Raw genomic sequence first — 144,179 nt, forward strand, 5'->3', positions numbered from 1 at the left:
GTTGTTGTTGTTGCATTCGTCTCTCACCTTTTTGAGGTATTAAGTGGTAGCTTTAATTTGCGAATTAGGAAATGTTTACAAAGAAATAATAAAGCAGAGGAAGCAGATGGTGCTTAATGCATTGCATTAGTCATTTGCTGTTTAAAATGCATTGCAAAGCTTAAAAAGCATGTATAACACATAAACACTTAACACTGCATACAGATAAGATACTGAGATAATAAGAGAGCAATTAAACATTGTTTTAAGTCATACGCCTGCTTGCTGTAGCTAATATTGAACCCAGCAAACCTATTGCAGAGTCGAGCGGCACTTTGTGCATTAGTGTGATTTTGAGTATTGCTGATGGAAACCTCACGCTCAGGTGTGAAAACTGTGTTGCTTAAGACGCTAATGATACAAGCCAAGACAAAGCAGCGATCGGGTGTGGTGACATGGGCGTCGGTACTGTCTGATACATGTGTCAGCAGAAGGGGATTTTCATGCGGTCATTGCTAGATATTCATATGCCTGTTGGTCAACTACATGTATTTTTGGAGTTAGTTGTGGCGCTTGGCTTGCTGCTTAGCTGAGCATGGTACTGTAGTCATGCATTTCTGGTTGGAAGATCAGATAATGCACAAAGTGGATCATTATGGATCTTAAATTCTCAGTTTAGATACAGTTTAAAAAACCATGGGGTAAAAAGAATGATAATTGAAAGAAATGTCCTTGATGCCTTCTTATTTTATAGTGCACTTCATAATTTAGTTCTTATGGTGTTGCTGCATTGTAAGAAAGTTACTGTAAAGATACTGTATGGTGCATTTATGAAACAAATCATTAAGAAACTTAAAAAAGTCTGGACACAGACTAAATGTTAGTCATTATGACTCATGCATAATTCATATTTCATAACGATTTCTGTCCCTTTTCAAATTATGGCTATGTTAAAAATCAGTGTTATTTATCTGTTTTATGCACATGACTGTGACACTAATAGTGACTGTGAACTATTTTCAGACATTATGGTGAAAGCAACTGGGATGGAATTTAATATTGCTAATAAAATCTAAATATAGTCATTTGAGTGCATCAGCGTTTCTGTGCAGGGGTCAGCAGCAAACAGCATGGGACTGTATAACAGCGAATTGCTTTTTATTTTATCTTTTGAAGGCTTCTAAGTGCTACATTTGTTTGTTCATTTAACATTTCCCCACATTTGCACTTACATGGTAGATTTCTCAGTATGCAAAAGGCCAAGTTCATTGCTCTGGAATAACCCTGCACAAAACCACCAGTAATTGTGTGAATTAAAGACAATGATAAAAAATAATATAGGCTCCCACAAGTGACCAGCAACAATTTTGAGTGACATACAGTATAGGGGTCTATACATTTGCAAAAGCAGACAGATATAATAGCATGCACTGTAAAAAGTAAAAATTAAGAACTTAAAAAAATTATTCAATTGGGAACACCTAAAAAAATTGATTTTTTTTACCTTAAGTGAAACTAAAGTGAAATTTTAAGTAAATAAACTTTTTAAAACTTTTTTAAACATTTTTAGTTACCAGTTTAAGTAATTTTTTAAAGCAACCCTATGTAGTTTCCATGTAAAAATGACTTACAGCTCCCCCATGTGGTTGAAAAGCGCAACAGTGCCTGGTATCAGACACTCTTCTGCAGGCAGGGGGAGGGGCGGGGCTGTGTGCTCTACCCTCCACCGCCACTTTCAGGGTGTGCTTGTAGCAGCTAGGAGGCTGCTCAGGTTGCATCAACAGTACAATTTGTCCAGTTAAAAGTTGTTCTATACTGAAATAATTTTAGAGACATTATTTAAAGGTAAAAAAAACTACATAGTGTTGCTTTAAGTTGACTTTTGACTTTTTACAGTGTGCTTTTAGATCTTCATGCAATACAAGATTTTATTCTTAAAGCTTCATAAAATCCTCTCAGAGGGCTCCTAATTTAGCTTAAAACTTCTATGTAGGAGTCTTAGCTTAAAAACGATTCAGGACCAATCTGAGAGCAAGTCTTGAGCAAGGAAAATACAAATATATATATATATATATATATATATATATATATATATATATATATATATATATATATATATTTATATATATATATTTATATATTTATTTATTTATTTATTTATACTGTATGCACAGTACTGTGCATAAGTCAGGTGATAAACAATTATATATGACTCCTATAACATTGCAAAAAAAAATCGCAAAATATAATATATACTGTAATACTGTGCATAAGTCTAAGGCCACCATGACACAATAAGATTGTTTTTTTTTGCAATGTTATATTGGTCATATATATTTATTTCTCAGTCTCATTAATAGAATACATCCAGAAAATACAGGAAATGTGTATGTAGTAAAGAGGTCACACTAAACACTGACAATGCCAAAATAGACATTTAGTCCTTTTTTGTACATATTTCCACATATTTCCACATTTTCTGTTTGTATCTTAATAAAATAGATTGAAAAATAAATATGGATGGACATTAAAACTTAACCGGTGGAACATTTGTCATTACATATTTAAAACAATAATTTTATAGTCTAAACCTACACCAATCTGGACAAACTATATACGGTTGGAAAGCTCTAGGAATGTAGTTTTTATATTTCAACATAATTTTGCTAAAAAAAAGTCATTTTCTAAAATGTTTCAGGCCAACAGGTGGGCCCAAGGTGTTAAAAATATTTATTTGTAAATATCCTATAAACCTGAAATAAACTTGACCAACTATATATTGTTGGAAAGGTCTGGGAATGTAAATTTCATATGTCAAGGCCATTTTATGATAGAAATTAGTGACAATAAATGTGTTAAATGTTACTCACCCCATAGGAATACATATGAATGATCATATATTTATAACACTAATACCCTAACTTGAAATAATCTTGACAAACTATATATTGTTGAAAAGCTGTGGGAATGTAGTTTTGTCACTGACCCTGTATTAGTAAATATGAATTCGTATATGTTCATAATTCTAATATTCTTCAAATAAATCGATGAATCTTGAAAAATCATTACAAATTTGGAAAGCTCTAGGAATGTAGTTGTCATATTTCAAAACCTTTTTATCATTTAAAACAATGCAGAGACAGTAATATATTAATTTGTAACAAGATAATGCAGCTAATCGTTGACACCTAGTGGCCTTCGTTGGTAAAACCATTAAAAGACAGAAACCTCTGTTTTTGTGTTTTTAACTTGAAATTTGGTTCAGAACTAGTTGAGACTTGTGGCTTTATTGTTGTGGTGTTTTGGAAGTAAAACATTTTAATTTTTAAATGCATTTGATTAGAGAGTATATACTTTATTGCATTATTTTTATTATTTCAAATGAATTTAAACTGGTATAACTATTTTTTTATTTAATATTTACACTTCAAACACTTCAGTGAAGAACATTTAAAGCGTCTTCTTTAAAACAAGACCAAGATTTTGCTTTGAAGGTGCATATCACATTTTCACCCCCCCACACTCAAAAGGGGGGTGACAGTTAAAGGGTTAACTCACTGTCATGCCTTTGCAACACTTTTTATCTCCCTCCTGGCATTTTGTCCACTTTCTTAAGCCTCTTAACAGTCCTGGTCCATACTACTTCCAATTTTTGAGCTTAAGAGCTTAATTTTTAAGGGTTAAAATGCTTTCTGAATTACTTGCTTTTCTGTTTTTTTAATAAAAAGAATTTTCTTAGAATTTTATCACTAGGGGCAACTCAACTAGGAGCGCTAAAACGTTTCATGAATATGGGCCTGATTTCTGCACTGTAGCCTAAAACTTTTGATTTTATCTACAAAGTGAAAAGCTGAATCAACATAAAAAATGTAAGGTGTTTTTTTCCAACTTAAAATTTTATTTTTAGTTTCACTTTAAAATCCTTTTTGGGGGGGGTTACCAATTGAATTATTTTTTTTAGGTTGATCTAACAATTTACTTTTTACATTATAAAAATGAAGAGTATTGTTATGTAAAACAATTTACGCTTATATAAATATATCTTAACATTAACAACAGTAACTTTTATTACCCTTGAATAAGAAACGGGAACAATGTGGGATCCAGCCGGCTGTCTTTTGAACTGCATGACCATCTGTGAATTTAAACACTTTCCACAAATAATCAATCATCCATCAGTCAAAATCAAAGAGAGAGCAGACTGCATCATTCCCCACACCTAATCTCTCTCTCTCTCTCTCTCTCTCTCTCTCTCTCTCTCTCTCTCTCTCTCTCTCTCTCTCTCTCTCTCTCTCTCTCTCTTTCTCTCTCTCAGATTCTCTTCTGCTGAGCACATGACCTTCGATCCATGTGAAATTGTTCTGTTTGCAGAAACACAGAACCTTGATTTTATTTTGTGAGGCTTGTTCATTTGTCAGCGTCTCTTTGATTGACGGGCCGCTCTGTTCATCACTCCACTTGATTCTGCAAATAAAGCAAAATATCAGAGAGAACTCACACTTAAAACACAACTCAGCATTCAGTTTAAAGCCCAACGCAATGCAGATCCTCGTCCTAGTACAATGTACAAATTTAAAAATTACAAGGTTTTAGACAAATTTGCATGCATTAAAATTATTTTGTACTGAATGAAACCAAACCAGTTTATTAAAAACTACACAAACTTTAAACTGTATTAGCGTTTAGATTAATCCAGGATTAGGCGTTAGTTAGGACATTTAAGTAGTTTTTACAAAACCTCACAAAAACAATATTGGTGTGCATCTTGAGACAAAACAATGGCACTGATACTGTATATGTTAAGGTATGTCAATGCAAGATGTTTTAAAATAAAGGCAGCTCAAATTCTTTTTAGTCTGGGAATAGGATAAGCCCTGTCCGGGAAACCCTTTGAGTTCCCGGATAAAATTCAGGCTCCATAAAGCATTTGGACATTAAAGCCACACTTAAAAATGTATAAATGTCAGTGTGCGCACTACACAGTACTGTTTGTGGCACTGACCCTGCAACCCAATTCGCCAGTACAATCTAAATAGTATTTGAGATTAATTTAAGTGCGTCTCAAATTGTAGTATGTTTAAATGAGTATTAATAAAGTGCCCAGAGGGTCTCCTGTTTCCATAATGGCTTTTTTATCCATAACTCTTAACTGATTTTATTATTGAATTAAGATTCACACAAGTCTCAGGTGTGCCTAAAATGTGTCTGTGAAGTTTCAGCTCAAAATACCCCACAGATAATTTATTAAAGCATGTCCAAAATGACCCTATTTGGGTGCAAGCAAAAAAGCGCTGTTACATCTGCTCACTCCCTTACCATGAGGCAGTTAACGCTTTTGGTTAAAAAAAGATCTTATTCCTGGGAATACAGTATGAGACGATAGTATATTTTGCCACATTATAACAAACACATTTAGAAAATAATTTGGGTAAAATTAACCAGTCAGTCAGTGGCCGTGGGCGGGGCATTATCAGTGTGACATCATATTGACAAGACAAATAAAACAGCATGTCTAATGAGACTGCTTTGGTTTAATGGGGATTAAAAAAGAAGTACAGGGTGGATTTTTTTCATCGTAGGATGGTTGTGTTCACACACTGCCAACACACATGTTCAAACACGAAAAGTGGATTTTGCATAATATGGGCCCTTTAAATCAATAAGTAGTTGCTCTTTCAATGCATACATTAAATTCTACATCAAATATTACATGAGAAGGAAAGAATGAAGAGAAGCTGAAATGCAAGGAGTTTTTTTAACGATCACATTGTGTGTCTAGAAATTACTGTCTAGAATTAGTCACTTCTGTTGCACATTTGTATTGCCCAGTGCGTGCAATGCTGTGCACGTAAATTAATGTGCTTTTACATAAAGAAAACATTATTTACTTTAAGATCATAGTATATAGTATAAGTAGGCAAGTATTTTTTGGAAACATTGATAAAATCCGCCTGTGGTTGCTGTGCCAGGACACCTGTGTGAACTTGAGGGGATGTGACCTCATCCATTTTATTTATTTAGCTTTAGAGCTCTTCATTTTAAGCACAGTAGTTGCAGAAATAACCCGGTTAAATGAAAGTTGAAGTTGTCTGGCATAATTTGTTTGCAGATGCCAGATGGTTTGTAATTTTTTTCTGGCAAACACACGCGTGCCACTGCACACACTCGTACATCAGTAATTTCGGATGAATGGCATCATTTAAGGAAGGCATTTATTTAGAGAAAAACTGTAATTTTGCACCCACAGTTTACACATTCACTTGACAAAAACAACTCTGTTTTTCAAGTCGGAGTATTTATATTCTGACAGTCGTCTGTTTATTCCATCTACAGTATTCATTACAATGACATTTTTAAATCACCCCATCAGGACCCAAGGGTGAGCTTACACTTATAAATAAAGCTTCTTAAAGGCGGGGTGCATGATCTCTAAAAGCCAATGTTGATATTTGAAATCACCTAAACAAACACGCCCCTACCCTAATAGAATCTGAACCTTTTTTTGCCCCATACATACGCATCCCAGGCAAAGATGTCGGTTTGTAGACATGCCCCTTATTGCTGGTTGCAAAATAAAAGTTTTTGGGTTTACATAATATACGTCTGTGTACTGTGTATAATAATTATGTATATATAAATACAGACACAAGTATATATTTAAAAAATATTTATATATTTATGCATTTGACAGACACTTTTATCCAAAGTGTCTTACAGTGCATTACAAAGTATACTTTTTTTTTAATAAACGTGTGTTCCCTGGGTTCAAACCCATGACCTTTGTGCTGTTAACGCAATGCTCTACTACTGAGCTATACAGGAGCTATATATGTGTATATAGACAGATTCAACAACATAAACAGGTGGCTTTCGTGGTCAACACGTAACTTCCGGTAAACTCTGCTAAGAATAAATAACATAAAAGTCCTTTTAAGTAATTTATGTATATAACAAGCAAAATGAACAACACGTAGATTACCTAGGAAACCAAAACATTCAGAAGAGTTCAGTTTTAGCAACTAGTCAGACCATTAAACCAACAGGAACCGGAAGTAAAGTTCGGACCAGACTTTTAATTGCGTCACCACACGTGCGTCCGATGAAAGGTCTATACACTGGCAAGGAAAGGTATGTGAACCCCTAGAAATGAACTGGTTTTCCATCCTGATCTCACAAGAAATCGTACATATTTTACAGGTTGGCTAATTTGTATTAATTCATACGAAGTTAATTGTGCATGAAAATAAAAACAATGAAACCGAACCCCTTACCCCGCACCTAACCCCAAAGTCACAGGGGTCAAGGCAAGTCATATCAAAACTACGAATGTGGTCGTATGAATTGATACGAATTAGCCAACTAGTAAATATAAAATAGATAGCGTTGGGTAAAACACCCATTAAACGTTCACAGTGCTGGAGGAAAATGTAAGTGAACCCTTGGATTTGATAGCCTGTTGAATCTCTATTGGCAGCAATTTCTTCAAGCAAGCACTTTTAGTAGTTCTGAATCAGACCTGCATATCATTCAGAAAGAATTTTTACCCATTCCGCTTTACAAAACCAGACACATTTGTTAGGATGTCTGGTGTGAACCACTCTCTTGAGGTCATCGACAGGTTAAGGTCTGGGCTTTGACTAGGCCACTCCAAATGGCACATTTAGTTTTTGTTAAGCCAATAATGTGGTGGATTTACTTTGATGCTTAAGGTCATTGTCCTGCTGCCTCAACCAACTTCTACTGAGCTTCAACCGGCAGATAGCCACCCTGAGATTATCCAGTAGGATATTTTGTTAAACTTGGGTATTCATTTTCCCTTGATGATGGCAAGTGGTCCCGGCCCTAAAGCAGCAAAGCATGCCCAAATCATGATGTTCCCTCCAGTATACTTCACTGTTGGAATGATGTTTTTATGTTGGTAAGCTGTGCCATTTTTGCGCCAAAGTATTTTTCCAGAACAATTCAATGTTTGTTTCATCAGTTCATAAAACATTTTCTCAGTAGCACTAGGGTTTGCCAAGGTGCTCTTTTGCAAACTTCAGGCTGACAGCAATGTTTTTTCAGGGGAGCAGCTGCTTCCTCCGTAGTGTTTTGCCATAGACGCCGTGCCTGTTCAAAGACTTACATATATAGAAGACTTATGAACAGAGATGTGTGCCCGTTCCAATGATGTCTTCAAGCCTTTAGCTGTTACTCGTTTGCTCTTCTTTACTTCATTGAGTTCTGCGTTGTGCCTTAGGAGTCATCTTGGCTGTATGCCCAATTTTAGGAAAGGTATCTACAGTATTAAACTTTCTCCATTTATAGACAATTTGTCTTACCTGATGGGTGTCTAAACATTTTGGGATTGTTTTGTATCCCTTTTCAGCCTTATGGAGTGCAACAATTCTTGATCAGATATCTTTAGAGAGCTCCTCCTTGCGAGGTATGGTTCAAAAGAGCTGATGCTTAGTTAAGGACAGCAATCTTAAAATTTTTATTATTAAATCTTATATTATGGGTGATTCTTGCCAAATTAGACTTATGAGGTGTCATGAAACATTTTGATAAAAAGTAAACGCTATCAAAATAAAAAGCTTACTATTTTGCACATGATTTTCAAATGACATCATACAAACCAATTTTGTTGTTTTTTCCACATTTAAAAGGAAAATATTCATTACCGCAAAGTGTCCATGACTGGATTTGGGTTCTTTGACATGGAAATATTTATAATAAAAAAATCAAAAAAACAAAAAGCTTCAGTGCATGTTATACTATAAACATTTACAGTAAAGAAACATGTGGTATTTGGTGATCATTGGTAAATGTAGAGACAACAATAAGGAATATAAATGGGTCCAAGACCAATTTTCTCATCCTCCGCAACAATTTTCAATCATTGTTTAAGCCCTCAATGAACTAACATTTTAAAAAAAATTGTTGGAGGGGACATAATTGACTGTGACACTCAAGATGGCTACCAGCTAAGCAGTTCTTATTTTTTCTTTCCAGATAAAAGTTAAAATTTTGTTTGTCATAGAACCTAGACAACTTTTTAGTTCTCATTACCGAAACATGAGTTTGTAAATGCATATATTTAATGTTATATCATGTTGCGGTAATGATAATTTTTGACAATTTTTTTATCTAAAAAATTTAATAAAAAATTTAATCCTCTAAAAATAATGGTTATAGTAAGTTCTGACCTTAATCTTATATGTGCAATAAAAAAATTGGCTTCAAGGGCTTTTTAAAAATTCTGATGCTGGACACCTTCTAAATTTAGATTTCGTGAGAATCACCCATTATATATAATTATAAATACTTAAATACTTAAACCTAAAAACCACACATAAGAAAGATGGGAAAGATGATTTTTAAATATCTTAGTTGTTTCTCTAGGCAGCAGTGATATTAACCGAATTCTCTCGGCACGTATTATACCTTCATCAAATACTTTTGCTTCAATTTTGCTCAATCCTGGCCTCACACCATTCAGAAATACCACTTTGTTGGCATAAACCATTCAGAAATGCCACTTGGTTGGCATAAACCATAAAGGTGATAAAAAAAATGCCACAATGAGGTCTTTAAATGATCTTTGTAGCTCCAAAATTTCTTTTTTAACCTCAGGAGAAAATAACATACAGCTACATTAAGTCATTTTAGCTAGGCATTAGCGTTTTCTTGGGATTTTTTACAATGGTTCTTGATTTAGTTTTGGGCACCAAAAGCAACAAAAGTTGGCCTTAAAACTTGACATACCCATACATGGGCCTTTTTGTGTGTAGACCTCACGGCCCTGGGGCGTGGACGAGAAGGGCAGAAATTTCACACATTGCATCATCTGATCACACAGGTGATGTCAGTCTCTTATTAAAACCACAGCGTCTCAGTGTGGGGGTTGAGTAAATGACTGTCTTTAGCTCAGCTAGTTTGTGGGCTGTTGTTTTCCTCTTGTTTTTCCATCTCTCGCCCCTTCTTCATTGAGGCCGAGAGGCGTGACAACTGGATGACTGCCAGTCTGTAAATCGTCTACCAAATATTTAGACATTAGTGATACCAAATATTTAAGGAAAAGTTTATCCAAATATGAAAGTTTTTTTTACAGTTTACTCATCCTCATGTCATCCAAGATGTAAATGGCTTTGTTTCTTCTATCTTCTTATATGCCAAAATGTTGAGGCACCAAAAAGCACATCCATTCATCATTAAAAGATGAATCCAGTGTGTTAATATGTATGTCTTCTTAAGAGAAATTATGGCCCGGTTTCACAGACAAATTTTGTCTAGTCCCAGACTAGAAAAATGCATGTTTGAGCTGTCTTAACTAAAAACAATTTGCTTAAATTATATCAGGGCCACTGTTTTGTCTCAAGATACACACCAGTAATGTTTTTTTTTTGTAACACTTTACAATAAGGATGTATTTGTTAACAATTAGGTAATGCATTAGTTAACATGAACTAACAATGAACAAAACCTTTATAGCATTTATACATTTTTATTTGTGCTAATTTCGGCATTTACTAGTACATTTATAAAATCAAGTTTTGTTACTGTTAACATAAGTTAATGCAACATGAACTAACATGAATGACTGTATTGACATTAATTAATACATGCTGAAAAACTGTATTGTTTATTGTTTGTTAATGCATTTACTAATGTTAACAAATGAAGAGTTTGGTTCCAAAACGCAATAAACGCCATTTTTGAAAAAAATTAGTTACTGCCAGAATCAGTATTATATCAGGTCAGTATTAAAAAGTAAATTCTTAATTTTACGCAAAATCCAATATCCGCCGTGTTATTCTGTCATCAATTCTCCCTTTTTTTCCAAAACGCAATAAACGCCACTCCTCCTTTTTTACAGAACGCAATAAATCCGTTCCAGAAATTACAGCGCACCATTCACGCAATGTAAACAAACAATGGCAGCGCGCTGAGTACACGGAGTCCTAGTTTTCTTCATCTACTTTGTACTTCGTGATCAACAAACAAACAAAAACAAAATAATACTTTAATAGCATTGATAAACCTGTGATGGTTTTCTGTGACGGGAAATAAACGTAAGTCATCAACATCTAATAATTTACGCAAGAGGCACTCACTCGGGAGACGGGTGCTTGTTTGCCCGGGCCGACAGCATCAAGTTTCTGTCATGCTAACACATTGACCCCAGGGGATCTCATGAAAAACTTTCCATAATTTTACTCAAAGTCAACAAAAACGAGCAGGACCAAAACATTTTACAGCTGATCGCGTCAAGTATCACCGCATAACCGCAGCAATGACAGTGTTCTTAATATGACAAAGTAAGTGTTTTGATTAATGACATTAATGTTTACATTTTTAATTAGTGTGTACAACTAGTCAACTAAATGAATATAACATGGCAAAGATGAATGCACATTTATATAGGCGATTGATACAATAGATTTATAGCATTTTGAATAAAAACTTGTCATGGATTTATTGCATTTTGTGGAAAAAATAATAAGTTTTTATAATAAATCTTTGAAAATCAAGTTATGGATTTGAATTTTTTATGTTTTTATAACCTAAAGATGCTATGTGAAAGTTTGTAACAGAAAATAGTGGTTTTCATCTTGACACTTTCTTGGTATAAAAAACACGTTTTTACCGAAATTTGTCAAAATGGATTTATTGCGATTTGGAACCAAACTCTTCAAATATAACCTTATTGTAAAGCGTTACTGTTTTTTTCTTAGACACATTTGTAAATATTTAAATATCCTAAGATTTACTTCTGGTGAGATAATGTTTAATATTTAGCTTATGTAGTGATCGATATGTTGTGTAAGATATTAAACAGCGCAGTATATTTTTTTTAACGGACGCACGCACGTTACCGCGATTAAGCACCTTAACTGAAGTGAACTGTCTGTATTTATTTATTGGTCTGGCTAGTGGCTACAAGAGACGACGAGCATGGATAACAACTGTGCGGAGAGGTTTGGCTGCAAGGCAAGAATTCAAGAACCTGTAGCTAAAATTGCATACTTTAATTTTACACAGTAAAGCTCACTGTAATAGTTGATATGCATTAGATATGATATATGAACAGAGTTTGAATATAACCTTTTCACTCACTAGCCAATTTGGCTACTAGATTTTGAATTCAGAAGTTACAGTCCATTCAGAACTTCTACTGGCCTAGTCTAAAGAAAATAACAAGATTAACTATATCAGTATGTCATATTTATAAACATTTATTAAACATTTAATTATTATTTATTATAAAATCTAAATGGCATATGATTCAAACAAAATTCTTTCATCCTTGTCCTTTTCACCAAAACTTTTTTAAGTAAGCAAATTAGCACTGATTTTGAATAAACATCAAATAAAGAATCAGATAAATTCCATAATTTATATATTTATATTTTAAAAGTCTGGGTAATTTGGGTAAAAAAAAAAATTCTATATCAAAAGTGACAAGATGAAAACCACTTTTCTCTGTTACGAATTTTCACAAAAAATTAAAACAAACAAAAAAATAAGATCCATAATTAATTTTTTTAAAGATTTTTTATAAAAACTCATTATTTTTTCTGCAAAATTCAATAAATCTATTGAATCAATATATAAATGTGCATTCATCTTTGCCATGTTATAGTCATTAAGTTGAGTAGTAGTATAGACAGTTTCAGCAGTAACAACATAAACAAGCAGCTTTCGTGATCATCAAATAACAAAAAGTCCTTATAAAGTTAGCAACTAGACAGACCAATAAACAAACAGAAACCGGAAGGAAAGTTCTGACCAGATCGTGTGACCGCACGTGCGTCAGATGAAACCATCTATATACTGGTTCAAAAATCAACATTAATGGCATTAATCAAATCACTTACTTACTGTCATATTAAGAACACTGTCATTGCTGCTGTCATCCTTGGGACGTCGTCAGTGAACTTTTTTGACAGCGATCAGCTGTAAATTGTTTTGGTCCTGCTCGATTAGAATTTGATGGCTTACATTTCTTCTCCGCCACAGAAAACCACCACAGGTTTATCAATGCCATCAAAAATATTATTTTATTTTTGTTTGTTTGTTGATTACACAGTACAAAGTAGATGAGGAAAACTAGGATTCCGTGTGAATTTAAAGCGCCGCCATTGTTGTTTACAATGTGTGGAATGGTGCGCTGTGATTGGTTAAGCGGATTTATTGCATTCTGCAGAGAAGGAGGACTGGCGTTTGTTGTGGTTTGGAAAAAAATGGACAGAAGATGACAGAATAACACGGCGGATATCAGATTTTGCGTAAAATTAAGAATTTACTTTTTAATACTGACCTGATACAATACTGATTTTGGCAGTAACTGATTTAAAAAAAGGCGTTTATCACATTTTGGAGAGTTGTTTCTGCAAGTTGCTTATAAATATCAGTGGTGACGTCTTGTTTTTATAAGCACGTCACTGGAAAATATGTCATCAGTGTCCCAATGTACACAGTAATGAGCCAGTGCCCGGGCCCCTGTACATGACCTAGTATTAAAGCCTCTGCTCTTCTTCTTGCTTGATTAGGGCGACTCAGCTAAGGATCACCACAATATTATGTTCGAGTCTTGAGTCTAGTGTGCTGTTTTTTGTTGCATAGTAACGGGTGTGTTCAAGTAACCTGCTAGTGATTTATCAATGTTACCCACCACAGCTGATATTTACCCGCACAAATTGGGGGGTCGGCGGGTGTTAATTTCAAACCCTGTGAATGAAGGTAATTTCTTGACATTTATTTCCCTTGTTATCGGAAATAAACTATTTTAAAATGTTGTTATTGTTTCTACTGTATGTGGAAGTCTACTGGAAGTTGCGTTTAGTCCACAAAAGTTGTTTGAAACCGTATTTGTTTATTTTTATTAATTTGTGATTAAGAAATGAAGTCACATACATCTGCATTATGGTCTCTATATGGTCCCTCAGTTACTTCCCCCCTTACCTCCGTCACTGGTAATGAGTCAGGGCTGTGGAGTTTTTTTTTTCTCTTTTTGTTTTTCCTCACCCTCTCTTTTGGTGCATGAATCCTATAAGCAGATATTGGCATTCCAAAAGCAGGCGCTTGTTGACTTAACCTGGGCGTGGCCCGTTGCTATTTTCAGATGCTGCCACGTGATTGGCTCAATGAGGGTATAATTATGCTCAGTGCCCGGGAAATCTCTCTCTCTCTCTCTCTCTCTCTCTCTCTCTCTCTCTCTCTCTCTCTCTCTCTCTCAATGACTAAATAATTGAATGGTCTTGTAACAGTTTGTTTGGTTTGATTAAAAAGGTGATTGCAGTTCGCAACACATGAGTAAAAATCTAAACACACGCAGTGCCGAGTGACTGCTGTAAAGCAAACACTTCACTCATGTAAACACAGTCATTTGGCATGTAGCTCCTGGTGTTTGCAAGTGACACATTTTGAGCAAAAAGAGTACAAAGCACATACAGGGATGCAGACAGATGCTATTTTATTTCAGCTGGACTGTAAGTGACCCATTTAAGTTGCTGCTTATGCTGATGTGTATGTGTTTTATACTGTATATATCTTAACTTGTATCACAAAGGTAGACACACATTCACACGCACAAATACAGAGAGCCAGACTATCTGCAGGGGCGTCATGCACCAATTTTTTTAAGGGGGCACAGTGTGCAAAGCTCACAGAAATTTGTGCATGCACAGACATCAAACAAAGTATTATAGAGCTTTCAGTCTTTTTCATGGCCCTTACATTTCAAACAATTCGAGCGCCCGTGTCTTCATGCAAGAACCTCCAAAATTAAAGTGTCGACTAACTTTCAAATCAAATACTATTTATTCGGAATAATTGGCATCAAAATTATATCTGAAATGGCATGTTTAGTTTATTTACATTTAGTTTAATGACTTGTTTAATTGTGTCATTAATGCATTTTGCGCAACCGCATTATCCTATAAAATGTATGTTATTTTAAAGCCATAAATTATATAAACAACGAAAATTGCATAAGCTATAGCCACGTGATTGAGTTTAATGTTCAATAATGTTTAAAAATATATATGTTTCGATTAAATTATTAGAGGAACGGATTTTTGCATTCAATTTGACCTCATATGTGAGCATGTGTGATTTCGCGCCCCCGTGAACTCTGGCGAACTTTGGCGTTGTACAAAGATGAATACAAATCTCTACTAATATAACGTCGAGACGGTCACATTTTAAACCATAGATTTTCTACACAGAGGAGGTTAACTGCACATTACCGTACTGAGGTTTGGAAATGTTGTGAGCGTTTTTTTTACATGTTTTAATTCTTCAGATAGCAAAATGCAGCAGCAATAGCAAAGAGCTTGCGAGCACGCTCATACGCTGATGACATCTGCATCTGCGCTGTCTCCAGCGCCTGCCGCCAGAATAAAGTAATGTAACACGATCAAAACACTATTAAAATGGCAAAAATCTCTGAAAAGTTACAAGGATGCAGCACAGAATTGATAATATTTTGCATATTAAACAGATTAAAAGACAAGTAACAGATTAATGGATGCTTCTTTGATTTTGAGGTTGCATGCAAAATTCATTTGGTTCAAAAACCGAGGGGCCAAGTGAATGGGCATGACACCTCTGACTATCTGCATTGTCTACTGCAGGGGTTCCCAAACTTTTCATATGATGACCCACTTAAATAGGTATAATGTATGCCGGGACCCACCAACATATTATAGAAATATAATTAGGGCCGGGACTTTAACGCGTTAATTAAGATTAATTAATTACACAAAAAATAACGCGTTAAACATTTTTAACGCATTTTAATCGTACTTATTTTTGCACCGCGGAACATTTCTCATTGGATGAGTTTCGGCAGACCGATTATACTGGAGCACCAACTAGCGTTCATGACTTCAGACAACAACAAACCACAGTGAACATGAACGAAGAAGCTGATGAGATCGCTTTGGTTGGCCCCGTGGATGGGAATTTTTTTTGTAAAAAACGAACGGATGGAAGCGTCGATAAGAGCATGGTTGTGTGTAAGCTATGCAACAAGGAATTCACATATCACCCGCAGCACATCGAGCCTCAAGTATCATCTCAATGCAAAACATATAGCAGCTAGCGTGGACGTTGGCCCGACTCCGGGTTCAACGACTTGGTTGAACAAAAATAAACAATATTTTGTTGCTTAAGCTTATGTATTCAGTCGTTATTCATGGTATACTAAAAATCCATGTAAAAAAATAACTTCTCAATGTTCTCAGGTCAAATATTTATATGTGATTAATTTCGATTAATTAATTACAAAGCCTCTAATTAATTTGATTATTTTTTTAATCGAGTCCCCGCCCTAAATATAATAAAACATAAATTTTCCCTATCTTTACTTTACATGTTAACATAGTAAGAAGCGTCACATTTCCGGCTGATGTCAGAGGTATTCAGGCCAATCACAGTTTACTGGTAAGCTGGCCAATCGGATGATACTGTGCTTTTCAGGTCTGTGAGCTTTGTACAAAATTAATGGGAGGCAGGTCATTGGGGAGCAACAATATTGTACAGTATGTGAATATAATGTGTTTTTTGAACCATAAACCATGCAAACATATTTTATTACATCAAATACACAAAATAGCGTTGTTTTAGGAACATAATAGGTGCTCTTTAACCACACTCTTAATGAACCCAGATATTGTCTTTACTTAAACAATGACGTAAACATTACTAAATATTTTGAGTTTTGGACCAAATACTTAAAAAGTAGGGCTGGGTATCGATGTTCCAGATCGATTCAATTTCGATTCACAAGCTATCAAATAGATTCGAGTTCGATTCTCAATTCAATTTTCGATTCCGGTTCTCGGGTCGGTTTTTATACTCGATTCTCGATTCAACTCAATGAATATAGATTTAATACAAATATTATATTAATAAAAATAACAGTGAACATAAGTTTACAAGTGGGTAATTAATAAAAAGAAATTAAAAGCCACAACACTTTCGTTGTCGTCTTGCTTGCGAAATCTAAAATGCTTCAATACATCTTACTTTTTATGTGAAGGTGGCATCAATGTCGATGAAGCACCTAAAACCGCCATTTTAAGCACTGAATGAAAGAATGATAGGCTCCTTGGTAACATTGCGCAAGGCAAAAAAGAGGGTGACATGTAGACAAGAAGACTAGTAATTTGATTAACGTTAATCTTACGTTCAATGTTTGCAGGAAAAAAAAATCGATTCTGCTCTTTGAGAATCGATTCTGAATTGACCACATAAAAAAAAAAACGATTAATGGAATAATCTATTTTTTTGCCCAGCCCTATTAAAAAGTATAGTTCATTTTACTTTTAAGGTTACAAAATCCATTAAACTAAAACATTCAAGTAAATTGAATTTAAAATTATTAGTTCATGTTGTCAGGAATACCCATAATCCTTTGCGCCTGAATATTTTGATTATTTTCAGCTTTTTCACAGAATAAAAACTGATAAACACTTTCACTACTTAAATATTTGTTAATACAATGTCATATAGGTTTAAGCTCTTATATTTTTGATGTTGTTTTGTAATAATTTTGTGAAGTCACCGATCAGGTGATCAGTGTTTCTGTACATGAACCCTGTTCAGCACATTATTGTATTTCTTTCCACAGTGCTGACAATGGATGTGAAAAACACAGTTTTGTGTTATGTGTCTGTGGAGAATCACATTTATTTAATGATTGACTTAAAGTCAGTCATGAATTTTGTGTTATAATACCATTTATAACACCAAAAGTAATATAAAGGATAAAAAAAATGGCAACTTGATTTGTCTGCTACACCAACTAAATGTATACCCTGTATAAAAACGTTATTATTTTGTGCAACGGGTTTCCTCTAAAAATTTCTAGTAATGTCAACTAATCCATGTTAAGTTTTTAGTCTTTTCAACCTAAAATTGTTGTTAGAACAGCTTATGAGCCCTATTTTAACGATCTAAGCGCATTGTCTAAAGTGCACAGCGCAACGTCTAAATGGGCGTGTCCGAATCCACTTTTGCTAATTTAACGACGGGAAAAATGTTTTTTGCGCCGAGCGCATGGTCGAAAAGGGTAGGTCCTATTGTAATGGGAGTATTTTGGGCGTAACGTGCAGTAAACCAATGAGAGTCTCAGCTCTCATCCCCTTTAAAAGCCAGTTGCTCTGGCGCTATGTCTAATCCCTATTTAGATGACAGACTTTGTAAACTGAAAAACTAAGCGGAGGAAGAAGATCCCCAGTTTAAGATTAATGTTAAATAATTATGTTGTTTTTCCACTTGTATTGAAATTGTTATTTTTTTATTAAAACCTTTAAAACCAGTTTTCTTTTAGTCATGGAAGTAAAAAAGCAGGCTTTTAATTGCTTTAAATGTATGCTATCCAATATCACCAAAAAATAATTTACAAGTATGTAAGAAAAGGTTTGTACTCTAAAAATACTTTATTTGTAACAAACAGGAGATAAAGAATTTACAAACGGCTCTCCTCACGTTTCAGCACTTTGGACAGCGTTTTTTTAGCAAAGAGTTTTTTTTAAGCATTACTTAAAAATGTTTCTCATCTCACCATATCCACAGGTAGAGTAATCATATACAATAAATCCGTAAGGTAGCATAAAAAAAACCATTTAAAAACAGACGCATTTGTTCAAAGCAAAGCATTTATTTACTTACCAGGCTGCAGGTGAAGCAGCTCTTTGCGCCTTCTAACGTCTCATAATTACTCCTCATTTATGTCCAAGAGACTCAATAATAATCTTTTCCATTCAATCCTTTAATCTTTCATATTTAAAAGCATTTTTGTGCTGCTGCACATTCATGTACCTTGTGATAAGCAAACCCGCGTTGTCCTCCCGTGTATAGGCGCATTTTACTAATGCGCTCTTTAAATAACATAAAACACATTGCGCCATTGACTTTAGACTTTAGACCAGGTTTTTGTTGGTCAATGGCGTAGTCTATTTTAGTTGCCTCAAAATAGCAACGCGCCAACAATGCGCCTGAACACACCTCGTTTTCAGACCAGAACGCCCATGGGCGCAAAAGGGGGCGCAAATGCATTTGCTATTTAAATAACGCGGCGCTAAACGTGAAAATTAGGGTGGAAACTAGCCAAAGACACTTGCGTCGCGCATTGCGCTGCATTGCGTCGGGTGTAAGATAGAGCCCTATATGTTTAAGTAAACTTCTTTTAAATTGTTAAGTAGTCATTATAAAAAAATTTAGCGCAACATGTTTGCTTAATTTTTTTAAGTAAACTCAACTTATCCAGGCTTACAGTGCAAATGTTTTTAAACACACTGATATCTCAGATGTCAATATTAGGTGGCTTAAATACCCATACTTAGTCTCGGGTTCAGTTTAGTTAAACAATTTTTTTATAATTTTCCAGCTCAGGAGGCACAGATTTCAGGATTGTCACGTCCATGTCAGGTTTTTCATTCACAAAAATTAATTTAAAATATTATCTTCTTTTGAAGAGCCGTCCCTTTTGTTGGCCCATTTGTTAGTTATTATTGCTTTTGTTTCTTGCATTTTTGTTCACAAATTTCCTACAAAGCATGCTGTCTCATCCATAGCACATGTTTATTTTCCTCATTTAAAACAGAAAACACATGTATAGACTGATATTATTCTGATGTCTGGACTTTGTCATTAGGGGTTCATGAAAGCATAAACAGATGGTTCAATATATTGGTAATAAAAACATTCTCTGATAAATATTTTTTTATTTTTTTACTGAAACAAATTCATAACGCTGAAATTGCTCTGTTTATAATTCAGTGTGCTTCTTATTGGCTGAGCACAAGTGACATCATTCGCATTTAGCAGAGCTGAGACCATTATTTCAAGAATCCGCTGGTTAAGTCATGACATAAGGAATACTGTTTCCGGGTCCGAGCCTCCACTATATAATAGATAATATAGGATATTATTCAAACAGCGGTTTATGAAGACTATTCATTCATATTTAAGAAAAAAAAAATAGCTCCGTGTACACTGCAGTCTCCAGTCTCACGGTATCACAGACAGCAATATAATAATAATTCTTAAAAAATCCATGTCCATGTCTGGTCATCTCTGATTTTGTTATGGAGATAAATGCATTATGATACGAATGTATTTTTTTATATTTCCCTATGGCATTTCAGACCGGCTAGACCCGGAAGCAGTGCACGACGTCAGACTTTAACAGAGCTGTTCTACATATATAATTATTCATATATGCCACTCATAATCATCTCATGACAATATGATTATGTTAGAATGAACCGAGAAGAAAAGAGCTTTATTCAATAAAGACAGCTTAGTGTGTTCTGGGATAATTTCTAACTGTCTCTCTCAAAGTCTAATCCATCTTATATTTACACATGATTATATTCATAATCAAATGCATCCTACAGCTGAGACAGTCAGCCATCTGGAGCTCTGAGGTTTTTGTATGCTATGAAATAATTAGATCACTTCGGGAAACTATTTAGATGGGAACAAATTGCAGTTGTGTGTGGTTTGATATACATTCAGTGTTTATTATTGTAACAGCAAAGAACATCACATTATGTTCATTACAGATCCAATTAAAATGTTTTGTAGACACTCACTGTTGCAAGCTTGGTATTTATATATGTTAGAAAGAAGACATTTTCTATTAGATTAAAAACTATACACTCTAAAAAATGCTGGGTTATTTTCAACCCAGCGTTGGGTCAAAAATCGATGAGCCCAGACCCTTGGGTCGTAATTTAACATATGCTGGGTTGTTTAAACCCATTGTTGGGTCAAATATAATCATTCTCTGGGTAAATTTAACCCAATGGCTGGGCTCATGCTTTTTGACCCAATGCTGGGTTGAAAATATTTTTTAATAAATTTTTAAACTATATGTGTCACGACTGGGAAACAGGAATCAGGACGCAAGTGCAGGGTTCACCATGAAATAAATAACATTTAATATAAAATGAACAGAAACAAAACACGAGGAGTAAAACAGAAACATCCAATACAGAGAAACAGGAACAGACGTGGAACGGCGACAATGACAATGATCCGGCGACAGGTGAGAAACAGACAGCAGTATAAATACACAACACTTAACAGGGAACAGGTGTGATGAATCAGTCCGTGAATGTCCAGGTGACGTAATCGGAGAGACAAACAAAACATGACACGGATCACCGTGACATGATCCCTCCCTCTAAGAGTGGCTACCAGACACTCACCTAAACAAAACAAACACAAAAGTCTGGTAGCGAGAGTCCAAGGAAGGGGTGGAGGGCTTGGGGACCCTGGCGAAGCCGGCAGCCGCCGGGATGAGACCAACAGGAACGGTAGGCCGGACTGCGCCAGGAGAACCGGAGCGATCGCTCCGAGAACCGAGGCAGACGAATTACCCCCCTCCTGGGAATCGCCGACGATCAGCTGCCCCCGGAAGTCATCTCCCATCCCCTCGCGGAAACGGAGACCCTCTCACGGTAGCCACCCCGGGGAAATGATCGGGCGTGGTCCGTTCCGGATCCCCCTGCGAGCAGGATGGTGGTCCTCCGAGGGACCGTCGACGACGACTCAACCGTTGGGGGACCGCCTGGGCCGATCCTCCTCCCGCATGCTCGCAGGAGCGAGCGATCGCTCACGGTGGTCCCCAAGGAGTTTCGTCGAGGGGGAGTAGTGACATCGGGGTTCATTTCCCATCAGCCCCGATGTCTCTTGGGGACCACCGTGAGCGATCGCTCGCTCCTGCGGGCCTGCGGGAGGAGGATCGGCCCAGGCGGTCCCCCAACGGTTGAGTCGTCGTCGACGGTCCCTCGGAGGGCAACCATCCTGCTCGCAGGGGGATCCGGAACGGACCACGCCCGATCATTTCCCCGGGGTGGCTACCGAGGGTCTCCGTTTCCGCGAGGGGAAGGGAGATGATTTCCGGGGGCATCTGATCGTCGACGATTCCCAGGAGGGGGGTAATTCGTCTGCCTCGGTTCTCGGAGCGATCGCTCCGGTTCTCCTGGCGCAGTCCGGCCAACCGTCCTGTTGGTCTCATCCCGGCGGCTGCCGGCTTCGCCAGGGTCCCCAAGCCCTCCACCCCTCCCTTGGACTCTCGCTACCAGACTTTGTTTTTGTTGTGTTTTATGTGAGTGTCTGGTAGCCACTCGTAGAGGGGAGGGTAATGTCACGGTTAATCCGTGTCATGTCTTGTCTCTGTTCCGATTGTTATCACCTGGACATTCATTGATTAATTACCTGCCTCATCACACCTGTTTGTCATTTAGTCTGTGTGTATATATACCTCTGTCTTCTGTTTGCTCACTGCTGGATCATTGTCATTGCTACCCCGCCTGTTCCCTGTCTTGGATGTTCCTATGTTCACTGTATTCACCATCTTATCCCTCGTGTTTTATTATTAAATGTTATTTATTTTTGAACTTTGCATTTGCGTCCTGTCTCTCCTTCCGTGTCGTGACAATATGCGACCCTGCCAGAAAGATCAATATTAGATATCGATATTAATCAGATATATCAATATGAATCTATTTTTCTTGAAGAAAAAAAACTATGATATTGTGTCAACTTTTAGGATTAAATTTAATGAAACCAATCACCCAGCCACAAAACTCCAACTATAAGTCTATAACATAAAGTTTAAATGTATATGGGTAATAGTTTAAAGGTCACCTAACATTGCAATTATTCAATATAATATTAAAGGGATCATATTTATTTCTTTGGTGGCCGCAGAGTGTGTATGTAAAGTTTTAGCCCAAAATACCCCACATATGATTTATTATAGCATGTTAAAACCGGCACTTTGTAGGTGCTAGCAAATTTTTTTGGGGTGTGTCCTTTGAAATGCAAATGAGCTGATGAAATGCAAACACTGATCACCATAATAGTGGTTTGTTGAAATATAAATTCAATTGTGCTGTTAATGATTTTTTTCTCTCTCTTTCTTTCTCCCTGCACTAAATGGCAGTGCAGTGGTTGGATAGTGCAGATTAAATGGCGGTATTATTGGAATAAGACTTGCTACTAGGGCTGCATAACGATTAATCGCAAATAATCATTTGCAGAATAAAAGTTTTTTTTAACATCATATATGTTTGTGTACTGTGTATAATAATTATGTGTATATTAACACACACACATGCATGTATATATTTAAGAAATGTTTACATGTGTATATACATTTGTAAATTTATATTATATTTAAATACTTGATATATAAATATATATTTTTTCTTAAAGTTATACATGCATGTGTGTGTATTAATATATACATAATTATTATACACAGTACACAAACATATATGATGTAAACAAAAACTTTTATTCTGCAAACGATTAATCGTGATTAATCAATGTTTGGGTGTGTCCAAATGAGCTGATGATAGGCAAACACTGATCACCATAATATTGGTTTGTTGAAATAGAAATTCAATTGTGCTGTTAATGATTTTTTCTCTCTCTCTCTCTCTTTCTCTCTGCACTAAATGGCAGTGCCGTGGTTGGATACTGCAGATTAAATGGCATCATTTATGACATCATTTTGAAAAGACCCATTTTGGGGTGTGCAGAAAAAAATGCTGTTTTGTGTGTCTCTTTAAATGCAAATGAGCTGATGCCTCCCTGTTAATAAGACAATCACCTTACTTTATTGTTCATTATGAATGTGCGGCAATTATGAAAATATTTGAAAAAAAGTTTGCCGGTTGTGGGCGGGGCCTCCGCAAAGTGATGTCAGTTTGCTCAGAAAACACCAACAGCATGAGATTATTTACAGGATTTATAGTTTTCTTTTTTATCATTACAGGGTGGTTGTGAACACAATTATGTCCAAAACAACATATAAAAGTGAATTTCTCATTTTAAGTGACCAAGAAAATTTACTTATTATTATTATTGATTTAGATGTCATCTATATCTTCTGATGTATCAGTATTGAATCATTTTATGCTTCTGTCCATGCAAACAATTGAATAATACAAATGCATTATGCCGTTACCTCATACTTTTATAGATCGATACTCTGATTGGCTGATCAGAATCTGCTGACCTCACATTCACAATAATAGATGATTTGTACAGTATGTTCTTCTTACCCTGTGCTCTTTCTCTCTCTGTCCTCTCTATCTTTCTTTCCCTCTTTCCTGATGTTCACATCATCTGTCTCTCATCTCCTCTATCTCTCCTCTCTCCATCAGCTGAGGTTGAGCGGTGCAGGAACGCACCAGCTGTGAGCCGTACTGCAGTGTCAGGGGACTGTAAATAGGGACGCACCGTATGAGCTTCCTGCCGGCAGACATCAGAGAGGACCGGAGTCAGGTAAGATTCCACACTTTGCCTGTGTATTAATGTTCAGAGGGCTGAAGGACGTCCTCTTGTCTACCGGTTGTTCGGGAATACGATTGGATTAGGTATTTAACACTTAGGATATTTGGATTCCTGACATTCAGTGAGGTGCCAAGTTAGAAGTGAGCAGGAAAAGGTTCAAAATCTGCCTTGAAATGAGCCATTGTATGTTGACCGCTCTCTCTCTGTCTCACTCTCGCTTTTCTTTCCATCCCACTTTTTCCATCTCTCCTTTTTTCCGTGACTCAGTAACTCTTAAAAATAAATGTTTTTCAATGGATCTTTGTAGCATCTTAGGACTTTTTTGACTTTTGTATTGCTCTTTAGAGATGAATAATTTCCTTATGTGATTATTAGATGGATAAAAGGACATTAAAGTGTTTCTGTTACATCATGGAGCTTTAAATGGTTTACTGTATGGGATCGTACAGATGTTCTCTTGTGGCTTTGGATGAACTATACATATTTATATTTCACAGGAGTGTGATTATGTGAAATGAAAATTTTCCTAATGCACATCCTTGACCTTAGTCATCGTCGCATCGTCGAAACAATGTTTGTATTTGTTATCGCAAATCAAATCATAATAACTTGCCTCACCTCTGAAATGACTTCTTGTTTGGCTGATGTAACCAATGTTGTGTGGATTATTGGTTAATGTTTACTAGTAACCAAACAGCAGTTTGGACTTTGTTTCTAAATATTGTAATAGGTAATGTAGCCTGGCAGTGTGGGGATACGTCTCGTTGGAAAATCCATCTTTAAAGGTGCCATAAAATGTAAAACCGTATTTACGTAGGCATAGATGAATAATAACGGTTCACATGATCACCAACTGTGATGTTAAAGTCGAGGTGTACGCCCTTAACATTAAATTACACATTAAATAAGGTACAATGTTGTTACAAAGATAAAAAAAACAAAGTTGTGACTGCTAAATTAGCGTTATATGCTAGCATTTAGGTTGAAGTTCTGCTATTGACGTTACATTTTGCATGTCCATACTGAAAAAAAAAAAATGAAATGTGCAAATCTCCAAACAATTATTATTTCTCAAATGTTGTATTTTTGTCTGATACAGACTCAAACTTAAGGTCTGTTTACACACACACACACACACACAGAGCTACTGAAGGAGCTGCTTTGAGAAACAGCCAATCAGAGCAGAGCTCAACATTACTATTCATGACCTTTTCAAATAAGGTAATAATAGACAATTTCATTTTAAAGGCAAATCCTAGGGTGGTAAATAGACATGTAAAACCTTTCTGGATCACTTAATAAAGCCACATACCTTATGTAGAAATCAGAGAACAATTTAACACATGATTTCAGTGCATTCTTTGGCACCTTTAAGCGGGTGTCTGAGATGTTTATTCATCCTCTGTAAACAGCTGCAAACTCAGATTTAGATCTGTAAGTTTGTCAAGTTTTGTAACAGCCACATTTCACTTTCACATCATAATCAGTTTCAGATGGATATAAACAAGCCCCTCTGTTTAACTTAGAAAATATGTCACATTATCCCACTAAAATTATTTAAACAATGACTGAAATTAGGCTGTAAAACTCTATTTAAAATCTGTATTTTAATTAGAGCTGGGCATGGATTAATCTAGATTAATCTCATACAAAATAAAAAAAAAATTTATTTAGTTTGTGCTGTGTGTAAGTATTATGTATATATAAATACACTCAGATTCATGTATGTATTTATGAAACATTTACATGTGTATATATATTTATATTTTTATATATTATATATAAATAAAAAAATGATACATAAATAAAAAAAATCTTTAATTTATATATATATATATATATATATATATATATATATATATATATATATATATATATATATATATAATAAATGTTTTATTTATATATAATTTTTTTATTTATATATAATATAGAATTATATATGAGATTAATCTAGATTAATCTATGCCCAGCACAAATTTTTATGAGACAGAAATGCATCTCCACCACGAGTATAAATAACACACAATGGGTTAAATAAGTGAGATGTGTGTTTTCATAGCAGGTGAGTGATTCCAGAAGAGGAACTCAGTCATGTGGAAAGTCAGAGATAACACACTTGGCATGACTGAACTGTAGACCTCAAGTAACCTCTCTCTCTCGCGCACACACACAACTTACATATACATGCATGCACACTCATTCAAATGCAAACAAAATCCCCCTGCTAGAAAACGTGTTTGATCCATTGTTGCATGTTTCTTCTGAAGATACTCCAAAACTGGTAGACCATTTTGGACCAATGAGAAACTACCTACAGGTTGTTGATATATCAGTGAGCAAGGTTTTTGATCGTGGTAGCTGCTCATCTGCAGTATTTTCTCCAGTACAGGATAGACTAGGAACCATCTAGCTGGTTGGTCCAGATAGAAAGCAGCTAAAGAAACCCTCAGATGGATTTTCAGGGCTTACATACACACACATACAATACTGTGCAAAAAACAAAACTCTCTTCCTGTTCAAGACCTTCTGCCATGTTCTCTTTAACTGTGTGTGACAGCTGTTTCCTCTTTCTAATGCTCTGAGTTGCAGGGCATTATATTAGTTTCTAATCAGGTTGAAATGTTTACACAATGTGTGTGTGAATCCACTGTGGATTACTGGATTAGGGGAAGTGTGTGTGTGTGTGTGTGAATCCAGTGTAGATTTCTGTATTATGGGAAATGGTAACTTTCCCCCACCAGCGTTTTTAAAAAAGATGCCGGCCAGCGCCAACATTTTTTATGATTTTTACAAAAGTTTAATGCCTTCCAGAAAATGTTCTGCTTTAAAGGGACACTCAACTTTTTTTAAATAAGCTCATTTTTCAGCTCCCCTAGAGTTAAATATTTGATTTTTACCATTTTGGAATCCATTCAGCCGATCTCTGGGTCTGGCGTTAGCACTTTTAGCATAGCTTAGCATAATCCATTGATTCTGATTAGACCATTAGCATTGCGCTCAAAAATGACCAAAGAGTTTAAATATTTTTCCAATTTAAAACTCAACTCTTCTGTAGTTACATCGTGTACTAAGACCGATGGAAAATTAAAAGTTGTGATTTTCTAGGCAGATATGGCTAGGAACTATACTCTCATTCTGGTGTAATAATCAAGGTCTTTGCTGCCGTAACATGACTGCAGCAGGGGCAATGATATTATGCAGCGACCGAAAATAGTCCATTTGATAACTTTCACTAGTCAAGTTAAAAATAGGAAAAATATCAAAACTCTTTGGTCATTTTTGAGTGCAACGCTAATGGTTAGATTCAATGGATTATGCTAAGCTATGCTAAAAGTGGTACCGCCTGACCCAAAGATCAGCTGAGTGGATTCCAAAACGGTAAAAATCAAGTGTTTAACTCTAGGGGAGCTGGAAAAAAAGCCTATTTTCAAAAAGTGAAATGTCCCGTTAAATATATATATATATACATACAATCTATCAAATGAAATAAAAAAAGTTTTATCCTATCTTCATTTGTTTTCTTTTATCACCTCTCATATATGGGTAGGTTTCTTCCAAAGTACCAAATTTTGAGCAAAAAGCTGAGATAATTGCATCTTTTAAAAAAAATTGATAGATTTTGAAACTTTTGATATAGATCAGATTTAGAGTGATGATCAAAGCATACATGGAGTTTTAAATGTTTTTGGATCAGGGGATGCTTCTGTGTTTTATAAGTTGGGTAAGAACAGCACCTAGTGGATAATAGCAGAAATATGGATTGCCGTAAAATCTCGTCATTGGCAGGGAAGTGTTTTCTCTTGCTTTACAAAGTACCTGATCAATGGCAGGGAAAGAGTTAATGTGTTTGTGAATCTAGCATGGATTTCTGGATTGGGGAATGGTGTTTATGGTCCCGTACACACTGCGGTTGTCACTTCACCTTTAAATCCTTAATCCTGTTTTGTACACACACAGTTCAGTAATTAACGGGACTGACAACTGCATTCTACAACCGAATTAACTCCCTCAAAATGTGGGTGACAACCGCATTTACAGAAACTGGGCAAAGTGTGTACGTAACCAAACTGAACAACTAGTAGTTAATAAAGTGTGTAAACGTGCATCATGGACATGACAGGTCTCTCTTCTGAACAAATAAGTGCCTAGAAGGGGGAAAAGTGTTCTGTACGCATGGTGCCGAAAATGACAGAGGCACGAGGGTTTGCTGACTAGTGTTACCAGATCTTGCAGGAAATAAAAAACTGCAAACAAGAAAAATCCATTAATAAACCGAAATAAATCCAAATGCTTTACCACAAAGATCAAAATATTGGGACCGCCATCTTAACACTTTAATAACACCAAAAACTTGATTGCTTCATGAGCCAAAAGCCATAAACAGTAGCCGAAAATTTGAGTCTGAGACTGCTCCATTGGGCTGTGATCATGGGACGTGTTTTAACCGAACTCACAACAAGTCAGATCAACCGAGTGTGTGACGTATGTTGAAATTACGTCTGTCCTTTTGCAGCCTGACCTGAACTGCTAGTTATTTTGCTACAATGAGACTAACATTATGATTTTACTAAGTCAGAGTTAGCGAACGTACATCGACACCTACTATGTTTACAACATTTCATTCATATCACGACATTGTGATTTAGTTATATCCATGTTGTCGTGCATGCGGAGTTGTTCACTTTCATTGTGTCCCATATTCTTAGCGACCATCGGAGCTAGCTGATAAATTAAACTTTTGCAGAATCCCATATAGGGACGGCAAAAAACTATTTCTGTTCCGTTTCTTTGTTCCTCTTTTAAAATCAATGCACTGTCGATATCTTCTAGAACAGACTTGATGGCAAAATCTTCACATCTCAATTCTCCAGCGCCACCCATCTTTGTTGTAAACGGGGTTGAATGTTATTGTTGATCATTTGTCCATCATCGTATAAAGCCCTGACAAATTGAATGGTTCCCAGTGTTTCCTCTAGGATTTTTTCCAGCTGTGGCGGCAGGGGGCGCCCATGATGATTATAAATGTACATAATTTTTTTAAATGTAGAAAATAGGCTACAGTAAACTAACATGTATTTTTTTATAATTTTCATGCTGTCATTTACTTTTCCTTATATTTATAGCATATTGCTTTTCAATGTTTGATCTAAATTGTATTTTCTTAAAAAATACGTTTTATAGCTTCGTACGGATCTTAGTTTTAATGTAGTGTGCAAGTTCGTGCTTGTGTTTAGCGTTACAGAGCTGTAGCAAAGTCACGCACAATCCTGTTTGATTATCCGCACCGCTTTGATTGACAGAACATCCGAACAGTTATCCGACATCAGCAGCAATTTTATTCCACACCCTGCCTGTTTGACATAAAGACCCAGACCCGGTCACACCGCAAATCGCGCAGTTAAATATAAACCTTTAAGGGTCTAACCTTTTAGTGTTGTTGAATGTTAGACCCGCAATTAACTCTATTGAGTCCCGACCTGCATCTACAATGCAAATGACACGTTAATATTATTACACTCGTTACCTCAAATATTATGCGTTTTACCCGCGGGTACCCCGACCCTCCTATCTGAAACAGATGAAACAGTCTCACCTTCTGCCTCAAGTTTTTATTACCAACGTACTTCTCTTACCACAGGAATAATGTAAGTTTCCTTCCAAACAGATTCGACTATTAATGTCTTGTAGTCGCATATAAGTAGTATTCAGTATTTAACTATTTGTTTTTAGACAAATATCTTATCATTTAATGTGAAACTTTGTGAGTGTCGATCTAAAGCACAGAAGATTGACAGCTGAGTGGTCAGCAGCGCGCTGCGTTTATAGCCTATACTGAATAACTAATGGCCAGATAAGTTGATAATATGAGTACAGTGATTACAAATGAATGTCCAAAAAACTCGTAATATGTTAAATCGAAAGTTTAATTATGTCATTTCTCGCAGCCCTGCGCTGCGTCGGTGTACATGCGCCGGTGAACATCATACGCGTGATGACCTTGCACCTTAAATTACCCTAAATTTATTGTCATACAGATAAAAGTAAAACAACATACGGAACTGTAAATGTTGTATGTTTATTTGTGTAAACTCACAATAAGGAGAAAACATTGTGCTTATTTAAAATAATTAAAAACTTGACACGCTTTCTGCTGCTTTGGTTTTAGAGCGCGTCACAAAAAAGAACAGAAACTCAAATACTTTTTTATGCGTTTTGTCAATCTGATAATTATTTAAGTGTAACATATTTCGTGTAGGCTTATTTATTTTATTATTATTTCTCAAAACAGAGACGTAGCCTAATCATCATCTGTTGATTTAAATCTATTTGTGCATTAAACTAAACCCATGGGGTAAATTATGATATTTTAGGCGATTTATTTATAAATGAGTTTACAACGGGAATCCAGAAAGGAATTTATTTATTTTTAAAGACAGCCAGTCTGACAGGGCTATTTATTTTGGGAGCTGCCGCGGGTTTTGTCTAGAAGGGATACAGCAAATGCAGAAAAGTTAATGATTAGATTTGGAGGTAGGATTATTAGGATGAAAACAGCGGCTCTGGCTAAATAAGATACAAATACATCCTACAATCGGGTGAAATTTTGTGTTTAGAGTTGGGTTTGGGTGAAGGACTAGGATAAAACAGTGCTCATCCGGCAAGATTTCATTTGCTGTATCCCTTCTATCCACAACCGAAGGCGTGGCGGGGATGTTTTAGGCGTGGCGGGCCGCCACGGTAGAACGTTTTTAGCGGAAACACTGGGTTCCACCAGCTTTGGTTCGAGAAGTTGCGCCACAACTGAGCGACACCAGACCGAACTTCCTGACCTGAAATGTTGTGGGCGGGGCTAAGTTCGGCTGGCACCCAAGAGCACGACCGATAAAGGATTTTGAAGGCCGATACCGATAGAAATGTTTTGGGGTTTTTAAATCCGATGTTCCGATATATCGGCCAATATTTTTTCCTATTTCAGAGACTTGGTTCATAAATATAACTTTGAATAGGACTGGAGACATATTTCGCCTAAATCTGGACCCCGCCAGCAGCTACTGATTCAGAGCGTTCTGTCAAAAACACCAACAGTGAGGAAATCTAATGAAGTATATATTCATTTATCGGCCATTATGAATGCCGATACCGATAGTTTGGAAAATGCCTAATATCGGCCAATAATATCGGCATGCCGATATATCGGCCGGGCTCTACTACATACTGTAAACAGTAAAGTACCCAAACAGTATGCAAGTACAAAAAGATGAGGACCCGGCAACACTGCAAGACAGCGCGCTGTGTAGCAGCCTCACAAATGCATACAATTACACAACACCAAGACGGAGGTTAATTGCAAAACATAACGCTGTTAAATTATGTTGGTTAAAGCTGTGAGTGATAAGCACGTGAGACGTTGCTATGGTTATCTCTGTGTCAATCATCACATTTTAAGGGGTGAATCTTTTTCTGTACAGACATGAAACGAACATTTAGGGGATTCACTCCAGCATTTAAATGCGGTTGTCACTCCCGAAAGTTTGCAGTTGTGTACGAGATCTAAATGTGTGTGAATCCAGTGTGGATTTCTGAAAAATGGGAAATGTTTGTGATGTGTGAATCCTGTGTGGATTTCTGGATTAAGGTAAATGTTTATGGGGCAGTTTCCCAGACAGGATTTATCCTAGTCTCAGACTAAAATGCATATTTGAGCTGCCTTCCTTTAAAAAAACACCTTGTACAGACATATCTTGAGATATATCAGTGCTATTGTTTTGTCTCAAGATGCACACCAGTATTGTTTTAGTAAGGTTTTTTTGTAAAAATGACTTCTAATGTAACTAAGGCCTAGTCCCTTCCCACGAAACCACCACTAAATGTGTGAATTCAATGTGGATTACTGGAATATAAGAAAATGTTTTAATGTGTGAAATCTATGAATCCAGTGTGGATTTCCGGATTAAAGTAAATGTTTATACGGGTGTGGATTGGCTGTCAAACTTCTGAGGTCTCTGTCGAGGGCTTTTTTTCTAAAGGGGAAGATGACACAGCTCTCTGCGGCTCATCCACCCAGATGCAAATAAGATAAAACAGGTTTCCATGGTGATCGAGAGACTGATCGCTGCACACACACATTTGCTTCTGTCTGTGCTTTATCATGTGATCACACATTGAAACCATAAACACACGCGTGCGCGCGCGCGTAAGTCTTTTAGCAAAGTGTTTTGCATGCTTTTCTCTGTTCTTCGTTTGGTTGTGCACTGCGACACACAGAGAGCATACGTTAACTACTGACCCAGAATGCATTGCGGTGAGGCACATTGGTTTGGTGACCCATGTGTGAGTTCCTGTCTCTCTCTCAGTGGAGATACAGCTCTTGCACAACACGCGGGTAAGAACTAACTGCTTTACTAAATGTATTGTGCTTACTAAATTTATACCTCTGTTACTCACAAGTTATTTATGGTTTGTAGGGATTTTTTATTATTCCGTGCTTGTATTATGTAATGAGCCGTTTAGTTATGTAGATATTGCACTTTAAATTTTTAATGGTGGATCTGTTGCTTATAACAAAATATATATTTATTTTGGAAGATATTTATGGTTTAGAATTTTCACCGACTTTATAAAGATTTATTTAATTAGCCAATCTTTTAATTAGTTGGGTTGGGTGACTTAACATATTTATACACTGTAGAAAATATTGTTAAATTTATGGTTAAAAATGTATTCATTTATTTTAACATGCATGACTGTTTCGTTTTTTTCTCTTATGAACATGCAGCAATATTCAAACTATTTTGGTGCTGTTTACGTACAAGTTTTTAACACTTTGTTAATTTCCGTTTTATGGGTGTTTGGTGACGTAGAGTCCTAAAATCTACTGATCATTCTTCTCTTACCTTTAACCACATTTTTTTATTTTTAAATAATTTTAATTGTATTTAATTCGAATAATTTGTGATGTATATCCTACTGTATGTATATATGTCTTGTGAATAGCAACGGTGCTTCAAAAGCCATTTTATTGTTAGTCAGATTGTTTTATAATAGCATTAAACTGTTTAAATGTTAAATAAGGAAATGTGATGCTGAATGGACTCTTCGGATTGTTGTTTTGTTTACTGCGATACATCTGTAGCGGGTGTTAATATTTGGCGGGAGGGTGCGAACAGTTGTTCTGTTAAGTCATTATGAGCTTAGTTTTTCTTTACTTTTCCTATTTCTCTCGACGTGCTGAAATGAAGTTTCTTTCTCAACACACATTGGGTCAAACAGTGTTGTGCTTTGTTAGATTTTGCAAGGAGATTTTGCAAATTTTCCAAAAGAGGACGTTTGCAAACTGAGAACTTCTCACTCGCTGTTACTCATAAACTTCCTGTTTTTTCACTGCTTTTAAAAAAAGAATCAGCAAGTGAAACAAGTTTATTTCCTAAATTGGTACCTGCGCAGAGTTTAAAATAAAAAAAGCTGGTAATATTTTTTCTAATAAAGAGTTGTGAAAACCTAGCTAAAGTCATTTATTTGTGATATACAATACTGTGCAAAAGTCTTAGGCCACCATCATCAGCTTTGTTGTTTTAGCAAAGTTTTAATGTCAATCCATATTAATTTTTCATTCTTTTTTAAGATACAACCAGAAAATACAGGAAATATAAACACACACAATTAAAAACAAAACATTTTTAAAAATCTTCTTCAGGCATCAGTCAGTATTTTGTGCAACCTCTCTTGCCACAAAACACATCTTAAGATTTTTTGAGGAGACTGAAGTCCTGAAGTCATTCGATTAGAATTAGAAATAAGGAAATTAGCAGTTTCCTGCTATTGCTGAAGTGGAAGGGGAGTTTACCCTAAATACTTGACACTTCGGCTTATACTTTTAGACTGTTTTTAATACTACATACACATTTCCTGTATTTTCTGGTTGTATTCTAATAAAGAGACTGAAAAATTATTATATATGATCACTATACAATTGCAAAACAACAAAATTAATGGTAGCATTGTGGCCCAAGACTTTTGCACAGTACTGTACCGGTGCTGTTTTCTACACAATATCATCCTACTTAATGTAAAGACCATTTTGTAAAAATGCAGCCTTGATATCGTTAATATCGTATTATTAAGTGTTGTTATCTCAGAATTTCATTTTAAGACTTTAGTCTGTTTTTAATATACTCTGTTTTTTTCATGACCTAAAAAAAAAAAATTTCAGGTCCAAGCCTTTCGGATCCAAGCACTTGTTTCATATGAAAGTGCAACCTCAACAGCCGTTTATGAGCGCTATTTATTTATATCACACATTTAAGCTATATTTTTATAAACTTGTGTACACTACATTCTCCAAGCTCACAGCGTCCCAGACAATGATACTTTAACAATACTTTAAACTATTAACTCTTTCACCGCCAGCATTTTTCATGATTTTAACAAAAGTTTAATGCTTTCCAGAAAATGCTCCTTTTTAAATATATAAACATACAATATATGAAATAAAAGAACAGACCCTCTGCTTTCAAACAAAAAAATCAGTTTCATCCTACCTTCATGTGTTCTGTTTTTATCACCTCTGAAATATGTGTAGGTTTCATCAAAAACACAAATTTTTGAGCAAAAAGCTGAGATAATTCCATTTTTGTGAAGGACTTTTGATAGAGATGAGATGCAGAACGATCTTTAAAACATACACGGACATACAGCTGTTTGCCCTAGGGTAGTGATGCACCGATGTATCGGCCGACGATATTTATCGGCCGATTTTTGATGAATTTGAAACCATCGGCATATCGGCAATAGCACGAGAAAGACCGATACCGATTGTTTATTAATTGAATGCATAAAGAAATCCATTATATGTAAAAAAACAAGTTAATGTTGTTTATAAAATAAATGATGAATAGCAAAACAACCTTTGAAGGTTGTCATGCTGTCTTATTATATTTGTTTTAGCTTAATTTGTGCCTCTCTTATTATGTTGGTCAGTTGAATGTTAATTAGATCAAATCCATGTTCAGTAAAATAATTTGATGCAGAAATAAACTAGCAAATAGACCAACTGTATAGTATTGTATACAAGTGTTTAATATCGGTATCGGCATCGGTATCGGCCAGAAGTTGTCTGTTTAAATCGGTATCGGTATCGGCCCAAAAAAATCCTATCGGTGCATCCCTACCCTAGGGCAATACTTCTGGTTTTTATAAGTTGTGGAAGACTTGGTGGATAATAGCGGTATTGCAGATTGACAAGATATCTCGTCAATGGCGGGGAAAGAGTTAATTACTTTCAGGACATCTGGGATTTCAGTATGAAGATAAAGCTTAGGATCCCTATATTTCTGTAGTTTTACACTGCACTGTGATTGTTTATAAGTTTAGTTTGTTGTTTCCTTAAGGCATGTGATAGAGCGTTTGGACCTGGAAGTTGACTTCAGACTTAACAAGCGTATAGGCGTTTTTGATCACGCAACAGCACAACACACAAATATACATTGATTGATATTTAAAAAGATTAATAATGACAAAGCTAAGATAAGCACCACTATTATTACTGCACCTACATTTAAACAGATTTCAATGGTTTATTTATTTCATTTTTGAGCCATGGTTAGATGTCTACCAGCCTTGTTTGTACAGCTTTTAGACATCTTTTAAATGCAAAACTACTTGCTGGCATTGTTGCAGTGAGTTTCGAACTGCTTATATTTTCATCAAAAATGTTTTTGTTAATGTAGTTAGTACTAGTCTCAGGTTCTGATCGTTGGCTGAACGTCTGATGCATATGGCACAAAGTTGGAAACACTTAAGGAAGTGGTTCTCAAACTGGGGAAGGAGCAATGATGGTGCCAGGGGGGCTCCTATTTCAGGACTTTTTTTACAATAAATTAATTTATAATAAATTCTATGCAATTAAACCTCATAAAAAGAAATAACCAACTAAATTGTATCATTTATGACCCTTTTTTAACAATCTATGCGTATGGTCTAAAGCGCACGGCACAAGTTTACTAAGGGCGTGTCCGAATCCACTTTTGCTAGTTTAACGATGGGAAAAAAGGTATTTGCGCCTGGCACACAGTCTAAAAGGGATGTTCTCGTAATGAGTAGTGGGTGTGTTTTGGGGCGTAACATGCAATAAACCAATGAGAGTCTCATCTCCCATGCCTTTTAAAAGCCAGTTGCGCTCTCAGAAAACAAAGCTGAACTGTGATTGGTTGCTTTAGATGTCAGCCAGACGGCCTTCTGACCGGTCCTTGGTCAGTGAAAGCTACTTTGGAGTCCAAAGCTTCTGCTGTCAGTTTGAAGGTCTGGCTACATGAGATTATGTTTGAAACTACCAAAAAGCAAGTATAAAAATGAGATTTGTAGCAAGGGTTAAAAAGACATGAAGTCTGTGCAGGATTTTATTCTAAATAAAGACAGTGAGTAAAAGTATACTGGTTAATGATGCTGTCTGTTAAATTTAGACTGATGGCAAACATAACCATCATCTTCACACCGTCCCAACACATCTAACGTCCCAGTTCCCCACGATCATGTCATTTAAATAATAAAGTGATGCCCACATATACTAAATAACTATTTGGAGATCTTGTAGTGTGTGCATGGACAGCTTGTATTGTCATCAATATGAATTTTATTGGGACGCAGTGGTTTTTGACTCAGAACATTGTGATGTAGGGCAGTGCTGGAAACTGTGAATTGTAGTAACACAAGGCCGTACAGCACTGAATGTGTGCCATAAATCAGTAAAGTAGGGCAGCACAATGCTGCTTCTGTCAAGGACATCTGAAACATGGCTGGTGACTTTTAAAACTACGAACCCAGAGCTTCACACTGGTCCTTACAGATCACACAGAGCTTGGTTCCTGGTCCTACATATTTCATAGTGTCTTTAAAGGGGTCATATTACGAGATTTTTTTAAGATGTAAAATAAGTCTTCGGCGTCCGCAGAGTGCATATGTGAAGTTTTATCTCAAAATACCCAACAGATAATGAATTATAGCATGTTAAAATTCCCATTGAAAGTGTGCCGTTTTTGGGTGTCGTTTAAAATGCAAATGAGCTGATGAAATACAAAAAACACCGATCACAATGATGATGGTTTGTTGAAATTGAAACTCAATTGTGCTATCCATTATTTTTTTTCTCTCTCTTTCTCTCTGCACTAAATGGCAGTGCCATGGTTGGATAGTGCATATTAAGGGGGCGGTATTATTGTAATTGGCCTTGCTACCTACATCACAAAACAGGCGAAATCTGAAAAACCTAATTTTTCACATGCTTGCAAAGAATAGTTTACCAAAATTAAGTTACTGGGTTGATATTTTTCACATTTTCTTGGTTGATAGATGCACTGGGGATCCAATTATTGCACTAAAACATCAGATTTTCATGCTATGACCCCTTTAAGGTGATACTAAAGCTTTGAAGGCAGTATGCCTCGCTTTCTATCTTTACCAGAAGCTGCAAAATATTTACAAAAACTTCAATTTATTTTATTTTATGAATAATATAGAAGATTATATTTTCGCTTAGCTTGATGCTTGGGACGGTGAGATATTGTGCTTTCTATGAGTCGAATGATGCCTGAAATTTCTAGCACAAATATTCTTATCCCTAGTAAGTGCTGATGCACAGCAGCTAGCGCAATTCACAGTATCCTGACACATACTGATGCTCAGTCAGGAGAGCAAGGGAAGGGACGTAGTCATCAAATGCAAAATGTTTTAGCATTGAAAACGTCTGGCTATTTCAGTGTGCATCTTTTGTTAGCACAGGCTCGAGAGCTAGAAAAGGAACCAAGCAAAGGCGACATGTAATAATCCACATTGAAAAGGTTGATAAAGGTGCTAACAGTTGTCTTTGTCAGTGCTTGGTTTTCATTTCCTGTTCAGAAGGCGAACTTCCTGTCTGTGCCTCATGTTCAGGTGTGACTTTCCTATTTCGAATGATTCAAAATAAGCCTGAATTTTTTTTTTCAACTTGAAAGCCACATGAGTCAAATTGAGATCTCTAGTGGTTTTTCAACCTTATCGGGGGAATTTATCTTAATGTCCACTTTTACTTTACACATTCCCAATCACTTCTTTATAAAAGTACAGGCAAACAAATCATTTTTATCTATTAATCTGTTAAACGCCTGCATTTTTCACGGCTGAGGATAGATAACAAAACTAAAATACTTTAACGGTGTTTCCTGCCATGCAGGAAATGACAATAAGTAGTTAAAGACACACATTTAGCTCATCTGGATGTCTGCCTACGACATGTTATCATTTGCTGTAAGAAATAAAACTTGAGATCAAACATTGTACTTCTTGTTTAGACAGGGATGCCTCCTCATAACAAGAAGTGATTATTTGAATCAGAATGGGAAGTGAATTAATCAAATCCTTTATTGTACATACCCACATCCCCGCCCACATATTCATGTATATAAATGAGTTATAACTGTTATAAATCATACATTTATAATGCAATCACGAAGAGCTGTGTCATCAACAGGACTCAACAGCCGGATACTTTCGAAATGCTCATGCGGTATTTTAAAGGTGCAGTGTGTCAATTTTATGAGGATTTATTGTAATAAATGCAATATAATATACATAACTATATTTTCAGTGGTGTATAAAGACCTCATAAATTGAAATGTATTGTTTTTATTTTCTTAGAATGAAACGTTTTTATCTACACACTGTAAAAAAATTCAGTAGAAATTACAATGCTATTGCAGCTGGGTTGCCGGTAATTTACCGTAGATTTACATTTATGTAATTTACTGGCAAGAATTTGTTCACAGTTCAATCAATTTTAAATATTAACAAGTATTTATCTTTACAGAATAAAACTATACAATAACAGCCTCATGCAAAGCATTCTGGGAACCAGAAGTCATCATCAACCTTTTTCTGTTTTTTTTTTTCAGATTTTGTTTCCCAGAATGTTTTGCTTGATGCTGTTTTTTTAGTTTTACTCTATAAAGACAAAGACTTGTAAATGTTTAATGTTCATTTAACTTTGAACAAAATGTTGCCAGTTAAAAACATAAATTTAAATCTACAGTAAATTACCGGCAACCCAGCTGCAATTTCTACGGATTTTTTTTACAGTGCATACACCGCGGGCCCCCTTACATGGAATTTGCCATTTTGCACTGCAATATGTTTTACAGCAGCCCTAAACAGACAAACCGCTGTACGATCACGTTTATTCAATATGTTGTCTCAGGCGATAACATGTTTATTCTGTGGCATCTACCGTAGCTTGTCTTTGGGTTTCGTGGACTGTGAGCTGTGATCCGAGCGGTTGGTTGCAATTCGCAATCTTACCATTAGATCTACACACTGCACCTGTAAAACCATACGTCACACTCACATGCCTTCAGTGCCAGGCGACCAGCTCAAATCGGACAAATTTCTAACTGGCATGCACTGCTTTAAGTCAGCCGCTCACCTAAAGTCGAACACACCTAATCACTTTACCCAGACACGCCCAATCACATTCATTTTACACAAACTTTCCCAATCACTTTACAAAGCCACAACCAGTCACGGACACTTTAAACAGACACACCCGATCATGTTACTTTACACAGCTACACAATTCAACACTAACTTTCTTAAGCTTTGTATTCTTAACTAATTTATAAACGATGTCTAGTTGGACATGATGATGATATGAGAGAGCGAGAGAGAGAGAGAGAGATGGGGATTGCACATTTACATTTAGCAGATGCTTTTATCCAAAGTGACTTACAAAGATTAGGAAATAATGAAGCGATTTGTCATAGGTAGACAATAATACAAGAAGTGCTTATAGTTTTCACTATTGCGAACCAGTACCTGTTGAAAAAAATATTAGAAGAGGTGGAAATGCAGTCAAAATTAATTTGTCAAGTATTTTTTTAGTTTTTAGTTGTTGCAACAGATTTAAAGGAAATTTCTTTCTGAATGTGTGTTTAACGGTCATGTGTTCGTCTAGATGTCTGTTTGGTGAGTCAGTGTGTTTGGTAGAGAAGTAAAAAAAAAATGAAAGAATGAAGAATTCAGATGTGTTGAAGCCAGCAGCTATATAAATCATTTCGATCCAGTCAACTTCGGCTTTAACTGTCTTTTCTGTTCTTCATAATACATTCATAGCATAGACAGACAAACAGTTTTAAAAACATAATGTTCAATTTACAATTTTTTTTTTTTTTTGGAGTTGCGCGAAAACCTGTGAAAATACAGCGATGATGTTCCAGGCATTAAACCTTTCAATTGTGGTGCCTTCATAGTTCACATTTTATGCCTATAATAAAGCCATATTATGTTTAAATAAAATGTTACATAAATACAACATTGTATATACCAAACTATTAAAATTTAATCATTACATGGTACTTTTACCATTTAAATTATAAATGTGACTCTTTCACCATACTCGGCAAAGCAACTTACTTTTAACTAATCAACACATTTCTCTTTGTTTTCTATAAAAAACAATACTTTTTACAATGGATCAGCCCTCACTAATACACACAATGTGTGCATGTTTGTTTGCACACACACGCAGCATGAACTTAAAACAACTTGGTTTTGCAAGTAAATTAACTTAATTAACAAGTTTTGACCTGCAGCGACATAACTTACAAAAACAAGTTGAAATTGTTTCAAATAATTTTTAAGTGAAAGTAACATAAAATATATGTTTTTATTTTATTTAGATTTAACAAAAGTGCTGCATTTTTTACAGTGTATGGATGCAAACCTTGACCCATTTTCAAAACTTCAGTGAAAGTTGACGGCCATTTTAACGATCTGATAATACATTTCCATTTGTCAGAGAGAGAGAGAGAGAGAGAGAGAGAAAGAGAGAGAGAGAAAGAGAGAGAGAGAGAGAGAGAGAGAGAGAGAGTAGTGTTTCAGTGGAAAGTATGAACATTTTAACTGTTTGTGCCACTATCGTCACTCTTAATACCAATAACAACCTTTCTGAAATATGAGGCCCTAAAAATGCAAAAGGAAGAAGGAGAGAAATTATTTGAAGATGGCTGACACATATTTTCCCCATGTGTGAACGAATTGGTCAGTTTAAAGTCATGGAGAGAAAGAGAGAGAGATTGAGTGTCTGCTTGTTAATATAAACCAGAGGTGAACCGTTGCCTTGGTCTTCGGCATCAGCAGCATAAATTATCATACGTTTATCACAATGGCAATGCCAACTAAAGACTTCCTGACCAGCTCAATACCTGTCATATTTTAGTTCATGTTGATATCTGAAATAAAGCTAGTTAAACCAGTACATTTGCACTGAATAGTAGTACAAATTATTATCAGCTGGATTAGTACATTGATGAGCTATAAAATAATTTACTAAATGTACACAAATGTTTTTTTAATACAATAAAGCTGAAACAATGCTAGATGGATGTACATAATACATCATAGATTGACTAGTTAAAAGTCCTGGTCTTGGACTGTATTTTGAGCTACGATTCGATAGCGCAAACAACAAACAAACTGTAATTTTCCTAATCTTTGCACTTCAGCACAAAAGCGCTAGTAATCATTATTTTATATTATTATAATTATTGCATTCTGAGGAATGAAAAAGTGAATCATATTTCCAGCAGTCAGATAAAGTCATAACCACAGTCATTAGCCGGGAGAGACTCAAATATGCAATAAATGCAATAAGGTAATTCTCACAGGATAATTAACTGATATCACTGATTTCCCATTTCATTGCCCTCCAGGAAAATGTTTTGTAGTTGTGTGTGTGTGTGTGTTCAGAGGAAATTTTAATTTCTTGGGATATGAAACTTTGTTTTAATATATTAATATGAGTGAAATAAGAGATCCCTTACCTTATTATGTCCTTGTACTGTTTAAATGTCATTAATACGGTGATTATTTTACTGCTTTTCCTCATACAGTGCAGTTTAAATGCATACTCTCAGATATAATATTATTTGGTATAAACTGGCCTGCAGTGTACTTTATTTGGTAAAGCAATGCATTAGCAGGTCATGGGTTCGATTCACAGGAAACACGTGTACTGATAAAATGTAACAGTAAATTGCAATGCACTGTAAGTAGATGTGGATAAAATAATAATTAATGCATAATAATAATGTGTAAATGTTATGTAAACATGTAATGTTTGGCAGTCATTCATTTGACCATATACTTTTTGTTGTAGCATTTGTGACCTAAAACATTGCACCTGATGTAATGAGTAATCTAACTTTAAGATATGTAACCCTTTCAGTGAAATTCAGGCTAAAGCCTCGTAATCTACGAGAGTAGGGACATCAAAGTTTGATTTCACATAGATTTCAATCAGTTTAACGATTCTGTCAATTTTTCTATGAAGAGCTGAGATGAAAAAGCAGCCAAACTACATCGAAAAAGTAAGATAATGATATTGAACGGATGTTCTTTGCATGTACTATATGTTCATCAAATACATTCGCTTATAATCCTTTTAAGATAACCCTTAATCCGTTTATCAATTATCTTTTGTGCCAAGTGCTGTCAAAATTTTAAATGTTAATGATTGACGTGTACTTTTTTTCCTTTTCTTCTTTGTATTTTTCATTGTACTGTGAAACCAGAGACAAATTTCCAAAAGTAAATTACAATACATTACAGAAAAGTAAAGTAAAGTAAAGTAAAGTAAAGTAAAGTAAAGTAAAGTAAAGTAAAGTATTCTTGCGCAATTCAGAATGTTGTCAGAATCTGCTAAACAGCACGCAGACTTTGTGCACTTGTCCTCTAAATGCACGAAAGATGAACAACAATGTGCAAAACATTAAAATCACATGTGGATCACATTTAAACGTGTGTCCCTTGTGAGAAGCCTACTTACTGAATACATTAATCTGAACTGATGAATAAGGGTCTTATCTTGCGAAACAAAACAAAAACAACGTCTTGTCTTGCACTAGCCGTGTGATGCACCAGCGTGACCTTACATATTGAGTAATTACATTAAAAGGTCATGCATATATGCAAAACAACCGCTCCAGTGTTTACAAGTGTGGAGAAAGTGGGCCGTTCAGACATTGTTGTATGTGAAATGATACTAATTAATGTCTTTGTGTCAGTTTATTGTTTTAAATGGTCCGCAAGTGTGCGTTTCACATATGTACTGCGTAAGGTCCACTGGCGCATCATGCGGATGAGAAGCTGCATTGAAACTTTCCACATAAGTCGACTATATGGAGAAAAATCCTGGAATGTTTTCCTTAAAAAACTTAATTTCTTCTCGACTGAACAAAGAAAGACATAATAGCCTGATAAATTTACTAAAAAAACATGTCAGACGCACTTAGAGGGTTTGCATCTGAACTCTCGACATATTCATGAATTGAGTTTAAACAAATGCTGAATTTGTTTGATTTGCCCCTGCTGTCTGGATTATAAAGTAAATATATCCGTGCAATGATGCATTTCCTGAAACAGCTGTAAATGAAACAGGGTGGTGATTCAAAGAAAAAAAACGTCCTTTCTTGCAGCAGATAATGTTGCTCCACAATGCACCAGGTGAACACAAACACCCAGCTGTGTGTATATGTGTGTATGTGTGTCCCACTGCAGTCTGGTGTTAAAGGCAGACGGGCTTATGGGAATAGCACGATGTAATCTCACAGGCACACTCGTTTTCATTTTCTTCACCTCCCTTTCCTTCCTTTTCTTCCCTCCCCTTGTCATTTTCTTAATCTCCACCTCTCTCTCTCTCTCTCCGAGCCTAGCAGCACTTCCTGGTTGTGTTGGTGGGCGGCACGGTCGAGCGTGATTGGCTCTCGAGTTGTGTGCTCTGCGCAGTGCTTATGTTTCAGCTTGCACACTCTCTTGCAGACACACACACATACATACCTCACACAGTGGCGCAACCAGAAGCCACACATGCAGCTCACTCTCTCTCTTGCTCTCTTTCTTGCTCTCTCTCTCGTTCTTCTCTGAGAATGGTCCACCCGGTGCCTGGGGCTCTGCTGTCGCGGCCTGCCGCCTGCATCTGATCTCACACACATACACACGCACACACACAGTGAGACGGGCTCATTATTAATCATGATGTGAGAGGTAAGCCTTCTCTTCTAAAGTAACACCAGCTGTAGGTTTCTGCTGCGAGCTCGAAGCAATGCAGCACTTTGTTTGCTTGTTCTGGTGCGGGGGTTTGCCTAGTGCGTGTGGGTTGTCTCGATTTTATAGGGTGCGCTTGCGGTTAACTGCAGTTTGTTATGTCTAGGCGACCCTGAACACTACTCTGCAATGCCTTTTCCTCGTCTCATTCCGAAAACTTGCGCGACTGCATCTGCGTGTGTCTGCCTCGCGCAGGTACCCCTCCTAAACCGGCTACTTGTTTAGACAGTGTCAGCGTGCTATTGGTTAACTGTTGAACTGAAGAGCACTTCTCCTTTTTGAAGCCCCCCTCGTGGTCTCACTTCCTGTTTGTGTTATGCGCGCAACAGTGCATGATTTTTTTTTTGCATATGCTGTTAGATCTCTGTCGTAAGAGCTGCGTTCCCCGCCCCCGGCATGTAAATTACGTGTGACATGCTTAACTGCTGTTTCCTAATATGGCTCGTGCTAGATTTCAGAGCGGTAGGACCCAGTCAGGCACCCTGGGACTGCACAGGGGCGTGTGTGAGGGAGCGTAACTGTCTGCCAGAGAGAAAAAAGGCAAGAGAGATGTTGACGCAGGTTTTCGCTTCTGTCCGACTGCGTCACTCTTCCCTTCAGTCATGTAAGTAGATGTTGAATGCGCTCTTGTTACTGCAGAGAGAAACATATGGATTCGACCTCTCGCAGGCTGCGTGCAGCATCGTCTTTCCTGCTCTTACGGAAAATGGAAGAAACTAGAACGTTATACAGGTTATGCTGAGTTTAAGGGCACTTACTGGTTATTGTTTTACCAGCTCTGACATGCTACGCTACAGAGTATTGTAAACAGTAAAAGCGGTATGTGGTCGCATGTCATGCGTCTTTAAGAACTCAATAGTGCCGATTGGTGGTGTGCCATTGGATTGTTTTTTTGTTGTTTGGACAAACTTTTGTTTTTGGAACTGTGTATAAACTGTGTTGTTCACTTTGGGAAGGGTCTGGCGCAAAGTCTTTGGGTTTTGTTGATGGCGTGGTGTATGTTAGAAAGTGAAAGTAGTTTAGAGAGAAATTAAGCACATGGAGGCGTTTATAGGAAGCACACTTCACTTTAGTTCTTCTGATTCTCTAAACTGTAAACTTCTCGCTCCATGAACAATATTATCAATCTGTTTTTTTTTAAGTTTGGAAAGTTTGTACACTTAACTTGTCCGTCAACATCAAATACATTGTACCGTTAGTTAGCGACTAACTCACAGTGGCTTGTTACCGATAATGTATAAATGATCCCTTGTAAATCGGTTGGATATAATAATCCCATGTGTTAACTGACTGCTAAGATGAAAAATGTCTCACACCTGTGTTACGTATGGCAATAGCACATCTGGGTGTTCGCACCATCTCAAATCTTTCACGATCACGTATGTGCTACGCTTTTTTAAAGTGGTATCTCACTACTTTGCTGCGTTTCTGTCCGCACATCCTAGTGTGCTATTTGCCAAGGGATGTGTTTGCATATTTGGTTTTGCATATGAGTGATATCATATGAGTCTTTATTGTCAATAATTAAGCATGTCTGATGAAGACCACTGTAAACGTTAAGAAAGTTTACCCTCTAGAGGGCATCGTAGATAAAACACGCAAATATATTATGTTTAAACATTTAGTAGATGCATCCAAAGTACGTTGAGGTAATGCAACTACGTGCATCCCCGAGAAAATTACCAGCCGAGCTGCAGGAATACAATGATTTAATACAGTATGCATATGATCGATCTTTTAATTGGTTGACTAGTTGTGCAGTTTTAATAAATAATTTAGCAATGACTGACCTTTGGACAGATCTGCCAACTGTGATTGTGGATTGATAAGTGTCCCTTTTTCTGAGTTACTGGGTAGAAGGGCTTTGGCTTCAAGCTTTGTACTGTGTAACCATGGTGATGATACTATTTTCAATCCTTTCCAACATGGCAATCATCACCTACACACATCTGAGTCAAACCATGTAATGCTGTGGTTTAGATAACCATTTATGCAGCCCGCACACCTTTCTGATCAAGCACTCCACCCATTCAATGTCCACTTACTACTTCATATATCAATGCTAAAAGAGGCGATCTGGGTTCATTTGTGGTTTCTTTGTTTGTTTTCATACTGGGGGAATTTAATATCCAACAAATACGAATACCCTGAATATGCGTGCATGCAATGTTTTAGGTCTCTAGTTCTTTAAATGGACACAAATGTGAATTTTTTATATGCACAATTTTTACGTCGTAAATGTTAATGAAGAAAAAGTCAACAGAAGAAATGTATAAGTAGGCACACACACAAAAAAAGACTTTCGAACTTTTCTACTATGATTTTTAGTCAAGCCACCTCAACCATGTGAGGTCAATGTGCGTGCTTTTGTTTTCTTTTTGTCAAGAACCATTAAAATGTGTGGTTTAATATAATAAAGTACATTTAATTAATTCCTTATAAATTAGGGTAGGAAAGTTAAAGACAGAGGAGAAAATAATGGCAGAATCATTTAATTTTTGGGTGAAGTTTTTCTTTAAAATCACATTCATGTGTATCGTGAAATAGTTTCCATTTCTTTAAAGAGAACATAACATCCAGTTCTCCTCCCAGTGGCAAAAAATGCTTGACTTTTTAATGGGCTTTGATTGGCATACTTCCAGATAATTCCCATTCTCTCTCTCTTTCTCTCCCCCTTGCTCGCTATCGTTCTTATTTTCTCTCATTCTTTGACCTTACAGGAACTTCTAAGCATTGTGTTGTTCCACTGCAAGGCATTATGGGAGATATACAGTGACATAATAGCCTAATCATGTCATAAAAGAAAAGCAAAAAATGGAGTAATGCCAAAAGACAAATATCTTGAAGGAGAGTGCCCAAGTCTGAGCATGAATTACATTTAATGGTCTTGAAGATTTTTTTTTTCATGGGAAAGGCAGATGTCACAGGCATGAGCGTGTTTAATACCAGATCACAATCGTGCTGCAAGGCTCTTGGACTTATGTCATCTGTTGTGATACCTTTCATGTTACCCCTTGTCAAGTTTACCCTTAACTCTCAAAGTCTTATCCGATCAAGATATAGATATTGTTGTGTGTGGGTTTGTTTGTTTGTGTAATAATTATAAGGTTGGATATTTTGATTTGATTACATTTTGGTGTTTTTATTGTTTACTTTATCAAGTACAGATTTCGAAAAAAAATTCTTACATGCTAGGTTGGCTACTGGGGTGTTCTTGGTGGATGCTAGGAGGTTCTGGGTGGATGTAAGGGGGGTTCTAGGTGGATGCAAGGGGGTTCTGGGTGGATGCTAGGGGGTTCTGGGTGGATGCTAGGGGGTTCTGGGTGGATGCTAGGGGGTTCTGGGTGGATGCTAGGGGGTTCTGGGTGGTTACTAGGGGGTCTGGGGGGTTGCTGGTGTTCTGGGTGGTGACTGGGGGGTTCTGAGTGGATGCTAGAGGGTTCTGGGTGGATGCTAGGGCATCAGGTTGGATGCTAGAGGGTTCTGAGTGGGTGCTAGAGGGTTCTGGGTGGATGCTAGGGTGTTCTAGGTGGTTACTAGGGTGTTCTAGGTGGTTAATATGAGGTCTAGGGGTTGCCATGGTGTTCTGGTTGGTTACTGGGGTGTTCTGAGTGGATGCTAGAAGGCTAGAGGGTTCTGGGTGGATGCTAGGTTGTTCTGGATGGTTGTTATGGTGTTCTGGTTGGTTACTAAGGTGTTCTGAGTGAATGCTGATGGTTCTGGGTGGATGCTAGGTTGTTCTGGGTGGATGCTGGAGGGTTCTGGGTGGATGCTGGGGTTCTGGGTGGATGCTAAGATGTTCTGGCTGGTTGCTGCGGGGCCAGCAGCCATATTACCCTGTAGCCCAGGACAGCTTGCCCACTGAAGCTAAGCAGTTCTGAGCCTGGTCAGTACTTGGATGGGAGACCACATGGGAAAGCCAGGTTGCTGCTGGCAGAGGTGTTAGTGAGCTGGGGTCAAAAAGCACCATCTTTCGGATTAGACGTTAAACCGAGGTCCTGACTCTCTGTGGTCATTAAAATCCCAGGATGTAATTCTGGGATTGTGTAGGGGTGTGCTCCGGCATCCTGGCCAAACTTACCATTGGCATTCTAATCATCCCCATATCTACTAATTGGCTATATCACTTGGTCTCCTCTGTAAGCTGGTGTGTGGTGGGCGTTCTGGTGCAGTATGGCTGCCGTCACATCATCCAGGTGGATGTTGCACATTGGTGGTGGTTGAGGAGATTCATATGTAAAGTGCTTTGAGGTCTGCAGAAAAGCGCTATATAAATGTAACAAATTATTAATTATTATTATTATTACTAGGGGTCTGGGGGGTTGCTATGGTGTTCTGGTTGGTTACTGAGGTGTTCTGAGTGGATGCTAGTGGGTTCTCTGTGGATGCTAGAGCGTTCTGAGTAGGTGCTAGAGGGTTCTGGGTGGATGCTAGGGGTCTGGGTGGATGCTGGGGTGTTCTGGGTGGTTACTAGGGTGTTCTGGGTGGTTGTAATGGTGTTCTGGTTGGTTACTGAGGTGTTCTGAGTGAATGCTGAGGTTTCTGGGTGTATGCTAGGGGATCTGGGTGGATGCTAGGGGTTCTGAGTGGATACTAGGGTGTTCTGGGTGGTTACTGAGGTGTTCTGAGTAAATGCTGAGGTTTCTGGGTGGATGCTAGAGGGTTCTGTGTGGATGCTAGGGGTCTGGGTGGATGCTAGGGTGTTCTGGGTGGTTACTAGGGTGTTCTGGGTGGTTGTAATGGGGTTCTGGTTGGTTACTGAGGTGTTCTGAGTGAATGCTGAGGTTTCTGGGTGTATGCTAGGGGTTCTGGGTGGATGCTAGAGGTTCTGGGTGAATACTAGGGTGTTCTGGGTGGTTACGGGGGTGTTCTGGATGGATGCTATGGTGTTCTGGTTGGTTACTGGGGTGTTCTGAGTGGATGCTATGGGGTTCTGAGTGGATACTTTGGGGTTTTGGATTGTTACTAGGGTGGTCTGGGTGGTTGCTAGGGTGTTTTGATAGGGTGTGAATTTTAGGGGGTTCTGGGTGAATGCCAGGGGGGTTATGGATGGTGGCTAGGGGGTTCTGGGTGGTTGCTAGGTTGTTGTACGAAAAATCATAACACAGTTACATTCACAGTATAGTAAACACTGGGTCAGACATCTTAATCTGCATCTTCTGTGTTTTTTGAATAACATGTGTGAATAATAAACAGTCATTTTGGGTAAACTGTTCCTTTAACTGGCACGTGGCCGGGAACATTGCTTCATCTCCTGCTCCGATTGGCTCACTGTGGGTCATACAATATTTTAGCAAAAGGGAGAAAACAACCTCTCTGTTCAGTTCCAATTCAATCTCACTTTGTTAAAAGATACGTAACAGATCTTAGCTTCAGCTGTGATGATATTCTGCGTGTTTTAGGTTTTTCTCAAGTTGGATCTAAACGGTTAAAGTGTGAAGGGCTGCTTTGTATGTGTTTTGTGTGTGTGTTTGTTTGTACAAGAATGAGGCCTGTGTGTGTTAGTGAGAAGGAGGTGTTCGTATTTGTCCGGGAATGCATGTGACAATGTTTTATTTGCTCATACTGACCGTATTTCGCAGACTTCAGTGCATTTCTGGCATTTTGAGGGGTGTGAAGGATTTATACAGATGGTGAAGTAGATAGAGATAGAGTGTGAGGGGTATTGGAGGAAGATAGGGTGCGATCTGATTGCATACTATCTCCCCCAAGTAGCATGTTAGATGAAGATTAGTGACTTAAAACAGTATTGTAATAAAACACAGATGTGTGCATGCTTCTCAGGCTTATATTACAATGAATATTATATTTATATATAAAAAACAAAATGTATAATTTGGGCTTATTTTCTTCCTCCTCTGTTGCAGGTGGGTACTAAATATTGCGCCCTCTCTTGCGTCTGCCGCTGCTTGGACCTGCTTATAGTATCAGCCACAGCTTTCTGCCCGCTTGCTGCACCACAACAGTAAAAAAAAACTCCCTGTGAAACCCTAAAGTCCTGCTAGTGACCCTAAACCACCCCGACCGCTCGAAAAGCAAAAGTGTGCACTGTTCAACCGGCCAACCGGAGCCTGAGGATTTTTTGCTTTTGGATCAATTACTGCACTTTTCCTAACAACAGCATTCTTGTTGCTCTGACCTGACGTGCATTTCCAAGAAGAAGTGGAGTTAAATGATCTAAGAACAAGAGCGATATTTCAAGAAGGACAAACTCTGTCTTTGACAAACATATAAACACACAGTAGATTGGGATTTTAAGGAGTTGAAGATCGCTGAAGCGTGCCGGCCCTGCTGTCGACATGGCAATGAACATGGCTCACATGCGGGACACGAAATGGTTGACGCTGGAGGTGTGTCGAGAGTTTCAGAGGGGGACGTGCTCTCGCTCTGATGTCGAGTGCAAGTTCGCTCATCCCGCCAAGAGCTGCCAGGTGGAGAACGGACGAGTCATCGCTTGCTTTGATTCGCTGAAGGTAAGAAACGCACACGTCTGCCTTTACTGTTGTCCTCAATTGCACAAGACCTCAACTGAGGTAAAGAACCACCTAGGGCTGGGCGGTATATTGAGTTTTGTTTTTCCCCATATAATACCATCTGTAACGGTACTGATATGCAACAGAAGCTCTGCCAGAAATGTACACTAAAGTCAGGAATCAGCTTGTATGTTGTACAGCTATGCATTTTTAAATAGGGAGATAAACCTCACGTTGTAGAAAATGCCAGGATATTCATTGTATATCTCCATTCTTTCAAAATTAGCAAATATTTTTTGTTTTTGTTCAATATCGCCCAGCCCTAGTACCACTTTATAAGCTATTTTAAAAACCAACACGTAAAACTTGTAAAAGAGATTTAAGTGAGGAATTGTATTCAAAGTGTAGGTCAAAGTTCATCGACCATGAATCAAAAATTAACCTGTTTCAATACCTAGTGACCTGCTTAGGGTCATTTCAAACATTTGACATTCCCCTTTAAAAATACAGTGTACATAGACAGCTGTGTACATAGAACATGCCTTTAAAACCTAAAAATGTGGACTACTGTAGTTCATTAAGCTACAGTTACCATACGATGCCCCGTAATGAGTTCACTGGGTTTTGTAAAGTTTAGACCAGGGGTCTCCAACCTTTTTGGGGGGGCTACCACAATGGATAAAACAATCTGAAGGGCTACTTTTTTAAATAGTCTAGGCTACTCATATGTTTTGTTTTACTTATTTATTTAATTAGATTTTACTTGTTGATATATTTTATCATTGTTTAAAATGTTAACATATATAAAAGAAGCAAAGCTTATATAAAAAATACGTAATATCAAAATTCTGGCTTTTAATAGAATGTGGCACCACGTTGGCACCATGTTGGAGACCACTGGTTTACACTTTTAAATTTGCAGATGTTGTACAGAATGATCTTGCCCTATTTTCTCAACGCAATTGAATTATTATTTTTTTTTGCAATTGCAGGATTATGGTAACTGATTAATATAAATACAATAGTAATGTGCTGTACAGACACACTTGCTACATTGTGATTTCTAAATAGATAAAGGCACTGTTTATTTACCATAGTAATTCTCATATTTAAAGACACAGTGCTTAGTTATGTTTCATGGCAGCAGTATTGTAGGAGTGGTTTGCATAGCATCATCAGTTTGGGTTATATCAGGTCTGGGACATATTAAGTTTTTTTTTTTTTTTTAGATTCAGATGTTCTGTGAACATAACAGACACAACTAATGGCCTCATTTTCTGTTTGTTTGTTGTTCAATATGAACAATTTGCTGCATACATTGTAAAATCCTGCATCAGGGTTATATATTAAATCTAAATTCTGTGAAGTCTCATAGTCTAATGATGAGATTAAGAGCATCAAAGTTTGATTTAACAATGATGATCTTTGACATGATCTTACTCACAAATTGTGTCACGAAAATTAAATCTATACAGTGAACATATTCCATAAATATTTGATGTAGACGTTTCCATTAGTGTAAATGTTGAGAAAATGTAAATATTTTTTTTTTTTTGTTAAGAGTTTACTTAATTTTTAGTCAAGTAGCACTTTAACGGGAATGGTTAGTTTTCATGATCTGCCTTTATAAATGGTTCAGTCTTCTATCTTGGATTGACACAACTAAGTCTTGTGCCATAAATTCCTTCTTCCTGATTTGGATGCTAGCGCCAGCATTCCAGTAGTTAACATAATAAAACTGTAACGTCTGTAAATGAGCTGCATTGTGAAACTTGTATGGCAATTGAATTTGGTCGGTCACAATAACTGGATTTGTGCAAGTCTTTGCTTTTAAATTGCCTGAGGTGAAAGTGATTTTGATACGACAGCATTCTTTACAGTATGTTAACACCTATAGCACACAAAAACTTAGTGTACATTGTTTTAACATACATTATGCGACCCTGGACCACAAAAGCAGTAATAAGTAGCACACATATATTTGTAGCAATAGCTAGAAAACATTGTATGGGTCAAATGTATTCATTTTTTTCATCAAAAAATCATCATTAGGATATTAAGTAAAGATCATATTCCATGAAGATATTTTGTACATTTTCTACCGTAAATATATTAAAATGTATTTATTATTAGTAATATGTGTTGAAAAGGACTTCATTTGGACACTTTAAAGGTGATTTGCTTTTTTTGTTTTTTTTTTGTTTTTTTGGCACCCTCATATTCCAGATTTTCAAATATTGTTATCCCGGACAAATATTGTCCTATCTTGACAAACAATACATCAATGAAAAGCTTATTTATGACTGGTTTTGTGGTCCAGGGTCACATATGTTAAAAGTTTTACAATCTTAAAATAGTTGGGTTATTTTCAACACCGCATTGAGTCAAAAAAGGACCTGCTGGGTCGTAATGAAACCCATGTTGGGTTGTTTTAACCCAATGTTAGGTCAAATATAAAAATTTTCTGTTTGAATTTTAACCCACGCATTTATTAGAGTGTACATATAGTACATATAGTATTTCTACACTATATTTTCAACCCAGCATTGGGTCAAAACAGGACAAACCCAACGCTATTCTAGGTTGTTTCAACCCATATTTTGGGTCAAATATTTTTTTTGTTTAATTTAACCCAACAGTTAAACTTTTCCCTTTCTGACCCAATGTTTGGTTGAAAATAACCCAGTGTAGGCAAGACTCTCTTATATGGTGCATCCAATCTTAGGGTGCCCAAAGTATTTCTGTTCACCATTTTCAGTTACAGCAAACATCGTGTTTAGGTCCAGGTCTCTCAGAGGACGAGACTAACTGATTATTCTGCACTGCACATTGAATCTCTTTTGTTTGGATAAGAGTCGCTGAGGTCTGCTATATGTAGTGTTACTGAAAGTCCTGCATTTCTCTGTTTTAGTGGAGTTACTTGTTCGGTGTCAGAGAGATTATATTCCCAGTATCGGTCGAGCGTATATTCTGAAACCATCAAAACTCAAACCGAGATGCTTAATAAAACATTAAGCTCACAAAACATGAGGGTTTGGAGATAGGATATTCATGATGATGGTTTTCATTATGTTTGACAACTGAATAACTTTCAACCCTTTGATTATTATGCATAAAGTCACTCTAAACGTGTCATAAAACCAAAGAAATGTGTTAAATATAGAAAAAGATCAGAAAAGCCACCGCTACTGTGTCATTCCCATCATATATCTTGTTGAGTATTTTCTCTCTTCAGAACGAATCCCATATGTGACCCTGGACCACAAAACCAGTTATAATTAAAGGCATTTTTAAAAAAAATTAAGATTTATACATTATCTGAAAGCTGAATAAATAAGCTTTCTCTTTCTCTGCAAAAAATTATTTTTAAGAAAAAAATTCTTAGTATTTTTGTCTTGTTTTCTGAAAAAAGTATCTAAAAATACTTAAATAAAGATGCTTTTTCTTGATGAGCAAAATGACCCAAGAAAATAAGTCTAGTTTTTAGACCAAAATATCAAATTTAAGTGATTTTGTGCATAAAACAAGCAAAAAAAAAAAAATAAATCTGCCAACGGGGTAAGCACATTTTTCTATATTTTTTCTTGAATTTAGTGTTTAACAAAAATGTTCAAGATTTTTTTGCTTACCCCATTGGCAGATATTTTTGGTCTAAAAACTTAACTTATTTTCTTGGGGCGTTTTGCTCATCAAGAAAAAGCATCTTAATATTTTGATATTTTTACTGAAAACAAGACAAAAATACTAAGAACATTTACTTGAAAATATTTTTTTACAGTGTATAGACTAGATTTGAAAATCTGGAATCTGAGGGTGCCAAAAAATAAAAATATTGAGAAAATCACATCTTCACGGGTCCACTTAGATACGAAAACCAGAGGTTTCAAGTTTGCCTCGGACACGGTTGGGTATAATAGTAGCGGCATCAGGTCTTTGGTAATTTACATTTAAAATTAATGTGTTTTTGCCGAACGGACACGAGACAACCCAAACTATCTTGCGTGTGTGCATCGAGTCCTTTTCCAACCCCTCCTTTGTTGTCAAAGAGCGCTTGCGACATTGTGTGGCTGGCGGTAGGTTAATTTTCGTTGAGACAAACCTGTCAATCAATTTTGAATGCACATTTTAGCAGTTACCTATAAATGGAGTACAATAAATGGAGCAGCGTGCCAAATTTGATGCAATGCCAACGGGGTTTATTTCAGTCTGACTGTATGCTGATAATATCTGCTAACCTATCTGAGATTTCGTAAAAAAGCCCATGATCAGTCCTACCAATTGCTCCTAAAGCCTTGTTTATGGTCGCGCTTTGGTCCGCAACGCAAGCCTCCGCGGATCGCGCGCGCATCTCACCAAACGGACGAGGCTTATAGTTGACGCACTCGCTGTTGCACTATTGTTTGAACCACCAGGGGGCGACGCGAGCAATAAAGTCAAAAACAAACACAAAGAAGAGGATAGAAGAAGTCGTCCGCTGGAAGAGTTTGATATATATAAATATGAGAACATGAATAAAACAACAATCTTTTAAATATGTCTTTATTAAACATTATCATTTCATTAACGTTTTTACTAAACAAACAGTACAGACATCTTAAGGTTTGTATTTTATTCCTCGTCCAGTGGTTCATTCAATACAACTATAAGCCAAACATTCTGAATCATGTAAAAGAATTCGTGTTTTAAACTGCAAAGTTTCCATACTTTACTTACAGAGTGTCAGATAAATATATACATTGTTTTGATTGGATTGATCAAAGAGATACGTCACAGGCTTGCCTGCTCGGACAGAATCGCCTCGAGTTCGGTCATTTTCGGATGCGGAGCCGCGCGGAAAGTTACAAAAAATGCTGTGCACAGCGCCACGCGAAATGGGGTCTCGCGCACCCAACGCGCGCGACCGCCCACTCCGCGTTGACGTCATTTTTGCCGCGCGCACCAACGCGCTCGTGCGCACGCGGCGAGCATAAACATAGCTTAACTTTCTATTGCATAGAGTATTCAAGTATTACTGCATTTTGTTGCTTATTGGGGATAAATTATAGTGTGTTATGATCTTCATAACATCATAACATGTCAAGATCTTCATCATTCATTTTATCATTAATAATTAAAAGTTTGCAGTAAAGTACAGTAATGTAGTACACATGCTTTAGTTCACTGTATCATGGTGCTCACACAGGCAATGTGTTTTCAAATGTGGTGTGCGACATATAAGGATCAGAAAAGTGTGTGTGTGTGCTGGAGAGAAATACTGTGGCCAAGAAAAGCAAGTCTTTAAATAAATATTTGGTTATGGCACATAATTTCAGTAAAGTTCAGGCCTTTATAAATTAATTATAGCATATGGTACATCGGCTCAAACTGAACTGTGAAATTCCACCAACCCCTTACACTGGTTTGTTTGTTTATAGTGTTAGGCTAATAAATTATTAAAGCAAGCACGTACAGGAGAAGCCTGAATTATTAAAACGTTTAATGCTAAAATATAAAAAAGCATCAGTTTAGAGTTCATTATATTGTCATTTTCTATCTTCTGAACATACAGTATCAAAACACTGAATGTAAGTGTGTAGCCTGTGTGTGAGCCCACTTCCTCTCGGTGGAGTTGGGAATGCCACTTTGTAATTTTCCATCTATTTTTACCCGGCAGGAGAAAAGCAAACACACACACACAGAGACTCACACTGGGGTTCAAGCTTAATCGCAGGTCTGCTGAGAAACCTTGGCAACATTTCAGGGGTTCCCCTATCAAGAGAACTCAACACATCTAAATGATAACATTGTTTTAGTTAACTTTTATTTACGTTCATTATTAATCGTGAACCACAGCTTAACACTTGCTAAAAAGAAAGTGTTGATGTTTTTTTAGCTGGGTGGAGCCTGTTGGGTCATTTTCTTGGGAATTGCTGTAAAAGGCAATGTGTTTTGATTGATAGAGAATTGTGGTAGCACCACAAAGATCATGCGTTTGATTCAGAGGAAACAAAAAATCTTTATTTTGAACGAACGAAATATGCATGTTTTCATATTCATCATAAAAATTCAAGCACAGACACACTGCAAAAAAAAGGACTTTCTTACTTAGTATGTTTGTCTTGTTTTCAGTACAAATATCAAAAAATTCTTAAATCAAGATTTATTTTCTTTATGAGCAAAATTATCAAAGAAAATAAGTGTTGTTTATAGACCAAAAATATAATATTTAGGTGAATTTGGGCCTAAAAAAGCAAAAAAAAATCTGCCAATGGGGTAAAAAAAAATCTTGAAATAAGTTTACTTTTTTCTTAAACATATAATTCAAGAAAAAAAAAATCAAGAAAAATGTTCTTGCCCCATTTGCAGATTTTTTTTTTTTTTTTTTTTTTTTTTTTTTGCTTGTTTTAAGCACAAAATCATTGATATTGATATTTTGTGTCTAAAAACTAGACTTATTTTCTTATGCATTTTGTTCATCAAGAAAAGTGCATCTTGATTTAAAAATGTTTGGACATTTTTACTGAAAACAAGACAAAACATACTAAGTATTGCTATTGTGCATCAAGTAATAGCAGGAAAGTCGTTGTTCAATGCTTATATAATTTTTTATGATGTTTTTTTTTATCGTGTGTAATCGTGATTGACACAACTTGAGATCGTATTTGATTTTCAATGTGCAAAAATATTGGACGAGAATATCGGACTGGGAATGTTTGTATGTGTCCTATATTTTAGTGGAAAAGCGATGTTGATAAGACTTGAATAAAAAAAATTAATAGATGTTTAATGTAGTGTCCTCTGTTTTAGAATGACTAATACATGCCGATTTATTGGTAAAAAGTATTTAGTTACAATTTTAAATTATTTTAAAGCAACTATCTGTAACCATCTCTGTTTGAAACATAAAATCTGGGTTACTTTACTTATTTTTATGTTTGTTGAAAAACAACTAAAATTTCCTACGAAATCCACACGACAGCTCAAGTTATAAATCATCATTATAAGCTTACCATTCAATTAGGGTAAGGTACAGCACACTGACCTAAATGATACAACACTGTGGGGTGGTTTCCCAGACAGAGATTAGATTAGACTAGTCCTAGACTAAAATAAATGTAAGAGCTGTCCAAACTGAAAACAACTTGCACAGACATCTTAAAATACATCAGTGCCCTTTGTTTTGTCTCAAAATGAACACAAGTAATATTTTTAGTAAGGCATGTTTGTTCAAACTAGTTATATTTCATCATTAAACTGAGGACTATTCCTGGCTTAAGATAATCTCTGTCCGGGAAACCACCCCTGTGTGCTTATGTACTTGCAAAAAAAAAAAAAAATTGATACATTTTATAAAAAATACAGCTTTAATGGTTTAATTATTGAATTTTCAAACAAAAACTGTGTTATTTATCTAAAATAAAGCCATTTGGAAGATAAAATTAAGCCTCTTGGAAGATAAAATTAAGCCATTTGGAAGATAAAATTAAGCAGCATTAAATTAACTTAACAATAATTAACTCTCCCGTGCTCTTTTTAAACCCTTCTAGAGTGTTTAGTATTCTTTGCGATACCTTAAATTAGATATTTTATAAATGCTACACTCTAAAAAAACAAACGGTGCTATATAGCACCAAAACAATTGCTTTGGATCGTAACGATAGAAGAACCATTTTAGTGCCATATAGCACCGGTGAAGAACCAGTGAAGCACCAGTGAAGCACCAGTGAAGCACCAGTGGTTCTACATATGGTTCTACATAGCACTATATGGTTCTACACAGGTGCTTCACTGGTGCTTCACTGGTGCTTCACTGGTTCTTCACCAGTGCTATATGGCACTAAAAATGGTTCTTCTATCGTTACGATCCAAAGCAACTGTTTTGGTGCTATATAGCACCGTTTGTTTTTTAGAGTGTACATGCTAATCATTATGTGTGTCAAGATTTATGGGTAACACTTTATTTCGATAGTCCACTTTAGACATTTTACTGATTATAAGAAACTTTGCAACTACTTATCAACTACTTATCAACTACCAATCTTTAGATAATTAGTAAACCATTTACCTATTCATTTAATAACCATGCAACATAGCGCTCAAAATACACATTTGTACCACACAGCCCTGTACAGCCACTGTACTGTTTCTGGAAGTGGATGTACTGTAGAGTGAAAACAGATGAAACCATAAACAAGTGCTTCACGTCAGACTTTGTTCATTTCATTCCTGTGAGCGAATATCTACTGTAAATAAATCCACAGAGTTGTAAATGTAGCGCTGGCCATGTGTGTATGTGCGTATGTGAGAGCAAAACGATCCGAATTGTTTGGGTGCAGATGTGAACAGAGGAACATTGTCTACACTGGATCTGCACTCATAGCGTCCGTGTGTGTGTGTGTGTGTGTGTGTGTGTTTGTGTGTATGACAGTCCATGTGTGATCTCGCTGGCTGAAAGAAAAGCACACTGTGAAGCTGCTGACGCTGTCTGCCACGGGCCAATGTCCAGACGCACAACTTTCTCTGTCATCCATCCATCTGACAGGATGATAGATCTGTTATTTGTGACTATGTATAAATAACACCAGACTGAGAGAGAGAAAAGAGAGAGAGGAAAATGAGACAAAAAGTGAAGTAAATAAAACTGACAGATAGGATCATTTTGATATAGAGGAAAAATAATCTGTGAAAAATAACTTTGATTTTGCAAGAGAGAGAGAGAGAAAGAGAGAGAGAGAGATGCCTATGACTTTGGTGTTGTTTTACACTTTTGCTCTAAGCGTAATGGAAGACCATAGAGTGGAAAAGTGGATTGTGCGTGAAGCTGACGTGGGTGAGAGAGGTTTAGGCCGACTGGCCAGTTTCCTCATCTCTAATGAGAAACAGACCAACCGTATGGCGCACAGAGCCAAGATGGCCACTCTGATAGTTTGGGTAGGAAGAAAGAAAAAGGAAGATCAAGTACGGGTCAGAACCAACCAAGTAGCTGCAAGTCATCTTTTAATAAAACACATGTCGTCTTGAGTTTAAATGGTGACAGATGTTTAAGATACGTTGCTTGAAATCAAAATGTTGTGCTAGTTTATCTTTAATCTAGCATCTGTAAGTTTTGCCTCTATATCCAACACAATCCAGCAATATCCACCGATGTTATGAGGTATATTCTATATTTTCGTTAATTTGTTTAAGTACGATCTGTTTTCACCCCAGCGACATTGAGGGTTTTGAAATAATTTTACTTTTTTGTATAGTTCACATTAGGGATGTTAACAATGAATCGATTAATTGTGGATGAGAATTAACTTGATAAAACTTAAAGATTGTCGAAAAAGCAAGCATGTGTGTGTGACGCCTGCGCAAAGCACATACACAGCTGGTGAAAAAAAATTAAACAAGCGCAAAGAAGTTAAACTAGCCATGATCACAACGATGCTCGATGCCAAACACACACCTGGGCTTTTTAACCTCATTCGAGACGAGACTGGCTGTTAACGCAACGAAATGGCATCCGCAGTGGGTCTGAGAGGGTCCGATGCCGAAAATGCAAACAAGGATACTGAAAGCAAAGACCCTCTTCAGGGAAGCCTACAAGATTAGCATAGCAACGCTGCTAACGGTGCTATACACATGAAAGGAGACCAGAATGCGTTTTTAATAAACAGATTTAAATGTTAAACTTAATTCTGGCAAGGAACTAAAATGTTAACTGTAACTGACTGTCGTTACACTCTGAACGCCCGCAACATCATTGATTATTATTGACTGGCTGAGGGACTACACGCTAAACACTGTTGCGGGTTTTCTAATGGACACCGCATATACTACATTTACATTAAACATTTACAAAAACTTGTTGTTTTGAGAAGTTTCACATGTTTATTATGCAAATGTTTCACATATCTCATTTTTATGTATGTCACTGCATTAAGAGAGCAGCCCACGGTGTGATGATAAGATCCAGGAGACGATGGCCTTCTTTCAGATGATATTATTAGAACGGGTATCACATGACCAACCATCCGAAACACAAACTGAAACACACTGGTACAAACTTGCAGCCACACAACCTCGACAGAACTACAACCTTCCTCATTGTATATAGTATATATTTGCATATGCAAATCAGTTGACCAACGGTTGATTCTGCATTGGCTTCTTCTTTTGAAACGACAAGAAAAGCAAAATAGCTGAACAGGTGTCTTGTCTCATATATGTTACTATTTTATGTATTTTACAGCAGAACGCTGGATTTCTTTTACTTTTTACTTAACCCTAGATTATCTTCTTAATAATCCCCTCTGTCCCCCTCAGGCAGAGCAACATTTCTCACTCTTTAATGAGGTTTTTGACCTCATTATTTTGCAATTAAGAACATTAACACAGTTTTATATATGTGCAATGTTAACTTGGAGAGTACGAATACCCACTGTCAATTTTTAAAGGAATACTTTAACCAGAAACGAAACTTTGTCATTATTTACTCACCTTCATGTTGTTTGAGCACCAACAACCAAATTCGGATTTTTATTAAAGTGTTGTTTTGGGTTTTATGGATACAATTGAAGTACATGGTGACTGAGACGGCCACCATCCATTCCCATTGTAACCAAAAAAAACCTTCATGCTTCAAAAGGACCCAAAAGTGTTAACTCCACTCATCTTGGGTCATATATTTTAAGTGTCTTGAAGACATTGACTCCTCTTCTTTTTTTTTTGTGAATATCGCTGTTGTTGTTTTCAGTTGTTACACATTATTTTAAAGTAAACATCCTAAAACTGCATAAACAACACACAGTGTACTGAGAGAGAGAGAGAGGCACAGGTCAAGCCTTTGTGCAAATAATGGTTATATTTTAGTTTGTTTTCCCCCAACCCCTTTCGTTTGCCTTCAGGACACTTAAAATATTCAGCAATAGTCGAGTGGAGTTACCGTTTAACACTTTTAGGTTCTTTTGAAGTTTAAAGAGGCGGTCACATCCACTCCCATAACAGAAAACCCCGAAACAACACTTTTTTTATAAAATCTGTGTATTGTTTATAAAGTACAAAAAAAGACATTGAGGGTTTAAATGACATGAGGGTTAGTTAATGACAAAGTTTTAATTTTGAGTAAAATATCGCTTTAACCATGTAAGTACACCTTGAAGCATAACCTAGGATTATGTTAAAGTGATAGTTCTCCCAAAAATGAAAATGTTGTCATTATTTACCCACCTTTAAGTTGTTACAAACCTTACTTTGTTTTGCTGAAGACAAAGGAAGATATTTGTAATTAAGCAGGAAACAGGAGCACCATTGACTTCCATAGTAGGGAAGAAATACTATGGAAGTCAATGGTGCCTAAAAATTATTTGGTTACAAACATTGCTCAAAATATCTTCCTTTGTACAAGTTGAGTAAATGATGACCGAATTTTAATTTTTGGGTAAACCATCTATTTAAGAATAGTTAACATTAGTTAACTACATTAGTTAACATGAACTAATGATGAACTGCACTTATACAGCATTTATTAATCTTTATTAATGTTAATTTCAACAATTACTAATACTTTATTAAAATTTGGTTAATGTTAGTTAATGCACTGTGAACTAACATGAACAAACAATGAACAGCTTTATTTCTATTAACTAACATTAACAAAGATTAATAAATACTGTAACAAATGTATTGTTCATGGTTTGTTCATGTTAGTTAATACATTAACTAATGTTAACTAATGAACATTATAATAAAGTGTTACAAAATAACTTTCTTACTTAGTATTTTTGTCTTGTTTTCAGCAAAAATATTTAAAAATTCTTAAATTAAGATGTATTTAGATGCAGAATGACCTAGAAAAATCTAGTTTTTAGACAAAAAATATAAACTTTAAATAAATTAGTGCTTAAAACAAGCAAAAAAATCTGCCAATGGAATAAGAAAGATTTTCTTGAATTAAGTTTACTTTTTTTCATAAACACTTAATTCAAGAAAAAATATCTTATTCCATTGGCAGATTTTTTTAATTGTTTTAAGCACAAATTTGCTTAAATTTAAATATTTTTTGTCTAAAAACTAGACTTATTTCCTAGGTCATTTTGCTCATCAGGAAAATACATCTTAATTTAAGAATTTTTCGATATTTTTATTGAAAACAAGTCAAAAATACTAAGTAAGAAAGTCATTTTTTTTGCAGTGTGGTTTTAAGTGTAAAAAGCCCTTCTGTACTCTAAAGGGAAAATCTTATTGGTACAGAAGTCCTGTGCGTGCCGCATGTAAAACCTGAACCGAGACCTTTCAAGTTCCTTAGCATTCATCCGTCAAGCATGAACTTGCCCTGCTCTTGTTAAATTATAATACTCATCCAGAGAAAAGAAAAACGCATGATATGAGCTTAGCATGAAGACAGCTGAAGAATGATAATTCTGAGCGTAGAGATGCTGAAAACAGATCCAGAGTTTGTTTTAAATGTTCTGGAGTGGACGACTAAATCTCTGGCTAATCTCTGTGTTGCTTTAGTGACATAGCTTGACATTAGCACAGATGTTTAATTCATTATCCTGGCATGAAGTTGACTTTGATTAATGCAACTTGACTTTGGCATTACAGCTATTTTTGGCAGGAACCTGACATTAATTCCGTCTTATAACAAATAAAGCTCTGCATTGTTATGTATGACTTTACCAGCTACAGAATTGCCATCTGTAATTGCATTAGCAAAGACTTTTCGCAGCTCATGAACCCATGATCTTGGCAGCAATTGTTTTAATCTGGATGAAGATAAAGATGCCAGGTTACCTCAATAGACAGCAAATAATTCAGATGTTTTTCTGGATAGGCTTTATTCAGTGTTTTTGTGGAGCCAGCCATAAAAACGTGGGGTATTCATATTATTTTAACAGAAAAGTCTAGTTTTTGATGTGATAAATTTAGGACCCAGCAGAAATCAGCCACAGTCACATACTGAATAAATGACATGGGTCTGCTGCGACTGCAAGACAAAGACGTAACAGGAAGGGCGTAACTTGAAGCAAGGGTTTAACTTGAACACAGAACCATGCGAGATGTCAAAACGATACACCAAGCAGTGAAATGTCGCCAGATTAGCGCTGCTTTCATCCTGACCCTACAGTCACATTAGCTACAAAAGTGAACGACCCCGAGAGACACGCACTCGCTTGATGGGCGTTCCTTTGCTAGTTTCTGAAAGCGGTATCAAAAGTCACTTTAGAGGTATTGTTAAGTTACAAGAACGGTGTTTTTGGATTTAAAAGTATTTATTTCTCGATAAAAGTAACAAAATATATGAGATAAAATGCCAAACTTATCAGATATATACATAAATACGCATTTTTCGCCATCTTGAATTATTTTCTCAGACTCGACCACAGACCTACGTCACGCTGCTCCTTCACTCCGATTGGCAGTCGCTTTGTCGGATCGCTCATCATTTGCATAAAATAGCCTGCTTGTCTATTTTGGCCCCGCCTTGCTCGCGCAGCGGCGAGCTCGTCGCTTGTCGCTGGCAAACGGCCACTTCCATTTAAAATGAATGGTAGCCTTTCGCTCTGTCTCTGTCGCTTGTAGCTAATGTGACTGAGGGGTAATCCTAACCTCAAACGTAACCCTAAACCCAATTTATTGCAAGATTTAGGCATTTGCTTTATCCCTTCTAGGTAAAACACTGCATAATGTCGAGCACACCAAGTAATGCTTGTATAAGAACACTTACAGTATACACATTTATTTAAAAAAATAAGAGCACGACTCACAATACACAATAAAATTTTATTCAGTGTTGTCCATTTATTCATCATTTACCAGACATTAATTTCCTTGGGATGTATAGATAGGGATCATATATTATTTGTAAAATTAAATTACATGTTTTAATAGATTATTAACTCCAGAAACAATCCAAAATGTATTAGTACGGTATGAAAATTACTTACACACTACAATTTAAACTGTTATGTTCAATAGAGTCGAAAATATTTGTACAACTGAGCCTATACAAGTGCCCATCTTGTCAGCAACATCTTTTTTTGACATGTTATATATATATATAATTTATATTATATATAAATTTAAATACTTATTATATACATCTATTTATTTATTTTTTCAATTATATATGCATGTGTGTGTATTTTTATATACATAATTATAAAAACACAAAACTTTTATTCTACAAACGATCAGTTGCAATAAATCGTTATACATACCATATGTATACATATCTGTACCTAAATGGTACATTTTAGGACCTTTTAAATGGGTACTGCATTTATGTAATTTTTATATTATATTTAGATTAATCCATAGGTCTGAAAAATGAGTACTCGATTAACTGGGGGCGGGGCAATCAAAGGGGCGGGCGTATAAGTCATGGTGAAAATGAAAATATTTTGATTAAAAACACTCAAATAAAACTTAAATTTGAAGAAACTAGTATAACAGAATAATGAACATACTAGATTATTAATAAATTAAATGTTTTTAAAAGAAACCTCTAACAGGAAAAGCTGCGTAATGAAGTGAAACTAAAGGGTTAATAAACACAAACTGATGCGCTTTCTATATGACGCACTCTCCATAATATTAAGCCTTATATACACAACATTAATGTATTATACAACGTGCATATATCTGCAAAAAAGCAACACTTAAAAACTAAGTTATGTACGGAAAGTTTAACTGCCCACCCCTAGTACTGCCCCAGTAAACCCAGCTTGGGTACATTTTTTGACAATTTCTTTTTCTGACGGTGTACCATCAGCGTTCACAAACAGCTTTTTGTTCCTGTTTAATTTTGGATTGTTTAGTCAGTGCACAAGGGAGTCCACAGCCTTGTATCCAAATACCAGAATCTATTTGTTTATATCAGTTGATCTTCGCGTCTGAAGATGTCAGCGCTTAGGAATACACCAAACACAGCCAGCTTCTGCTTTAACCATCACTATAACCCGGCACAGGTTTTGAAATTCACGTCATCTCCCATCGTCTCTGCTTGTGTGCTCACTTTCTCTGTATATGCCTATTTTTGACACCAAGCTTACATTCCAATGTCTTGGAGACTGAAGAAGATTTTTGAACTTTTTGAACTGAACTTTTTAAGTGTGTTTGCTTGTATGTGATGACAAACAACCTCAACACTCTTCAGTGTTTGAGTTTTACTTTAAACACCATTTTTCGAAAACATTATTCAGATAGTCTACTGTCATTGTGGACATTGAAGTCCTATCTGGATTCTGGACAGTTTTCTGCATTAACTATAGAGCGTTTGTAGAGACCAGGGGTTCTCAAAGTCCGGACCCGACGGCAACTTGATCCGGACCCGCGTCCACTTCATATTAGAAGTGCATTAATTTCTATGTGATTGATTAAATGTGTGCATTTGCTATTTTACAAATGCATATTAAACTTGTAAACCATTCGTTTAGTTTTTTTTTTCTTTTTAGATTTAAGAGTATTCCTGGTCCGAAAATAAAACGAGTTATTTAAAAATTTCCTGTGTGACGCTGTAGCCATCACACCCAGATATTAGGCACAGCTACTTCATGTACTACGGCTTTTGATCAGTCCTTACTCCTTACCAATCACTGTTGGTTTGAGTCGTTTAAAACATGCATTTAAAAAAGCAACACTCGTCAAACATAATCATTATACATATTCTTTATTATCATGAAAATACCTGAAAAGGTTTAAAGAACAACAATATAAATATATCCTTAAGACATTTCCTGGAGCTCCGTGGGTCTGGTTCTTCGTCTTCAGCACATATGAAGTTTCTGCCCAAGAGCGCCCCCTGGCTTTTGGATGTAGCGGCATTTCACCTTTATTCATTGAGAAGCATAGCAAGCATTCATCAGCCAATTTATAGGTGCACCCCTAATTTTGGTCAGTGTCTCTGCCTACCAACCACACTTTTTTTGCCATGGTTTATGCATATGATGGAGAACAAACTGTGCCATTTCTCTAATTAGGTTGCTCTGTATTTTGCACCTGGTTACTTTTGGCATATTTCTTGTGTTTATTTAAAAAACAAAATTTTACTTTAAATGCAAAATACACTTATGTTTTTCCCAAACTATTTGTGTTTATTTGTTATATAAACAAATTATTTACATAAAGTTTTTCCGGACCTATGAAAATTATGGGAATTTAGATTTGGACCTTTGAATGTAAACTTTGAGAACCCCTGGTATAGACAAACATTTGAGACACGATTGGAGACTGTAGGGTTGACAGATAGTCTCAGATTCGTCTCATGCTCGGTGGTGTGGTATGAAAAGTTACAATAACATACAGCAAACGATCCTTCTGAACACGACCGTCAGCCACTAAAGTGAGGAACTCAACCCGGTCTCACCATGTATGGAGACAAGACATCAAATGCCCTACTTGTGCTGAAGCTTAGTTTGAGTCATGAAATACACACACACACGCTGGGTATTCACAGAATAAATGACTCCTGGAAAGCATAAACATGATGACAGTAAATCCACAGAGGACGTTTTTTTCCTAAATCATGTCATATACATACAAAGAGAAAGAAAGAGAGAGATAGCTCGATCTTATTATTTAAATATTAACATTACATTTTTGTCACTTATAAATGAATACTGAAATGTACCATGATACAATTTAAAGTCTGAGTAAAGTCCGATTTTAAATGTGTTTTAAGTTTGTTACACCACAGAAAATGTGATATAAACCATCCAGACAAATTTGAATTATTAAAAAAAACAAATAATTAAAAAAGCTGGAAAAAAATGTGTGAAAGCTGCTGTTTCTCTTATCTTTCAAATATTAAACTTGTGTTGGGGCAGGCCATGCTCGGTGGCTCCAGTACATCAAGGCAGTGTTTTAGCCACGCCCCAAATAATCAATTGATAACACCTAAAAAAATTACAATTTCACTTTAGTTTCATTTTTTAAGTTGAAATTAAGTTGAATAAACATAACTTTTTAGGTGTTACCAATTAAAGAAATGTTTAAGTTAAACCAACTTTTCACTGTGTAGTACATACACTGCAAAAATGACTTATTACTTAGTAGTTTTGTCTTGATTTTACTACAAATATCTAACATTTCTTAAATCAAAGATGCATTTTCTTGATGAGCAAAACAACCCAAGAAAATAAGTCTAGTTTTTAGACCAAAAATATCAAATTGAACTGATTTTGAGCATAAAACAAGCAAAAAAAGCTGCCAATGGGGTAAGCAATTTTTTTCTTGATTTTTTCTTTAATTAAGTGTTTAAAAAAGTGTTTAAGAAACAAAGTTTAAGATTTTTTGCTTACCCCATTGGCAGATTGTAAAGTTGCACTATTTTTGTCTTGTTTTCAGTAAAAATATCTAAAAAATTGTAAATGAAGATGCTTTTTCTTAATGAGCAAAACAACCCAAGAAAATATAAAAATATCAAATTTAAGTAATTTTGTGCATAAAACAAGCAAAAAAAAAAAAAAATCTTTCAATGGTGTAAGCCAAAAAATCTTGAAAATTTTTCTTAAACATTAAATTCAAGAAAAATTTGCTTTCCCCATTGGCAGATTTTTTTTTTTTTTTTTTTTTGCTTGTTTTGTTTTATGCACAAAATCACTTAAATTTGATATTTTTGGTCTAAAAACTAGACTTATTTTCTTGGATCGTTTTGCTCATCAAGAAAAAGCATCTTAATGAATTTTTAGATACTTTTACTGAAAACAAGCCAAAAATACTTAGAATTTTTTTTCTTGAAAATAATTTTTTTGCAGTGCAGAATGTGTGTTTCCTGGGTTTGAACCCACAACCTTTCAAACTGCTAACACAGTGCTTTAATAAAACGCTACAGGTGAGCCAAATAACCAATTACAACTGAACACTGTGAATATAAGTTATAAACAACACTCTAGTGCCATAATACTAGTTTGGATATGTATCATGGTATTTTGTGAATTGTCTGTAAATACCATCATACATGAATATACATTCTAAGAAATGTTGGGTTATTTTCAACCCAGCGTTTGGTCAAAAACGAACAAACCCAACAATGGGTTAAAACATCCCAGCATTTTGGGTTGAAACAACCCATCAAACGTTAAATTAAAACCCAACGAATTGGGCTCATCCCTTTATGACCCAGCGCTGGGTTGAATTTAGTATCATTGTATATATCAAAGTTCAATAGTATAGCCGTCTGATACCATGGTATCATTTAAGTAATTGCTTTTTTAAGACATTCATACACTTCAGTTTCCCCTCCAACAGGGACAAAAATATTTGCTCTACTTCAGTCTACTGTAGGAATGTAGTGTGCATGAGTTTTGAGACCTTAAAACCTGAAATGGCCCCTAAAAGGACTGAGATAGAGAGCTTATCAAGAACGGCCTGACCGTGGCCTACTTCAGCAACACACACACATACTGATGGCCCAACCCTGTGTGTCTCTGTGAGAGAGAGATTTCAACATTACATGACTCAGCTTCCAGAGAAACTCAGACTAACAGGAAATACATCATCAATCTACACACATCAATCATAAAGAAGAGAAAGGAGAAAAAAGACGAAGGGCTCGCAAAACAAAATAATTACACATAAGCATCTTTCACACAGTAAATTACCATAAATTTACCAGATTTACAAAATAAATGCAAAAATGTTGCGTCTTTTTACCAGAAAGACATCAGTACCAAAATACTCAGAGAGCAGAGATTTTCCCCTAAACAGTGTTGTGTTGTAAACAATGGTGAGTTATGACTTTTTATACCATGGTCTGTTTAAATACTCGATTCTGATTGGCTGGAAGGTGTGCATTAAAACCATTTAATGCACAGGTAGTTCCAGTCAGTTTGATTACAGTTAGAAATTAATCTGCTACTATAAACATTGGTAACCATAGTAACACATTTACTCTTGCAGAGAGAGAGAGAGAGAGAGAGAGAGAGAGAGAGACATAAGTGCGTCTCTCTTTAAAGTGTGCAGGTTTTATTTCAGCACTACTTTATTTAAAGCGGATGGAGTGCGAGCCTTAACTTAAGAAAATGACCGTAATTTTTACCCGTCTGATAAAAAATCACACTGTTAACATTAATTACAGCTTTAACTTGGCAAATAACCAAGGTATAAGCGGGATAATCCACGGCTAGCCATGCATTAAAGGGTTTTAATGCACTTCGCAGAGACAACCACCCTCCGCTACGCGTCGGGTGGTTCTTCGCCTCTACGTCGTGCATTAAAACCCTTTAATGCATGGCTAGCCGTGGATTATCCCTTACATATTCACAATCGTTATTGTTGATGTTTCTACTTCTGTGGCAAACGCTGACAGTCGTGCAGTTTCCCTTGACCAAACATTGTATTAGATGACTTTAAACTTAACTGTATGGAAAAGAGTCGCTAATCTGCGTCTAAAACGGGTACCAAACATACGACCTGCAGGCCGAACACGGCCCACAAAGGTGTCCAATCCAGCCCGCATGATGAAACAGTATTGTTAAATGCGTACATATTTCATAAACCTTTTCAGGCAGGATGCGGCAGTCGTGAGTGTCTAGTTCATTTTCAATAAGCGATATGAGGAAAGCGGTAAAACACAGACGTTTCACCGGCGGAGCATAGACGGTCCACACTGTCGTGAATCCCAAAATCCTGCCGTTTTCACAGGCATGTCTTTCTTCTCTGCCAAGAAAAGCGGCAGCCACGCGGCGCATGTTGCTTACCGTGTATGAAATGCCAGTGAATCAGTTTCTAACAAGCCGTGATGGCGACATGCAACAAACAGCATGGTTTCTATTACATGTAGTGGATGGTCTCACACACAGACATCTAGAAATGAGACTAGCAACTGGCCCAAAACTGGTAATTTTGATCCGGACCTAAAAGAGATCACCCACACTTTTGGGATAAGTGGGAAAAGAAACAATCCGATGGGGACTATAGGGATAATCCTGGGATTATAATCTTAATCCTGTGTCATACTGGGCTGCTTACATTTCTGTTAATCGGCTGTAGTGCCTTAAAGCCAAAGTGAGCCCTTTTAATCCTGTTACTAACATTCATATAATCTTACGCTGATAAGATAATCATCTACAGAGATGTGTCTGTGTATGTGCGTACATGCGTGTGTGTGCATTAACCAAAGTGGTATTTATTAACAAAACCTGCAGTAAATTTCAGAAAATCTAGTTTGCATGAAAGTTAAGCTCAGTGTAAAAACAACAATAGTTCAAGTGCTTAATAGAAAAACAAATGTTTGCATGTGTGTTTACATTCCAAAACTCGTTCACCCCAACCTTTTGGTCCAGGTCAGCTGTTCATGTGCTCCTGTGAAATGTGTAAGTAAACCTTGAACGACGTGAAAAGAGGCAACGTAAAAAAGCAAAAGCCCTCGGCAATGTGGAGCAATGGTGTCTACAACAAGAGAAATAGAGGCAAGTAGATTTAGCAGACGGAGTGACAGACAACATGACAGTTGACCCAGTGTTTATTGTATAGTCAAATATATATGGGTCAAGTTAGGTTCATCCTTCAAGATTTGTCTGTGGGTCTATCAAGTTTGTTTCAATTATTTTACTCTTTAATTGTGAACGAAATTAATAGAGATACTTGGCTTAGAAAGCACCAAGAATAGATTAAAGAATGGTAACTTATTGAAAATAAAAGCATGAATTATTTTACAAATAATGCATGAGGATGATGAAGGAAATGAAGCACAGACTTGCAAACGTGTGCGTCTGTAAACTGTCAGTCAACACCAGTACAAAGAGACTCTGTTACAGAGGGACATCAGTGACTGACACTATACCCAAACATGTGACCTTCTTCTAACCTCTTAACTCACACACATACACATCATCTATACTAGGTTCATCCACAATATTCCTGTGAAGATGCATGAATACTGCCTTTATACTTAAAGCTATGTAACAAGATGAGAATGTTCCTATAACAGTCAACATATCTGTTTTATTAGATATATAAATATACAGCTGCAGAAAAAATTAAGAGACCATTTAAATGGTCCCTTTCAATTTTTTTAGATTTACTATTTATAGGTGTTTAAGTAAAATTATCATTTTTGTTTCATTTTGTTAACTACCAATAACATTTCGACCAAATTCTTAAAGCTCACGTAACACACGCTGTTTCTGCATTTCTGATATTAATCTGGAGTACCTATGGAGTAGTATGACATCCTTTATATCTCTGAAGAGTCTTTAGTTTAATCAGATTTATAAAAGAAAGATTAGCTTTACCGAATCTTTCCGATAACGTACGAAAAAATGAAGAAGGAGGAGTTATAACACGGGAGGAGCGAGTACGAGTCATGCAACACTATACAACACTGTTTTAACTTATGATTCACTACATGTTCGTGTCATTTATATAATATACACGCGCCTATTTCCAACATAAGACAGAAGTCTTACTTACCGCGTGTAACTCGTCATGAAAATCCACCGCATCAAACACACACACGCAAAACTCCGCTGCTAATCCGGATAATAAACTATATCCATTGTTTCCATAAGGCTGGATGTCTTCTCCTTACATCCAAAAACACACTTCTTGTTGTGCCATTGTTGACTTTTGAAATTAAACAAAGCTGAGTGGCGTGATAAGCTGTTACAGTAGCAAGCTCTAGCGTCTCCCGCTGACTGACGGCTGGGCGGGGTTTTCCGGGGGAAGTTTTTCGGCGGAAGCCCATATAAAGAAGTGATACGTATTGAAAACCCCTGAAACGTCAGTTAGAACCGTAATCGAAAAAAATTAGCCGAAACTTGTACGAACCCTGGCGAAGTGCATTCGGCACAGAAATACTCTGTAACACGCCCAACTGCATTTTTGACACTTTGCCTACGTTTAGCATGAGGAAACAACTCTATAACTGTGTTCATAAGTCAGAATGCTTGAAATACCATTAAACCCCCCCTTTAATAAAATTAAGTTTTTATTTGCATTTATTTACTGAAATTAAAATGGGGAAAACATGAATAAAATAACAATTAATAATGCAGTGTTTTCCGATCTTCAGTACTGCAGAGAAAACAAGTTCAAATTCATTTCTCAACAACAAAATACTAATGTTTTTGTCACATCTTTCATTGGTCTTGTCATGCTCTCAGTCTTTTACATTCGATGTTGGGTGACTTTCTGTCACTCCCAAGGTTTGCGTTTGTTGAAATTAAACAGACACTGGACTGAAATGGTCACAATATATCTAGAAATTATGATTAAAGTCAAAACTATATCCCATATAAAAATATATCAATACAGCTAATTACTGCAATATTGACATTCCAGCCAATACATTTTAGCGTAGACTGACTTTTTCAGTTTTAAGACTTTAATTAACTTGATGCTTTTTATTTTTATAAGATTTTTGTGTCATTTTTTGTTAAAAGTATTGAGTGACACAATATGCACTTCATATATTACCGTGTGTTGTATTCGGTGACAGTGTGCAATGTAAATACATTTTCTAATAAATTGTAATGAAAGTTATGCGCCTGCTGAGTTATCATACAGTATAACGAGATACGCAATGTGATGAGTTAGCATAATGTATAAAAACAAGTTGAAATTGTTTAACTAAATTTTTTAAGTTAAATTAAAATCTATGTTGATTTGACAAAAATGCTGCATTTAAAAAAAGTATATGTATCATATCGCAAAATATTGCGATATAATGTAGCACAACCCACATATCATGAGGCCCTGCTAATACTTCACACCAGTGTTTCTCAAACTTTTTCAGCCCAAGGACTACTTTATCTTCCAGTTTTTTTCTGAGGACCACCTAACAGAATCCCACTCTAACACGCCCCCAAAAAACAACCAAATATGAAGCATAAGCTAAATTTAAGTTTAATATGCAACTGTTTCAAGTCAAAAACTAATTTTTTTAAACACAATGCAAATGCAGAAATTATTATACAGTATGAATTTTATTTCATTAGAAAAAGTAAATGTGAAATGAGTTGCAGCTTAAAGGTGTAGCGGAGGATTTTCTCGAATTTTAGAAAAGAACCGCCTTCTCCACTTTTTAAAAAATGCAATTGCGCAAAACTCTTGATTGACAACTAGGAGGACCAATAGTCTTGATGATCCACCTGGAAAAAGAAAATCCTCCTCAATACCTTTAATATGAACAACAAACTGCACATGTGAAAAAATTGCAATTAGACATGCTATAACAGCCTAGGTCTCACTTAATGTCTTTCCAAAGAGCCCTTAGTTTAAAACTGAGGTGGTGGGAATATGAAGGCTACGGTTGTAACTATGGTAACAATAAAATGCTGAAAAAAAAATTCCCCTTAATGTCCAAAATCACTGAAATTACAGGGATTTTACACATGAAACAAAAACTAGTACATTATAAAATTAATAGATCTGTGGATTTTAGCTGCTTTCAGTTGACGCTTGATCTTTTCTTTTGACTGCTCTTTGGTTTAGCCACCGATTCATTTTTACGTTATTAAAACAGAATGGCAAGAACTGATATCACAGTTTCACAAGTGCATTAAAATCTACTTAAATAAGTGACAATTGTATAAACACTTGCCTAGTTTAGGTCATCTTTTGGCGGACCACTGGGGGGGGGGTTTGGCGGACCACTAGTGGTCCTCGGACCACACTTTAAGAATTACTGCTCCACACTAATAGACAGTGCATGAAGCAAAATGTTTTGTAGCGCATTATGCCGTGATATATTGTATTGTGGTCAGCGTACCGTGATATGTATTCTATCGTGAGACCCTTGCTTATGCACAGCCAAATTAAACAGGTTTTTCTAACAGTAATTGTTTTTATTTTAGCAATTTGTATAAATTCTTAAATCTTGTAGAATTATTTTTCATGACATTGTCTCCGTTTTATTCTCATGTTGGAGGTTGTGGTAATTTACTAGGCTTTGGAGCTGAGTTTATTTACTGTATGATCATATATGCCTAATGACCTTAAAGACCTAGCTATGGTCTCTCTCTCTCTCTCTCTCTCTCTCTCTCTCTCTCTCTCTCTCAGCTGTTTGAAGGCAGAGTGATGGTCGGGCATGACTTTCTCTATAGCCTCTCTGATTTCACTGACCGGGCTGTCCGTAGTGCAGTTCATCTGAGGATCCAGTTTCAAATGCATTTTCTACCATACGCAGCTGAAAGTTTTTCATCCCTGTGGAAAAAACAAAAACAGAAGTAAAAAGAAAGAGGTTCATATTACTATTAGTGGCAGGTGGCCACAATTGGCCAGATAGCACTGGATTCACAATTGAAAATATTTTCTATATTTGTATTTTTTCAATACTTTCAAAAAAGACATTAAGACTAACTTTTCGATTATTGCTGAGCAACGACTACAATAAAAACAAAAAATGAACATGTATAATTTATGCTTTTGGCAGATGCTTTTATCCAAAGTGACTTGCAATGCATTAAAGCATTTTATCCATTTTATCAGTATGTGCGTTCCCTGTGAATTTAATACATCACATTTTCATTGCTACTGTAACACAATGCTCTACAAATGAGCCACAGGAGCACTTACATACTGTAATCTAAAATTAAGGGAAATTATTTATTAATTTTGTTCATTTCAATAACTTGCATTCTTTTAAATCTCAAAAAGAAAAGAAACAACGCTTTAAAAAATACTTTAATAAAACATCATTTAATGCAAAAGAGCATTAAACTTTAGGGTTTTTGTATTGTGTAAATAAAATTAGCGTTGCATCACTATTATCATGAAAACGGATCTTGTTTTCAGTTAAAGAGTAACTAAACCCTAAACCAACTTTTTTAAGTTAATGATCTGTAAGAATGATGCTTTATTAGTGCTGTTCATTGATTTTAGTAAGTTTTTTGACATTTGGGTATAAAGTGTTTTAATACTACAATATATGGTGTAAAAACGTCTGAGTGCTGCCCTCTTCAGGTTGAACGGTGGCTACTGCAGTTGAATTTTCCTATTGGATGTTGGGTCCAAAAAATGACTCGTGACGTAAGCAGATTCAAGCTCACCACGCCCTTGTTACGATCTCACCACACACTTAGTTCGTCCCCTCTATCTCCGTTGGGATCTGCCCACTTTTCTTGCATTTTTCAAATATTGCCAGTGGGTGGAGTCAGGCTCTGACCAGGGGTTTAGTTACACTTTAAAGTTTGACTTCAAGGTCCACAGCAATATTTTAAGGCCTCTCCCCATGCAAATAGATTTAAGACAGAAGACTACATTCAGTATGCAAATATTACAATGGCACCATCACTTTGAATGCTGAAGAACTTCGTATTTAACATTGAATTTAATATTTAATTACTATGGAAAAACTACATTTAATAAATTAATAAAATATCTTATGTCAATGTTTGCTTGTAATGTGCCGTAATATAACCGTTTTTATATATAATTCTAGGTTTGGCTTTTAAGGTTTGGATAAGAATCAAATAGCTATAAAATGAATGGAGCACAGTCTTACTCAATAGCTCTTGGTTTGATAAAAAAACGAAACAAGTCATTTTAAGCCAGTGAATCATCATAACACAGTAAGACTGTGAGTATCTTTAAAGACAGTTTACGGTTTGCATGTTTCTACAAGTTTTTTTGCCATGTGACCTCGCCCTTGCGCTGCACCAGTATAGAAGTTTACAGGAAGGGGCGAGCGGGGTTAGTTTGGGTGAATGCAATTTGACTCCTTCACCCCAAACGTACGACTCACCCCATATCACCCACCTCATATAAACACTTCTCTCTTTCATTTCTGATCCTCGCCTCATTCTTTCCCTTCCACCCTGCCGCTTCTCCCGCACATGCTCAGTAGCACCCGCAGGCCCTGTCACACCTTTATGAATTGTTCTCACCCCACGCACCCTTCTGCATGCACAGACCCGCTTATAACACACATCAACATCCACACTTTGCTTTCAATACCTACATTCTTATTAGATTATTAATATACCAAGCTTAACATGCATATGGATGTATTTAGGTGCTTAAAATCAACTTTTAACCTGTAGCTGATACTTCATGTCTCTCATTTAATGGAAGATCATAAAAAGCATGCAAAAAATAAAAATGCCTTTTAAAGTACAGTGAACTTTTGCATGCTGCACTATTATTGGAACTGCTTGACATGCCACGTTAATTTCCCAGTAATAACATCGAACAATTTCTGTATAATATCAGGGCCTTAAATTCCTTAAATTTCTGCAATAATGGATTTAAATGACTTAAGTACTGTACACATATTATTTAAAGCTTGTATCGCACAAGGATGTCTAGAGATGCCGATTATTATTGTGATGGGTACTACATTATAAGATATAATTTGAGTTTTTATTTTTGCACAAATCAATGTCTCCTTATAGAGGCCAGCGTTCTTAATGCCTTTAACAGATGGTAGAAACTTAAGCTCACAGTATGCCAACTGAAAGCTTTTGATTGGCCAGCACACACACGTGTGTGTGCGTGTGTGTGCATGTGTGTGTGTTTATTTTTTACATGTTGCATAGACAGGATAGCAAACTTAGTTCACAGTTCTAGAATGATCTGCAGCTTCCACACTTTTATGTCCGGATACTCGCCTTTCTATAAAACAAATTATTACATCATAAAATTACAAAAATAATAGTCTCAAAGCAGCAATCAATAACTTTTTTGTAAAAAAAAAAAAAAAATTGGTTATTGAGCAAGTATATAAAAGTGTTAAAAATTGTCCTTACCTTACCATGATATACAACAGTAAGCTTATCATAATCATTTCAGCTTAATCTCATTTGACTTAAAGTTGTTTTAACTAATTGTTTTTATCACCTTAGAATGAGCAGTTTTTATTTTCAGTGGACTTTTAAAGATGTGAAGGTACAAATACATATCAGCATACATTTTTGTTTTACTTCATTAAACATTTTCAAGTTATGTCAACTATATACTAGTCAAAAACTAATAATAGTAGGTTTAATTGACTTATAAATAAATAAATAATTTTATTAGCACTGCAGCATTTTTTACAATATGTAAAGTAGCCTACAATGTAATGTTTTGAACAGAGATGGCGATAGAGAGGCGAAAGATTGCAGCTTTATATATGATCAATGCACTTCAATTTTAAAAGCATACATTTTCACTAAACTGGTGTTGATAAGGTGTGATTATTTAGATGTTGTATCATTGCAGGTCAGTGTTCTTACCTGTGTTCAGTAATAATGAACCATAAACCATTTAAATGACACATTTTGTGATGTATTATCAAGTTGTCTTGGCAGGGAGCATTCCATTTTAGACATCAATTTCATCAATGAACTATTATTATAAGAGAGCAAAAATAATATTTTCCATTATATGAACTCTTGAAATTGTTAAGTAAACCATTGTGTAACTTAAGGTTTGAAACTTTGCAAAGAATGTTTGGATTGTTGTCCACTTGTGTTTCTGACGTGGTTTTAGTGAAATCCAGACCTAAAAAGGACATGCGAGGGAAAAATTCTTGGTTTATTTGTGTTTGAAAACCTCAGTGTTTCGTAATTCACTTTGTATTTGAAATCCATTTAACGTTTCAGTGCATGCTGACTTGTGACATCATCACACTGACCGAGATGAATCGATTGCACCTGTCGACAAATGATAGTGAAAGAAATCTTTGAGAGGGCTCAAATCAATTGCGTATGTGTGTGTGTTGTATTGCGGGGAACCTGAGCCTCTGCTATGTTCCCTGCATAACCTGACCCCTCTCTCACAATGTTTATCTAACATATTTAACCCTCCAAACACACACATACAATATACCATGAACCTGTCCTTATGTGCTATACATGTGCTGACAGCCGAAGCATTAAAAAACTTAACAGCTTGTTACATAAATATTAATTAGGAGGCGTGGCATTTGCAAAGTACGCCTACCTGATTTACTGGAAGGCAGGTGTTGGGCAATAAACATGAGCTGGAGATCTCCATTTTGTTTATTTGGCAGAGACTTCTGCTTGGGTTGACATGTTACTCATCCAGCTGTGTTTATTTTATGCCGAGGAAATTATAATACAGTATTTTGTTCCTTCAAGTTAATAGTGCTTGCACTCTTCTTTTGAATGCATTTTAATCACTGTAGCCATCGAGTTGCTGTGCTGTTACCATGCATTTCTTCTCAACTGCAGCTGTAAAATGATGCGGATTACATGAGCACTGCACACGCTCAGTTGCAGTCAATTAATTCTGCTTTACATGTTTGCTACATTAAACTTGATTGATGACTTTGTCACAGTAAACTGTTATTCAGTTAAATTCAGCCATTACCGCAGTGCTTTTTATAATGCATATTATTGCAGAAGTAGAGATACTGTATAAAGAGAAAACAAAAGCAATGGCATAATTGCTCATTTTATATAAGATTCACAATAGCCATTAAGTGTGAATATAATTGACTATATGCTTATAAACAGAAATGTATATTCATAATGCTATTATTAAACATGTTTAATATCAAATTTCTATAAGATGTTGTTGTCAGCGTGTAAGCTTTATAAATAAATGAATTCTATATCTGTCTTCTTTTTCCTCTTTAAGAAAAACTAATTGTTTGACCTTACTTTAAAATAAAATATTAACAGTATTTAGAATACATTACATTATTTTGGGATGCCACAAATAATATATATTTTTTTATTTAAAATTATTTAAATATATTAAAATATAAATAATAAAATGTACACTGTAAAATGTAAAAGCTGGATCGACATAAAAAATTACTTAAATTGGTAACACCTAAAAAGTTTTTTCAACTTAAAATTTTCACCTAAAGTGAAAGTTGAAAAACAAAATAAATTCTTTAGGTGTTGAAATGAAGTAATTTTAAGTCGATTCAACTTTTTGCAGTGTATTACCTTATGCACATGGATAAAAAATTGTCAAGGCCGCGGGTTGTATTTGTTATGCACATTCCACACTGTGTTCCTTTTGTTGCTCGTATTTATTTGAATTTACAAAATTTATCAACAAAACTTTAATTTAAATTAATAAACTAATTATATGAAACGAAATTCGATCTAAAGAAGCAAACAAAACTTATGAAGTGGTCAAAAATATGTCTGACTCACTCCTGACATATTGCCCTTCAATCCATTTCAACATCCTATATGTGATGTTTTAATTTCTGTCTTTCATAATAAACAAATGAAATTAAAACAAAACATAAATAATATTATACCAATATTAAAAAATTATAATACTTAAAAATAAAAATAAAACAAATTTGCATGTGGCTAAATCCGATACAATGCATATAAAGTGGAACCATTTATGTTAAAAGTTGTGCATGGTCCCTTTTTAAATAAACAAATAAAATAAAAATGTTCCAAAAAAAAAAAAAAAATCTAAAAGAGGTAAATAAAAGTTTTGAGGTCTATTTATCCAAAAACAATGTTCGGTCTACAAGCAAGTTACTGTGAGAATTAAACATCCAGAGAAATGAACAGAAGTGATTTATGGTGGGTGGGCTTCTTTGGGGAACAGCAGACAGACAGACAGACAGACAGACAGACAGACAGACAGACATACATGACAGGCGTCAGATTAAGATTGGACTGCTTTAATAAGGACAGTGTCCTGATATGATCTCTCCATCATAGTCCAAATAAAGACACTCATGGTTTTAGTGTCTGTGGACAGGGGTTACACAGGGTTACTGTAGATCCATAAACGCATCAGAGGAGTTTCTCCTGCTCGTGCGTGCTTTCAGCGATCAATATGGTGACAGTCTGTCAGTCCAGTTTCAACATGAGCTGAAAATAGCTGTAGGGTTTGGTCAGATGCATTAGCGCAAAGGGCTTTCCTATACGTTCAGTGCTATTAGCTGGACTGGAAACCTGATGCTAAATTTGTCACATCTAATGCACCAAACACAAATGCAAATATAATGATTGTTTTCAAACAGATTTCCCGTACACTCTGACCATTTGACCAAACAGCCAGAGTCTCACCATAAACAAACTTCATCGGGTGAGCCAATGTCACGGTGTGGGGCTGGTTGAGATATTTCAATAAAGAGCAATGTTTGTATTGTCACTTGCTTACACTTTTGGGGGAAATTCACCATAATGGGTTTCATTATTTTTCTCACATTATAACATATACAAAGCATGCTATTTATTGTATAGTAAAAAAAATCAGATTCGTATGACACCCGGGGATATAAATTTCCATGTTGGTGTACCAGGCTGGTTTATTATGGTTAATGTTGACGTGATACTGGTGGAACACAACATATTCTGGTGATCAGTAATCTTCTGGACATGATAGTCACGTTTTCGTTCTCCTCTCTTTGTCTTTTAGGGACGTTGTTCCAGAGAGAACTGTAAGTACTTGCACCCTCCTCCTCACCTGAAGACACAGCTGGAGATAAATGGTCGTAATAATCTGATCCAGCAGAAGAACATGGCAATGCTCGCTCAGCAGATGCAACTAGCCAATGCCATCATGCCTGGAAGTCAGCTTCAGCCAATGGTGAGGCTTCATTTGTGTTAAAACTCAAAACAATACTGATTTTAATATATAAGCATATTCGTTTGTATGTATTTGAACAATTATTCAAATCTATGTGTATGCTAAGTTAACAAAACCTTTTATATTATTCCCACAGTATAGCTATCTATATATTAAAATATATCATGCAAAAAAAATGATGCTACATGGTACAGTACCATTTAGAAAAAACTCTATACAACCATGGTTTATATAAAGGAACTATGGCTTAACATTTCTAAAAAGATCACTGAATCATAGTACAAAACAAATATCACAAGAGACAACCATTTATTGTATTCAAGTTGAATTCATTGTACATGTTTGTGCTTGTTTTATAGCCTATGTTTTCGGTCACGCCAAGCCTCGCAACCAACGCCAGCGCAGCTGCTGCTGCAGCCGCTGCGGCCGCATTTAATCCATACCTGGGTCCGATGTCACCTGGCCTGATGCCTGCAGAGATTCTACCCAGCGGACCCATGTTGATGGCGGGCAGTCCCGGGGTCGCATCCGTGCCCTCTGGCTCCAACGCCGCATCTGCCGCTCAGAAACTCCTTCGAACAGACCGCCTGGAGGTATGAAGTCATCACAGAGTGATGATGTCATTGCATGACACCAGTAACAGTGTTATTTGGTCCATGTAGAGCTAATGGGCTTTTTTGCTATTTCATGAGCAGTGCAAAGGACATAGGTTTGATACCCAGAGATTATACATATTGATAAAAGGTATACCCAGATAGCAAGCAAGCATTGAAACAATGTTACAAATTGTTGATTTGTCAATGTTAATCCCCTTAAATCAATAACACGTTTGCACCCTCCATTAATAATGAAAAAATATGAACATTTCAAAAAAACTTACATTATGGTGATCAGTGTTTGCTTTAGTTGGGCCCCTTACTCTTGAGTTTTAATGTACATTTTCTTTGGCTGTTGAAGCATGTTTTAATTTACATCTGCAAAAAATCTAATGTGATAAAGTAATTTAATTGTAGATTTACCTAAATAATATTTTTTATGTGTGTGCGTGTGGTGTTAATGATGTGTAAGAAAATGGGTGATATTACAGTGCTAGTTGGAAGCAGTGTCAGGTCTGTTATTTTCTTACATGCATTGCAGTTGATTGTTTTATCTGAATTAGTTTGATGATATAACAGTAACAAAAGAATCAATATTATCATGTAAGCAGCTTAATTGAATATCATCTTGACGTCTTAATAAAAAGCAACCACTTTCAACTTAACCTTGAAACACATCTTTTTTCCAGTACACATGTGTCTCTACATAAACACATACAAATACTGAGAAAAGAAAGATTTAACTTAGTGAAAGTCAAGGGCTTAACTAAAGCAAACACTGATCACCATAATGTCGGTTTATTGAAATTTCAATATTAATGAAGGGTGCAAGCCTGATATTGATTCAGTGGGATTAACATTGACAAATCAACAATTTTTAACATTGTTTCAATGGTTGCTTGCTATCTGGGTAGTTTGTAACGCACTGTATGTAAATGTATATTATGGTCACATGCTAAATATATACATTGCCGGCTAAACGTTTTGAAACACTTTCTTATTCTTTATTTAAATTTCTTCTATGGACTATGGAATAGCATTAATGCAGTTATGAAAATTATGTTGTGTCTTGAAGCATTCAAAATAATTCAAAACTATCTTCAGTGTAGTGACCATTTTGACATGGCCTTACTCCAAAAATATTTAAGATATCAAGGTTATATTTTATGTAGAAAACAAACAAATGACTTAGTTCTTGGGTTATTTGTGACTCGGATCATAACAATTCAATGTACTTGCAGGGTTAAGAGCTGCAGTGGGTGGTTGTCTCCCCCTGCTGACCACTTTCTAAAACAACATCTCCCATTATTGAAAGCACTGTATAGAAGATAATATCAAAATATTTGGAATACTGGTGTACTGATTAATACACACAAAGCAGTATGTAATGCTATTTTTTTATTGTAGTGTACTTCATTGTTGACATACATTAAAATTGACGCATTTGGCAGACACTTTTATCCAAAGTGACTATCTATGCAGAATGTGTGTTTTCTAGCAATCTTACCCATTACCTTATGGGCTGCTTACACAATGCTCTACCAGTCAACATGCTTAACGTGTCACATTTGTGTGTGTGTGTTCACAGGTGTGTCGTGAATACCAGCGTGGTAATTGCTCTCGCGGGGAGACGGACTGCAGGTTTGCCCACCCTGCTGACAGCACAATGATCGATCCCGGTGATAACACGGTGACCGTCTGTATGGATTACATAAAGGGTCGCTGCTCCAGAGACAAGTGCAAATACTTTCATCCTCCCGCACACCTGCAGGCCAAAATCAAAGCCACCCAGCACCAGGTGAACCAGGCCACGGCCGCTGCGGCAATGGTGAGTGCGTTCAATGCATTCTTTATTCACTTATAATTATGAATTGATATAGACATTTAGGTAGTAGGCCTATACATACAGTAGGACAATTTGAAGATCAATTTATGTACTAACTTTATCAACCATTTTTTCATACTATATGAACATTATTGTATGTACGATTATAATATATCTGTACATTCAAATACATGTTTCATGTTTAAAACTATGACGCATTAGGCAAATATATTAACACGTGTTAAAGTTGTACGTTTGCAATCCAGCGCAATGCTGATAGATACAGTAAATGTTGACGTAATAATGTATATGATGAATGAAAGCCTTTAATGTTACCAGACTTTTCTAAAAACAGAATGGACTGTATTCTGCATGCTTAAGTCCTGATATCCCCCTTGTATACTGCATTCCAATGATTTGTTTTTATTTGTTTTGTTTTTTTCTCACCTACCCGAAATGCACTGCTGCCCCCATGATGCACCTCTGCTTGCTGTTTATGTTAATGCGCTTGAACCCCATTGGCCCATTGCCATCATGTGCTCGCTGCCTGCTAATTAAGACTCAGTCGGCTGTCAAATCACTGAAGCGACCCCTCGAAGCCACCTTTGACCTGGTACTATGACCTTTCACCTTTTTGCTTGGCATGTTGCTTTATTGTAGTGTCTTAACAACGAGATAATTTGCAAGCATAGTCCTGTGTTATCTGTTTGATTTAATCGCTCTGTGTCGTCGCGTTATCATATTGTGTGATCGGCTGACTGTGGCGACCGTATATTCGAGCGAACGAAACCAAGTGTCTCAGATATACGAGTTCGCCACAATCAGATCATCATGCGCTTAAAGACAGGACCAGACGTTCTTAACTCTAGCTGTACGGCTTCTGTGTGTCTATAATGCATTTGTGTTCAGTGTCTTAATAGGGTGCATGTTTAGTATGTCTATGTAGTGCATGTTACTAAGGGGGGGAACAGCGAATGCTAAATACTAGAGCTTCACCACAAAACAAACAAACAACAGAAAAGTACTACTGTAGTGTCTCTCACACTTATCATGGAGTGAGCAGTGCAGTTTATTATTTTGATTTTCTCTTTTTTAACAAATCGACGCTTTCGGTTTATTTCAAACGTTGTACTGTAGTTGTCCGACGCTTGCATCGACTTATAGCATTGTGAATGTTGTAAAGTTAACAAATCCTATCCTGATATGCAAACTAACTTATCACGCATTTTTTTTTTAAGTGTAGCGAGGAAACTGGCTTTTGCTCGTGCCGTAGAAGTGTGTTAGCTGCCGCTTGCTTGCTTGTTTGTCAGAATCGAGCCCCTGTGATGTTTTTGCTCTCTGATGATAATTCTGTCTTTTTCTTCTGTCCTGTTTTACTCTCTTCCACACGTTCCCACCCCATTTCTCCACCCTTCCCTCCTGTTACATCGGAGCAGGGAATTCCTCATAGCGTCATGCCGCCTTTACCAAAGCGACCTGCGCTTGAGAAAGCCAACGGCGCCACTAGCATGTTCAGTACTGGCATGCTTCAGTACCAACAAGCTCTGGCCAACATGCAGTTTCAGCAGCAGGCTGCCTTTTTCCCATCAGGTAGGGACTCTCATCGCTCCTGACCATCACTTGATCTCAACTTTCACCTGTTCTAATCGTCAAGGCTGCATTAAAAGATGCAACGGGGTTCCCAAGGTCATGCAAAACCTGAAAATATTAGGGATTCATGAAACAAGAGCAAAACGACTTTAAAGGCAGATGTTTGCATTAAAATATCCCCAAAAATTTTTGGGTTGCACTTGTTAATGGGGTTATGTACAAACTATCCTCGGTTTCTGCTTTTGCTGCCATAAAAACATAGGTGTGTTTGACTTCATGTGCCGCTGCACAGACCGATCGGACTGTGACATCATAGTATCACAAGAGCAGTACTATCAAGACACTCTTCCAAATTGTCTTACACCGATCGATCTGTGCAACGACACATGTTGGGGTGACATTGTAGTGTCTTGCATGCTATCAAACACACTTTATTGGCTTACGTTGTAACATAATGGTTGCAAAACTTTATTTCAATACGTCATCCATGAACATGATTTGTGAGACCCATCAGACTGATTTCCAAACGACAGTTAGACTACAACTTTCATCATTCCACACTATTTCACAGCGTCATCACGCTGCCATTTTGATTTTGTATGGCGACCTCTAGTGGTGAAATTTGAATGGTGCCTTTAAAGGGACACTCCACATTTTTTGAAAATAATCTCATTTTCCAGCTCCCCTAGAGGTAAACGTTAGAATTTTACAGTTTTGGAATCCATTCAGCTGATTTCCGGGTCTGGCGCTACAGCTTATAGCATAGCTTAGCATAATCCATTGAATCTGATTAGACCATTAGCATCACGCTAAAAAATAACCAAAGAGTTTCAATATTTTTCCTATTTAAAACTCGACTCTTCTGTAGTTATATTGTGTACTAAAACCGACAGAAAATTGAAATTTGCGATTTTCTGGGCAGATATGGCTAGAACTAAACTCTTATATATATTTTTAGCGCAATGGTAATGGTCTAATTAGATTTAGTGGATTGTGCTAAGCTATGCTAAAAGTGAGAGTGCCAGACGCGGAGATCAGCTGAATGGATTCCAAAACGGTAAAAATCAAATGTTTAACTCTAGGGGAGCTGAAAAATTAGTATATGTTTTAAAAAAAGTGGAATGTCCCTTTAAAACAACTTATCGTAGGAGCGTTCTTGTCACTTAAAGGAACAGTATGTAGGATTGTGGCCAAAACTGGAATTGCAATAACAAAACTTGTGGCTAAAACTGGTACTGCAATCACCCAACTAGTGGCCAATACACAAAATGACAACATAAACATCAGTTGAGGGCTGCAACTCCACTTTTTAAATGACAATAGCATGGCCAGACCATTGTTTTCAGTAATATAAGTATTTGAAATGAAAATTATTTCTAAATGTCTAGTGACATATCAGGGCCTTTTTATGATTAATTGATATAAATTTCTTACATACTGTTCCTTTAAAGGTGTTGTGTGTAGATTTTTAGCAGCATCTAGCGGTGAGATTGTGAATTGCAACCAACGGCTCAGCTCACCGCTCCCTTTTGAAACGCATAGAGAAGCTACAGTAGCCGCCATAGGACAAACATGTCATAGTTTGAGACAATGTTGTGACAAAACGCACTCTGTAGAGCAGTTTGTCCATTTAGGGCTACTGTCAGGGCAGGACTTACCAGGGTGGAGGCCCCTGGGCTTGAATAAATTTTGGGCCCTACACTCTCAGAACAAAAGGTACAAAAGCTGTCACTAGGATGGTACCCTTTAAATGGGTCCTAATATTTACTATTTAGGTACAGATATATACATTTGTTCCCATTACATGCACTCTTTAGGTACAAAGGTGTACTACTTGAAAGGGTACCACCCCAGTGACAGCTTGTGTAAATTATCTTCTGAGAGTGCACACATACAGTAAACAACCTAAAATAAAAAATATATCATAGAACTATATTTTAGGGAAGTTTCCCGACAGGGTTTAGATTAATCCAGCACTAGGCCTATTGCTATAGGTTATTATTAGGGCATTCAAGTAGTTTTTACAAACAAACCTTACAAAAAACATTACTGGTGTGCGTCTTGAGACAATGTTAAGATATATCAGTGCAAGATGTGTTTAAATTAAGACAGATCAAACATGCATTTTAGTCTGGGACTAGGATAAGACCTGACTAGGAAACTGCCCCTATATCTCTAAAGCAGAACATAAGCCCAGTCTAAAATTAAATCATGTATTTTTAGGGATGTCACAAATCCAAATTAATCATGCACATTAAAAAATACCCCATAACAACATTTAAAATCATTGTGTAAGACTTAGCTTAAGAAAATAATAGTAGTCTTGATAAACATTCACCTTATTACACACCATATAATGTTATAAACATAATCAACAAGTGTATTTTTTGCAAATAGCGTACAAGGGGTGCAGTGTTTAAGAATGAAAAAGTAAAGATTTTAGGATGTTATTTAATAATTATGACAAGACCATCATGTAATATTAGACACCAAAAACCAAAGTGGAGAAGATGATCATTAATAAATTTTTGCATCTGATATGAACGTAATACATTAAAACCATGAACGTAGATATAAAAATGAACACTTTTCAGAAGTTTAAACTGTGATTCTGTTAGCAAACATGCTGAAAGAGAAACTACAGGAAAGTTAGGCTAGCTAGTGGATTATATCAAAAACCATCAGGACAACAACATGGCCATAATTTAGTGAATCCTCACCTCCAGATGAAGTAATAAACTGGACTGATGATTTAAATGTTGACATAGTCATATGTGCGTTGTTAACTCTCCGGATTTTGTTATGTTTCTTAGCTCTGCTTCACTCGTTTATTTCTCCACAGAAACTGTTTGTCGCGTGAACTGCAGACTGCGAACAGATTGGATTTCATTTGGCGCTACGCAGACCGCTTGGTGATGTCAAAGTACCGCGAGAGCGATTAGAAAGCAGACTTCTCTGTGTGATTTCTCGAATCGCTCTCGCGGTACTCTGATGTAATTCTTTTTGCTGTTGTTGAACCACTAGAAAACAACCGTCTGCTTTACAATCACTTTTGCGCCGTGATAATTTGATTTCATATGATGATCGGATCGCGCAGTGCCGCATGAAGTCAAATGCATTAAATACCAAATAGCCGACTGTATATGAGGTTAAACCCGCCAAAGTAGCAAGTGCAGCATGTGAATGGTGAGTGATTCAGATGTCAATTTATGAATGAAAGTGTCAAAGGTTTGTCACACACTGTTAAGTATCCTCACGCTTTTTTAAATGGGTATACGGAAATCCTTGACCATTACTAGTGGATATACTGCGTATACCGGCGTATCACGTAAGATTACAAACAAACAAGAAAAAAACTGAGTTACAAGACCATAGGCTACTCTAGTAATCTTTTTCATACTGAGCGCTTCATTTTCGCGTTGCTCTTTCTCATTATCTGTAAAGCTCATTCATGACTCGCATTTCGCGTATTCGCTATTGTACTAGCATCTATGGGTTTCAAAAGCAGTAAACTCAGCGCGTCATATTCAGCACCAAGATGACTGACATATATATATTAACGAATTAAATGCAGCACCAAACAATTCTGCACCAACCAATAGGCTGTAAAATAAAAAATGAAAACGACTGAACAAATCAAACGAACGCAAGCAAGCACGGAGGCCCCTATTGGCCGAGGCCCCTGGGCTCAAGCCCACTCAAGCCCAATGGTAAGTCCGGCCATGGCTACTGTAGAAACATGTTGGCTACTTCCATGTAAGGGGATCGATTTAATATAAGGTAATAAAACAATACAGTTCATTGTGTAAGGTCCACTGATAATATAGTTATGTATATTATATTGCAGTTCTGTCAAGAGATCCTTCTAAAAGTTACACAGTGCACCTTTAATGAATATTCAGTAACAAAAAGATTTATCAACGATTTAGACAGAAATTTGTTCTGCTCCTGTTTCATGAAAGACAACTGTAAATAAACCAATGGTTGGATTGAACATACACCTTTAAAGTCACCACGATACCGAAATTAAAAATTTGACTCACTTATTCTGTGCTTCTTTATTTTTGCGCTTTCTTTTTTATTTCTTCTTTATTTTTTTATTCATGTGCCCAATCAGAACAAATAAAACATTTAAAATATAAACCTCCTCGAAATGACCACTTCCTGTCACAAGGAATAGTGCAAGGTTGAGTGTATCTGAGACTTTTTATCTAGACGAAATCAAGTCCCACCCTACATTTTGTCTTATTTCTGAAGCCGCCTCACTCGGATAAAATTACAACTTACATTTCATGGTGACTTTAAATGTGAATATTTCTATAGTGGATAAGAGTTATTTTGAATACTGTAAGGTGTGGGAACCCTGCCTAGATGTTTGTGTGCACTGATATGTCCGTTTTCCTGTATCATCTCATCATTGTATCACATTGCATTGTTACATAGTATATAACACATAGTATAAAGTCGATTTCCGATTACCCTGAAATGCCCCAGTCATACTAACAGCTACGATCACATGAACACAAATTTCTGTGAGCACACACACACACACGCACACATTCTACTGTTGCTTCTACAGTTCACAGTTTTATCTAATAATAGACGTCATGCTGTGTCACTGTACTGATTATTGTCTTCATTTACCTATGATTACCTCACTCTAACCAACCTTGTGATGGGCTGTTGTGATTCTTCTCCCCTTCCAATCCACTTCCTGTTGCAATGCATGATGGGCAGGCTCAATATTGTGCATGACCCCTGCAGCGAGCATGGGTAGGTTTCTAGACTTCCTCCTCTTAGTTGTTCTCACGCTTTGAAAATCCACACAGTCAACAACCTGGCACAAATAACCTGAGCGCTCGAAATGAAGCTTTAATGTGTTCGATTTGATTATGTTTTGGTTAAAGTCAACATGAAATGGCCATTTCAATTTCATAATATGACAAATTACAAGATGGAAAGGAAAAAAATATATTATCCAATGGGTATTGAGTGGATTCAGTACCATGAGGTTTAGATCGAAATTAAGATGAATTGGAGGCAGAGCATGTTATTACATTTTGATTAGGGCTGCATAACGATTAATCGTGACTAATCGTTTGCAGAATAAAAGTTTTTGTTTACATCACACATATGTAAATGTTTCTTAAACACATACATGAATGTGTGTGTATTTATATATACATAATAATTACACACAGCACACACTTGTATTTCATATTACAAATTTCTTTTATTTTGTATGCGATTAATTGCGATTAATCTTTGCCCAGCACTACAAATACACACACATACAAGTATAATTTTAACAAAACATATATTTATATTTAAAGTATAATATAATATAAATGATATATAAATATATAAATGTATATACACATGTTTATATATACATAATTATTATACACAGTACACACACATATATGATGTAAACAAAACTTTTATTCTACAAACGATTAGTCACGATTAATCGTTATACATCCATAATTTTGATAAAATATTATTTTTTTCTCTTTAAATAATTTTGATAAAATATTATTTTTTTCTCTTTAAATAACATGCGCTGTATTATGAAAGCAGTCTGGATTTCATATTGACTTTAAAGATGCAAAAACTTCTGTTTCCTTTCCATTATGTGGGTTTCGATGGCTTGTAACTCCTCACGCTCCTAACGCTGTACTTTGTAGATGGAATTTTTTATCTGGTTCCACACAAAGTAACAGAAAATATGACTAAAGGTAAAACATATTAATGTAGTACTGTACAGTTTGTGAAACCTGAACGTTTACCTTCTTCTAGCTCATATAACGTAGTTGCTGCACTTGTTGGTTTTTTTTTAGAAAGATCTTTCACTTTTTGTTTGCCGTTATCACCTTTGATGCTCACTTTTCTTTTCATACCGCTCTGTGTGTTCACTCACTCACTCATCGTACTGTATGCATCTATTGGCCACACTCCCTGTACGTGTGCTTATACCATTTTCCCTCTGAAAGTTCCCATGATGCACGGCGCTTCCCCGGCCGCTGTGTCTGCAGCGTCCACATCTGCCACAAGTGTTCCCTTCGCATCTGCATCAGCCAATCAGGTTTGCTCTTTTTTGGCTTCTCTCTCTCTCTTACACAATTACACACATACAATCTCTCTCTCTCTCTCTCTCTCTGTCTCTCTCTCTCTCTCAATCTCTCTCTCTCTCTGTCTCTCTCTCTCTCTCTCTCTCTGTGTGCTGGGGGTTGCTTTGTGATCTCTCCCCCTTGTTGGCCTACACAGGTTTTTAATAAAGCTTTTCTGGTACTTCAAACAACAAATGCATGTCGACTGAGAGAGCAGAAGTAAATGAAAATCCTCATGAGTTGTTTGAAGTATCTACTGTAAGGTTTTGACGCATATAGAAATTAAACTGCAGTACCACCTTTCAAGAGAAATTAAACTTAAATCATACTAAACAATATCAAATGAACATCACTTCTTTAATCCATGAACAGTGATATTTCTTGTTATAATTGATAGTTGTAAATAGTATTTTAATATTGTTTTATTTTTTTCACCTTTTGTATTTTGAGGACTCTTCTCTATCAAAGCTGACTACCAACGAATACATGCAGTTGGTATGTATGAGGTAGTTTTCTTAGTTGTGTTGCAGATACGTTATTGTCGTCTGGTCTTAAGAAATAATATTTGCATTGATTCACGCTTGATTTTCTTTGTTTGTGTTTTTTTTCTGCTTAAGATTTATTAGTCTAAACAAATCATACACTGTAAAAAATTACTTGATGCACTTACATTTTTTATTTGATATAAAATAAAATATAAAAAGCTTAAGTTATTTCAGCTTTATTTTTTATAATTTTGTGGGCCATTACACCGAATCTGTGCAATTTGCAATTTAGCAAATACATCAAATATACAGAAAAAAAATAAGAAAAATAACTTTTGATCTTCACATGACCTTCAGAAGATACAGATGATGTCACTTCCTGTTGAAAATGTGACTTTTGAATATTCCTAGATTTTCAGAGGGGGAACATGTTGGGTAACATGACTAAGTGCAATCCTGGGGACGTGAATAAAATGTGCATTTTATCTAAAATATTATTACTTTTTCAATAGTATAAAATATTTCAAGCAAATGGACACGCACAAAAATGCAAAAAAAAAAAAAAGATATCTGAAGGAATGAGTGCTTATATTTAAAGGCAAAGTAAAGAGAAGGAGAGCAGAGACTGATATTAAAATGTATTTTAGAGTTATTTTTCTTGCATTTTTATAATGTACTGGGGACAGAAATGGCATAGATTTGGTGCAATGTCCCTTAGTAGTCAAAATGTTGACATTAATTGTAATTTCAAGTTGATTAAACTTCAACATGTACGTGCTACAAGGAATCTTTACGGTGTAGGCTTTTATTGGTGGTTTAGCAGCTTCAGCAATGTCCACATACATGCTTATTATATTTCTTAGTAATTCATACAGCAACATCAAAGAGACTCTGCTATTATTCATTTTTAACAAGACATTACAGACTAAATATATTTAAAAATAAATTATTCAAAAGGTGAAGGTCAACAAGTTGGAAATCTGGAATGTGCATGGGAAATGAACGACTTCTCCCTGTCTTGAATTTATACTAATACGCAGTTATTTCTCTTAATAGCTTTTTTATTTGTGTTTGTGTTGTTTGACTCACTCATTTCTTGTGACTTTAACAAATGTCACAATAAATCTTGTTTCATGCGTTGTTTTTCTTATTCCTCTTTAGATTCCAATAATATCTGCAGAGCATCTGACTAGTCACAAGTACTTGACACAGATGTAGTCCCAATCCAACAGTGAGTTCATCTCAGTTTTCTCTTCTCAATGCTCGGCTTTGTTTTGCTTGCCTGTATAATTTACTGTACAGGGTCTGAAAAAGATTTTTGCTTTTGTTTAAAGGGTTTGTTTACGCAGAAATGTTTTCATTGTTTTTTCACCCTCATGTAAATCAAACCCCAATAGCTGTCTGTGTTATCTGAAACCAAAACAGAGCAAAAATCTTTTAATTCTTTGTTTTCTGTGGTTACAGTAGGAGTGGGTTGTGACTGCATCTTCTCAAACTTCAAAAAGTGAATATACAGCGGGGAAAATAAGTATTTGGCAACTCAGCATTTTTATCAGTAAGGGGGTGTCTAAGTGGGCACAAAATTTCCACCAGATGTAGCCATCAAGCCAAATATTAAATTCATACAAAGAAATCAGAACATTTAAGTATACAAGTTGAGTCATAATAAATAAACAGAATAACTCAAGGAATAAGTATTGAACACACTTTATTTAATACTTTGTAGAAAAGCCTTTGTTGGTGATTACAGCTTCTAGACGCCTCTTGTATGTAGAGACCAGTCGTCTGCATTGCTCAGGAGTGATTCTGGCCCATTCTTCCACACAAATGGTATTCAAATCTTGAAGGTTCCTTGGGCCTCTTTTATGAACTTTAATCTTCAGTTTTCTCCATAGATTTTCTATGGGATTTAGGTCAGGTGATTGACTGGGTCATTCAAGCAACTTTATTTTTTTTCTTTGAAACAACTTCATTGTTTCTCTTTTCATTTTCAGCTTTCTGAATGTCCCTGTACATTTCTCCATTCATCCTGCTTTCAATAAAATGAATTCTGCCAGTACCCCTTGCTGAAAAGCAGCCCCAAGCAATGATGCTTTCACCCCAAAACTTAACTGTTGGTATGGTGTTCTTGGGGTGGTGGGCAGTGCCATTTCTTCTCCAAACATGGTGTGTAGAATGACTGCCAAAAAGTTCAATTTTGACCATACTATAGTCTCCCAATAATCCACATGCTTCTCAAATGCTCGTTCGCAAACTTTAACCAAGCCTCAACATGCTTTTTGTTCAGCAATGGAGTCTTGCATGGTGAGCGTGCATGGGTGCCATGTCGTTCAGTGCATTGCTTATAGTTTTCTTTCAAACAACAGTACCTGCTGATGCAAGGCCTTCCTGAAGTTCTGCCCGAGGGGTTCTTGAGAACTCTTCTGATTATTCTTTGGACTCCTTGGATGGAGATCTTACGTAGAGCACCTGATCGTGGCTGGTTTATGGTGAAGTGATGCTCTTTCCATTTCTGGATAATGGCCCCCACAGTGCTCACAGGAACATTCAGCAATCTGGAATTGCGACTATAACCATTCCCATCAAAATGCTTTTCAACAATAAGATTACGAAGATCTTGAGAGAGTTCTTTGCTTTTACCCATCATGAAGTCTTTCTGTGTGCCTCATGGGTAATGAGAAGCCTATTTAGGCCATCAATTAGGACTAAAGCAGTTGATATTAATCAGGGCAGGGTTTCTCTCTCAATACTGACAGATTTCAGGTGATGATCTGGCTTTCTATGCCATTTTGCACCTTGTTCTCTTCATGTGTTCAATACTTTTTCCCTGTGTCATTTCACTTTATTTATTATGACTCAACTTGTATACTTAAATGTTGTGATTTCTTTGTATGAGTTTAATATTTGGCTTGATGGCTACATTTGGTGGAAATTTTGTGCCCACTTAGACACCCCCTTACTGATAAAAATGCTGATGTGTCAAATACTTATTTTCCCTGCTGTAAATTTAACTCCATATTTCAAGTGTCCTGGAGGCAAAAAATGGGTTTGATAAAAAAATAGAGATATATATTAAGACATTTATTTCGATGTTTGTGTAAATGCTCACACAGACAAATAGTTATAAGATACTTATATAAAATAATGCATTACAGTATATTTTAGTCAACAAACCATCTAGGAGGCTTAAATGTAGGGAATAAATTGCTTGAAGCAAAGATATTGGATATAACAAGAGCTATGAGTAGAGGACTAAGCAACGTTCAATATGGCCACTCTGGTGACAGAAGTCCCACCTTCCAGCTAAAAGAACCAATTACACTGTGTAATTGTGTTATTTGGACACTGTGTTATTTGGTTACACTGATGTTTTCTAAAAGTGTTTTCTATTTATTTTCCAGATCAAGGGAATGTGCTGTTCCTGTCAAATGTCAACCAGCCAAAATTCAAAATATTAACACCCCGGACAAGTTCAGCTTTGAAGATTACAATTTGGTCATATTTGAGGTTGATTGTAGACTTTAACAACACAGGGTGAAACTGTGTCGCTCTGTGTGATGTGTACAACTCAGATTAACTACAATACATCAATATGTTAGATGATTTAAAACTTTTACTCTCAACTGGAGAATTATTAGAAAAAGTTGTTTTTTTTATCACGTCTGACCCAACACAGTTTTGGCATGTTTGTAGACCAAGAGATTTTTTTAATTTTTTTGTGATTTATGATTTGTTTTCTGCCAAATTTATCTGAAGGTTTACAAAGATAGTAAAATAATTATGAATATGGCACAAATCATCCATTGAAATATCTCAATGTATGTTATCTCGATCTCATCTTCTGGCTTCTAGTCAAACTAGATTGTAAACACAGAGTCAGGATCGGACATGACGGATGAATGTCTAGGGTAGAAACCGATCACCTAAAACTTTTCAAAAGCACATTCTGGCGATAACCACGATCTGAATACCATACGCCAAACCTAGAGTGTTATATCAACAGTGTTATTATGTTTACTAGAGATTCATGTTTTTTACAGCGCTTGTTTTTATACATAATTTCACGACGTGTGTGGGTTTTTTATGAAACATGCCATTTGGATTTAGTTTGTTGATCATCCGTTAGGCCTTGCAGAACTCTGAAGCCTTTTTTGACTCCTACGAGAACAGGGTCGCCTTGTTCCTAATGCCCTGTTTCTTTCAATTGCCTTGATAGACAGAATGTGAAACGGAGAAATCGAATCGATAGTCACCGAGTGTCTTTAGGAGGTCGAGGTAGACTCGACATCCCGCTTAGGCTTGAAATGGAGCGACAGCGCTCAAGTCTTCACGATCGAGCGTGAGGACTCTAAAACTGATGCTGGAGAAAGCGCTGCTTGTTTGAGATTGTGAGCTTGTGTAGGTACATGAAAAGACGAGGTTAGCGATGGGTCAGGGTTTATCTTCAGTTCTCATGTTTGTTGATTTTGATTTGTTACTTTTTGGACTTAATCTAAGACAACGTCATTTAGTGGCTGTATAACAGAGTATAAAATGAGACGTTTTTACTATTAAGTTGTGCCAAAGTTTTTATTTTATTTAAATGCGTTTTTAATGGGTATGTGATTATGAAAGGTGAATCATTTGTATAGCCTGATTTTACATACAAAGCTGCTTGTGTACGCTGGCCAAAGGCAGATCCAGTAAACCAGGAGACAGATCATTCACATTAATGTTCACAGATGTGTTCACAACCAGACAAAAAAGTTTTTCAGCTCGGCTGACTGCTAATTCAAGATCACTTGAGTCTGGATTACAGGTTTGGTTTTAGGTGCACAGATTCATAAAGATGCACAGCATTGCAGTTTTCTCACTAAAGCCTTATATTTCAGTGTTTGAACCCACACAGACATTCAATCACAAACCCAAAATGACATCTTATATTTTATTGACTTTATTAATCATGTTACACTTAACGTTCACTCTTTTATTTCAAATCTTTTTTTTTAGAAATTTATTGTGTTATTGTTTGCATATAAAGTTGTGAAATTCATTTTTTGTATTTGACAATGTTGTCATCGAGCTGTTTTAGACTGTAGGAAATGAAATATTTCTTCTTACCGTCACTTCTTTTACATCATGTTAAGTTCATGTTTAGTTAGTAGTGTTGTATACTTAATCCTTCATGTTATATTTCATAGTAGACTGTTTGAAATTTCAGATTTAAGGTTTTGAATTTGTTGAACAAAATGTTTTCTTTCATGTTGTCTTAAAAAAAATGAGTGAAAAGAGAGAAAGAAAAACGTAACGTAAGAAATAAGAATTGTACTAAAGGAAGTTATTTTCTACTGTATCATTTCAGAATTTTAAATCGTGTTGTGATATTTAAAAAAGAAAAGACAGAAAAAGTAAAAAAACATCCCTCAATATCAGGCCAAACAAGAGCAGCAACATTTCTGAATATTTAAATCTATAAAAACAGATGGGTTTGTCCTCTGGATGTAAATGAAAGAGAGAGAGAGAGAGCCATAACTTAAGGGACGAAGGTTGACTTTTTGCACTTCTTGTACATAGTCAATATAAAGAAAAGAAAATGAACATGTATAATATTGAGATCTTATTTTGAATAATAAAAGATTGTATAACTATGAGAACATTTTCTTAGGATAATTTAAGAATTAGAGTAATAGTCCAGCTAACAAATAACGCTTGCAGAAATGGCACGCAGCTGTTTTATTATAATTTTCGGCCAATCACAGTACAGATAATAAAGCTCAGTGTTGACTGCACAATGAGATTCATCAGAATTGACCGTACACAACGTATGTCTCTACATAGTTTCCACTGTGAGAAATCGACTTTGGTTTATCTTCAAAAACACAGTATTTGTCATATGATGGACAGAAGTAACTGCATGAAGAAGAAAAATCGTAATTTTCATCATAGATAAGTAGCTAAGTTCATTTCTCACAGTATCGTAACTATCATTGTCACAGCGTAGTGTATATCAAGTTATAAACAGTAAATATCTCAATACATTGACTGATCCGAGTATAGCAGCAGTGAAAACAATAGGATTATAAAATCAGCTCGAGATGTTAAGAAAAGACGTCCACATAACTCACAGCACACACATGAAAGAGTTGCTTTGTGCCTTCAGCAGGGAAAGGACACAAAGCACAGAGGAAAAAAACTAAATGAATGTACCTGTCAAATCCTCCAGCACTGAGGTCAGCGTTTCACTCATTTCAGGTTGCTGCACAATAGCTATGAAACCAAAGCATCACTTTTCCAAAACTAAACTCAATGCCTGAAAGCTGTCAGTTGTGTTCCAGTTAAACCACACAGGTGATCTTACCTGCTGAAAGCACCTGCTCGATGCTTAACATCCTCCATGAATCTTACACCTCACCTTTGCTTATAGTTGCTGTAAGATATTGTGCTGCATTCTGAAAGACTTCTTGTTTTATGCACATTTATTATTGTTAGAGTCGACTCTTACTGTTATGAGTAAAACTAAACTTAATAAAACACAAATGGATTTGATCAAGAGGTGTCGCTGTGTCAAATCATTTACAGTTATTTGCCTTACAGCTCTTTGATGTTTAATTCTTTGTTTAATTCTGTATATTGCTTCAAACTGTGTTTTAATGATATCTTATTATGGTCTAATGTACTGTATTCACTGCAAAAAATTACCTTCTTACTTAGTATTTTTGTCTTGTTTTCAGTTGAAATCAAGATGGATTTTCTTGATGAGCAAAATGACCTAAGATAATAAAACAAGGAAAATTATCTGTCAATGGGGTGAGAAAATTTAGCTAAAATTAAGTGTTAAGGAAAAAATAGAAAAATTATTTTTAGATTTTTTTTCTCACCCCATTGGCATATAATTTTGCTTGTTCTAAGCACAAATTCACTTAAAATGTATATTTTTTGTCAAAAACAAGACATATTTTCTTGGGTCATTTTGCTCATCAAGTAAAAGCATCTTAATTTAAGAATTTTAAGATATTTCTACTAATAACTAGACAGAAATACTAAGTAAGAAAGTATTTTTTTGCAGTGTTGAAGCAACATCTACAACTTGGCCTTAACAATATTTTCTACTTGTATAAAAACCTGACACAAAGTATATTTTTCTTTTTGAAGAATGTTCATTAAATGTAAATCTGTAATTAAAATGAATGGAATGTAATTAATTAAATGTTTTTTATTCATTCATACTCAAGAAATACAAAGTACTACACTGAAAAAAATTGGAGTAGGATTTACTTGAAAAAAGCTAGGAAACAATAGGAGGTTTATGCTAATAAATCTAAAAGAATTGCCAAGCAAAGGCTAAACACAATTACCAGCAGTTTTAACTAATTTTCTAAGTAATGTTTATGGGATTTTTTAAGTAATGTATTTGGGATGCACAAACATCTGTGCATCGTATGAATCTCAACAATGGTGACAAAATATTTTTTTACAAACTGCTGTGAGAGTGCTGGATCTCATTTTGACCAAAAAACTTTTGATGAGTGAGTAAATTAATTAATTAGATGATGATCATTACTATTATGCACCAAACTCCACAGAATTGCACTTACTTAACATTACTATAGCAAATGTGCTTTATACAAAGTTAATGCAAGCAGTGAAAACCACCACACAAAAACGCAAGAGTCCAACTAAAACAAACACTGATCACAATAGTTGGGACTTTAAATGAAACAAAATATTTTCTACAGCAATATTTTTACCAAACATTCAGAAATAATATTTAAAAACATGTTTTTATTTACATGACAAGCAAAAGTTAATTTAGAAAACAGTTGTTTTAAACATTGTGTCAACATTAAAATGTGACATTGTCATAATGTTTGAAAATGGTAGAATGTAACATTCCTCTAACGTTCAGACAACCCAGAAATGTTCTTAAAACTTAAAAAAAAAAAACTTTTATGTTGGCAGAACAGAACATTGGGAACTTTCAATGAACATTCTTAGAACTTTTTTATGTTAACTGGGCATGTGCATCTATTATCTGAGTTAGTAAGTACATTTTACTTGCGTTTGTTGTTTTTTTTTTCCACCAATTGATTTCGATGACAAAGCACAAAGTTAATATTAGTCAAGCAATTCCAGTTAAATTTATGAATGTATTTGACCACAAATAATAAAAAAGAAACTGCAAGTAAGTCATTGAAATAAACGTGACATTTTGAAGTAGAAAGACAAAATAGTATTTGTTTGTAAAACACACTTAGATAATGCTAACTTTATTCACAAATTCAGAAGATTTTTTACAGTGAGTACCACATTATTCAAAGAAGAAGAAGATTATTTTTTATTATTATTTTATTATTTTTATTATTAAGTGAATGGTGTTTTCTGCAGCAAAACATTCGGAAATAATGTTTGTAACAGTTTAAAAATGATAAAATTTAACATTCCTCTAAGCTTCACACAAAAAAACAGAAAATGGACTAAAAGTACAATTAATGGACTTCTCAACAAATAAAATATACTTTTTGTGCCAGGTTTTCTTAGACGTAGAAATATTGTTAAGGGCAAGGTGTTTATTTCCCATTGGTTTAAATTATAAAATATAGATCTGAACCATTTTAATGAACAAATTCAGAAATTGCAAATATTATATAAAATATATATTTAAAAAACTGGAAGTGCAATTTTAGTCATAAGGAGAAGACTGACTATATGTTGTGAATACTTAAAATGTAACAATGTGAAAGTTAAACAGTTATAAACAAAAGCAGTTTAAGAGCTCTGCATCACAGTTAGTGCTATACAAAAATACATGTGTTGATTATTTACACTTGTAGTTTATTTGTGCAATGTTCATAGTTGAACTATTAACATTTGTCTCTTGCAAATGTTAATTTGCAATTGTTTTTAAAATATTAAAAAATAATAAAACATTTTCAGTAATTAATATGCAAAATACTGTATTCAAGATGTGTTAATTATAATTTTTTTAAATGCATGTTTTCTTAAAGCTGCCGTCGGCAACTCTGGAGGATTGAGCAGTTTCCAAATGTTTACAATTTCATGTCCCTCCCCCACTACCTTCGAGCAACCTCCCTCAGAGCTCGTTCTCGTCAGCGCGTGTGCAAAAGTATTATTGTGAACGCATACTTAGCAAGAATACTTCGATTTCTTACATAACACTCCAAAATACAATCAATGGTTGATAAAGCACAATTACCTGTTGAGAAGAAATGTGGCGAGCTCTGCATCCAGCTTGAAATCTCGTAGATTCCTTTCAAATGCCGGTCCGATATTGATCCTAGTTTTATTACGGTCACAGTCGCTTTCTATCTTTGTTTCCTTCTTTTCATTGGTTGTTTTCCTAGTTCTAGTTGTTAACCGAGAAATTGGAAGTTTGTTACTGAAAGTTCTCTCCGCCATCACGCTGTTCAAACCAAAACACCTATGAATTCAGGCGGATGCACGTGATATTGTAACGCGCGCGAGTGGGAGGGGTTCTGTGGCGCGTGCAGGTACTGTGATTGACAGGCAGATTTTACACAGCCCTGCGCTGATTGGACCAAATGAACCAGCCTGCGCTGATTGGACCAAATGAACCAGCCTGCGCTGATTGGACCAAATGAACCGGGAGCGGTGGATTTTTGCAAAACAAATAACAGGCTCCAGGTGGAGCTAGAAGCGCGGGTTTTTTTCTTAAACAGTCTAATTTATGTTGTTCTATCGGAGCATAGTGTTGGTTTCAGTGAATATGATCAAAAAATATGATCAAATAAGTTGCCGACCGCAGCTTTAATATATGACCTATAATAAAAGTAACTAAAACATCATAAGTTGTAACATATATAATTATAATATATATATATATATATATATATATATATATATATAATAGGTAAATGTAAAAAATATATAAAAGGTAAAAATTAAAAGTTTGGCCCGCATCATATTTAAATTTTTAAAACCTGGTCCTCGAAGAAGAGTAGTTAAAGACCCCCGTTCTAAGCCATCGACACACAAACAACAGTGCTAAATGCGCACATTGTTTATGTGTGAAAGAAGCGCAAATACACCTTAAATATACATATGCGTCAAACTTCCCCTCTTTGCAAGTATCCTCATAAACACGAAAATTTAATGATGGGTCTTTTCAAAAAGCCAATTATTTTAAAGGAATCGTTACAGATAATGCTGCATTATTTTAATATGTTATTGAGATAATGGGCCCTATTTTAACGATCTGAAACGCAAGTGCGAAGCGCAACGCGCAAGTGACTTTGTGGGCGGATCTTGGGCGCTGTTGCTATTTTCCCGGCATGAGAAATAACTCATGCGCCGGGCGCAAATCAATAAGGGGTTGGTCTGAAGTAGGTTCATTATTCATAGGTGTGGTTTGGGCGTAACGTCAAATAAACCAATCAGAACGCTATCCAACATTCCCTTTAAACGCAAGGGCGCAAGTTCCATGGCGGGTTGCTATTATTATGACGAATTTACCAGGCGCACGCCAGGAGCGGTTCACAGCCGAGGAGACAGTTCTTGTAAATCCCAAGCTTGCCAGCATAAATCGGGCACGCCGTGTAACGGGAGGTGGATCTGCCTACACATGACCTGACGCCAGCAGAGGACATCGCTGCATCCACCCTCACCGCTGAAAGGGTTTGGGGGCTTTGAAATCGGACCCAAGAAACGCAAGCAAGGTCCAACCCCAAAGTACTCTTACAAATCAAGTTCACATACATTAAGGTTTCTTGTGAAAACATTTTAATTATTATTTACATAAAATAAACATAATACAGCCACACAATAAACTTATGAAAATATTTTAATCGTTATTTGCATGATAATTTTTTAACGCAGCCACACAATAAATAAAAACTATCACCACAATGCTCACCACTATGATTTCCCTTATCTCGTGAATTAATATTTTTAAGTGTAACAATTTATGATTTGCAAAAATAACTGTTGCATCTGTGTAGATTAGATGCAAAGTGTATGCGCGTTGTGCACGCTATACATTATGGTCAAGCATGCGCCCTTAAAATAGCATAATGAACAACGCGCAACGCGCCACTGACTTTAGACTAGTTTTTTTTGGTTAGTAGCGCAATTGTTTTTTGAAACTGCAAAATAGCATAAGAGATGGTTTGCGCCGGAACACACGTCTTTTTTTTTGCGCTGAACCGCCCAGGGAGCGCAAGTTCATTCCCTAGTTTGCTGACGTGCGTCTGTGGAGGGAAAAACCCCGCTGTGCGCCGGCGCAAAATACGAATGATACATGCGTCACTGACAAAGTCAATTGCGCTGGGTGCAAGATAGAGCCCAAGGTGTCTTACATTGTATAAACACCGCTCTGGTCTTGAGTTCATTGGGAATCATTTCAGTGTATGAAACTATTTAGTTGATTTTCATGTAAAATCATACACATTTTTATCTGTTCTGCATTTATTTCTATTGTACAGCTCATGTCTGAGATAGATATTTCTTTACCTTTGCCAGATATCTTTTCAATCTCTTCTTTACAGAAATCCTCCATCTTTTCTTTCAGTTAAGTTACAGATTTTCTCACATAATCAAAAGAGAGAAAATAACTGAAAGTGATGGTGTTTGAGGATCCAGGAGATGAAGAGAGACTGAAAACTCTACGTGAACACAACACAATGAAAAAAAAACACAAACCTAAAATACACAACAATCAGATTTGTGCTCATTTAATTTATCTTGGCAAGTCTTTCAGAAAATGAAAATGACATCCTAAAGCATTTTTAACATTCACATAAATTTTATTACACTTTCACATAAGTTTTAAATCAGTCTTTTTGTATTGATTCAAGTCTGTATTGATCAATCCAAGTCAAGGTGAACATTAAAATCAATCTGAAACACTTCTTTCAGTATTTATGTTTCTCTATTGATCAAAATTCACTGTATGAGTCTCCACAGCCTCTTTTAGCTCTTGAAGCTTCTTTTCTTTCTCCTGGATTCTCTGCTGGAGTTTTGTCTGGTTGTTCTCCAATTGATTAACACTGAGTAGTGTTCATTTACACCAGGGAATTATCTAGCAATATTTTTTGAACATTCATTCTTACATAAAGATTATATATATACAGTGCTGTGAAAAAGTGTTGGCCTCCTTCCTGATTTTTATTTTATTTTTTTTTTTTTTTGCATGTTTGTCACACTTTACATTTTTAGATCATGAAACAATTTTAAATATTAAAAGGGTCATAGCGTTAAAATCAAACTTTTTCCACTTTTTCAGTGTTTGCATTTCATCAGCTCATTTGCATTTTAAAGGACACACCCAAAAACGGCACCCTTTTGCTCATGCCTACAAAGTGCCGATTTTAACATGCTACAATTAATTATCTGTGGAGTATTTTGAGCTAAAACTTCACATATGCACTTTGGGAACACCAAATATTTATTTTACATCTTAAAAAAAATCTCATAATATGACCCCTTTAAATAAGATTAAGATAACACAAGCAAACACAACATGCCATTTTTAAATGATTTTTTATAAGGGGAAAACAAAATCCAAACCCACATGTCCTTGTGTGAAAAAGTGCTTGCCCCCTAAACCATTATTTCCCAACTCCAGTCCTCGGGCTCCCCTTCCAAAATGTTTTAGATGTCTCAGATTCAGTTCATCAGTTTTGTAAGTGTGTTAATTAAGGAAACATTTCTAACATTCTCCCAGCTAACAAAGAAAAGTTCTACAAACATTCCTTGAACGTTTCAGACGTTCCCAAAAATGTTCTGCCAACATAAAAAGTGTCCAGTTTTTTAATGTTTTAAGAACGTTTCTTGGTTGTTTAAATGTTAGAGAAATGTAACATTGTATCATTTTCAAAAGTTATGACAATGTCATGTTTAAATGTTCACACAATGTTTAAAACAACTGTTATTTACTAAAACATTACTTATCAATGTTCTGTAAAAATATTGCTGTAAGAAAAAACACAATTAACTAATTAGGCTTAGTTGTTGAAGTTTTGTTTCATTTAAAGTCACCATTATGGTGATCAGTGTTTGTTTTAGTTGGACTCTTGACCCATGACATTTGCTTGCTAGTTTTTCTCCGGTTGTATTAACTTTGTGTTTATAAAACATATTTGTTATGGTAATGTAAAGTGAATTGTGTCAATCCGTGGTTATTACATACAGTAATAGTAAAGATCGTCATGTAATTAACTGATTTACTCATTCATTATTCAATTGCGCTGTAAATTATTTTTTTCTCTCTGTGCACTAAATGGCAGTGCCGTGGTTGGATAGTGCAGATTAAGGGGTGGTATTATAATAAGACTCGCTACCTATGTCAAAAAACAGGTGAATTCTGAGGCCTAGTCCACACAGAGGTATTTTTATAACCGTAACTTTTTTACGCAGTTTGGCCATTTGTCCACACGAAAACACAGTATCAGGGCATTGATTGAGACTGAACATTTTTGAAAACCCCTGCCAGGGTGAGGATTTTTAAAAACGCCAGTTGCAGTGTTGTCGTGTAGACAGTAAAACCAGGGTTTTTGCCCTGCGACGTCACTTTTGTTAGGCTTCTGATTCTCCAAGGTGGCTATACGATTTGGGTTTATTGCAGCCTGCTGGTGGAAGTTACTGGGTTGTTCTTGTTCACATTTTCTAGGTTGATAGAAGCACTGGGGACCCAATTATAGTACTTAAACATGAAAAAAGTCTGATTTTCATGCTATGACCCCTTTTTTGGTTTTCCCTCAGGAAGGGGGCCTACACTTTCACACCACTGTATATACATATGATGTCTAAAATTGCCACATTTTAAATAGTTATACTTTGTCCCCTGGACATCAATATTGGATGTTTAGAACATGATAAAAAACGCCATAAAAACTTTTATTCTGGTTTGAAGGAGATCTGTTCACTGGAGAGTAATTTTTAAAACTTCTTCCTGTTTTACTTAAGGAATTAAAGTGTTACCCAGTATTCTACATCTTTATATTTTATATATTTTTCATTTGTTCATACCTGTTTCTCAGTTTTCTCTACTGCAGCTGTTACAGTATCGTGATTTTTATGTTCATCCATCAAACACAGCAAACAAATACATCGCTGATCAGTGCGACAGAAAACCTCAAGCAGTTTGTCATGTTGAGAGCCGATCATCTCCTGAAGTCTTCCAGTGACATCAATAACTTTGTGTCACTTTCCTGATTGAAATTCTTCATGTCACTCAAAGTAAGTTTGACAGTAAGAGTTCAGACACACCAGACAGGACTTGACAGCTTTGTATTTTGTCCCAGTACAGACGTCACACTCCACATCTTTCCAGGATAACTGAGAGCATATCGATCAGTTTGAAGTTTTGTCTTCGGTTTCTCCAGCAGTTCAGCAAACACCACATTTTTATTTTAAACAGGTCTTGTAGCGTAGGTCTTTTTACACTGAGGGCAGCTATAAACTCCTCTCTGATTATTCTGATTCCAGTAGTTTGTAATACAGCTGATACAGTAACTGTTTCCACAGGGAATGGTCACTGGATCCTTCAGTAAATCCAGACAGATTGAACAGCTAAACTGATCTTGAGACACTGAAAGATTTGCTTTTGCTATTTTATTGATTGCACAAACAGAGTGACACATTCAACAGATGAAAAACACTTTTAAGTTTTGGTTTCTTTTCAACTTCAAATGTTTTCTGGTACTGTGTGCAAAATTATTTATCTTTCGTTCACTTATTTCCACTAGGTGTCAGACTTGCACTGAAACTGTGAGTTCACCCTTAAAAATTATTTGACTGCAGTGCTGTGTCCGAGACCGCTCCCTTGTTCACTCAATCACTATTCCTTAAATAGCCAATGACAATTGAATCCACTATATGTGGAAGAAACAAATGAAAATGAGTCAGCGATTACGGACACTGATGTAAATACCAGCTGCCGCAGAGATACTTCATAAACCCTTACACCTGTGTGGCTTTATTGATTGTACTGTGAAATGGTCAGTTTTTTTTCTGTGACATCCATCTGGTGAGAGAGAGAGAGAGAGAAAGAGAGAGAAAGAGAGAGAGAGGAACAGGCTGGCACCACCAGCAGCTCATTCGCCCAGAGCATCAAACAACGTAAAGGGTTCACAGCATTAAAATATGACTTTTTATGTTTAAGTGCTATAATCGGATCCCCGGCGCTTTTATAAACCTAGAAAACATAAAAAAGAACAACCCAGTAACTTTGTTTTGGTAAACCATTTTCTGGAAGCATGTGAAAAATTAGGCCATTCAGAATTCACCTGTTTTATGATGTAGGTAGCGAGTCTTATAATAATAATACCACCCCTTAATCTGCAATATCCAACCACGGCACACCCCCAAAAATGGCACATTTTAGTCGCCCCTACAAAGTGGTACTTTTAACATGTTATATAATAAAACTGCACTCAAAAAAATGAAATGTTGGATTTACTTTAAAAAAATTGTCAACAGGTTCCACATAATTCCACATAAAATAAAAGTAAACTCAACGAACAATAATTTAGTTTATTTAACAAAAGAAGATTAAGTAAACTTAACAAACAACAGTTGAGTTGATTGTACATAAAAAATAAATTAATTATTAATTATTAATTAATTAAAGAAGCTTTTCTTCTTTACCTGAGATCTTGGGTTTAGGCCTTTAGGCCAAGATTCCAGTTCTTAATGGTGATTCTCTTTCTTCTAAATTTTCTTTCTTTCTCTGTTCTCTATCTTATCAGGTAATATCTCACATACATTGGAAACAGTTAATTGTTTATATTAAGTACCATTTTAATGCATTTATAGTGTAACCATTTCAATTGTAACTTTAAGTCAGTGCTGTTATTAAACCTTTTCATTTACAAATCTGTTGTTTAGTTTTGATTTAGTGATAATACTTAAACGCTACATATTGCAATTCAATATATTCATATTCTAGCAATGCTCTCCCACATATTTTGCTATTACAACTGCACTTATTTCCGTCGTTGGTATAGGTTGCAGAAGGGTGATAATTGACCAGAAATATACAGTTCCCTTTCAGTCGGTCACTACGACGTCACGTCGTGACCGACGAATTGGGAACTCGCTTAGAGAGACCAATCTGCTTCGAATACTACTAAAACGCCAATGAACTTGGCATTGAGATATTTGCATAATGCTGGCGCCGCCCCGCCAGGTGCGTATATAAGCAGCAGGTGCAAATAGGGAAATTTGCTTTTTATCGCTTCGAAAGCCGGCAGTATCTGCTACTGAGAAGCTACTTTACTCTGTTGGGATCTGATTGCTGAAGTTGGTTGGACTGGCAGTACCACAGCGGACGCTTCGCTTATTCCACGGCTCTACATCTGTTTGTTTGTTTTGAGTTTAGTGTGTGCGTTGCCCTTCCCTGTGCGCATCATCAACTGAGCATCTGAGTGAATTTCCCTAAAAGAGTGATACGAGAGAGCTTTGTGCCTTGTTAAAGGCAGCCACTCTCTCGTATATCCGGACATCAGCGTCCTTTTCAGGATGGCTTTTCGTCCGTGCGATCTTGGGTGCGGCAAATACATGGGTCCGAAGGACGGTCACGAGCGTTGTCTTTCGTGTTTGGGCATCGAGCCGCTGGGGGTAAGTGTTCTCACTGCGAGAACATGTCCCTTGTGGATTTGCGGAGACGGTTGTCTTTCCTCCGGGAAAAGCGCAACCCTCGTCATGCGAGTGCTGAACGCCGCCACGGTGCGGCCGTGAAGCTCTCTAAGGACGACCTCCGCATCACTGTGCTGAGCCGGTCGGGGGATTCGTCCTCCAGCTCTCAGCCTCCTCATCCACAGCCGGTTGATGTGCCGATGGAGACTTCAGCGTCGTGTGCTACGATGACTCTAGAATCCATCGTGCCGCCCTCCGGGTCCACCGACGCCGCAGCATCCGAGGGTGGGCCTCCTCCCCCTGACGTGGACCCCGACGCCCTTCCTCCCTCTGGTCGGGTTGGGACGCCGGAGTTCGATCCAGAGATGGTGGCCGTGCTCGCTCGAGCGGCGGAGACCGTCGGGTTAGAGTGGGTTCCCCCCCCTCAGCCCCAGCCGTCCCGCCTGGACGATTGGTTCTTTGGAGCTGCCCGGGTTTCACGACCCTCTCCACCGGTGCCTTTCTTCCCCGAGGTGAACGAGGAGCTGACTAGAACCTGGAAGTCGCCGTTTTCTATGAGATTACGGCCGTTTCAGCCCTCCCCCCTCACCAGCGGAGCCGCTAAGGGTTATACGGGGATCCCTCCTGTGGAGCGCGCGGTCGCGATGCAGCTGTGTCCGGCTAACGCTCCCTCTTGGAAGGACCGCCCAACCCTCCCCTCTCGTGCCTGCAGACAGTCCTCCGGTTTAACGGGCGCTGCCCACCAGGCATGTGGAGAGGCGGCTTCAGCCCTGCACGCTATGGCGTTGCTGCAGTGCTCGCCTGTCCTTTCGGAGCTCCGGGCTGCCACTGATCTGGCTCTTCGCGCGACGAAGGTGACAGCGCAGGCAATTGGTCGTGCCATGTCCACGATGGTGGTCCAGGAACGCCACTTATGGCTATGTCTGGCGGACATGTCGGATGCGGAGAAGAATAAGTTCTTGGACGCTCCAGTGTCCCAGGCTGGCCTCTTCGGTGAGTCGGTGGAGTCCTTCGCCCAGCAGTTCTCCGCCGCCCAGAAGCAGACGGAGGCGATCGCTCAGATCATGCCCCGGCGCAAGCGACCTGCATCTCGCCCTCCAGCGCCGGCGGGCCCGTCTGCTCCTCGCCGAGGGCGCCCTGCGGCGGCTGCCTCCACCCCCCCCACTAGAACATCTTCCAGGCCACAGAGGGGGAACAGCCGTCGGCAGCCCGCCCCACCCGCTTCCCGTGGTAAACGGAAATCGAAGCGGCCCTGAGACGGGCAACCTGGATTTGGATGGGATCACTCTACGGGAGACGGTGATGGCATCGCTCCCTCCACCGGTAGAGGGCCGGGTGGAGAATCTTTGGTTTCGTTTTGTTTCTGTTCCGCCGGCTTCTCAGCCGGCACCCACAAAACCACAAAAAGAGTGCATTCCTATTCCTTCTCCAGGTCTCCAGAGGATCGAGAGAGATGTGAGCGGGCATTTACATGCTCTTCCTCCCTCTCCTCTATCGCCAGCGGGTGTCCTGAGGAGTCCCAGCTCTCCGCTGAGGAGACGGGACCACCAGCACCCTCATCGGAGTCTGTGCTCTCCGCTGAGGAGACCAGACAACCGTCACCCTCAGCGGGCTCAGGTCAGTGTCACACACACACATACTGTAGATACTTATGCTGTCTCAGCAGACGTACCGGCAGTTCCGCCTGTCCCGCCTCGCCGCCCCACCGCGGGTACACCGGTAGTGCCGTTAATTCCCCTCGTACGGTCCCTGGGGGCTTGGCTTCAGCTTCCCAACCCGTCTCGTTGGGTTTTACGCACTGTCCGCCTCGGTTACGAAATACAATTCAACCGGCACACACCCAAATTCTCGGGCATTCGTTTCACCACGGTGAAAGCGTCCGATGCACATGTACTGCGTGCAGAGGTCGGAGTCCTGCTGGCGAAGGACGCGATCGAGCCGGTCCCTCCAACCGAGATGAGGTCGGGTTTCTACAGCCCGTATTTCATAGTACCCAAAAAAGGTGGTGGGCTGCGACCGATCTTGGATTTGCGCGTTCTGAACAAATCTCTGCAGAAGAGGTCTTTCAGGATGATAACACCGAAGCAAATATTCAATTCAATTCGCCCCCAAGATTGGTTTGCGGCAATAGACCTGAAAGACGCGTACTTCCATGTGTCCATTCTCCCTCGTCACAGACCGTTTCTCCGGTTTGCATTCGAGGGACGGGCATACCAGTACAAAGTTTTACCGTTCGGGCTATCCCTCTCTCCCCGTGTATTCACGAAAGTAATAGAGGCGGCGTTAAAACCCCTCCGAGAGAGCGGCGTTCGCATATTGGCTTACCTCGACGATTGGCTTATAATAGCGCATTCTCGACGGACGCTTTGCGAACACAGAGATTTAACGCTTCGGCATCTCGCCCGTTTGGGTCTTCGGGTCAACTGGGAAAAGAGCAAACTCTGCCCCACGCAGAGGATCTCTTTTCTCGGTATGGAACTGGACTCGATCGATTTATCGGCGCGTTTAACAGAAGAGCGCGTCCAGTCAATTCTGACTTGCCTCGGTTCATTTCGAGGGAAGAATGCGGTCCCGCTGAAACAAGTTCAGAAGCTCCTGGGGCATATGGCAGCAGCAGCGGCCGTGACACTGCTCGGACTGCTCCATATGAGACCGCTTCAGCGTTGGCTTCACGATCGAGTCCCGAGGAGAGCGTGGCGCGCCGGCATCCATCGTGTAGCTATTACACCTGCGTGTCGCCTAACATTCCCCCCGTGGTCGGACCCCGCGTTTCTCAGGTCCGGTGTGTCCATGAGACAAATCTCCCGGCATGCTGTTGTACACACAGACGCGTCCGACACGGGCTGGGGTGCCACGTACGACGAGCTTACAGCTTCAGGGGTGTGGACAGCACCCCAGTTGCACTGGCATATCAATTGCCGAGAGTTGTGGGCAGTATATCTGGGACTTGTACGCTTCGCTACGGAGCTGCGAGGGAAGGATGTACTAGTACGCACCGACAACACTGCGACCATTGCGTATATCAACCGTCAAGGCGGTTTGCGCTCCCGTCACCTGTCGCATCTCGCTCGTCATCTCCTCCTTTGGAGTCAGAAGCATCTGAGGTCCCTTCGTGCCATTCACATTCCGGGCTCGCTCAATACAGCAGCGGACGCGCTTTCTCGAGCTGCGCGCCCCGGCGAATGGCGACTCCACCCCCAGACGGTCCAGCTAATTTGGAAGAAGTTTGGTCGTGCGCAGATAGACCTGTTTGCGTCGCCGGACGATACCCACTGTCGCCTATTTTATTCACTAACCGAGGGCAGCCTCGGCATGGACGCTTTGGCACACAGCTGGCCTCGGGGGATGCGCAAATACGCATTTCCCCCAGTGAGCTTAATTGCACAGACACTGTGCAAAGTCAGGCAGGACGAGGAGAGCCTTTTACTGATCGCCCTGTATTGGACGAGCAGGAATTGGTTTCCAGAACTAATGCTCCTCGCGACAGCCCCTCCCTGGCGGATTCCCCTGAGGAAGGACCTTCTTTCTCAAGGAGGGGGCACATTATGGCACCCGCGCCCCGACCTGTGGGATCTCCATGTGTGGTCGTTGAGCGTGCGCAAGGTTTAGGTGATTTACCACAAACGGTATCTAACACAATCGACGCGGCTCGAGCTCCGTCCACAAGACGGGCTTACGCGTTTAAATGGAACCTTTTCGTCACCTGGTGCTCTTCGCAACGCGAAGACCCCAGAGAATGCTCTGTTAACATCGTGCTTTTATATCTTCAACATAGGTTAGACGGTAGGCTGTCACCCTCCACCATTAAAGTTGATATCGCTGCTATTTCTGCTCATCACTCACTTATCAACGGCAGAACAGTTGGCCAGCATGATTTGGTTATTAGATTTTTAAGAGGCGCTCGTAGGCTAAACCCCTCGCGCCCTCCTTCTATTCCTCCCTGGGACCTGTCCATGGTGCTGAAAGCCCTTCAGGCCCCCCCGTTCGAGCCTTTGCAGTCTGCGAGTCTGAAGCTTTTGTCAATGAAAGCTCTGACCCTGCTAGCATTGGCCTCAGTGAAGAGAGTAGGGGATTTACATGCATTCTCTGTTGACGACTCGTGCCTTCAGTTTGGTCCTGCTGCCTCGAGTGTAACATTGAGGCCCAGACCAGGCTACGTGCCCAAAGTTCCCACCACTCCTTTCAGAGACCAGGTGGTGAGCTTGCAAGCGCTGCCTCCGGAGGACGCAGACCCAACCATGGCTTTGTTGTGCCCCGTACGCGCACTGCGACTCTACGTGGATCGCACGCAAAGCCTCAGGACCTCAGACCAGCTCTTTGTTTGTTATGGTGGCCAGCAGAAAGGGAAAGCTGTCACTAAGCAGAGGATGTCTCATTGGATAGTTGATACTATCACCATGGCTTATAATCTTCAGGGTATTCCTTGCCCCTTTAATTTGAGAGCGCACTCCACACGGAGCGTTGCCTCATCTTGGGCTTTAGCTCGTGGTTCCTCGCTAACAGACATCTGTAGAGCTGCTGGTTGGGCGACACCTAATACGTTCATTAGATTTTACAGTGTTCGTATCGAGCCTGTATCCTCTCGTGTTCTTTCCTCACCAGGGAGGGCACGGAGAGCAGACTCGCAGGTCGGCTTGCAGCCTCCAACTGATGCTTCATAACTGTGTCAGTATGGAAGGCCTTCAGAACAAAAATGCGTAATGGTTTGAATTGTTCTTCCTCCGCTGCCTTGGCAGCCTTTGTTGCGGAGCATTGGCTGTCAGCCTTCACTAGCTGTATACTCGCGAACCTACGTGTTGGCTCGGGCTCCACATTGTGTCCCATCGGGTTCCTTTGTGAGTATTTTTCCGTGGGGTTAATCCTACCAGCCCACGTTTCCCTTAGCAGAGCACTGCTTTGCTTACACAGCCACGGCTGTCTTTATTTCTTATCGTCCACCATTAGCCCTTAAGAGGGGCGGTGGCTTCCGCAGCGTTCCTATCCCGCTCAGGTAGGGCACTTCCCAGTCGCTGGCACTTCTGTGGGTTAAAGGAACATCTAGTGCCCGGCCTTTCTGCCCTATCCTATTTCTCCATTTTCCCCGAGGGGATTTTGGAGGATTTTCTGCAGACACTGGAAGAGGTCAGCCCCTAGTGGCGTTTTGGTAGGGATTCCCAATTCGTCGGTCACGACGTGACGTCGTAGTGACCGACTGAAAGGGAACGTCTCGGTTACGGATGTAACCCTCGTTCCCTGAAGGAGGGAACGGAGACGTCACGTCCCGTCGCCACAGGTGCTGCCACCTGCTGTTACGGCCGGTCACACTTTCCGGCTTTCTAAGCGGAAAAGAAGCTAATTTCCCTATTTGCACCTGCTGCTTATATACGCACCTGGCGGGGCGGCGCCAGCATTATGCAAATATCTCAATGCCAAGTTCATTGGCGTTTTAGTAGTATTCGAAGCAGATTGGTCTCTCTAAGCGAGTTCCCAATTCGTCGGTCACGACGTGACGTCTCCATTCCCTCCTTCAGGGAACGAGGGTTACATCCGTAACCGAGACGTTTTATAATATCTTGCTGTTAACATTTCTTAGTCATTTCGGCGTTCCTACAGACTGAACCACTGTAGTGAATCCACCCTTACAATCTCAACTTTTACTTTTTTCTATTTCCAAATGTCAATTGTATGTGTAAATAGTGTAAACTCACCACTGGAGGACAAACACTCACACTCACTTGGATGCTGAATCAGTGTAGTGACACACATTAGAGGGATTTGATCTGTTATTCTCTTATTTCACCCCAAAATTTAACTCATATTTATACATTTATGGCAGAGCATTTTCACAAAGGTTTGACTACTCAAGACTGTGACTTTCTAGATGAGGCTGACATCTAGTGGACTTGTTTATTATATGACTAACATGACTGTTTGCACACGTTGCATAAACACAACAAGGAAATTCTTGAGTTTAGGGAAAGTGAAACTTTGGGCTGTTGTTTGTTTCGTCTTTCTTTCTGTGAGTACATACGGTGAAATGGCAGAAGCCAGTATTTCAGTGGTTCAGGATCAGTTCATCTGTTCAATCTGTCTGGATCTACTGAAGGATCCAGTGACCATTCCCTGTGGACACAGTTACTGTATGAGCTGTATTACAGACTACTGGAATCAAGATGATCAGAAGAGAAACTACAGCTGCCCTCAGTGCAGACAGACCTTCACTACAAGACCTGTTTTATATAAAAATGTTGTGATTACTGAGATGGTGAAGAAACTGAAGAAGACAAAACTCCAGACCGATCGACCTTCTCCCAGTTATGCTGAAGCTGGAGATGTGAAGTGTGACGTCTGTACTGAGAGAAAACACAAAGCTGTCAAGTCCTGTCTGGTGTGTCTGAACTCTTACTGTCAAAATCATCTTGAACAACATGAGAATTCATTCAAATGCAAGAGACACAACCTGATAGATGCCACTGGACGACTTCAGCAGATGATCTGCCCTCAACATGAGAAACCTTTAGAGATTTACTGTAAAACTGATCAGCTCTGTATATGTTATCTGTGTATGGTGGGGAAGCACAAAAATCACAACACTATGCCAGCTAAAGAAGAGAGGAGTAAGAAACAGGTAAGAGATGCTGGATGATGTGTTAATTCGCAGCAAAAACCCTAGTGTTAAATTAACACTGCTTGGTGTTTATATAATCTTATTCTATTATGAAAGCAGAAGTATTGTGATTCAATGATCTCATGCAAAAAAATAACAAATGAATGTAAGTCTATAACAAAAACGTAAAGGTCAAAGGAATGCTAGAGGAAAGGAAACTAAAGGAAACATTAATCACCATAATGGTGACTTCAAATGAACCCATAACAAACACAAACTTAAAGGGGCCATTTCACAAGACTTTTTTAACATGTAAAATACAATTTTGAGGTCCCCAGAATACATATGTAAAGTTTTAGCTCAAAATACCCCACAGATTGCCACTTTTTAGGTGCGAGCAAAAATGTGCTGTTAAGGGTGTGACCTTTAAATTACAAATGAGCTAATGAAATGCAAACACTGATCACAATGATGGTGGTTTGTTGAAACTGAAACAATTGACATTATAAGGGGAGCCAAATTTCAAATATCAAAACTCTGCTTAATATAAAAAACTGTTTCATGCGTTTACATGCAAATCAATAAACCGTCTATGCAGAAAACTGTGTTTACATGAATTTTGTCAGGTTTCTCGCAGGCAGTGACATTACCACCTATAGTACACGATAGTCATTCAAAAAGCCAACGGCATATTTGTCTAGCTATAATGTTATCTCATGTCTGCAGAACCTGTAGTTGAACGGAGATTTTTATGCGTTACTTTGCACTTACTTCCACATGTGAAAGATAAATGTCACAAGCGGAAGTAAACCCAAAGTAACATGAGCACAAAACCATGATAAAGCCGGTTAAGGTGTTTACATGCCATGCGAAATTGGGGTAATGAGCTTTAACCTTGATCGGTTTTTGCCTACACCGTTTATGAGCTTTCCCAGATAAAAGAAAACTGTTTTACATGTTTACATGACCCAACGTGTTATCAGTTTGTTAAGCATAATTGGTGTAAGACTGTGCATGTAAACACACTCACTCTTTTAGATGTCTCCTTATTTGAAACACTTGATTCAGTTCATCAGCTTTTTAATGTGCTAATTAAGGAAACGTTTCAAACATTCTCCCAGCTAAAAGAAAAAAGTTCTAGGAACATTCCTTGAATGTTTCAGACGTTCTGAAAATCGGTCTGCCAACATAAAAAGTGTCCAGTTTTTTTTCAAGAACGTTTCTTGGATGTCTGAATGTAAGAGAAATGTAACATTCTATCATTTTCAAACATTATGTCAATGTCATGTTTAAATGTTGTTCACACAATATTTTTAAAACAACTATCTATATCAGTTTTCTTTTGCTTGCAATTTACCTTTATGCTTGTTATGTAAATGATAGAGAAACATGGCATTTTATCATTTTAAACCTGTTATAAAAATTTATTCTCAATGTTCTGTAAAATATTGCTGTAGAAAATGCAATTCATTTATTAGGCTTAGATGTTGATGTTTTGGTTCGTTTAAAGTCAACATTATGGTGATCTGTACTTGTTTAAGTCGAACTCCTGACATCTTGTTTGCTAGTGTGTATATTCCTGGTGTGTATAAAACACATTTGTGATGGTATCGTAAAGTCAATGGTGCAATTCTGTGGTGGTTGGAACATAATGGAAAAGGTCATCATAGAATTAAATGATTTACTCACTCATCAAAAGTTTATTTTCTATCAATGATGTATATGATGTCTAGCACTCTCACAGCAGTTTGTCATTGGGATTTTTGGAGACTTCAGACAAAATTAACCACAGTGTATTCAGGAAACACAGACATCAAGAATCAGAGTATGGACAAATTAACCAGTATCTGTTTGGGACACATAAATATCAAGAATCAGAGTATGAATCTCAACAAAGGTGACCAAGAAAATTGTAAAAAGTTTATTATTTATCCATGCTGCAGTGCATGCTGGGAGTCCTGAATGAAATTTGTAATTTATTGATACCCAGCATGCATTGCAGCATAAAGTTTTTCAGTCGCCATTGTTGAGATTCATACTCTGATTCTTGATATGTATGTGTCCCAAACAGATATTGGTTAATTTGTCCATAGTTTCTAGAACTCCTTAATGACAGACTGCTGTGAAAGTGCTGGATCTAATATTGACATGTAAAAAACTTTTGATGAGTGAGTAAATCAATTAATTAGATGATGATCTTTACTATTATGTACCAACCACCACAGAATTGCAATATTAACTTAACATTACCATAACAAATATGTTTTATACACACAAAATTAATAAAACCAGAGAAAAACTAGCAAACAACATGTCACGGGTCAAGAGTCCAACTAAAATAAACACTGATCACCATAATACGGACTTTAAATGAAACAAAACACCAACATCTAAACAGCTTTAAAATAATAAAATGCAATGTTTCTCAATCAAATGGTAGAATGTAACATGCCTCTAACGTTCAAGCAACCAAGAAACATTCTTAAAACATTTTTTTTTTAATTATGTTGGCAGAATATTTTTGGGAACATTGGAAACTTTCAAGGAACATTTTTAGAATTTTTCTCTGTCAGCTGGGCTGGAAGGAGCCTGATGAGTGAAATCGGGTGTTTCATATAAGGAGACATCTAAAACATTCTGGGAAGAAGGCCTGAGAACTGGAGTTGGGAACCACTGACCTAAAAAAAGTGAAAAAGAGCAACCCAGTAACTTAAAAAAAATTAGGTCCTTGAAATTTTGCTCCCATTATGATGTAATAAGGGGATCTCATTACAATAATACCACCCCTTAATCTGTCTTTTTGAACCACGGCACTGCCATATAGTGCAGAGAGAAAAAGAGGGAAAAATAATTGTTCCGTTAAGCCACCTTTTAATGCATTTTTTGAACCACCACACAAACACATTGTATTACACCCAATACACAAATTAATGTGCTTTTTAGCCACAAAATATGGGCCTTTTAACCCTGGAGAACCCAAGAAGGTTTAAGGTAGCAGCAATTAACAGCGGCAAAATTTGACCCTGTGGGTTCTCCAAGGTTAAAAGGACATGCCCAAAAGAGCACATTTTTGCTTGCAACTACAAAGTGAAAACTTTAACACAAGATAATAAATTATTTATTTTGAGCTAAAACTTCACATATGTACTCTAGGGACACCAAAGATTTACTCTATATCTTTAAAATTTCTAACACTAGTCTTTTTTTAACACCCATCTTGAGGTGAATTATATTTACACCTAGTACTTTTGACATAGCACATATTAAGAGTTAAACATATTTTTTTTTATTTAAAAATTTAGATTTATGTACATTTTATCTGTTTAATTATTATTTCCACATCCAATAGAAACAACTGAAGGAAACACAGAGAAAATACCAGCAGAGAATCCAGGAGAGCCAGAAGAAGCTTCAGGAGCTGAGAGATGCAGTGAAGACTCATAAGGTGAGTTTTGATCAGAAGAACAACTGCTGTCTGCTGTTTCAGATCTGTTTCAGACTCAGTTAGGACTCTCATCCAATCAGTCAGTGAGGAGTTCAGTGCTGGATGACTTTCACTGAAGTACACTGTGGGTAACAGACTGTGTGATGTACCAGTAAGAGCTGAGTGAATGCTGCTGATTCTAATGCTCCTCTCTCTGTGTGTCCTAACAGCGCTCTGCAAAGACAGCACTGTACGACATTAAGAGGATTTTTACTCAACTGATCCGATCCATTGAGAGAAGACGATCTGAGGTGACACAGCTGATCAGAGATCAGGAAAATGCTGCAGTGAGTCGAGCTGAAGGACTCTTGAAGCGACTGGAGCAGGAGATTGATGATCTGAGGAGGAGAGACGCTGAGCTGGAGCAGCTTTCACACACAGATGATCACATCCATTTCCTCCAGGTAACAGAGATCTGAAAAACACAACAGTGATCTTTAGGAAGTGAAGAGCATGTTTTACTGAGATTATATTTTCTATGAAATGTTTCAGTGTCATCAGTTTATGTTTGTGTTGTTTGTCTTTGTGTTTGTGTAGAGTTTTCAGTCTCTCTCTGTTCCTCCTGGATCTTCAGACTCACTCAGCATCACTGTCAGCTCTCTCATCTCTTCTGATGATGTAGGAAAATCTGTGTCTCATCTGAGAGAGAAACTGAAAGATTTCTGTAGAGAAGAGATAGAAAAGATATTTGACAAAGGTAAAGCACTTATTTCTCTCAGACATAAAGCACACATTAATTAAAAATAATATTATATTTTGTTAAAATAGAGAGAATATCACTCACTGATTCTGAATGAATATTTTTACAACACAGTTACTCCTGAACCTGAGACCAGGGAGCAGTTCCTAAAATGTGAGTCTCAATAAACAACACATAAACACACTGATGCTGATAAAGACATGAACAGTGATAATCTGCGTTTCAGTCATTTTAAACTCCTCTATAATGATACTCATGAATCAAACTGAATGTGCAGAATAAACAAAAAATAAATAACTGTGCTCGCCCACAATGAAACATCTGTGAGATCAAATAGGAGTTCATAAATCAAGTTTCTTATTTGATATTCAAATTTCATAAGCCATTAAGTTTTTTATAAACAAAGATTCTTTACACTTAAATTAAATGATAACAAAAGGTAACACTTTATTTTACGCCCCGCAAAGTACCGCGTAATTAAACCGAATTTACAGCGTACCTATTTGTAACAACAGGGTACCTCTACAGTACCTACTTGTAGGTATAAGGGAATAATATTTTAAGTTTGGGGTAATAAGGGGGTAAGAATATGAAGAATTATAAATGATTTATACTCTAAGTATTTTATAACTACATGGTACCTATTGTAATATTACGTGGTATGTATGACTTAGTCATATGGGGAAATTATGTTTTATTTCTTTATTTTATTTTATTGTGAATTTTTCATATTAATTACTGAATGTTACATTTACATTTACATTTACATTTAGTCATTTAGCAGACGCTTTTGTCCAAAGCGACTTACAAGTGAGGTAAACAATAGAAGCAATTATGGCAACATAAGAACAGCAATACATAAGTGCACTCGAAATAGTCTCATCAAGTCCAACACAATATACATAGCCAAGGGTATGTTAGTATTTTTTTTTTTTTTTTTTTTTAGATAAGGAGGAAGGTAAATAGAGAAAGAGATAAAGAGAAGGTAACTAAATAAAGATAGTAGATCTGTAATTAGGAAGTTAGGTAATGATGGAAGAGATGGGTTTTTAGCCGAGTCTTAAAGACAGCTACAGTGTCAGCTGATCGTGTCACGACCGGCAGATCATTCCACAGTTGTGGGACAGTTCCTGAGAAGGTACGCGTTAGTGTTTTCTTCCCTTTTTGAGATGGTACCACAAGTCTTCGCTCGGTGGCAGAGCGCAGTGATCGAGAGGGTACATAAGGCTCTATAAGCAAGCGAAGGTAAGGGGGTGCTGACCCAGTGATGGTTTTAAAGGCCAGGAGCAGAGCCTTAAAGCAACACCAAAGAGTTTTTTTTACCTTAAAATAACGCTTCCAAAACAGTTTCAGTCATTCATCCACTCAAAACAGGGTGAACAGCACTTTCACATTCGCTTTGCAGCCCTCTATCGGCCAAAACCGCACTAAAGAAGTTTCCAAACGTCGGGTAGTGGTCCTGTAGTCCGAGTGAATACTACAAAAACTTGCTTTACGGCAGACCTACAATCCAATCAGAGCCAGCTATGCCTCAGTATTTATGACAGTGGGTAATGGACAATTACGCTTCTAACCTGTAGGGGGAGCAAAGAGCCAAAACTCTTTGGTGTTGCTTTAAATTTGATGCGGGCTGCTATAGGAAGCCAGTGTAACTTGACAAAGAGAGGAGTGACGTGCGCCCTCTTTGGCTCATTGAAGACCACTCTTGCCGCTGCGTTCTGAATCATCTGTAGGGGTTTGGTCGTGCAGGTTGGAAGTCCTGCCAGTAGCGCATTGCAGTAGTCCAGCCTGGACAGGACAAGAGCTTGGACCAGGACCTGCGTAGCATGCTCATCTAGGAAAGGTCTAATTTTCCTAATATTGTAGAGGATGAATCTACAAGAGCGAGCGGTGCTGGCAACATGCTCCGTGAAGCTAAGCCGATCATCAATGACCACTCCCAGGTTTTTGGCCGTCTTGGAAGGCGTGATGGTCGAGGAACCTAGCTGAATGGAAAAGTTGTGCTGAATCTTTGGTTCAGATGATATGACAAGCAGTTCTGTCTTCGCAAGGTTAAGCTGGAGATGGTGATCCTTCATCCAGAGTGAGATGTCCCTCAGGCATGCCGAGATGCGGGCAGAAACTGTAGGATCATCAGGGTGGAACGATAAGTGGAGTTGAGTGTCGTCTGCATAGCAGTGGTAGGAAAAGCCATGTTTCCGAATGACAGAGCCCAGGGATGTCATGTATATCGAAAAGAGCAGCGGTCCAAGCACAGAGCCTTGAGGGACCCCGGTATCAAGACGTTGGGGTTCGGAGACGTCACCTCTCCAGGATACCCGAAATGACCTATCAGAGAGGTACGACTTGAACCATAGAAGCGCTGTGTCAGTGACACCCCTAGACATGAGAGTCGACAGGAGGATGCGGTGATTGACCGTGTCAAAAGCTGCAGATAGATCCAGTAAGATCAGCACAGATGATTTGGAGGCTGCCCTTGCCTGCCTTAGGGCCTCAATGACTGAGAGCAGCGCAGTCTCAGTGGAGTGACCACTTTTGAATCCAGACTGATTGCTATCCAGGAGGTTATTTTGTGTGAAGAAAGGGGAGAGCTGGTTGAACACAATGTGTTCAAGAGTCTTGGAAATGAAGGGAAGAAGAGAAACGGGTCTGTAGTTCTCTAGCATAGCAGGATTGAGAGTGGGTTTCTTCAGCAACGGGGTTATCCGGGCCTCTTTAAATGCTACAGGGAAGGTGCCAGTGGTAAGGGATGAATTGATAATGTGAGTGAGAGCAGGGATAACAGACGGAGAGATGGCCTGGAGGAGATGGGTGGGTATGGGATCTAGCGGGCAGGTAGTCGGATGATTAGAAGCCAAGACCTTGGAAACATCTGCTTCGGATAGGAGAGAGAAGGAGGGAAGGGAGCACGTCTCAGGGATTTGAGAATGCGCAAGAAGCGGCGGCTCGGAGAACTGACTGCTAATAGTTTTCGTTTTCTTCACAAAGAAGGAAGCAAACTCATCAGCCGTTAGGTCGGATGAAGGTGGAGGGGCAGGGGGACAAAGAAGGGTAGAGAAGGTCTTGAAGAGAGTGTGAGAGTCAGGTGAGTTGTTAATCTTTGAATGGTAGTATAAGGTCTTTGCAGAGGAGACGTCCTTGGAGAAGGAGGCAAGAAGAGACTGATAGAGGCAGAGATCAGAAGGATCATTCGATCTGCGCCACTTCCTCTCTGTAGCCCTGAGTGTGGAGCGATGCTCACAGAGAACCTCAGTTAGCCAAGGAGCAGGAGGTGTGACCCGGGCCGGTCCAGATGTCAGAGGGCATAATGTGTCTAAGCAGGATGTAAGAGTGGAACGAAGTGTGTCAGTGGCATTGTCAGTATCTAACAGAGAGAGCTGGCTGGGAGCGGGCAGGGTGGAAACAATCGCAGAGGATAAGCGGGAGGGAGAGAGCGTGCGCAGGTTGCGCCTGAACGTGACCAATGGGGGATCGTATGTAGCGACAGGGGGAGTCAGGTCGAGGTCGAGAGTAATTAGGAAGTGATCAGATGTGTGAAGTGGGGTGACCTGGGTGTGGTAGGTGGAACAACAGCGTGTGTAGATAAGATCTAAAAGATTGCCAGACCTGTGTGTTGGTGAAGTAGGGACTCGCTTGAGGTCAAACGACGCAGTCAGGGTGTTGAAGTCAGCTGCCTGTGGTTTCTCCAGGTGGATATTGAAGTCACCAAGTACTACTAAAGGAGTACCATCCTCAGGGAATGAAGACAGAAGTACGTCTAACTCCTCCAAGAAGTGTCCAAGTTGACCTGGGAGGCGATAGATAACTAAAAAATGCATTTTAGTAGGGTGGATGATAGTAACAATATGCGATTCGAAAGAGTTGCTGTCACATGAGGGGGTTTGCTGTTGGAATTTCCAGTCCTTTGGGATGAGCAGACCAGTTCCTCCACCCCTTCCTGTTGTGCGAGGACTGTGTGAGAAAGTGTAGTTGTTGGAGAGGGAAGCCGGAGTGGCCGTGTCCTCTGGTTTAATCCATGTCTCAGTAAGTGCTAAAACAGAAAGGCCAGAATGTGAGGCAATGGCAGTTATGAAATCTGCTTTGTTGACAGCAGATTGGCAGTTCCATAAGCCAATGGGAAGAGAGAGTGAGGCAATAGTGGAAGGTGGGAGAGTGCGAAGGTTATTAATATTTCTCCCACGGCGACGTGATACAACAGATTTACGAGTTGTAATGACAGTAGAGATTTGAAAGCACATAGTAAAATTATAAGAATAGGAAATGTACAAGAGAGGAAAAAGAGTGCTATATAGATAAATAGAAAAAGTTAGTACAAAAAGTGCAATACTTAAGTGCCCAGTCGGTGTCCCTGCTCGGTGGAGTCGCGCAGGTAGAGTCGATGGTCTTTACACTCTTCGGTCTTCACACAACGAGGGCTGCACGCGACCGCTGCCGCGGTGGACTGACTGGTTTTATAAGTGCTTCAAATGTGGGCTGAAACTCAGCAGGCCACGCCCGAAAACAATCAACAACAAGTTAATGGCCGAAACTACTACTGTTTTTACTGTAATACACTAAAGCACGCGAGGACACGCGAGAACAAACGCGGATTGCAGCACGTGAGACAAAGGTAAACAAGACAGCGTTTCTTAGCAACGACACTGCGCTAAAACTTCACAAGTCTAAAATCAAATACACTTACACGTTTCTGTGGACTCCTGTTGATAACTGCTTCACCTGAAGACTGAACTGTTTACTGCTGTTTAAATACTCTCCTGGCGTTGGCCACGCCCGAAAACAATCAACAACAAGTTAATGGCCGAAACTACTACTGTTTTTATTGTAATACACTAAAGCACGCGTGGACACGCGAGAACAAACGCGGATTGCAGCACGTGAGACAAAGGTAAACAAGACAGCGTTTCTTAGCAACGACACTGCGCTAAAACTTCACAAGTCTAAAATCAAATACACTTACACGTTTCTGTGGACTCCTGTTGATAACTGCTTCACCTGAAGACTGAACTGTTTACTGCTGTTTAAATACTCTCCTGGCGTTGGCCACGCCCGAAAACAATCAACAACAAGTTAATGGCCGAAACTACTACTGTTTTTACTGTAATACACTAAAGCACGCGTGGACACGCGAGAACAAACGCGAATTGCAGCACGTGAGACAAAGGTAAACAAGACAGCGTTTCTTAGCAACGACACTGCGCTAAAACTTCACAAGTCTAAAATCAAATACACTTACACGTTTCTGTGGACTCCTGTTGATAACTGCTTCACCTGAAGACTGAACTGTTTACTGCTGTTTAAATACTTTCCTGGCATTGGCCATGCCCGAAAACAATCAACAACAAGTTAATGGCCGAAACTACTACTGTTTTTACTGTAATACACTAAAGCACGCGAGGACACGCGAGAACAAACGCGGATTGCAGCACGTGAGACAAAGGTAAACAAGACAGCGTTTCTTAGCAATGACACTGCGCTAAAACTTCACAAGTCTAAAATCAAATACACTTACACGTTTCTGTGGACTCCTGTTGATAACTGCGACTGTTGATACAGTCGATGTCTACGAGCCACATCGGCAAATAAATATAACAGCACATCACTTTTATTTTAGTAGCCTAAAATAGCAACTTATTCCCTATTTACCAGGAAACTCTTACATTTGCGGACATATTTGAAGTGGTGCTTTGCAACTTATTTACTTTTATTTCAAATGACACAATAATGACCACAAAGCAGCACGCTATTTGTTTATTTTTAATAGGCATTGGTAGAATAAAACTTTGCACATGTGTAAACACAAATATTTTAGCCAAATATAATTTATGCAATGGCAAACCAGAATGAAACAACAGCAGATATCAGCTTCCGCTAAAGAAAAAGACGACTACATGCGTAGGCTACTGCACAGGTGTAGAGCGCGCGGCCGTCTGGAGGTTTGCTGGAATGCGATCCTGAGGTGAAATTTCTTTAAGAGGTTTTAAAAACTTTCTACCCTGTGGAGTACGGCTGCGAGTGATGTCAGCAGGATCCGCATGCTGGATAAGGTGACTGGTTTTGTTAATACATGACTCACGCATTTCAAACAATGTTTTTCAAGACAGTTTAACAGTAGCAGCTAGCTAGCACATAAATTAGCCTAAAGTTTATAACTGGCTCAGAAAACTCAGTTTTTTGTCAAGTCGCAGTGAAGAAACATTTACTGAAGGCTTTCATTTATGTTTTTTATATTAACATACGAATAATTGTCATGGCTTTTTATTTGAAATAAAAGTTATGTGATAATAAACATTAAGTGTTGGCTTAATTATAGTGTTTTAAAGATGTTTTGAAATAAGTTGTTTTAAAATAAAAATAACAATATTGTGTATGTTTATGGTATTTACCCTATAACATTTATAACAAGAGGTGAACAAAGCACCACTTTAGTTTACAGCCGCAAAGATGAGAGTTACCCGGTAAATACACAGAACAAGTGGGGAATAAGACCCACTTTAATTTACAGCCCGCAAATATAAGAGTTACCTTATAACTCCTGTATACATATACAGATCAAAGAGGTACAAGTTGCTATTATTTTTTTTGTTTGTTATATTTTATTTGCCGACGTGGCTTGTAGACATCAACTGTAGGCTATACAAAACACTTCATCAGGTAAGTAGCGAAAAAAAAAACATATTACACATAGACCATATTACCCATAGACGTAAGTCATACATACCACGTAATATCACAATAGGTACCCTGTAGTTATGAAATACTTAGAGAATAATTTTCCATATATTCTTACCCCCTTATTACCCCAAACTTAAAATATTGTTCCCTTATAACTACAAGTACGTACTGTAGAGGTACTCTGTTGTTACAAATAGGTACGCTGTAAATTCGGTTTAATTACGCGGTACTTTGCGGGTCGTAAAATAAAGTGTTACTGAGGTGGCAAGCGTGAATAGACATCCTGTGACGCCATAGGCACGAATAGCGCAAATTTATGCATAGTTCAAAAATCTGAACATTGGCAGATTTTTGTGCCGCGGTAACCAATCAGGAGCTTGCTCTAGCAGTCACGTGATTACAGGAAGCAAGCGGAGGCAGATAAAACAAAACAACAATGGAAGACAATCATCATCACTACACAAGACATCTTCGTACTTTTACAGGAATTAAAAGGATCTTGTGAGTGAGGAGGATGAATAATCTCGTAAATTTACTCAATTTGAGCTATATAAGCCACTCCCATGACACAAATTTACACTTCAATGTCTCAGATGACTAGAATTTTACGCAAGAATGAAGCAAGTAAACTCAAAGTGCAAGCTTCCAACTACGTGCGTTTTTGCCATCTCTTCCATGTCTGGTGTGAACGCAAAGTAACAATGTTCACCTTTTACACACACGGGATTATGATGAATATAACAGTAAAATAATCAGATTAGATTCTGTCTATACTGTAAATGATCTCTCTTCACTTCTTAACACATTGACAGTCTTTAAAAACTAAAATAAATAAGATTTGAAGTTTTATTTTAATTATTGAAATATACAATTTTACATTCAAATAATGTTTTTGATTTGCCTCCCATCAGATTATCATCACTTCACTGCAGATCCAAACACAGCAAATGATCTTCTCTGTCTGTCCGAGGGGAACAGAGCCATTACTTTCACCTACACAGACCAGATGTATCCTCATCATCCAGACAGATTTGATCGTTGGTTTCAGGTGTTGTGTAGTGAGAGTGTGAGTGGACGCTGTTACTGGGAGGTTGAGTGGAGAGGTGAAGTGAATATATCAGTGTCATATAAGAGCATCAGCAGGAAGGGATGGGATAATGAGTGTTTGTTTGGACGTAATGATCAGTCCTGGAGTTTGTGGTGCTGTGAAAATAAATGTTCATTCATGCACAATAACATTGAGACTAAACTCCCTGTAGTGTCCAGATCTTCTAGAATAGGAGTTTATGTGAATCGCAGTTCAGGATCTCTGTCCTTCTACAGCGTCTCTGACACAATGACCCTCATCCACAGAGTCAACACCACATTCACTGAACCTCTCTATCCTGGGTTTGAAGTCTATCATAGATCAGTGAAACTGTGTGATTTAACAATATAAATGATACAGAGAGTCTACAAATAATTTTGTCATATTAGAAGTCTAAATGATGAATCAACAACAAAGAAATAATACGTTTTTAATTTACTAATCAGCAATTTTAAATAACTGATTGTAATGTTATATTTTAATAATTGTATTTTGTCCTGTCAATGACTATTCACAGTTAATATTATTCATCTACAGCCGTGTATTGTTTTATGTGTACAAACCACTATAAATAAAATGTTATGCAAGCCACTAAAATGTATCGGTCTGAATTCGAAAGTAATCTCAATTCACATTTCACATTTAATTTTTGGCATTTAAAACATTTCTAACAATATGTTTAAAGACCATCACTAAAGATCATTAATGTCTGAATTGCACATTATTTAAAGGGGGGGTTCAATTTCAAGCATTCTGACTTATTAACACAGTTAAAGAGTTGTTTCCTCATACTAAACGTAGGTGAAGTGTCAAAAAAGCAGTTGGGCATGTTACAGAGTATTTCTGTGCTGAATGCACTTCGCCAGGGTTCGTACAAGTTTCGGAAAGTTTTTTCCGATTAACGGTCCAGCTGACGTTTCATTTTTTTTCATATATTATTTTATCATTACAGACTTCCATATTGTGAATTTATGAGGCACAAACATATATGTTTGTGCCCCAGCTGACGTTTCAGGGGTTTTCTATACGTATCACTTCTTTATATGCACTTCCCTCGGAAAACCCAGCCCAACCGTCAATCAGCGGTAGACACTAGAACATCATATCACGTGACACAGCTTTGTTTAATTTCAAAACTCGACAATGGCATGAAAGAAGAAGTGTGTTTTTGGATGTAAGGATAAGAAAGTCAGCCTTATGAAAACAATGGATATAGTTTATTATCCGGGGTAGCAGCGGAGTTTTGCGTGTGTGTTTGATGGGCTGGATTTCCCCAACCGGTCATGAGATGCACGCGGTAAAAAAGACTTCTGTCTTATGTTGGAAATAGGCGCGTGCATATTATATAAATGAAACGAACATGTAGTGAATCATAAGTTATTAGTGTTGCATGACTCGTACTCGCTCCTCCCGCAGTATAACTTCTCCTCCTTCATTTTTTCGTACGTTATCGGAAAGATTCTGAAAAGCTAATCTTTCTTTTATAGATCTGATTAAACTAAAGACTCTTCGGAGATAAAAAGGATGTAATACTACTCTATAGGTACTCCAGATTAACATCAGAAATGCAGAAACAGCGTGTGTTACGTGAGCTTTAAATAAAATGTCCCAGGAAAATAAAACCATTAAAGGGGACATACCATGAAAATCTGACTTTTCCATGTTTAAGTTCTATAATTGGCATGGTAGAGAAATTTTAAATGTTTTATCTTAATCTTCTTTATGGTTGAGGTCTAAATGAATTAAGTTTTCTCTCTGATGCTTGCACATGACACTGTTTTTCAACAGCTAGGCCTGTATGAGGGACGTGTGACCTTGGTAATAATAGCAAGATAGCTTTATGATGCATTAGAAAACAAAGGCACTGTGTTTTACCAGCAATGGCTGTCTTTTTGTGTAGCAACTTAAAGGTCGCAAAGATACAGGCACAGTACAAACAGATTGTTTGAATGGGAGGGCTACTAAAACTGGGGCACTATTTAAATCACTGAAATACTCAGAACGGGGTCATTGTCATAGTCATTTTCATCATCATTTTACCAATGCAGGTGTATACACCCTATGACTAGTATTGTGTTTCAAGCTGTCTGACACAATTCTTTAATAAAATACTTTGAACAGAATTTTACATCTCAACCGTCTCTGATTCTCCTGAAAAAATCCACGACATTATTGGCGCTGCGAGCAGGGTTACAAGAGAGAACATTGGAAAACTGAGTGGGATCGTTCAGAGGCCGTTCACGGTCGGGGGGAGATGTTCTCCAACCTGAGTCGATTGTTTTGTCTTTGTGGGTGTTAAACTGCTAAGGCTGGCCAGCCGCTTGCTTCTTAAATTAAGGTTATAGCATTTTTTCACCTGCATTGATGAGATTTTTGACTCTGTTTGGAAAACACAGACAGCTCGGCGTTTTCATTTGAATTCCTTAATTATCTTTGTAACTCGTAAATGAACTAGTATTGCTATTAATGAGAAGAGACTTGTGGATGATATTAGAAGATAAATTCTCTCTAATAGGGAAACCTGGTCTTCCGATTAAGGTGTACTCTTATCTGAGGGTCAAGAGGACCCAGCTGTGAAACAGTTGATGGAAATTAATATTAACATAGCCAAGAGGGCGTTGACTGTTAATAGCCAAGAGGGCATTTAATGATACAAAATTTTGCTGATTTTATGGACTCAAACTAAAAACATTAATTTTGCCAAGAGGGCAGTTGAAACTAAATTTTGTAAAGCCAGTGGGCTGATTTAAATAAGAGTATCTGAGATGAGTACGGATATATCTTTTTAAAGGAAAGAAAAACCAGTGGGTTGATTGTGAGCTGTTTCTTGGTTGAACTGGTTAAGTTACGAAATAAAAGTGAGATAAGAGAGAAGATTTTTGTTGAGGGACAACCAGTGCGTTGCTTAAATGAGTAATTTATCGATGAACTATGATACAATAAATTGCTCTATGAAACAAACTTAAGGAGTTTGCATCATTTGTGTACCAAGGTGCTTAGAATGTGCAAACGAGGGTGAGCGAGAGAGACTAGTGTGAGGGAAAAACCAGTGGGTTGTTTGAGTGAGTGTTTATGAGTGCCTCTATCGATGAACTATGATACTATAGAGAGTTCACTGATATGGACACAGTGTTCAAGGGTGCTTTATCGATGAACTTTGATACTATAAATTACTCTATCAAATAAACACGGGAGAGACAAGGGAAAAAGCTTCGGTCCAACTTAAAGTTAAGAAAGTGTTTATTAATTGTTGCATGGTAAGGATTTCTGCATTTTATTCAACCCATATGAGAATTTTGATTTTGAAAGTTAGGGGTAAGAGTCATTTTGTGTTAATATTATTTTCCATGATTGAATGTCAGTTGTTACTGAAAACATTGAATTTTGGTGGAACCTGAAATCTTTATCTAATATTGAAAAGTCATTATTGAGTGTATTTGATTTAACAAAAGAAAAGTTAACTGAAGGAAGTTTAACAATTAAAACAGAAGCTTCTGAGATCAATACAGTTATGTCTGCATTTAAAATAGCCCAATTAATCAGAGAGATCTTTTGTGTTAGTTTTAGTTAGCCTTAGATAAGAAGTTTTTCTAGTTAAGATTAATGTGTCAAAGACAATTGTGGGATATAAAGAACTGAGCATTGAAAGTGCTAAGTTTAATTTGAATCAAATCTTAAAAGTGGTTGTGTGACAGATAAAGTGACTGGTATACTAGAAGTAACAAATATAAGAAAGGAGAGCAGCTTCCCTTTCACTGGCCAGAACAGGGAACATGGAACAAAGAAAAAATAAAGAGTATGAAAATTTGGATGACTAATTATATAGCTTATCAGGATTTGAAAACCAAGAAAGATGGAAAGAAGAAAAAGAGAAAAGCTTTGTTAGATGGAATGGAATTGTGGGAAAAAGCTAGAGGTTGCTGAAGTAAGGAAGCTGAAAGAGTGATGGCTGATAGAGAAGAGGTCAGAGCTCAAGAGCTGGCAAAGCACAACGAAAGAACAGAAAAGACAAGATTGCTAGAACAGCCAGTAGACACTGCAAACCAATTACCTGTGGTAACTAAAACTGTTAAGCCACCGCCCTGTGCACTGCCCACTGCCTCTGCCTCCCTCAATCCATGCCCTCCCTCTACCACACACACAAACTGCCCTCCCTTCACAGCTCTCTCTGAGAGTCGCCCTCCCTTCACTACTCTCTCTGAAAGTCGCCCTCCCTTCACTGCTCTCACTCCAGCCCCAACCACCCCTGTTGCTTCACCAAATGCTAACACACTGTATCCAGTTATTAAAGGAACTATGCAGCTTAAAGGGGAATTAGAAGTTGAGGGAAATGTGGAACTGTATGATGAGATGCATAGAGGCAAGGAAGGATAATTCAGTGAACAAAGTCAGGCAGCAGGAGAAGCTAGTCAGTATACCAGGACTCAGTTAGAACATCTGGACCGACTAATTGAACAGAGAGCAAATGAAATAACAGAATTAAATAAAGAGGTGAAGTCTTTGGGTTTAGCAGGGCTATCGCAGAACAGAGAGCTGGGTAAAAGATTACAAGAGGAAGAAAGGATGATTTTGAAGCAAGAAAGGCAGGATAGAGAGATAGCAAAAGAAAGGGTGCTTAAGCAAGGTTAGGCCAGTGCAGGCTATGGAACAGAGAAAGCGAGAAACTGATGACCGGCTAAATATGAAAATGACACAAGAGTACCCAGCCTCTAAAGGTGGTATAGATATGACAAAAATGTCAAGACCTGATGGATTAAGAACTTACAGAGCTAAGATGTTGGTAGAGGAGAGAAACAGAGATTTGGAGTATAGGGACACATTAGCTTTAGACTTTGACCCAATAGAGGACAGATCCCCATTATTGAAAAGCACCCCTAGAGGTGTAATGAACGAGTCAGGTGTGAGTGTATTTCCATTGCGTATTGAAGGAAAAAACAGCTGGGTATGTCCCATGGGCTCTTAGGGATTTAGAGACTATAATAAATCTGTTGCCAAGTTTAAGAGACGGTGCTGGTCCCTTGATCAGTGCGTTGGAGAAAGAGACGCAAGGTTAAAGATTGGCGGTGGGTGACATAAAAGCCTTACTGGCAAAAATCACTAGTTTGAGGGAAATAGAGGATGTTGTGGTCAGCAGGTATGGGACAGAGTGTGGTTTCGTCTGATTTTGACGGCCAGGCTCTTGACTGTTACAGAGGCAGACTTTGGGGTGCCTTGAGAACGTCTCGGTTACGGATGTAACCCTCGTTCCCTGAAGGAGGGAACGGAGACGTCACGTCGTGACCGACGAATTGGGAACTCGCTTAGAGAGACCAATCTGCTTCGAATACTACTAAAACGCCAATGAACTTGGCATTGAGATATTTGCATAATGCTGGCGCCGCCCCGCCAGGTGCGTATATAAGCAGCAGGTGCAAATAGGGAAATTAGCTTCTTTTTCGCTGAGAAAGCCGGAAAGTGTGACCGGCCGTAACAGCAGGTGGCAGCACCTGTGGCGACGGGACGTGACGTCTCCGTTCCCTCCTTCAGGGAACGAGGGTTACATCCGTAACCGAGACGTTCCCTTTCAGTCGGTCACTACGACGTCACGTCGTGACCGACGAATTGGGAATCCCTACCAAAACGCCACTAGGGGCTGACCTCTTCCAGTGTCTGCGTAAAGCCCTCCGGTTCCACTTAAGGAGGAGGAGATAGGTTTTAAGGCAGAAGGCCGGGCACTAGATGTTCCATAACCCCACAGTAGTGCCAGCGACTGGGAAGCGCCCTACCTGAGCGGGATAGGAACGCTGCGGAAGCCACCGCCCCTCTTAAGGGCTAATGGTGGGCGAAAGTCAACCGTAGTTGAGGAATAAAGACAGCCGTGGCTGTGTAAGCAAAGCAGTGCTCTGCTAAGGGAAACGTGGGCTGGTAGGATTAACCCCACGGAAAATACTCACAAAGGAACCCGGTGGGACACAATGTGGAGCCCGAGCCAGACACGTAGGTTCGCGAGGATACAGCTAGTGAAAGGCTGACAGCCAATGCTCCGCAACAAAGGCTGCCAGGCAGCGGAGGAAGAACAATTCAAACCATTACGCATTTTTGTTCTGAAGGCCTTCCATACTGACACAGTTATGAAGCGTCAGTTGGAGGCTGCAAGCCGACTTGCGAGTCTGCTCTCCGTGCCCTCCCTGGTGAGGAAAGAACACGAGAGGATACAGGCTCGATACGAACACTGTAAAATCTAATGAACGTATTAGGTGTCGCCCAACCAGCAGCTCTGCAGATGTCTGTTAGTGAGGAACCACGAGCTAAAGCCCAAGATGAGGCAACGCTCCGTGTGGAGTGCGCTCTCAATTTAAAGGGGCAAGGAATACCCTGAAGATTATAAGCCAGGGCGATAGTATCAACTATCCAAAGAACAATCCTCTGCTAGTGACAGCTTTCCCTTTCTGCTGGCCACCATAACAAACAAAGAGCTGGTCTGAGGTCCTGAGGCTTTGCGTGCAAACCACGTAGAGTCGCAGTGCGCGTACGGGGCACAACAAAGCCATGGTTGGGTCTGCGTCCTCCGGGGGCAGCACTTGCAAGCTCACCACCTTATCTCTGAAGTGAGTGGTGGGAACTTTGGGCACGTAGCCTGGTCTGGGTCTCAGGGAGACAGCAGGACCAAACTAAAAGCACGAATCGTCAACAGAGAATGCATGTAAATCCCCTACTCTCTTCATGGAGGCCAATGCTATCAGGGTCAGAGTTTTCATTGATAAAAACATCAGACTCGTAGACTGCAAAGGCTCAAAAGGGAGACCTGAAGGCTTCAGCACCATGGACAGGTCTCAGGAGGAAAGAGGGAGGGCGCGAGGGGTTTAGCCTGCGAGCGCCTCTTAAAATGTAATAATTAAATCATGCTGGCCAACTGATCTGCCGTTGATAAGTGAGTGATGAGCAGAAATAGCGGCGATATCAACTTAAATGGCGGAGGGACAGCCTACCATCTAACCTATGTTAAAGACATAAAAGCACAATGTTAATGGGCATTCTCTGGGGTCCTCGCGTTGCAAAGAGCACCGGGTGACGAAAAAGGTTTCATTAAGCGCGTAAGCCCGTCTTGTGGACGGTGCTCGAACCGCGTCGATGGTGTTAGATACCGCTTGCGATAAATCACCCAAACCTTGCGCGCGCTCAACGACCATACATGGAGATCGCACAGGTCGGGCGCGAGTGCCAATGTGCCCGCTCCTTGAGAAAGAAAGTCCTTCCTCAGGGGGATCCGCCAGGGAGGGCTGTCGAGAGGAGCATTAACTATGAAAAACCAATTCTTGGTCGTCCAGTACGGACGATTAATAAAGGCTCTCCTCGTCCTGCCTGACTTTGCACAGTGTCTGCGCAATAAAGCTCACTGGAAGGAATGCGTATTTACGCACCCCCCGCGGCCAGCTGTGTGCCAACGCATCCACGCCGAGGCTGCCCTCGGTTAGTGAATAAAATAGGCGACAGTGGGTATCGTCCGGCGACGCAAACAGATCTATCTACGCACAACCGAACTTCTTCCAAATTAGCTGGACCGTCTGGAGGTGGAGTCGCCATTCGCCGGGGGCGCAGCTCGGGAAGCGCGTCTGCCGCTGTACTGAGCGAACCCGGGATGTAAATGGCACGAAGGGACCTCAGATGCTTCTGACTCCAAAGGAGGAGATGACGAGCGAGATGCGACAGGTGACGAGAGCGCAAAACCGCCTTAACGGTAAATAACGCAACAGTCGCAATGTTATTGGTGTCGGCTAATACATCCTTCCCTCGCATCTCCATAGCGGAGCGTACAAGTCCCAGATATACAGCGCACCGCTCGCGGCAGTTGGGGTGCTATGCACACCCCTGAGACTGCAAGCCCGTCATACGTGGCTGATCATCCCGTGCTGAGGGCATTGCAATATACAGAATGCCAGGAGACCCCTCAGGGGCATATCTTCTATCGAAAATGCCGGGTCTACCACGGGGAAAAATGTAAATGACACGCAGGTGCAATGTTTACACGGTGTATGTCGGTGTGCCACGCTCTCCTCGAGACTCGATCGTAAGCCAACGCTGAAGCGGTCTCATATGAAGCAGCTCGGGCGGCGTCACAGTCGCAGCATGCTGTCATATGTCCAGGAGCTTCTGAAATTGTTTCAGAGGGACCGCGTACTTCCCTCGAATTAAACCGAGGCAAGTCAGAACTGACTGGTTGCGCGCTCTTGTTAAACACGCCAATTAGTCGATCGAGTCTTATTTCCATACTGAGAAAAAGGATCCTCTGCACGGGGCAAAGTTGCTCTTTCCCAGTCGACCTGAAGACTTAAACGAGCGAGATGCCAAAGCATTAACTCTCTGTGTTCGCGCACGTCTGCCAAGAACGGGCTATTATAAGTCGACGTAGAAAAAAGCAGAATGCGAACAACGCTCTCTCTCTGACATTTTAATGCCGTGACTAGCACATGGAGACACGGAGAGAGAGAGACAGCTCGAATGGTGTACTTCGTATTAATATGCCCACCCCACGACGCAGAGCGAAAAACGGTCTAAAGCGAGGGGAGATGGACACATAAAGTACACGTCTACAGGTCTAAGGCTGCAAACCGATCTGAATATTGAAATACGAGCCTCGGCGTTATCATCCAAAAAGAACACCTTCGTAGAGCCGGTGCGTAAATCAAATCGATCGTAACCCGCCGCGTATTTTGGGTACTATGAGATAAAGGCTGGAAAAACCCTATCATCATCATCTCGGTAAGAGGGACCGGCTCGAACATCCTTCGCCAACAGGATATCGACTTTTGCACGCAGTACATGTGCATCGGACGCTTTCACTACAGTGAAACGAAAGCCCGAATTTTGGGGTGTGCCGGATTCGTAACCGAGGCGGATCGTGCGTAAAACCCAACGAAACGGGCTGGGAACTGAAGCCAAGCACCCAGGCACCGTACGAGGAGAAATAACGACACTACCGAAGTACCCGCGGTGGGGCAGCGAAGCGAGACAGGTGGGACTGCCGGTGCGTCTGCTGTGACAGCATAAACATCTACAGTATGTGTGTGTGACACTGACCTGAGCCCGCTGAGGGTGACGGTCGTCTGGTCTCCTCTGCGGAGAGCGCAGACTCCGATAAGGGTGCTGGTGGTCCGGTCTCCTCAGCGGAGAGCTCGGACTCCTCAGGTCACCCGCTGGCGATAGAGGAGAGGTAGGGTGAGCTGGTGTGTGCCCGCTCACGGCTCTCTCGATCCTCTGGAGACCTGGAGAGGGAAGAGGAATGCACTCTATGTGTGGTTAGTGGGTACCGGCTAAACAGCCGGTGGAACATATGCAAACCAAGGATTTTCCACCCGACCCTCTATCGGGGGAAGGAGCTCCATCTCCTGAAGAGTGATCCTCTGCCAATCCGGGTCGCCCTTCACTGGCCACTTAAACTCCCGATTTTCACGGGAAGCGGCTAAGCGGGCGGGGCGAGCTGCTGACGACCGGTTCCCCTGCGCTGCCGAGATGGGGTCCGAGGAGGGGAACGGAGGTGGTCGCCGCAGGACGCCGACGGCGAGAGGCAGACTGAGAAGCCGTCGTGGTGGACCAAGGGCAGCTCTGTTCCGCCGGGGCATGACCTAGGAGATCGCCTCAGTCTGTGCAGCGGAGCTGTACGACTCCCCTGGCTCGCCGAAGAGGCCGGTCTGTGAGACAGGAGCATTCAAGTTGTTCTCGTCTGCGTCCGTCATGTCAGCCAGACACAGCCAAAGGTGGCGATCTTGAACCACTGAGGTGGACATCGCACGACTGAAGGTCGCGGCCTCCCTGGTAAATCCTTTGTGAGCCTGCAGCAACGTTATTATGTGCAGGGCTGAAGCCGCCTCTCCGGCATGCCTGATGGGCAGCGTCCGTAACCGGACGACTGTCTACAAACACAGGAGGGAAGGGTTGGGTGGTCCCTCCAGGAACGCATCCCGCTCCACTGAAGGGGTCCCCGCCCTTAGCGGCTCCGTTGGTGAGGGAGGTGAGGGGTGAAAGCTGAACGGCCGGACGGCCGCAAATCACGTCAGCTCTTCGTGCCGTCGGGGAAGAAAGGCACAGGAGGAGAGGACCGAGAGGCCCGAGCAGCTCCGAAGTACCAATCATGTGGGCTGGACGGTTCGGGCGGAGAGGGGTTAACCTTTCCAACTCTACCGTCTCCGCCGCTCGCGGGCACGGCCGTCATCTCCGGAACGACTCTGCCTCGGAGGAAAAATGGACACCCCTCTGATGCTGCAGAAGTGACGGGACCAGAAGGAGGTCCAATGGATTCGGCAGACATCGTAGAACACGACTCTGCAGTCTCCACCGGAGCCTCAACCGGCTGAGGATGAGAAGGCCGGTAGGTGGAGGACGCATCCTCCGTCCTACTCAGCGTAGTGACGCAAAGGGCGCCCTGCGAGCGCTTGACAGCCGCACCATGGCGGCGTCAGCACTGCAAAGGCGCGGACAGCGTTCCCGTAGAAACGACAGTCGTCTCCGCAATCCAAGAGGGTTATGCTCTCACAGAGAGAACAGAAACTCTCCACGAACGCAGCCCCGGAGTGCTCGATGCCGGAGCACGAAGACAGCGCTCGTGACCGTCACTGGAACCCTTATACTTCTCGCATCCAAGATCGCACGGGCGAAAAGCTATCCTGAAAAGGACGCTGATCCCCGCATATACGAGAGAGTGGCTGCCTTTAACAAGGCACAAAGCTCTCTCGTATCACTCTTTTAGGGAAATTCACTCAGATGCTTAGTTGATGAGCGCACAGGAAGGCAACGCACACACTAAACTCAAAACAATAAACAGATGTAGAGCCGTGGAATAAGCGAAGCGTCCGCTGTGATACTGCTAGTTCAACCAACTTCAGCAATCAAATCCCAACAGAGTAAAGTAGCTTCTCAGTAGCAGATACTGCAGGCTTTCGAAGCGAATAAAAGCTAATTTCCCTATTTGCACCTGCTGCTTATATACGCACCTGGCGGGGCGGCGCCAGCATTATGCAAATATCTCAATGCCAAGTTCATTGGCGTTTTAGTAGTATTCGAAGCAGATTGGTCTCTCTAAGCGAGTTCCCAATTCGTCGGTCACGACGTGACGTCGTAGTGACCGACTGAAAGGGAACTGAGTTCCCTGTCAAGTTTGACAGCACCAAACTGGCCCCTGCTGCACTGGGTCAGGAGGACTGTGCACTGTGGATTGCTAAAAACATGCAAACTTGGAGAGGGCAGGGGCTGAGAAAAATCCCACTGACCCAAGAGACTTTGAAACCAGACTGTTCAGAAAACAACTGCTGGACGCACTGCCAGTGTCTGTGCAAAACAAACTGAGTAACACCCCAGGGTTAGATGCAATGCCACACAGCCAGTGGGTGGAGACCCTGAAACACCATGCCTCCAAACACCAGAAACACGAAAGAGACTTAGAGCAACAAGCTAAAGAGACTGAACAAAAGCTGGCTCAAGTTAGCTTGGAAGAAAAGAAAAGAGAGAAAGACATTAGTAAGGCCCCCAGGAAAACCTATGTGGTGGGATGGGCAGGGTCATATTAGTCAGCGAACCACTCTCAGGGCGAATTGGTTGCAACACACCCTCCTAACAAGTATGAAAAGATAGCAGATCTGCCAAAACAAGCTGCAGATCAAACCTAAAATGGAATCAAACCTAACCCATGGAAGCACCCCCAGGGCGCAGCCCCGTCTCAACCAGTAGTTGTGAATGTAATGGAACCTAGTGGACAGAGTAGAGGAACTAGTTTTTGAAGTTGGCCAAGGGGCAGAGGAAGGGGATATTTTCAGAGCAGGGCATCCGCTGATCTGTGTCCATGTTTCGGGCAAAACAATGTTTGCTGGGGATGTGGGGAAAATACTCATGCTAGGTGTAACTGTCCAAAAAATCCATGGAAGCAATAGGGGTGTTCGGAGGATCCCATTAACCAAAAGGTAGCATTATCCAAAAATGATTGGGGAGAACCTAAATTAACATGCATAATTAATGGAGTGAAAATTGAATGTTTAATTGACACCGGCGCTACATGCAGCTCAATTGTTCCAAAATTGGTACCTGGGGTTGTTGCATCACAATCATCTGTTAGAACAATGGGGATTCTCTTGAAAACCTATGGAAATGTGTCTGTCAGAACCAATTATGGCTCAAATAGAAGGAAAAACTGTTGTAAATCAATTTCTGATGGCACCTCAGGTTCCGATCACAATAATTGGAAGGGACATTTTATGTAAATTAGATGCTACTATCAAAACCACACCACAGGGATTAACGTTGCAATGTCTAACCAAAATAACTAAACAGGAACTAACCCCTTTAATTAGACCAGAAGTATATTGCATAGGGAAATTTGAAAAAATGATGGCGGCAGCCAGGAGGGAAACAACTAAAGATTTTCAGGGACGAAAGCCAAGATTTGAGGGTCACTGTAAAATGAAATATTGCCTCAAAGGAGAGGATTTACAGTATGAACAAAGATTCAAATTAGGAGAAGATATTGAGTTGAGAAGTGAAGGAGTGCTGGTTTGTGAGGCTGGAGTAGCAGGGAGGATCAGAATTTTACTGTGGAAGGAAGCCACCCCCATGTGACAGTGTGGGTGTGGGGAAATCATTGGGCTAGGGACCCAGGACCTTATGCAAAGAAGTCATATTCTATTGAATGGGAAGAAGGAGAGGAAGGCTGGATGGAGAACAGGGAGCTAGATTGGTATCTAATTCCATTAGAAATGACTGAGAGAGGTATACAGCAGAAGCAAATAATTTTACAGGACATCAGCACAATGGAGCAGGTAATTGCTTTGTTTAACCAATTGCTAAAAGATAAGCTAGTTATCCCCAGAGATGAGAGGGGGTATGCTTGCAATATGTAGTAGGGCTGTCAAATTTTAATTCGAATTTCGAATATTCGTCGAATGTAAAAAAAATATGCATATTCGAACGTAAAACTTTGCATTCGAATTTTACCTGTGTCAGGAAGCTCACGTAACGTGATAATGCATAACTGACGCGGATTGTTATACAGAGCGTTAGCGGCTCAGCCAACTATGCGGAGCAAGCCAGCGTTATTCATTTGAAAAATAGCAAGAAAAGACAGTGGGGATTACGAGTCGGACAGAATACATATTAAAAGGGCTGTGTGATGCTGCTTTGGTTTTTGGAGCATCAACTGGAATTCAACCCCAAAGTGAAACTAACTGAGATGAATTATTGTCGTCTGCTTCTAAATGCAGTTTTAAAGTTTAAAATAACTGATCAACACGAAAGTGCCATAATACAGCTGCTTGTTTAGCAACATTAAAACCATATGTGCATCTACAGAGTCCACACCGCATATGAGAGAGTTGCAATGTAACGCCGCGGTGGCTTTATTTTAACTGACTGGAAACTTGACTTTCACCTGGACATTTGATATGCAAGTTTTTCATCAACATTATCTGCGTGAAATATAAACATGATGATCATCTGCCAACTCGACTGTTTCAGCACGTCCTCTATGTTAATTACGGAGAGTCTGCTTTATTAACGGCTTCGCTCTGCGCGCAAGTTAAACATTTCTGTTCTGTACTTTATTACTCGCATATATTTCTACATATTTTCAACCAAGGAACACACAAAATATAATATAAGTTGTTGTGAATAGCGTTTAAGCTTGACAAAATTTAAATGACTAATGATCTTTCCCCACTTATTTTGGCTTAAATAAAGATTAATTCGTTTTTATACTTTATTAGAAACACTTATCTACTTATATAAAATGCCCTATATTAATATGCATTGTCTATGTATGGCATTCGTTTTGTACATTTACAGGTGCACAACTATACTGGTTAATTTTGATTTCATTAGTAGTGTTTATAACATTCGTTTTAACAAAAAATATGCTGTGCATGATTATATTATTGGGGCTTTGTGCTGCGCCCTCTTGTGGGCTTTTAGGAGTATTTTCTCCAAGATAAAGTAGGTCTTTATAATTCGAATATAATTCGAATTTTATTATTTTTCAAGGACGAATTTCGAATGTACTTGTTCAGCCATTTTGACAGCCCTAATATGTAGATGATATTTTGACAGCACACATCAACAGAGAGGGGTTTGATAAATTAACAGAACAAGTTTTGAACAGACTGTATGACATGTGGATAAAAGTATCAAAATAAAAGCTGATATTGGCTAAAACCAGTGTACAATACCTAAAAAGAGTAATCTTTGAAGGGCAAAATTAAATTTGTGACAAACACCACAGAACCATGCTTGACTATCCATGTCAAAACACAGTGAAGCAAATGATGGCATTAATGGGAGCCACAGGGTGTTGTAGTTCATACCAGAGTTATTACCAGAATATGCCAGTAGGGTCAAGTAATTTAGGGAATTAAAATGTAAGGACATGGGAAAAAATCTGACAGATGTTGTTATATTGTAGAGAAGACACACCGCAGGTTTGTATGACAGAAGGCATTGAAGAGATGAAACTGAGAGCATATTTGGGTTACGAAGGGGATCCTGGTTACAAGCATTTGTTTGTTGATGGTTCATGCTATAAAAATGAGATGGGTCAGAGTTGCATGTGATACAGTGTGATCCTGGGAGATCCAGTGACTGACAGATTTAAAGTTTTGAGGTGTAAGAGGATGAGGCATGGACACATGTCTGCCCAGTGTGCAGAGTTAATGGCTTTAATTGAAGCATGTGAAATTGGAAAAGGTTTGGAAATCAATGTAAATACTGATATGTGGTAAAATGGGTTTTAAGAGAAGTAATGGCCACCCAATTAAATATCTTACAGAGATCAAATAACTATTCAAGGCAATACAAAAACCAGCCAAAGTAAATGTAATTAAGTGTGCAGCACACACAAAAGGAGATTCATTTATTGACAAAGGAAATGAAAAAGCGGATGAGGAAGCAAAATTAGGAGCGGCAAAACCAGAGCGAGCTGAAACCATGTCCATGGTAGTGACAAGGTCAGGTAAAAAGACTTAAAGTGAACAGGTGAGCATTTCCGCAGACGTAACTGTAGATGAAATCAGAGACATGCAAAATAAAGTGTAACAAATTGAAAAGATGGAGTGGCAAAGCAGAGGTGTTGTTAATGTAAAAGGTTTGTGAAGAACAGAGCAACAACAATTAGTAATTCCATCTAGAATGGAGAAAATGGTAATGATGAACGCGCATGGTAGTGAACATTGCGCGAGGGGGGAGATGATAGATAAGATTATGAGACAAAAGGGTTTCTGGTTAATCAATATGCAAAACAAAATTAGCGAACTTTTGTCAGAGTGTGACATATATATGAAAAGAAATGTCAAACCAGCAGTACATCCAATGTGTCTGTTTCCAAGTGTGGAAGGACCGTTTGTGCATTTAGTGATGGATTTTGTAGATATGATCCACCCAATTAAGGAGAAAATGTGTTTTTTCGAGATGGACAGAAGCTTATCCAGTGTGAACGCAGAGTGCGCAAGCAGTGGCTGGAGCACTTAAGAGGGAAGTGGTCCCAAGATTTGGGCTTCCCAAGGTATTGCAGGCAGATAATGGACCAGGATTTCAGGCCAACCTGTTGAGAAAAGCACTTGCTAGGGTAGGAATAACCCAAAAATTTGGATCAGGGTATCATCCACAGTCTCAAGGGGCGGTTGAGAGGTGTAACGGCATACTTAAATCAAAAATAGCCAAAATCTGTGCACAGACTAAACTAAATTGGGTTCAGGTCTTACCAATAGCGCTCATGGCCATAAGATCTAGTACTAACAGGGAAACGCGTTTATCCCCTCATGAAATGGTAACTGGGAGACCAATGTTCAAACCCAACCAAAATGAATTGAATTTGAAGCATGAGGAGGCTCTAAAAAATTAAATTAATGAATATATTGCTGAACTAATGAGAAACCATAAAGCTATTTTACAGATTGAAAGCAGGCCCAGAGAGACACCTGGTGACGAGACTGCAACACCTTTTCCTGTAGAAACCGGGGTGTAGATCAAAGTTTACTAGCGTAAGTGGGATGAACCCAGACGAGAAGGCTCGTATGAAATCATAGAAGCTAGCCCAGCAGCTGTTAAGGTAAAATGTTCCTAATTGTGGTATTATAATACTCTTTGTTTCCAGGTACCAGAGAAGACAACCGCGGCGCCTGTCTCCATGTCATTATGTTGAAATAACCATATGAAAAATAAACACTGTAACCTTATTTTTTAGATAGTGATGTGATGAACCATAGAAACTGGATTTGGAGATCACAATGAATGGGTAATGTATAATCAAAGCATTTAAGGATATGGAGGATGAAGATTGCATGAATGTTGTTTATTTGTTTCTAATAATGAAAATGTTTCTCCCACCAAATATACAGGCCTATAAGGTTAATTATACATGTTTTAAGATAACCATTTCACAGATGGGTGGTGCCAAAAAGAGATGTAACAAATGACAAAGAGGAATACAAGGCAAACTGGTTTATAGGCCAGACCACAGAAAGGGCAGACGTATGGTGGATGTGTGTTGACATGAATTTAAGGCCAAGTTTGAGAGTAAATTGGAAGAGAACCTGTACCCTTGTACAATTAATAATGCCATTTCAAATGTTTTCATTACCTGATTTTGGGAGCCTACATGATAAAATAAGTGTTAAGAGTATTAACAGACAGAAAATAAATCTGCCTGGTGGATCTTATGATAATATGTGTATATAGAGTGTACAGTATATAGACGCCATAGGGGTTCCAAGGGGGGTGCCAGATGAATACAAAGCGAGAAATCAGATTGTTGCAAGTTTTGAGTAAATTCTTTTCCGGTGGTCAACCCTCAATAAAAATGTGGATTGGATTAATTAATTGTATTACGTTAAGGGGATAACTGAACAAATGGGACTAACGTCACTGATGGCACAACAAAACAGGCTGGCATTAGATATGTGGTTGGCTGAAAAGGGGGGTGTTTAAAAAATTATAGATGATGGATGCTGAAAATTTATTTTTGATAATACTGCCCCTGATGAGAGCATTATAAGGGCATTAAAAGGTTTGACCGCCTTGTTAAATGAATTGGCTGAGAACGCTGGAATAGATGACCCATTTACAAAAATGATGGAAAAGTGGTTTTGGAAGTGGAGTACACTGATAACTTCTTTACTGATGTCAACTG

The 144,179-nt window shown here is 38.1% G+C and overlaps 2 protein-coding genes and 1 pseudogene across 22 annotated transcripts; 2 read left to right on the plus strand and 1 right to left on the minus strand.

Moving 5' to 3' along the window:
• Positions 1-24,143: 24,143 nt before the first annotated feature.
• mbnl1 (muscleblind-like splicing regulator 1) lies at positions 24,144-98,445 on the plus strand. 21 transcript variants are annotated; one of them, XM_073814901.1, is made up of 14 exons: positions 44,125-44,355; positions 44,867-45,019; positions 50,283-50,888; positions 81,144-81,314; positions 81,674-81,907; positions 83,499-83,738; positions 84,295-84,348; positions 85,172-85,325; positions 90,063-90,098; positions 91,013-91,063; positions 91,319-91,409; positions 91,876-91,930; positions 93,082-93,151; positions 95,322-98,445. In XM_073814901.1, exons 3-13 carry the CDS (start codon positions 50,715-50,717, stop codon positions 93,136-93,138), a joined length of 1,317 nt encoding a protein of 438 aa, XP_073671002.1. In that variant the 5' UTR covers positions 44,125-44,355; positions 44,867-45,019; positions 50,283-50,714; the 3' UTR covers positions 93,139-93,151; positions 95,322-98,445. The 21 variants fall into 21 exon arrangements, with proteins under 21 accessions (XP_073671006.1, XP_073671003.1, XP_073671002.1 ...); XM_073814905.1 differs by lacking the exons at positions 44,125-44,355; positions 44,867-45,019 and adding an exon at positions 24,144-24,279; XM_073814902.1 differs by lacking the exons at positions 44,125-44,355; positions 44,867-45,019 and adding an exon at positions 32,524-32,674.
• Positions 98,446-105,897: 7,452 nt separating this feature from the next.
• LOC135744136 (E3 ubiquitin/ISG15 ligase TRIM25-like) lies at positions 105,898-106,517 on the minus strand (annotated as a pseudogene).
• Positions 106,518-114,396: 7,879 nt separating this feature from the next.
• LOC135744021 (tripartite motif-containing protein 16-like) lies at positions 114,397-127,670 on the plus strand. The gene is made up of 6 exons (XM_065261945.2): positions 114,397-115,120; positions 118,449-118,544; positions 118,754-118,987; positions 119,121-119,280; positions 119,398-119,436; positions 126,867-127,670. The coding sequence occupies exons 1-6, from the start codon at positions 114,407-114,409 to the stop codon at positions 127,391-127,393; spliced, it is 1,770 nt and encodes a 589-aa protein (XP_065118017.1). The 5' UTR covers positions 114,397-114,406; the 3' UTR covers positions 127,394-127,670.
• The last annotated feature ends 16,509 nt before the right edge of the window (positions 127,671-144,179 follow it).

This window comes from Paramisgurnus dabryanus, chromosome 6 (genome assembly GCF_030506205.2).
Source record: "Paramisgurnus dabryanus chromosome 6, PD_genome_1.1, whole genome shotgun sequence".
Lineage (NCBI taxonomy): Eukaryota > Metazoa > Chordata > Actinopteri > Cypriniformes > Cobitidae > Paramisgurnus > Paramisgurnus dabryanus.

What these genes read in the sequence shown, in the direction of transcription:
- LOC135744021 (XM_065261945.2), top strand. Translation starts at nt 114,407, where the DNA reads ATGACTAACATGACTGTTTGCACACGTTGCATAAACACAACAAGGAAA. An exon ending in AAGAGAGGAGTAAGAAACAG is followed by an intron (nt 115,121 to 118,448) that starts GTAAGAGATGCT and finishes CACATCCAATAG; the next exon opens with AAACAACTGAAGGAAACACA. An exon ending in ATCACATCCATTTCCTCCAG is followed by an intron (nt 118,988 to 119,120) that starts GTAACAGAGATC and finishes GTGTTTGTGTAG; the next exon opens with AGTTTTCAGTCTCTCTCTGT.
- mbnl1 (XM_073814905.1), top strand. Translation starts at nt 50,715, where the DNA reads ATGGCAATGAACATGGCTCACATGCGGGACACGAAATGGTTGACGCTG. An exon ending in GACCCCTGCAGCGAGCATGG is followed by an intron (nt 90,099 to 91,012) that starts GTAGGTTTCTAG and finishes TGTACTTTGTAG; the next exon opens with ATGGAATTTTTTATCTGGTT. An exon ending in AACAGAAAATATGACTAAAG is followed by an intron (nt 91,064 to 91,318) that starts GTAAAACATATT and finishes TCCCTCTGAAAG; the next exon opens with TTCCCATGATGCACGGCGCT.